The sequence below is a fragment of the Halichoerus grypus genome, chromosome 9 (assembly GCF_964656455.1).
Source record: "Halichoerus grypus chromosome 9, mHalGry1.hap1.1, whole genome shotgun sequence".
NCBI lineage: Eukaryota > Metazoa > Chordata > Mammalia > Carnivora > Phocidae > Halichoerus > Halichoerus grypus.
Window position 1 is genome coordinate 76,669,765 of NC_135720.1, and position 144,179 is coordinate 76,813,943.

Below are 144,179 nucleotides of genomic sequence, written 5' to 3' on the forward strand. Positions count from 1 at the left end.
ATTATATACTGTATCTTTACAGTAAAATAAGCTAGAAAAAAGAAAATGTTAAGAAAATCATAAAGAAGAGAAAATACATTTATGGCATTGTACTTTATTTATTGACAAAAAAATCTGCATATAAGCAGACCCACTCAGTTCACTCCTGAATCATTCAAGGGCCCACCATACTTATAAAGGTCATGGATCTGTATCTTCTATCCATTCACAGTGAGGCAGGAGGAAGGCAGGCATAAGTTCTGATAAACTAAATACCCCATGAATTATAACTCTGGATCATGGAAAGTGCTTTCAGGCCCTTACTCTGAAATCTGATTTCTGGCTAGTGTGACCTCCCTTGGAGCCCACTGGGCATGAAGTATAGTTAGGTTGACCGATAGTCCTGGTTTGCCAAAGTCTTTCTTGGTCTTAGCACTGGAAGTGTCACATCCTGGCAAACTTCTCAGTCCCAGTTATTGCCTTGGACTTGAGGAAACCTGGCTAGTTGGTGTCCCTTGCACCATGGGACAAGGAGCGAGCCTTTGTAGACACTCACCATTTTAAGGCCAGGAAAGCCCAGAAATGACAGGTATCTGCACAGTAGCAGCTGACCAACTCAACCTGAAAGTAGATTAAAGTAGGTGCTAACCTTGGCATGTCTTTTGCTTTTTGGGGTGTTTTGTTTTGTTTTTGTTTTTTAGCATTCACAGGAAAAATTACACTTTTGCTCAAAGGCAGTCCTTTAAATTTCTCCGTGATTCTGTCTCTTAAGGCTGAGGGCAGCCTATTTTGGCCTGTAGTTACAGGACATAAAGGAGGTTCAAGGGCACAGAAAGACTGGAATAGGAATCTTGGGTGAGAAATGGAAGCGCCATAGAGAGGTAGTTGAACATGTGCCGTCTCTTCGGAACCTCTTCCTGGAAGAGTCCTAAATGCTACTACAGTGTGATTCCATGCAATGCACATGCCTACACTTGCAAAATTACCTACCACACCTGCCCATATTCCCTGAAATGTCTTTAAGAATGGAGAATAAAGGGCTTAAGATGCCAAAACCTGGGAGAATTCACATGCTCATATGAATGCGTGTTAAGTGTAAATGATGGTCTCAGGTCTTTGAATTGAGGGAGAGCTCCAAAAACTATAAGAATAAGGAAGCTGGTGGTGCCTGGGTGGCTCAGTCAGTTGAGCCTCCAACTCTTGTCGGACTCAGGTCATGATCTCAGGATTGTGAGATTGAGCCCCACATTTGGCTCCATGTTGGAGCCTGCTTAAGATTCTCTCTTTCCCTCTCCCTCTGCCCCCCTCTCTAAAGGCGGGGGTAAGGAAGCTGAAGGGAAAGGGAGGGTTCAATACTGAAGAGTAGTAAATAGAAAGCAAAGGCTGCAAAGAGAGAAAAGAAATGCTTCCTAGCGTTTCACCAGAACTTGGTTCACCTTTATCTGTAGGGAAGACTAAACATAGCCTGACCAAAGATACATGATACACTCTCTTACAGTTCAGTCAGAAGTACAGTTGAAAGTGTTGTTTTCAGGATCTTGACCCTTAAATAATCATTAAAGTGACTTTACTTCTCCTTTCAAATGTAAGTATTTCAGAGAGGTAGTTACTTTTATATATGGATTCTTATTTCATTTTGGTCTTCCATGTTCCTTTTCCCATAAATGGCATCCCACACTGCCCAAGCTGGAAGCCTACAATTACCCTTTTCTTTTTCCACTTTCCCCAGGTAGAGTGACCATCTCATTGATTTTACCTCTTATTTACTGATCCATCCTCCTCTCCTCATCCCTAATCCAGTGTCTGGGTTTAAGCTCTCACTCTCTCACTCCTAGCCTTCAGCAATAATCTATTCGCTTATGTCCTCACCATTCTATTTTTCTCAAAAAATTAAAGAGACATTTTAAAGTGCAAATGGAGACAGAATTGGTCTCTATCCTGTTTGAGAGCCTTTCGTGATTCCTGGTTAGTGGCAGGAAAAAAACCAACTCCTTAGCATGGTGCACACAATCCTTCCCATCTGGCCCTACTCCCCACTCCACTTCCAGCTGTGCCCCTACCAGCTTTATGGGGATAGGAGGGGTCTTATTTATTTTTGCATCCCCAGCACTTATCACACTCCAGGATTTGATAAATGTTCTCATAATAAAGGAATGCCTGCATGCATAATAACAAGCATGAACTTTAAAAAGACAGTTTTTAGCTCTAAATTTTCTATGAATTTCTCATTTATTTTACAATTTTTTTTTATTTGACAGAGAGACACAGTGAGAGAGGGAACACAAGCAGGGGGAGAGGGAGAGGGAGAAGCAGGCTTCCCGCGGAGCAGGAAGCCCAATGCGGGGCTCCATCCCAGGACCCTGGGATCATGACCTGAGCCGAAGGCAGATGCCCAACGACTGAGCCACCCAGGCGCCCCTTTCATTTATTTTAGATTATAAGACTAAAACTTCAAAGTCAGCTAAAGTTCAATTTGGACACTTAGAAACTGATCATAGAAACCATATTTATATATGTGTACAGATATGTGTATATAGGTATCTGTATATATGTATACACACAGGAATATTCCATAGAACATAAATATTTTTATTTCCCAGAAGTCTATCTTTTAGGTTGTATCTGTTTCCTAAAGACTTATCATTTAGCACAATAAACATATTGACATTTGTATCTTTTTGCCAGATAAAAAATGAGATGTTTTTGGTTAAATAGTGACAAATAAAAATTAGGAAAATTGAGAATAAAGAGGGCCAAAGTAAGACCAAGAAAAAAAAATAAAGCACAAAGGCGAGGAGGTATCGTGATTGGAGGCCCAAGGAATAGAGATCAGGCCAAAGAAAAGCGCACCTGAACAAGGTGTAGCTATGACCTGGTAGAATGTCTTGTTGATCTATGTGTCAATTCATTAGACATCATTTCAAGCAGGTGCACTCATTATCAAAGCTAAACTGAGTCCTTTCTATGTGCCAAGCATCATACTGGGTGACAGAAAGGTCTAGATGATCACAAAACAGATCTTGACTTGAGTTCACAATCTAGCAGGAGAGACAAACAAGCCATTAATTATTATAATATAGTGGTATATTTAAGATGCTATTAAACACAAAGAAGGAGCTTGAGTGATGGGACCAAGAAGGAGACAAAATCAAGGAAAGCTTTCTAAGGGAGGTAACATGAACTGGGCTTTAAGGGAAAATAGTGAAGGGTTATCCATCAGAGAACCCAGCGTGAATATTGGCAAGGAAGTTTGTGAATCCATGGAATATAAGGTGCCAGATGGGAGGTGTGGGTGGTAATTAAAGGAAATGAAGCTGGACAAGTAGGTGGAGGACAGATGATCCAGTGTTAAGGACAATCTAAATAATCAATGGAGGACAGAAGTCACAAAGGCAGTATCCTAATCTCATGCTCAGAAACCAGAACACTCCAGAGTGGGTGATTTCGTCAGATGGCTGTTCTTTATCCATGAAGCAATAGGGAATACTTCGCTAGGGTCATTTTGATTTATTAAGTTTCAAAATCTAGAATCACGCTTTTTATTCAGTGTTGTAGGTGTTGTCCTCTTACTAACCATGGTTTTTAAAATGCTAGTCAAATCCTATATAATCCAAACACAAGGATTTTCTGAATGTGGCCAGGCTCATTAGAGTTAGCTATTTGATCTTCTTTCCAGGAAAATATGCTTTATTTTAGTGTTTTGGGCTTCTTTCCCCTTTTAACATTAATGCATTTATTTATACTCCTACCACTTCTACAAATGATTTCATGTAGTCTATAGTGGCTATAGAATAAAATAAGGATAAAATATAAGTAGAAATAAAGAATTATGACCAGGAAAAATAGGGAAAAAAAAGTGCAAGACCAAGAAAAAAAGAACAGAAATATACAGATGATAAGAACAAGTACAATTCTTTCATTAGGGCTTCAAATCTAACTCTGAGCTTCCTGGAAACCAAAGCAAAAAGGGGTATGCCCCAGTCAGCTATGTGTTCTCACCAGGAGTAAGAACAAAGTACACCAGTTGATCAGGAGACATGGGGCCTACACCAGGTCTTCCCTAATTTGTGTGACCTTGGGACAGTAACTGAGTCACTCTGTGTTTCAGGGTTCTCATCTATGAAATGTATAATAGTATTTTACTTAGTCTCTTTCAGGAGAATCAACTGGAATTATAACACAGAAGTACCTTGAATGATATAAAATGTCATACACATATAAGGTATTATTTGTAACAGAATGCTGAAAAAGTTGCCTTAGGAATATTTGCTATCTATCTCCAATGACGCAAACTGAATGGCTCTTAGTAATCATCCCTGACAGCATGATAATCATGTTGACATTTATATCAATTTACCAAGTAAATCAAACACCATCATCCCACAGGACTGTCATTTGCCTGGCTTTAGATAGTGTAATTCCTGGGACACATCAAGCCTGCCTCTTTAGAGAAACAGATCTCTGATTCCTATCAGTGCAGTCAAAAACATCTCTCCACTCTCCCATTATATATAATCCTCTTCTTAGCTCTTTATTTACATATTTATTTGGAACCCCAAGAGAGCAGAGCATTGGCTTAATCCATATTCATCACATTGTCTCATTAATGGCACATTATTACTGCTAACACATGCAAATATCTTCTCTTGACTTTTATGTCAGTTTATTCATTTCCCCCCATATCCACTACCATTGCCTTCCCTAATATAAGCACACAATTTAATATTTGATATGTATCATTTTATTTGCATATTTCCTTGTAAAATATATATTTTCCTGGGTGCCCTTATTTTAATTAACTTAAATGCTATTGTGCTCTAGAGTTCATTCTCTTTCCTACTTTCTCAGCACTGTTTTTAAGATATATGCATGGTGGCCCATGGACATTTAGTCTACTGCTGACAGTATTCCCCACTTTGACTTCCTCATATCCCCCATAACAGACTCCCAGATTACCTCCATTTCCTTGCTCATAAATGTGTTGTCATAACATTGTTGAATGTTTCTGTGTGAACGTTTGTTTAGTTTAATAAGCTTTAATGACCCTAATTAAAATTTTTTTAACGTTTCTTTTTTTTTAATATTTTTTATTTATTTGAGAGAGAGAGCAGAGCGAGTGAGAACATGAGTGGGGGGGAGGGGCAAAGCGAGAGGGAGAAGCAAGCTCCCCCCCTGAACAGGGAGTATGATGTGGGCCTCAATCCCAGGACCCTGGGATCATGACCTGAGCCAAAGGCAGACACTTAACCAACTGAGCCACCCAGGTATCCTTTTAATTAAAATTTTGAGGAACAACTTATATGAGAAATATCCATTGTATTAAAATAGCCAAAGTATGGTCTCTACCATCTAAGAGAGGAAGAAGGGAGTAAAGAAAAATGAAACAAAGAATTTAAATGATTGAGTTTAAAATGAAAAAAATTACATTTTATAGAAGGAAAATAATAGAAGAATCATCAATATAGATGTGAGTCTGTTGGAGAAAATTGACAAGCCATTACATCCAGTTGACCCTGGAACTGGACCCAAGCAATCAGAGGCTCCTCACCCTTTCCCCTATGCTTGGAAGGTATGCTCTCCCTACCATTCCCACAGTGGGAGCTGTTTTCAAGGATATAGCCTTGAGAGAGCAATGTGTTGTTGAAACCATCTGGACAGTTTACATGACTAAAACCAGTTAAGGCCTCTCCATAAATTTTTTAAGATTTGGTGGATGGTTGCAGAGATCTAGTCATCTTGTGGCTGCCTAAGACAAACCTCAAAGTTCCCTTGTTTACTAAATGTGCTCACAAATCTGGAGTGGTCTGCTTCTTTCCTCCGTCTCTTTTTCCCCTGTGTGTGTGAGAGCTAGTTTGCAAACCAACAGAGTCTGGAGAGTATAAGACAGGAAAGAGTATGTGGAAAACTGGCTAAGTTATAGGAATTACCCGTTTCCCTCTTGATATTTCCAGGGTATGTGTAGTGGGAAGGAAGACAAAAGATTGGCAAGATCCATGGTTAACTTCTGGAACTGATTTCTTAACTTAAATGTAAATACAGTCTCATTACATCATGTATGTTGCTTACCCATATCATTGTGTATCATGCTCACTTATGCTATAGCAACAGCCATTCCATTCTTTTGTATCTAGGCACATTAACTGTCAAGCCTTCTCTACTTCTGCTCTGAGAACCCAAGATCTACTTGGGCTTTCTTTCCCTTTCCCACTCTACCAGTGCCTATTATGCCTCAGGACATAATGTTTATGTTATGGCTTCTGAATTTGGAAACATATTCAATCTCCTCATCCAGGGACACCTGCACCACTAAATATGCAAGCAAACATACAACTAAAATCTAATTATTGTCTTATCCACAAATCCTTGTATACCTGGATTGCAAAAGAGGATTGAATGTCCCCTGAGAAAATTTCAATAATGTGATGAGTTTGAGCAAGTCAAGAGTCCTGTGAGATGTTGATGTCTGATTCAAGGTGAACTTAGTTGTTACCAAGGCAATCCACATTCTTATTTTCCTTGCTTCCACTCTTCCTCCCCTATTTATTGTGATTTTTCAAATAACAAGGAAAAAATATGTTTTAGGGAGCAAAGGCATTTATAGATGAGAAAAATAAGATTAATTGATTGCTGAGATTGTAACATCTATCCTAATATCAAGATTAGAATAGAGACAATCCTCATTTCCCTTATTCTTTGCTTTGGTAAGTAAATTGTTCATATTCCCAATTTTTATTTTGTGTCTCTGCAGTAGGATAATGTAATATTTTGGTAATTTTTTTGGCAGGTACTCTCTTACCCAATTCCATTAGGCCTGGCCTTGAAAGTGTTTCATATTTACATCTCCCTCTTTGTTGCCTGATCCAAGTCTAAATGCAAGCAAAAGGGAAAAAGTGGGAAAACAGATGTATCTTAGTTATCAAAACCACATGTGTTGGGGCAAGAAGTTCATTTGTGTCATTAAAATGCACCAAAGAGCAGTAAGACTTGGGGTAAATCTTAGGACATTTCTAGACCTCCTTTTCCTCATTTGGACAATGAGAATTTTAGTGAGATGATGTCTAAATATCTTCTCATTCTCCACTTCTCCCACTGCCCACTCCTGACAGCCCTCTTTAGGTGAGCTTTCTTTTTCAGCAATCACAAATAAATTAAGAAAAAGCTGTGTATCTGGATACACTTGGATAAGTGCTATACATGGCATCATTCACTGTCCATTGTGTTCTGGGCATTTTACATTAATTGTTCTATTTAAATCTCAAAATAATGTTGTGAGGCAAGGGAAACAGTCAACAAAACCAAAAGACAACTGACAGAATGAGGGAAGATATTTGCAAATGACATATCAGATAAAGGGCTAGTATCCAAAATCTATAAAGAACTTATCAATCTCAACACCCAGAGAATAATCCAGTCAAGAAATGGGCAGAAGATATGAACAGACATTTCTCCAAAGAAGACATCCAAATGGCCAACAGACACATGAAAAAGTGCTCCACATCCCTCGGCATCAGGGAAATCCAAATCAAAACCTCAATGAGATACCACCTCACACCAGTCAGAATGGCTAAAATTAACAAGTCAGGAAACAACAAATGTTGGCGAGGATGCAGAGAAAGGGGAATCCTCTTATACTGTTGGGGGGAATGCAAGCTGGTGCAGCCACTCTGGAAAACAGTATGGAGGTTCCTCAAAAAGTTGAAAATAGAGCTACCATATGACCCAGCAATTGCACTACTAGGTATTTACCCCAAAGATACAAATGTAGTGATCTGAAGGGGCACCTGCACCCCAATGTTTATCGCAGCAATGTCCACAATAGCCAAACTATGGAAAGAGCCCAGATGTCCATCACCAGATGAATGGATAAAGAAGATGTGGTATATATATACAATGGAATATTATGCAGCCATCAAAAAAATGAAATCTTGCCATTTGCAACAACGTGGATGGAACTAGGGGGTATTATGCTAAGCGAAATAAGTCAGTCAGAGAAAGACAAGTATCATATGATCTCACTGATATGAGGAATTTGAGAAACAAGACAGAGGATCATAGGGGAAGGGAGGGAAAAATGAAACAAGATGAAAACAGAGAGGGAGATAAACCATAAGAGACTCTTAATCTCAGGAAACAAACTGAGGGTTGCTGGAGTTGGGGGGTGGGAGGGATGGGGTGGCTGGGTGATGGACACTGGGGAGGGTGTGTGCTATGGTAAGCGCTGTGAATTGTGTAAGACTGATGAATCACAGACCTGTACCCCTGAAACAAATAATACATCATGTTAATAAAAAAATAAATACTGATAGACACACACACACAAAAATAATGTTGTGAGGTATTATTAACCAAATTTTACATAGGAGGAAACAAATTTAGAGAGATTAAGCAAGTTGCTTGAGAACATGCAGTTAGTAAGTGATGGAGCTTGGAGTCAAGTGGGTCAACCCCCAGCTACACTCTTTACATTAAAACATACTGCCAGTCATGCAAATTAGTGCAAACCAATGTGTAGACTGTAAAGGCCAAAATTATTCTCATTCTATTCTAAATACCACCAAAGATATGTTAGGGGCACCTGGCTGGCTCAGTAGGAGGAGCACACAACTCTTGATCTTGGGCTCATGAGTTTGAGCCCCACGTGGGGTGCAGAGATTATTTAAAAAATAAACTTAAAAAAAAAAGATATGTTAAAGTGTTTGTGTTTTTCAGGTGGTGTACCAGAAATTAAGAATTCCAAAAAGTTATCATAGGATCTTGCATTTATAAGAAATGGAAAGAGAGATGAATAAAGTTCAGAGGAGAGGACTGCTATTTTGGGCTGGGACTTTCTGGGCAGCTTCACAGAGTTAAAAGAACTTAAAGTTATGGAGCCTAGAGAAAATGTATTTGTCTAATAGGCAGAACAAGGGCTTGTGTATTATTTAGAATGCTTCCAACTACATAAAACAGATAATATACAACTCAGCGTGGCTTAAATATTAAGGAAAATTTATCTCATATAACAAGAACTCCCAAAGTAAGATGACTTCTGGATTAACCTTATGCTCTAATCATCAAGGACCCATGATTTTTCCACCCACATGGTCTGCCCTTTTACTCTTAGTTTTCCTCATGGTTGCAAGAAAGCTGCTGCTTGAAATTAAATGCAGACATAACTGCATCCAGAAGAAACACAGGTACTGCTTCTTCCCGTGAATTTATTTCTAAGACCAAAGACGTATTTCCTAGCGTCCCCCAGCAGAGCAGACTTCCCTTCATGTTTCATTTGCCAGAAGATAGACACTGAGGCCTAAACCAATCACTGACAAAACAATGAGACCACCAAGTTGGACTTAAGCCAATCAAGATTAACCCCTAGAATTGAGAACAGAGCCACTCCTCTGAACTTTTGGAGGAGGGGCGGACACCTCTAGGGAACCACAGTCCTGCCTCTAGGCAGAAGGTGGGGGAGCCATAAGGAGCAGGTAATTAGTGTGACAACCTTACACAAAGATAAGGAGATGCCAATGCTCTGGAAAGTTGACTATAGAAAGGGCTTCACAGAGTCCTAACGGGGACAGGTCTGGATCAATAGGTAAGTAGGTCAGAATGAGTATTTTCAGGACTACTTGTTGAAAATACCAAAAGAAGAAAGGAACAGATAAAAGAACTTATCTTTGGGAACGGAAAGATGCTATATTATCTCCTTCACGTGCCAGGAAAATGGGGTTAATTTCAAGGGATTTCAGCACAGTTTCTATTCTGTCTGGATCAGCTCATTTTTTAATATTCCTTAAAATTGTGCCTAGTTTTTTCATTTTCAAAATTGTTCTAAACATCTGATACATTTCCAGCATTTTTCTTGTTCCTTTACTGTTGACTATGCCTTTCATGCATGGTTGATTATTTTCTGACCATCAGGCAAAGGGCTCCTCCAACCTGAAGAGGCAGAAATGAAGGGATGAAATGACAGACCTGGAGGAATAGGCCATCAGGTATAAACTCTAATATAGAAATAGACAAAAAGGAAAGAGTTTTCCAAGTTTAGTCTTGCCAAGGGAAGAGATCTCTTCAAACTCAACAAAATCTCAAGGCCAGTAAGTATAGGAAGAAATATATTAATGACAGCAAATATTTATTGAGTATCTATGTTGTGCCAAGCACTATACTAAGCACTTTTCATATATTAACTCATTCATTCCCCACAATGACCCCACAGAGAAGGTACAGAGTCTTCATCTGTAAAATGGGGATAACTAAGGCATGGAACAGTTAAATGACATTTCCAAGATCACACAAGTAGTAAGTGGTGGGTCCAAGATTCAAACTGGTATTTGGCTCAGACATCATTCTCTTTCCGTGATTGCCTCTTTATGAGAAGGTACTAAGCGGACTAAAGTTTTGCCACAAATCAATAATAAAAACAATGCATATTTATTAAGTACTTCTTAAATGTCTGGCATTGTGCTAAGCACTTTCAAGCATCTAACATTTACTCTTCAGAGCAATTATGCAAGGTATTATTATCCCCAATTTGTAGGTAGAGAAACCAAGGTTAGAGAGAATAAGCAATTATATACAAAATTACACAGTGCATGACAGAGCCAGGATTCAAATTCAGATCTGAATACCTCCAAAGCCAATACCCTTACTTACGTAAACAATGGAAATGAGCTTGCCGGTGAGGTGAATTAGCATTCAAAGACCAAAGAATACACAGGCATTAAAGGCCAAGTATGTGCCAGTCACTGGGATAGGGACTTTTCATCATTTCACTTTACCTCCGTTATTAATATTTTTCTAGGATTAGGTCTCACTTCTGAAAATTTGGGATCAGGTTAGGTATTAATTATTCTTGTCTAAAGATTCATAAAATACAGACTCTTAAAAAATATATAATTTTTTTTTTAAAAAAGCTGTAAAGATTTAAAAAAAGAGAGAGAGAGAGCCCGAGGATGGTTGAGTCAGAAGACCTAGATTCCAGTCTCCTCTCTGAAAATAAACAGTGGTGCATTTTTGGGCAAGTTGATTTCTGGACTGTTCTTCATGTAAGAAGTGGCACAGGTTGACCTGAATGATTGTTTTAAAAACAAGACAGTCCTTTTAGGGATTTCTGCAATGTATGATTTAGGGAGAAAGCAGTTTCCTGGCTCCTGGTGGCTCATGAGTGTCAAAATCACTCAGCTCACAGAGTGAGACACAATAAAAGGGAGTTTTACTTCATCATCCTCTCCCTTGAGTCCTACTCACATGCCCACCTTACTATTGGGATTCCTACTCAACAGCTGTCATGAAGGCGGCATGCCCCTTCCAGGAAAAACAGGTTTCACTTAAATCAGTCTATCCACTTGCACCATTTTCCTGTCATTCCCCTTCCCAATCTGCTCCCAACCCCACCGCTATCTCCTGGTGTCTGAACCCCATTCACCTTCCTTGATTGTTTTTCTTCAACCCCCTTTACAGATTTAGGCATTCAGCAAGAACTTATCAAGTGCTCACAGGGGATATCTAACAAGGGCTCTTTTCCTCTCTGTTTGGTTCTTTTAATCAAAAGGTCACCTTCTTTTTTAAAAAAAACCAAAATGTGAGCATCTGCTGTTTATAGCCATCTTTCCCAAACATGCTTCATGATGGGAAATAGTTGGGTACTTATTCAAATTATTGATCTGTAGGACCTTCCCTTGAAGAATCTAGTTCAGAAGATCTACAGTGGGGCTTTGAGAATCTGTTTTTCACAAATAACACCAGGTGTTCTTATTATCAGGCCAGTTTTAGAAAGACTCATATGAAGTAGAAGAAAGGAATCAGGCATTGTGAGTGTGATGTTAAAAAGTTTAATATTGTTAAGTGTCTGCCTTCGGCTCAGGTTATGATCCCAGGGTCCTGGGATCGAGCCCCGCATTGGGCTCCCTGCTCAGCAGGAAGCCTGCTTCTCCCTCTCCCACTCCCCCTGCTTGTGTTCCCTCTCTCACTGTGTCTCTGTCAAATAAATAAATAAAATCTTAAAAAAAAAAAAAGTTTAGGGCGCCTGGGTGGCTCAGTTGGTTAAGCGACTGCCTTCGGCTCAGGTCATGATCCTGGAGTCCTGGGATCGAGTCCCGCATCGGGCTCCCTGCTTGGCAGGGAGTCTGCTTCTCCCTCTGACCCTCCTCCCTCTCATGCTCTCTGTCTCATTCTCTCTCTCTCAAATAAATAAATAAAATCTTTAAAAAAAAAAAATAAAAAATTAAAAAATTAAAAATTAAAAAAAAAGTTTAATATTATAAAACCTTGGGAAGCTTATAATCTATTTGGGGAAACTAGATCCATAAACATAAAATAATGGTTGTCAATACAAGGTGGGATAAATAAGTGCGTTAGACCATAAAAGTATGTAAGACCAGAATAAATTCAGAGGGAGGAGAGAGTTCTGGGCTGGGCTCAGCAGACAGACTCGGGTTATGCTGCTGAAGACAAAAAGGATATGATTCAGTATGGAGAGTATGGAGAGAGGAGTGCATGGAATAGCAGAAATGTCAGAACACGGAGATGGGAGTCCAACTGGAGCAAAGGAAATGCAGAAGATAGCAATTGATAAATTCAAACTGAATCCTGTAGGGAATGGGAAACCATTCAAGATGTCTGAGCTAGGGGGCAACTGATGACAATGTTTTAGCAGGTGAATCTGGTTATCATGTTCATCAGTGGTTCAGAGGTTCTCACCTAGAGGGCCCAGCCCCACCCCACCCCAAAGTTTCTGATCCGGGGGTCTGGGAATGAAGACTGAGAGTTTGCATTTCTAAAATGTTTCCAAGAAATACTGATGCTACTAGTCCAGGAACCACACAATGAGAACCACTATTCCAAAGACAGATTAGCACAATAAAGAGGTGGAGATGGCTGAGTGCCAAGACAAGGGTGGTGGTTTTAAAATAGGAAAGAAGAGGAAGACATTATGAAAGAAACTGGTGTGTGGTGAGAATAGGTACACATAGGTAGAGCAGAAAAAAAGGGAGATAAAATTATTTAGAGTTAAAATTTATGTACCCCAAATAGCAAGTAAAAGAAAAGAATATTGGATTATAGGAAGAAGATGAAAAGTTCAGTCTGTCATAACAGAGTTGCTGCTTGGGTTGAATCCTTCTTGCTTTGTTCCATGTTGCCCCTGATCATACCAGCTGGTGAGGACAGAGTGAATGCCAAGATTTGTAAGACTACAAGGAAAGTGCTCTGGGCACTCACGGGATAAACTGGGTAATCAATGATTGAGGGTAATCAATGATTGACAATGTCTTCCAACCTGACCTGACCCAGTTACCAAGTCTGTCCCTGGCTGAGCCCTGTAGCATTGTTTCAAATCAGTCATTTATGCAAACTTCCACCTGAACCAGAAAATCCTGCCTAGGACCAGAACAACTGTTGTCACCATCACTCCACACCTACCTGGGGGCTGTGAACCTTGCCTCACTAGGCCACTCCCAACTTCAGGGATGGGCAGCACTCTCCCTATCTTTTGTCCTTACCACAAGGGGCCCTTTCCAGCCCTATAGAGAATCTGGACCAGCCTCAGGGTATGAAGAGGAAGGAGCCTCCAGCCTGGGGTGGGGAGAATATCTGGTTATGACAGTCAGCCCATGGGGAGTCCTCACCAGACGGGGGAGCCAGGGATCCCCTCAGAGATAGCAACAGAGTGGGAAGAGAGGGCAGCACTCTGCATCCTGCCCTCACCAGCCTCCCAGAGCCTGGGCGCACATGGGCACACTGCTTGCCCCTTGTGTTCTGTCAACATTTCCATGTACTTGCTCTACCATGGTTATCAATGAGAACTAGAAAGTCAATGCTAGGTCATCTGGGCTACAAACAAACAAACAAAAAATTATTCCTCCTCATTTCACAGGAGAGGAGAAACAAATAAGCACCTGGAGGACAGGGACTTCAGTTTACATTTATTTGAACATAGACATACTTCATCTAGGACCATGTATCATGTGATGCCTCTGTGGAAAGGCAAATCCCTAATTCTGTATGAAATCCTCTGTCAGGGCCGCCTGGGTGGCTCAGTCGGTTAAGTGTCTGCCTTCAGCTCAGGTCATGATCCCGGGATCCTGGGATCAAGCTACAGTCAGGCTCCCTGCTCAGCGGGGAGTCTGCTTCTCCCCCTCCCTCTGCCCCTCCCCTCCACTCATTCTTTCTCAAATAAATAAATAAAATCTTTTTTTTTTTAAAGATTTTATTTATTTATTTGACAGAGAGAGACACAGCGAGAGAGGGAGTACAAGCAGGGGGAGTGGGAGAGGGAGAAGCAGGCCTCCCACTGAGCAGGGAGCCCAATGCAGGGCTCGATCCCAGGACCCTGGGATCGTGACCTGAGCCGAAGGCAGACGCCTAACGACTGAGCCACCCAGGTGCCCCTAAATAAATAAAATCTTAAAAAAAAAAAAATCCTCCCTGTCAGTCAAGGGCATGTCTGGAAAGTCTGCCTCTGTGAACATTCTTCATTCCTAAAATCCAAGTGTTGCAAAGTAGGTCACTTGGAATGGGTAGTAGCCATAAAGGACTTTTTTTTTTGAAAGTGAATAATTTTCAGTTTAATATTAATCTCCCTGAAGAAAACATAGAATATCTGCCAATTAAACAATATTCTAATAAGAAGAAAGATGTATCTGTACACATATAACCTGGTTCAATAAAGATCTTCTCTTTGTAGATCCAAACTCATGAATAGACCTAAACTGGAAATGCCTATTATTCGTTCGTTATGGCTACATTTCCCATTTTACAAACAAACCTCTTTATTTATGGGAAGAGCTTCAGGGTTTCAGAATATCTTTAGTACAGGTTTCCTGATCCTGGAGCGGCAGCATTCCCCTACTGTCCATCAAATGACATCCACTTGCAGCTGCAGGGTATTCAGTAGGGCTACTCTCCCACTCCAGAGTTAAATACATATAAAGACATATTGCACACAGGATAATCCTCTGGTAACCATACACGCCCTCCAATCTTACCAAACTATAATTCGCTTACTGTTCCTCAAATAAAATTCTCTAATCCCTATCTCTTTACCACTACCCTCCTCCCTTTTTTTCTCCCACTTTCTCTCATCTGGAATTCTATATAAAGAATTTCTATCCAAACACTATCATTTCAAGGAGCAGCCAAAGTCCTATCTCTCTACTAAAGGACACAGTCTTCCCTGACTATTCTACCCTATGGTCATCTAGGCTCTGACCCTCTTTAACCTTCATCAGGCATTTGGCTCTAATCTTTTTGCTGCGTAATTCTGTTAATTAGCTTTTCACAAGTTTTTGAGTTATCTTCCAATTAGATTGTAAGCTCCTTAAAGGCAGATTCCTATATTCCGGTTTTCGTATATTCCTCACACATCTACACAGTAGATACTCTACATGTCCTGGTTTTGAAAAGTAACCTGGTCAATCCAAACTTGACCCAACATGTACATTTAGTGTTCTTTACAGATTTTTCTAGAACCATGTTCATACATCCTTTGAATAAACATGGATTTTCTGCTAGCAAAATCAATTCTTGTGAGATTTTGATATCAGAACTCATCAGCTGACTCTGTGTCCCAGCCACAAGACTGCAGTCGTTCATCCTGAGGGAACTCAACTTCGATGTCATAAACAAAATTCAGATCATCCTTCTTCTTCTGATTTTTCTCAAAAAGTTCATCCATGATGCTCTTTCTTTTAGCAAGTTCCTTTTCATCTAGTTTGTTCAGGTCTTCCTCAGGATCAATTGCTGTTTCCTGTTGAAATTTGTTCCATTTTCTCAACTAAACTTTGCCCCCACAAGTAACCTCGTAAAAAACCTGAATAACTTCTCTAGCTGCTTCCGGGACACTTGTTCAAGGTAATTCTTGTGTCATGGATGATTCTTTAATTTTTCAGCAGCTCTGGTGCAATCTGAAAACTTTGAAATTTTCGGACTGGCATGATGCATTGGCAACTTTCCCCTTCATTTCATTGTCATAGATTAAGAAAATAGCTGGAGGCTGGAACCTAATTCCACAGTTCTTGGCAGTGCACATTATTCTCACACATATACGTCAGATAAATCAGAGGAAATCTGATGAAAATGTATTAGTCACATAATGACTTCCTGCTGGAGGTGGAGGTGGAGGTGGAGACGGAGCTCCCCGATATGACTCACAGGACTGCATCTGGGGTTGGGGGTCTCCATAAAGGACATTTTATTTTGTCTACCACTCTAGGGGTTACATCAGTCCACTGGGCTAGCCAGTTTGCTGATATAGCTAACATTATTTCTCTGTAAGAAACATAATTCTTTCTTTCCAGGAAGAAAACTTTTATTCATGCATTCAAACAATATTTATCAAGGGTCAGCTATGGACCAGGCATTATATTAGGCACTGGGAATACAGCAGTATTCTAATAAAAAGCTTTGCATTCTGGCAGCTGGTATTATAATGGGGGGAGAGGGAGATAAGTAGTAAACAAAACAAAACAAAAACACACCCAAATCAATTATAGAGAATGTTAGAAGGATGAACCCTACAAAAAACAATTAAGCAACAAGGAAGAGGATTATGATGTAGAGGGGCAGGGGGATTATGATTTTAAATATGTTACTTAAGGAAGGCCTCATTAGGAAAAATGACATTTGAATAAACACAAGAAGATGAGGAAACAAGCCTAGTGACTACTGAGGAGAAAGCATTCTAGAAGAAGGAACGGCAGCCCAAGGGCCATAAGGCAGGACTGTGCCTACTGCCTTCAAGATATGGCTACATACAGCAGGAAACCTACCCTTCAAAGACTTAGGCATTTACTCTGAATTAGATGGGTGTCAGTTGGAAGGTATCGAGCAGAGGAGAAAAGTGCCCTCGTATTGGAACAAATCACTCTGGGTGTCCTGTAAAGAACAGAATATGTAGGGACAAGAGTGGAAGCAGAGAGAACAGTGAGGAAATGATTGCAATGACCCAAGGTGATGTATGTGTTGGTGGTGAGGACTGAATTCTAGATATCTCTTGAAAGAGGAATCAACAGAATTTTCTGGTTAGATAGCCTTAGTCTCCTCCTTAAAATATTGCTTAATTAAATCTACTCACAAAGATATTTGGTTGGCCACCACACATTAGGGATAGCTTAAATGTAAACCCAAATTTCAATTGCCAAATCTAATATCAAATTGCTGATAATTAAAAAAAAAAAATTTCACGATGGTATCATGATCTCTATTTATCTGTGGATTTATGTTATTAGCTACATTTTAGGACAAATATTAACTTCCATTTCCATTAATTCTGAATTATACACAAAATAAAAAATAGGGAAATATCCTTGTGCATTCACATCATAGGATATTACAAAGGAATCAAAATTGTATTTATAAAGGGTTTAAATGACTTAGGAAAGTGCTTGAGAAAGGTAGGTGGAAAAATAAGAGTACAAAGTTATAAATATATTATCTCAATTATACAAATATGCCAAATGATAATAGTAATTAACTGATGTTAATGGGATTGGGAGTTATTTATGCTTCTTTCTCTTGTACTTTTCAAATAGATTAAGGTGAGACTATTATTTTCCTTTGATAGTAACATTTAAAAAAAAACACTATGGCAAGATTCATCTATGGTTGCTTTCCATTTATCCAACAAGATGAAATGGAGGAGGCAATGTGCTAGGTTTATTGAGGCTGATCAGAGTCCCACTGAAGGGGAGAGAGGCAACATGTTAGAGTCTCCACAAATATGCCGCCCCAGCATCCCTAACCCTTCTCCAAAGGTGTCTCTTCACATCACCCCATTCTCCACCACCAAAATCCTATTAGATTTTTCTCCAGAGTAGAGCTAGCTAGTCCATCATGACTAGTTATCATTTTCCTCATTTGCTATGTTTTTAAAAAAGATATTATAATATCCTTAAACTAAATGGAGACTGGAACAGAGTTCCTGTTGGATCCTCTGCTCCACTTGATGGAAAGCCAACTGTGTTCTTGCCTCTTACAGTAGCAAGAATGTGAACAACCATCCACAACTACCTCCTCATTTCACCTGTGACTACAGGGGCTTTCTGACCTTATTCTCTCAAATGTGCTAATTTAGTAGATTTCTAATAACAGCATAAAAATTAATTCCATATATAGATATATATGCCTCTACAAACAGCCAATATACATTATTACTTTACTAAAAAAACTAAGTAATGTAATTACTAATACACTTCTCTCTTCAATACAATATACTCTCTTTCTGGCAGTAAAAGGGGTAGAGCAGAGAGGAAGAAAGGAAGAAAATAAGAAGAGGAAGGGTGAAGAACCATGGAGAGCATCCCAAAGTTATTTGTAACTACTCTGGGAAAATAGCATCAATTAAAAATCCTCCAAAATGTCTTGGCAAGAAAAAACAGAATACTTTTATTCCCTGGGCCACTCAACACCTAGTAGTCCTAGGAACCCTTTAAATTTTACCCTGAGAGGGGTAAGAAGCTGTGCAACAGCCAGTAGCAGGGAAGTGAAGTGACCTTATTTGCATTTTGAAAAAATTACTCTGGCCACAGTGAGGAGGATGGACCAAGGGGGATGTGGAATGACCTGTGTAGGAAACTGAGCTTCACATTGGTATTGAATCAAGTAAGTCAGAATTACTTTACTCTAAAAACTGTCAGCAGTTAAGGGGAAGAGACTTTGAAATGCTTTCTTCCCTCTCAGAAATTTTCAGTTTAAGTGTGAGAGGATCTTCCAAAAGGACGTGGGGCAGGAGCAGGTAATGAAAAACCTTGATGAAATTGTAACTTATTTTATGAAAAATAACAGGTACATATTTCAGAGCCTAATACTTTCTTATCCCAGAGTCCTGGGATCAAGTCCCACATGGGGCTCCTTGCTCAGTGGGGAGCCTGCCTCTCCCCCTGCTTGTGCATGCTCGCTCTCTCTCTATGACAAATAAATAAAAAAATCTTTAAGAAACAGAACAAAACAAATTTTCATTATCTAAAACTACTGATATCTTTCAGGGTTACTTGTTACCGTGGCAAAACCTAACCTGATTGGTACTGATACTGGTTTAAGGTAATAGCAAATGCTGGTGTGAAAGTTAAAAGGAAATCTCATTTAGAATGGAGTCAGGAGGTTCCCAGTGGGAGCTCTTATGCCCTAACATGTTGTCAATTACAGATCCAACAGGAAGAGATGGACCTTGCCCTTGGACACTATTTTGCTATCCCAGTAGAAGGAAGAAAAGCTTTGCTCCTTTCCCGGGCAACAGCTCAGCCAATGAAAAGCCACTATACTTCAAACTGCCACTTTAATACAATGGAATTTTCGTTTATATCAGACTTCCTAATGTTCCCTTTTCCTAATCTTTAAGTGTTCCTCTGCTTTGTTCTGTGACTTGCCTCCAGTTCTGCAGTAGCTTGCTTGTTCCAGATTGCAATTCTCTGCTATTCCCAAATAAACCCAGCTTTTGCTAGTAAAATAACCAGCAGTTTTATTTTTTAAGGTTAACGCTGGCTTCCTCTGGAATTTCCAATAATTGAGACCAAACAAATCAGAGATCATAAACAAAGACTAACAAATTCACAAGAAGTGTAAAGAGTAAAATTGCAAGCCTGAGACTGATATCCTTAAAAAGGTCTGCTTGGAAGGTTTCCTTTGGTCAGAGTCTAGGAACTCAGATTTCTGGAGGATTCCCAGCATTTCCTAAATAATGAGTGGCTTCCAGTGCACTGGAAGCCACTCATTATTTGTGACGTACAAACAATGTGGTTTAAGATAAATACCTGCTTTCCTTCTGGGAGCCTAAAATTTGGGTACATGTTAGGTAAAGGGTGAGTACATGACCAGCACCCGAAAACATCCAGAGTGACAAGTCTCTAATGAGCTTCTGTGGTAGACAACATTTTGTGGGTATCGTCACAACTTCCTGCTAGGAAATTAAGTGCATCCTTTGTGAGTCACTGGGAAAGGACACTTGGAAGCTTGTGGCTTGTTTCCTGCAGACTTTGCTTCATGCACCTTTTTCCCTTTGCTGATTTTGCTTTACATCCTTTCACTGATAATAAATCATCACGACGAGTATAACTGAATCCTCTGAATTCTCCTAGCTATCATCAAGCTTGCGGGGTGGTCTTAGAGACCTCCAACACAGTAAGAAACCAATGGCAGAGTCAGAAGAGAAAACAAAAAGAGATTTCAATTAAAAAATTTCAAGTACTGAAATTGCAAATATGGAATACAAATTATTCCATGTAAAATGACTAAAGAGATAAATGATAAAATCACACATTTGAGGAAGAAAATAACCACCAAGGAAGAACAGGTAGGTTTGAAAAACAACCAAATGAAACTTCTAAAAATGAAAAAATTTAAAGATAATAGCTGAGAATTTTTCAGAATCAAGAAGATATATGATTCCATTGACTTGGAAAGCATATTATATACCAAAGAGGATTAAAAACAAAACAAAATCAATGACAAGACATATTTTGGTGAAATAGCAGATCACAGAGCTTTATATCTTAAAAGTAGCCAGAGGAAAAAGACAGATCACTTATATAGAAATAAAAGATGGACAGACCCTGAAAAAACAATCTCATGAAAATGAGTGATTTTTCAAATAAGCAAGAAGATTTTCACTGTCAATGGATCTTTGCTAAAGGAAATTTTCCAAAAAGCATACTTCAAAGAGAGGAAATCCTCTCAAAAGTTAATTTGAGATACAAGGAATATATAAAATGGCAAATGTTTCTGTGAATCTAAATAAGTACTTCTGTATAAAATGATAATAGTAATCTGTGGGATTATAATAGGATAAAACTAAAATACACCATAATTGTCATATAAGTTGTGCTAATGTAGTTAAAATATATTAAAATCTTTGGTTGAGATATTTGTTTAACTTGATTCTTTGTCAAGTTAAATAACTCGGTAAAATTTAAGAATAATTACTAAAAACAAACAAAAAACCCCCAAAACTCTAAACCTTGTAAGCCACCAGAGGGAAAATTATAGAAAAGAAAAACAAACACAAAACTAAAAAAAAAAAAAAAAAAAAAAAAGAGGGGAAGAGCAAGCAAAGAATAAAGGAAGAATACAAGTGGATTAAGTAGAAATGCAAATATATGAGGGTAGAAACAAATTTACTATAGTCATAACAAATATTAATAGATTAAACTTGTCAGGCAAAAGAGACAAATTACCAGTGATTGGATATAAAGTAAAATTCAGGTATGTTATTTACAAGGGATATTCCTAAAAGGCCACAGAAAAGTTGAATTACAGGGGCACCTGGGTGGCTCAGTGGGTTAAGCGTCTGTCTTGGGCTTGGGTCATGATCCCAGGGTCCTGGGATCGAGCCCCGCATCGGGCTCCCTGCTTCTCTCTCTCCCTCTCCCTCTGTGCGTATGCCCTCTCTCTCTCTCTCTCTAGATCTCACTGTCTCTCAAATAAATAAAATCCAAAAAAAAAAAAAAAGAAAGAAAAAAAAAATCATTGGAATTAAAAAAAAACAGTTGAATTTTAATTACACTCACACACCAGGGAACTATTAACCAAGAGAAATCAGAAAACGCCACATTTAGAAGAAATAAATACATATTTAGAAATTAAGAAGATCCCTATGAAATGGTAAACATGATACTTAACCAGGAAGGTAAAAAAATTCTAAGTTTGCATGTACCTAGTGAAATAGCCTCAAAATATATAAGGCAAACATAAACATAATTTAGTAACCAAAAAGTGGTATTTTAAACATATTTATATATTGTCATGCTAACTTGATAGTTTGTCCCTTCTTTTTTTTTTTTTTTTTTTTTTTAGATTTTATTTATTTGACAGAGAGAGAGATAGCGAGAGCAGGAACAAAAGCAGGGGGAGTGGGAGAGGGAGAAGCAGGCTTCCCGCTGAGCAGGGAGCCCGATGTGGGACTCGATCCCGGGACCCCGGGATCATGACCTGAGCCGAAGGCAGACGCTTAACGACTGAGCCACCCAGGCGCCCTAGTTTGTCCCTTCTTTAAGAGTATTTTATTGTTCTAGGAAACATGTAATAAATTGTAATTTTTCCACTTAACATTAATAGAAAATAGGCTCCTGGTTAGGAGTTATCTTTGCACAGAATATCTGATTTTTTAAAAACAGATTAAATACAAGACACCAAAATATTGTTCAAGAATATATACATATGTGATACAATTATTTTTAAAGAACAAAGGAAAGGTAATTTAGAGCAACCCTCCTAAGGACAAACTTTTAAAAATTGTAAAAAAATAATCATAAAAAGAGCTAACATTTAGTGGTAGGGAGCCTCAAAGATGGACCATGATGATTTCTGCCTTCTGATGGTCACACCCTCAGGAGAAATTAAAAATTATTTTGAATAAATGAAAACGAAAACACAACTTATCTAAATTTGTGGGATGCAGCAAAGCGGTACATAGAGAAAAATTTATAGCACTGAATGCATATATTAGAAAAGAAGAAAGTTCTACAATCAATGATCTAAGTTTCTACTTTAGGAAACTAAAAAAAGAAAAGCAAACTGAATCCAAAATAAGAAGAAAGGAATAATAGAATTAGAGCAGAAATAGATGAAATTGAAAACAGTTAATCAATAGAGAAAAATCACTGAAACCAAAAGCTGACTCTGAAAAGATAAATAAAATCAGTAAGCCTCGGGGGCCCCCTGCTCCGAGGGAAACCTGCTTTTCCCTCTCCCACTCTCCCTGCTTCTGTTTCCTCTCTCGCTGTGTCTCTCTCTGTCAAATAAATAAATAAAATCTTTAAAAATAAAATCAATAAGCCTCTAGTCAAACTAAGGAAAAAAAAAAGGACGTAACTATAGATTCTATAGCCATTAAAAGGATACTAAAGAACTACTGTGAACAACTCTATGCTCATGAATTTGATAAACTAGATGAAATGGACCAATTTCTTAAAAAACACAATTTGCCAAAACTCACACAAGAATAAACAGGGCTCCTGGGTGGCTTAGTCTGTTAAGCATCTGCCTTCGGCTCAGGTCATGATCCCGGGATCCTGGGATTGAGCCCCACGTTGGGCTCCCTGCTCAGTGCGGAGTCTGCTTTTCCTCCTACCCCTCCCCCTGCTCGTGCTCTCTCTCTCTCTATTAAGTAAAATCTTAAAAAAAATAAATAAATAAACTACCTGAATAGGTTTCTATCTATTAAAGAAATTGAATCAATAATTCATTACCTTCCAGATGGGTTCCCAGGCCCAGAGGGGTTCACTGGTAAATTCTACCAAATATTTAAGGAAGAAATTATATGAATTCTCCACAAGCTCTTTCAGAGGATAGAAGCAAAGGGAATACTTCCTAACTCATGTTATGAGGCCAGCATTACCCTAATACCAAAACCAAAGACATTACAGGAAAACTATAGAACAATATGTCTCATGAATATAGATGCAAAAATCTTCAATAAAATATTAGCAAATCAAATTCAACAATGTATTAAAGGAATTGTACACCACAACTAAGTGGGCTTTATCCCAAGTAGTCAAGGCTGGTCCAACATTCAAAAATCAATTAATGTAACCAATCACATCAACAGGCTACAAAAGAAAACTCACATGACCATTATTAATAGATGCAGAGAAAGCAACTGACAAAATCTAACATCTATTCATGATAAAAACTCTCAGGAAACTAAGAATAAAGGGGAACTTCCTCAACTTAATAAAGAGTATCTATAAAAAAACATACAGCAAGGCACCTGGGTGGCACAGTAGGTTGACCGTCTGACTCTTAGTTTCAGCTCAGGTCATGATCTCAGGGTCCTGAGATTGGGCCTGCGTTGGGGTTCCACACTCAGTATGGAGTCCGCTTAGTTTCTTTCTCCCCTTTCTCTCAAATAAATAAATCTTAAAAAAAATACAGTTAGCATATTTAATGGAGAGAAACTTGAAGTTTTTTCACTATGATCAGCAACAAGGCAAGGAAGTCCCCTCGACACTTCTTTCAACGGCATATTGAAAGTGCTAGCTAATGTAAGAAGACAAGAAAAGGGGAGCCTGTATGGCTCAGAGCATGCAACTCGATCTTGGAGTTGCGAGTTGGAGCCCTACATTGGGTATAGAGATTATTTAGGGGAAAAAAAAAGACAAGAAGAAACAAAAGGTATGCAGATTGGGAGGGAAGAAATAAACTGTCTTGTTTGCAGATGACATGATCATCTATGTAGAAGACACAAAAGAACTCCTGGAACTAATAAACAATTATAGGGGCGCCTGGGTGGCTCAGTCGGTTAAGCGGCTGCCTTCAGCTCAGGTCATGATCCCAGGGTCCTGGGATCGAGCCCCGCATCGGGCTCCCTGCTCAGCAGAGAGCCTGCTTCTCCCTTTCCCTCTGCCTGCCGCTCTGCCTACTTGTGCTATCTCTCTGTCAAATAAATAAATTTAAAAAAAAAAAAGAAAGGTTGCAGGATACAAGGTTAATATACAAAAGTCAATCATTTTCCTATATATAGCAATGAACAAGTGGAATTTGAAATTAAAAACAATACCATTTACATTAGGACACTCAAAAATTAAATACTTGGGAATAAATCTCATAATATATATACAAGGTCTATATGAAACAAACTACAAAACCCTGATGAACAAAATCAAAGATGAATAAATGGAGAAATATTCCATTCATGGATAGGAAGACTCAATATTGTCAAAATGTCAGTTCTTCCCAACTTGATCTACAAATTGAATGCAATGCCAATCAAAATCCCAGCAAGTTTTCTTATGAATAGTGACAAACCAATCCTCAAGTTTATATGTAAAGGCAAAAAATCCAGAACAGTCAACACAATATTTAAGGAGAAGAACAAAGTTGGAGGACTGCCACTAGCCAACTTCAAGACTTACTATACAGTGACAGCAATCAAGACAGCGTGGTATAGGTGAGGGAATAGACAGATCAGTGAAAGAGAATAGAGCCCAGAAATAGACTTCCATATATGTATAGTTAATTGATCTTTGACAAAGGAGCAAAAGCAATACAATGGAAAGACAGTCTCTTCAATAACTAGACATCCACATACAAAACAATGAATCTAGAGACAGATTTTATATTCTTCACAAAAATTAACTCATAGTGGATCACAAACCTAAATGTAACATAAACTGCAAAACTGTAATACTCTAGAACATAACAGCAGGAAATAGATGACCTTGGGTATATGCTGATGACTTTTCGGCCACAACATCAAAGACCCAATCCATGAAAGAAACAACTGAAAAGCTGGAGCACATTAAGATTAAAAACTTCTGCACTGTGAAGGACAGTATCAAGAAAATGAGAAGACAAGCCACAGAGAAAAAATATTTGCTAAAGACATCTGATAAAGGACTACTATCCAAAATACATGAAGAATTCTTAAAACTAACTTAAACCTTAAGAAAACAAACAACCCGGGATGCCTGGGTGGCTCAGATGGTTAAGCGTCTGCCTTTGGCTCAGGTTAAGATCCCAGGGTCCTGGGATGGAGCCCCACATCGGGCTCCTGGCTCAGTGGGGAGCCTGCTTCTCCCTCTGCCTCTCTCCCTGCTCATGCTCTCACTCTCTCTCTGTGTCTCAAATGAATAAATAAAAAAATCTTAAAAAAAAAAAAAAAAGAAAAAGAAAACAAACAACCCAATTTAAAAAATAAGCCAAAGACATCTCACCAAAGATGGTATCAACTGGCAAGGAAGCATATGAAAAGATATTCCACATCATGTGTCATCACAGAAATGCAAATTAAAGGAACAATTACATACTACTACATACCTATTAGAATGGCCAAAATCTGGAACACTGACAACTCCAAATGCTGGCAAGGATGTAGAGCAACAGTAACTTTCATTCACTGCTGAAGGGAATGCAAAATGGTACAGCCTCTTTGGAAGACAGTTTGGCAGTTTCTTACAAAACTCAATATACTCTTACCATCAATCCATCAAACCTGCTCCTCAGGGAGTTGAAAACTTACGTCCACACAAAAACCTGCACACAGATTATAGCAGCTTTATTCGTAACTGCCAAAATCTGGAAGCAATCACAATGACATACAGTAGGTGGATGGATACTGTGGTGCATCCATACAATGGAATATTACTAGGCACTGAAAAGAACTAGAGGAATTTTTCTAAGTGAAAGAAACTAATCTGAAAAGTCTACCTACTGTATAACTCCAACTATATAATGTTCTGGAAAAGGCAACACTGTTGAGACAATTAGAAGATCAGTGATTGGGGCGCCTGGGTGGCTCAGTCGTTGAGCGTCTGCCTTCGGCTCAGGTCATGATCCCAGGGTCCTGGGGTCGAGCCCCACATCGGGCTCCCCGCTCTGTGGGAAGCCTGCTTCTCCCTCTCCCACTCCCCCTGCTTGTGTTCCCTCTCTTGCTGTGTCTCTCTCTGTCAAATAAATAAAATCTTAAAAAAAAAAAAAGAAGATCAGTGGATTATGGGGTAGGGGACAGATGAACAGAAGGAGCACAGAAGATTTTTAGGGCAATGAAAATACTCTGTATGATAGTATTATGATGGATACTTGTCATTATATATTTATCCAAACCTATAGAATGTACATCACCAAGAGTGAACTGTATGTGAACTATGGACTTTGGGTGATTATTATGGTGTGTCAATGTAGGTTCATTACTTTTAACAAATGTACCAATCTGGTGGGGGATGTTGATAATGAGGGAGCCTGCATGTGTGAGAGCAAGGGCTATATGGGAAATCTCTGTACGTTCCCCTCAATTTTACTGTGAACCTAAACCTGATCTAAAAAAGAATCTTAATAAAAAAAAAAAAAAGTCTATTGAAATCTAAAAAAAGAAAAGAAGAGGGGCAGGGGGAAGAGTCTAGTAGATTCAGTCTGGAAGACTCTAAGACTATACATTTGTAATTACCAATTACCAAGCAAGTCACACAGTGAGGGCATGCCCTATACAACTTATACCTCAGAAGCCAGCATGATACTCTAAACACTAAGCAATAGATATTACGAAGAATCAGAGGGAATTAAAAGAACAAAGTACAGCCCTAAAACTCTGGACTCTATCAGTACCATAAAACAATTAGGAAATCTATTTTAGAATTCAAACCGTTTGGAATTTTCTTCTTGACGTTCATTTACTAAGATCTACTCTTGTGTCTTCCCTTAATTCAGTTTTTATTAAGAATTATGCTGCCACACCAGCAGTACATTTGCTTAAAGAAAATAATTATACAATTTTTACATTTTAGTGTCATTTTATGCTACAAAGCTTTATTTACATAGTTCTTCAGGGTATATTTCAGTTGTTCACCCACTATTCTAAGTGTGAAATGGTATCAAATAGAGTAGCTTTACAGAAAAGCATAAAAGAGAGAAAACAATTCTACAACTTAATATATACAGTATCATTAGTGGTTATTATTTTTACAGTTTTCTTTTGAGGATAATCCACTGAATTTTGCTGCCATTGATATTTCAGGGTGAAGTTGTCTTTAAGAGCAGATTTCCACAGAGAATCAAGAGTATAACAGTCCAATATATTTTACAGGTGATATCTGACAATTTATGAGTAGCTGTAAATCATTTTTTCTCCCATTTTTTTTCAAAAGTCTTGGAGGAAGAAGAATCATGACTTTCACCACTACTATAGTGGTCATATAAAGTCTGAAATGAAAAACACACACCTGTTTTGTAACTTCTAAAAGTCAATGTATTATCAGATGAGTAAAGATAACTACAAAAAATGTAATGAATTTCTCTCCTGTTATTATAACTAGAAAATTATAAACTATTGAAGATAATTAAGAATAGTAAACACCTAGCTTGGCCTAAAAATCTACTATCATGAGATACAGCTCCATCATTGTATAAAAGAAATGTAACATAGCCATTAATAAGCATATATATATATATCTTAAAGGCCTTCTCGCTCTCCCGTATTTTTCTTTAATTAAGCCAGTCTTAGATAAATTGCTACACTTTAAAATACACTCATCAGGAAATATAGTTTCAGATGATATTTCAACTAATAAACAGATGACATTAAAAAAATACAAATTGTTATATAAATAAACACAATTAGCTATATTACAATCTACATATTTTAAAAGATTTAAGGCTAAGCCAACATTTAATTTATAAAGATAACAGACATCTCTACCTTAGTAGTCAAGGTAACTAATTCATCTCAATTTTATTTATAAAAGGCTCTAAATACTATACTGGTAGAAATTTAAAACATGGAGATATGAAATACAGTAAAATTATAAAACAAATTTTGTCCAATTTGAATTCCTAAAGCCATTGATTTAACCACGAGCACTTAAGAAAATTTAAGAAAAAAATTTACCTTTATGTCATGAATGCAAATATAATAGTGAATATATAGTAAATTCCTCCAGAATGTATCCAAGTTCTTGACATCTTAGATTGGCTTTACCCTACCCAGAGAGCTAAGAGTATCTTTAATTTAAGCTCCCATAATTTTATAATAACATTATTACTGAAATAAATAATTAGTAACTGCTTGGTAACTAAACCAGTTGGTCAATAAGCATACATAGGGTTCTAGAAATGACTAGGGGTTTGACGGCAACAAGATCAAAAAATGGTGGTATAGGTAGAACTAAACACTGGGAGGCTGAAAGGTAGGTCTAAGACATTTGCTCTGAGAAATGTTCTGACTGCTGTACGTAGCTTCAAGTCATTACATGTAACAAATACTGAGATTTCCCCAAGATGGCTTCTGAAAAAAAAAATGGCTAGAAGAAATGAATTCAAAAGCTGTGTTAAGAATGTCGTTGATTTAAACGACAAATTCCTTTTGAAATTTATTCCAATCGAGACCTGACAGCAATTTTAGGAATGCACCTAATATGATAATATACTTTCAATTATCTGCAGAATAAGAATGTAAATCAACTAAGTCTATATTTGTCAAAAAGCACTCATTAAGTATCTAAATGTAGAAATATACTTCATAGTTGATCTAATGACTGGACCAACTTTTCTTTGGATTACCTGCTTAAGTGTCTATTCACTAAACTACAGAAAACATTTAAAAGTAATGTAGAAAGAGAATAGACATTCTTACTTTAGCAGCTTTCAAAATGGAGTTAGGAGAATTCAGACCAACGAGCTGGCCCAGAACATATTTCATTTCTTCAGTGGTGCCCTTAGCCATCTGGTTACCTGCCAAAAAATATAATCAATAAAATGCCATACCAATAAAAAATATAAAATCACATACAAATACATTCTGTTTAACAGCACAATAACTGGCTTCTTGTAATTTATCACTAATCATAGCCATTTACCTAGAATAAGTAAATATGAATGCCAGCAAGTTAAAAAAAAGTAATTTCATTTATTTTAGGATTTTAGCATAAAAGGAACTTCCTTACGGAAGGAAGCAGGCTGGAAAAGAGAAGCCGATTCATATTGTTTTTTGTTACAGCTATACATCTGTTTGGATTAGTAGTTACTAATAAACTGATTTTCAAAGAAGTACCTGGATGAGTTTGAATTTGAACATATGGATGTGCCAGAAGCTCAGGAATGGATATCCTCTGCTTAGGGTCCCTTATTAAACAACACTATACAAATAAGAATTTAAAAAAAATCAAGTTTTCTTATGTAATATTGATATAAGTGTCTTTCAAGATTGTATCATACTACATAAGTTGCTTTCCAGATAGCCTACTCAGAAGTAACAAGATTATTTCACAAGTCATTTTTGCAAAATCCCCAAGTATTCGTAAGTTTTAAAACACCTTCAAAGTGAACTTAACATGACTTAAAAAGCTAATTCATTCAGCAATTCCTTCCAATAGACCAGATATATCTACTGAAGCCAGTTACATAATTCCAGTGAGTTCAACTATTTCTTCTAAGCAAACAATTTAAGCACATGAAATATTGTTCTTCTATATCCATATACTATTAATGTTACCTTTAACACATCTTGAAGATCTTTCTCTGGAATATCAGGAAATTCGATTTCATGATTAGGGTCAATTATGGCATGTAATTTAGAAATCTGATTAATTATATGCTGAAATGGTGTCTTCCCATAAGTCATATAGTACAAAATGCAGCCTAAGGACCAAACATCACTTTTGGGGCTTATCTAATTAGAAAAAAAAAAAAAGAATAGTAAGTTACTATAATCTTAACATAAAAGTAAATGTAAGAATATTTTATACACACACACTTACACATATAATCCCTAACATTTAAAATCATAACTAAAGCTCAATGAATGGGCAGATACTAGATTAGGTTTACATGAAAAAAACATATTTTTCTAGTTTTTGTTATATTTCGTTATTTTATCAAGAGATGAGCTTTAAGTCTCTCAACAAACTTATAATTAAAATATTTCAACTGAAACATACATTATGTTCTTGTCAGCTTCTGAAAATATAAAAACTAAAAAACTGCAAGTTTTAAATTTACTTGTTTTCTCCAAAATTATTGGATTACAATGAATATTTTTTAAGATTTTATTTATTGGAGAGAGAGAGAACACGTAGGTGAGAGCAGGGGGAGGAGAAGAGGCAGAGAGAGAGAGAGAGAGAGAGGAGAGAGAAAGAGAGTATCCCAAGCAGACTCTGTGCTAAGCACGGAGCCTGATGTGGGGCTTGATCTCACCACTGAGATCATGACCTGAGCCAAAATCAAGAGTCAGACGCTTACCTGACTAAGCCACCCACATGCCCCAGGATTAGGATAAATTTTTATATAAATTCATAACATATAAGTATGCATAGATTTTAAAATGGTTTAAGTTGAGCTATCCTAAACCCAAGAACCCAAGAACAAATCCAGGCTGGGCTGGATTTGAATCCTGGCTTTATTATTAGCTAGTAATTCTATGTAATTCCATTTCCTCACCTCTAGAATAGAAATAATAAAAGTACATTGTCATGGGCATTAAATGAGTGATATAACCATGAGATATGTACAAGCATAGAGAGTAATTTCTGGGTATAGTAAGTAATCAAGAAATGTTACTTACTATTAAGTGTTCTTTCTATTAAATAATATTAGAAATAATGCAATATTATAACATAATCATCATTTTGACTTTAAAAAGAACATGAATAAGATAAAACATAGCAGTGGGCATAATAAATAAGAAGGGTTAGATTCCTTTTAAAAGGTAGATATTCAAACATACATTAAAACAAAATATAACTACATGCTCTCTAAAAAGATTCATCTAAACCAAATGAGGAAAAAAGAAAAGAAATGGACACATAACCAAATGTAAAAAAGAGAGAGAGAGAAAGAAAAAAAGAAAGCAGAATAGGAATATTAATATTAGAAAAAGAGAATGAGAACATAGCAAAACACTTTTAACAGAAGAGGGAAAGTCATTTTATGATAAAAGGTAAAATCAACCAAGAAAAGATGATAGTCACAAACGTCTATGCACTGAAACTACATTTAATAGAACTATATTAAGTAAAAACGACAGTAAATTCTTTTGGGAGGAGTGGTAGAGAAATTTTAATATGCCATTCAGAAAATGGCAGATAAAACAGATCCATCCCACTATCTGAACACAAAAAAAACTAAAAATTAATAATAATAATTAAAAAAACCCTCCTCTTCCTCCAACTTAACCATCCAGAAGTTAAATCCATTTCTAAATAAATCATGGATTAAAAAGGATTTCAAATTATGGAAAAATGGCAGTGGCTGCAGCAACATAGTTGTTCTTATTTATTTTTTTAACCGAAGTATAGTTGACACATGTTACATTAGTTTCCGGTGTACAACATAGTGGTCTGACAACTCCATACACTATGCTACCTCACCATAAGTGGGGCTACCACCTGTCATCACACAACTCTGTCACAATACCACTGACTCTATTCTCTATACTATGGCTTTCATCCCCTGACTTACTCATTCCGTAACTGGAGGCCTGTATCTCCCACTCCCCTTCACCCATTTTGCCCAATCTCTTACCCCCCTCTCCTCTGGCAACCATCATTATTCTCTGTATGTAGGAGTCTGTTCTTTTTATTTGTTTTGCTTTTTAGATCACAGCATAGTTTTTCAATCTGTCCAAATCCCCAGATAAGATAGATAGAGAAGCCTGATAGCAAAACCATATACATACAGAAAATATTTACAACAAAACTAAGTGAAAAACTATACCCATGAACCCAGAATATTAATGGAGACAAAGTACCAACAGCCACAAATCCTGTATGGTAGAGGTATTTGAAACAGAAAGCAGAGGGAAATAGTGAATGGGCCTGATAGATCTCAGAACAGAAACTCCAAATAGCCGACAGATGTTCATTGGAAAGTAATTTGAGAACAGAGCTAGACTGGGAGGGGTTTGTGCTCTTTACCAGCAGGGATTACCTCATATGTTGGGATAAAAAATTTGTCTTCTGTTCAGAATCATTAAGGCCACTGGATAGCAGGGGTTTCAAATGACTGGAGATTTTCTCGTAATATTAAAGCACTGAGTTGACAACTGAAAAAATCTGAACTCTACATATAATTCAAAATAAATCTTATTTTTAAAAAAAAATCTTATTTCATAGTATTTTAAAATTAAAACTGCAAATTTTAGAAATTAATGAAAATAAACACTACAAAAATGTATAAGTAGAAGTTAAAACTCAGAGTAAAATTTAGTTTTAATTAATAAAATTGCAAAAATTAAATTAGCAATTATTTAAATCCAGAAACTAGAGGGGCACCTGGGTGGCTCAGTCGGTTAAGAGTCTGCCTTCGGCTCAGGTCATGATCCCAGAGTTCTGGGATCAAGTCCCACATCGGGCTCTTTGCTGAGTGGGGAGCCTACTTCTCCCTCTCCCTCTGCCTGCCGCTCTCCCTGCTTATGCTCATTCTCTCTCTCTCTCTGTGTCAAATAAATAAATAAAATCTTAAAAAAAAAAAATCCAGAAACTAGGAAAAAAAAAAGAAACCTGAAGAAAATAAAGAGAGATAAAAGCAGAAACTAATTAGAGAACAAATGAAAATAGAATAAATGAAGACTTTGTTTTTTAAGATTAACAAAACCTTAGTAAATTTAATCAAGAAAAAGAAAAAAAGACCACAAATCCAAGTGTTAAAAGAAAAGGGGAAGCTAAAAAGATATAAAAAGAATTTGGTGAGGACTATTTGACATAATGTATACCAGTTACTTGAGAAGATATTTAGAAGCCTGACAATTTTCTAGGACAGAAAATACAATTAGTAAATACACATTTATCAAGCAATTATTTTGAACTAGGTAATGTATTGATTAATATTCTTTCTCATTTAATCTTCAATTACTTTTTATTTTTATTTTTTTAAAGATTTATTTATTTATTCTGAAAGAAAGAAAGAGAGCGTGCGCACACACTTGAGCGAGCGGGAGGAGGGGCAAAGGGAGAGGGAAAGAGAGAAGCAAAAGCAGAGACTGACAGGGGCTCAAACTCAGAACCCTGCTGAGATCATGACCTGAGCCAAAATCAAGAGTCCAACGCTTAACCAACTGAGCCACCCAGGCGCCCCTCAATTACTTTTTAATAGGTACTGTTTGTAAACCTAATTTATAGAAAAAGAAAGTAGGCAAGTAGGCAAGTCAAGTCACAAAGACAGTTGTTAACGAAGAGGCATATCTATTGCTTGAATGCAGGTCCCTGTACAACAATGTGTGCTTGCGTGCACTTTGTGACACTGCTCCAGAGCAAGAAGGGTTAGTTCGGAAGCCAGAGGCATCCTGGCAGGCAAAAGGACCCCAACAAGAACACCAATGAGGCTAACACAAAGCTCACTGAGGTGGTGAAATAAGGTAAGTGGGAAAGTAGCCTGTGGCAGGCTGGGAAAAAATTACAGACTAGAATTATACTTGGAAATGCAGAATTCGCAAATGAATAAATGGTAAGAGATAAAACGTAAGAATCAAAGAAGAAACAAAAGACTTCAAAGGTTATCAGTTCAATACCATTTAAGGGGTCCAAATCAGAGATAATTTAGTCTTAATTTCTACCTTTAATTTTAAAACTTAAAAGTATCCTGGGAACATTTCTTAGTGGAGCACACTGTTGAGACACCACCATATTAAAAGCACAATATTAAAAGAACAGTCTCAAATCAATAAATAACAGTAAAATTGAATCCCATGATAATTTGCTTAAGAAAGCAAGGTCTCTATAATGACCTAAAAAGTTTTAGAACTTGAGCAACTTTGAGTTGGCTGTTAAGTTTAATCAGAGAATAGCCCATTCCCTATTGATGCCCAATAAATGGGATGTAAATAACCTTCACAGTACCTTTGACTTGGATTTCCCATTCTCTCTTGAGGAAGACATATCTTTGATTGCTTCTGGTGGCATATAATTAACTGTACCAACCTGTATGCCAAATCACAGAAAACACAAATCAATGAAAATACTTTATTTTGCCTTAGGCTTTTTAAAACACAAATGTCAGACTCTTGGAAACTTGAATAATTACATATTACAGTAATTTTTTAAAAAACTCAAGTAACTGACAACAATATTAGGACATAAATTTCTTCCCAACTCCAGCAAATTAGATTCATAATCAGTAAATTATTCCATTCAGAATGCTGAGCTTTTTCTATGATGATGGAGAACAACTACCATAAAACTGTCGAGACTAAAGTTATACTAAAAGCCATAAGCTTTGAAGGAATTGATATCAATCACTCATTTCTGTGCTGGAATAGACCTAGAATGCTTAAAAAAAAAACCAACCAACCAACCAATCAAAACTCTAGCTATGTCTCCAAGTATTCCCTGGGCCTATGTCCAGAGTGAGATGGGGCAGGTATGTAAATCATGCAAGAGCTTCCACAGTTGGATTATGCCAACTTTATAAGGCATTTATTTTATTTTAAAACAAATGGTTCTGTTTTCAAACACAGAATACCTGTACTTTAGGACCTTGCCATAGAGGATATCTTCAAACTGATTTACAACTAAATATTCAGCCGTATTTTTTTTTTTTTTTTTTTTACCATTTATTTATTTGAGAGAGAGAGAGAGCGTCTGCACGTGACGGTATGAGCAGGGACAGGGGCAGAGGGCAGAGGGAGATGGAGAGCAGCAGACTCCCTGCTGAGCAGGGAGCCTGACCCGGGGCTCCATCCCATGACCCTGAGATCACAACCTGAGCTAAAATCAAGAGTCGGACACTTAACCAACTAAGCCACCCAGAAACCCCAATGTTCAGCCGCATTTATGATACAAAGAGAAGTCACTGTCCAATAGAATTGTTTCAAGGGCATGCCGTCCATCTGTTCCTCCTAAAAATGATCTAGTTTTACTTCTAGGATGGCAGATCCACATCAAAAATCTGCATACGTGGAACACATCATCTTGGCTCCAAGCAGGATTATTTTTAGTTATTCTTTGGTGTCATCACCTTAGTTTTTATGGAGACAAATTTATTAAGCTTGTGATTGCATACCCTATTAGAAAAATGCAGTTGAGTACAGTATTCATTATGGTGTTTCCAATATGAAGGCCCACTTGAGAAATTTTTTTCAGTGGCTCCTGACTGGCTCAGTCAGTTAAGCAGCCTGCTCTTGATTTTGGCTCAGGTCATGATCTCAGGGTTCTGGGATCAAGCCCCACCTTGGGCTTCCCACTCAGTGGGGAATTTGCTTGAGGATTCTCTCTCTCTGCCCCTCCCCTCACTTGTGCTTGCTCTCTCTCTCTCTAAAATAAGTAAATAAATCTTTTTAAAAAAGTTATTAAAAAAAAAAAAGAATTTTTTCAAATGCAAGTGATAGGAAAAGCTTTACTTCTCCAGAAGAATGAAATAATCTTACCTCATGGACAATGAAAAACATGTAATTTCAATTTCCTCTTTGGTTGTTACCAGGTATTTCTGAGACAAAGTTTCAGGTGAACTCAAGATCATGACCAAGATGATCTCCAAGACAGGTATTACTGCTTCTCTACCTCAGCTATAGGAAAATCATTCAAAATTGCTCAATTTATTTCTACCTAATCTTGACTTTTTATACTAAAGTGTATTAAATATGGTTCTGATTCTTATAGTATTTATTCTTATACAAAGGTTTCAAATCCTTTGAAGAATGAAGTAGGAAAAAATAAAATCCCTGTTAGCAAAGTACAGGTGAAAAGGAATTGAACTGTAGTGTGTGGAAGCCAACCATTCATTACGGCTTACCTGAGAGTCTTTAACAATACTTGTTGTATCTGGTTGCATTTGGTTTGCAATCCCAAAGTCAATTAGCTTTAGCATTCCATCAACTATCAGAAAGTTAGCAGGTTTCAGATCACTGTGAACGATGCCTTCAAAATAAAAATCCATTGTAATATTAGACAATGTAAAATATTCTAAGTACAAAAAAATTTCACAACCTACTGGCTGAGTTGATTCCTTTAGTCAATCAAATTAAATGCTCATTTTTAATATTTTCTAAAAAGATATAGCACCTGCTATGTGCCAGACACTTTCTAAGTTTGCTGCTTAGATTGAATCACTTAATTCTCATACCAGCACTGGGTTAAGTACTGTACTATTATTATCCCCACTTTTAAGAGAGGAAACTAAGGCAAAGAATTTAAGTAATTTGTTCAAGATCATATAGCCTAAGTGACAGGGCTGTGACTTGACCCTGGCAATCTGGCTTGAGAGTTAATGATCTTAAAACCGCTGATTCACCACCCACTACATAACATCATAAATTATACTGCCAAGTGGTTAAGACCCTAATGCCCCTGACACCTCTATCCCTACAACCCTGATCTTAATCTCTGATGAATTATCTTTTAACTTATAGGAGACATGAGGGGAAAAAAATTACAATTATTTAGGTTAACGGTTGTTTTTTAAAAAAGGATACAGTAAAGGCAGAGAAGCCCTAAAAAGAACCAAGTCCAAGTAAAGTAAAAAAACAACTTAGGGCTAACAATTGAAAAAGAATAAAACCAACTCCCACACAGGGCACACAATACAAAATAACCGGGAGAATGAGAAATAAACATCTCAGATTTTTGAGATGCCTGAACCGCAAAGTCTCAGATCTGCTATAACTGAACTATTTGGAGACCCAGGATAATGGACTATGTTAATACTAATAAAGATATGGGTACATTTTGCATTATGGATGCATGCACTATATCCTTTGGTAAACAGTGCTTTAAAGAAACGGTTTTTTTGTCCTTTCATCTTTAAATGAGCTTCCAAATATTTATCTAGTCTAAAGGTGCCAATAACAAATACCTAAAAATTAATGGTGTATTTCTCTAAGATGACATTATTAATGATTATTATAACTCTGCATATAAAGAGATTTTAAAATACCATGTTGGTGAATTGTGTAAACTGCCTCCAACATATTTTTCCAGTAACTTTTGCGTTCCCATGGATTGATGGATTTTTTCTTTTTAAGCCAACTATTTAGGTCTATATTTCCACATTCCATTACCATGTAAATGTATTGGTCCGTGATTTCACTGCCATTAAAAACAAATAAAAAAACCAAAACAACACATGGTTAGGTTATACTATTAAGATTTATTAAGTCTAAAGAATTATAGCAAAAATAGTTCTCCTTTCAAATTAAAAAAAATTCTTACTAATCATAAAGTCGGATGATCTTATCACTGTGTTGTTGTAGTTTATTCAAGTAAGCGATTTCATTCCGGTAACTCTCAATTGTTTGATTATCTGCTTCTTCTAAGTTCACATATTTTATGGCATGTATCTGTTTCTTTTCATTCAATACCTGGAATACCTATATAGTAGAACAAAGGATAAAGTTTAGAATGCACTACTTTTACATTATCATAATACTTCTAAATTTATTAGAATTTTAGGTTAAAGAATACTGATATGAATAATTAAATATGTCTGGGCTTATTTTGAGTACTGAAGGGAAAAAATATGTTAGGAGAGTTAAAAGACCACTCTCAGCTACCTATGACAATGGGCATTCAATAATGCAAAGGGGTAAACGTAAAAAGTTTTTATATTAACATGTAAAAAAGATAATTTAAATTTCATATGTATTCATAACACTCTGTTGGATGCCTTAACCCAGAAAATAACCTAAAGAAGAAAACATTCAAAAATGTTAAGAATATCGGGGCGCCTGGGTGGCTCAGTCGGTTAAGCGGCTGCCTTCGGCTCAGGTCATGATCCCAGGGTCCTGGGATCGAGCCCCCCCATCGGGCTCCATGCTCGGTGGGAAGCCTGCTTCTCCCTCTCCCACTCCCCCTACTTGTGTTCCCTCTCTCTCTAATAAATAAATAAAATCTTAAAAAAAAAAAAGTTAAGAACATCTAAGTGCTGTCATAAAGAGTCAATTCATTTCACAGATGGTGTTTTTTTCCGTTGTGCCTGGAACTGACATTTCATTCATGTGGTAGAGAGTATTTTTTAAAAATGTAATAATTGTAAGCTATCTGTATATTCAGTTGTGAAAAGTGGATTAGGTCTAATTTTCAAAGTCAAATTGACAGGAACAAGATGTTCCTATAAGCCCACTGTCAGGATCTCTGAGGTCCAGGTCAAACTGCTCTGACTATAATGACAGTCAACTTCTAAGCAATATTGATGGGGCAGATAATACATCTTGAAAAATAGAAAACACTGTTAATGTGCCCAACTTTCAGCAAACATGCAACAGGGATGAGGCTTCTGAAATGCATGAATACAAATACAAATGCCAGAGTAAGCAAGAAAAATTACATTCATTTATCCCTTTTGACACACTGAAGTAAAATATCATTTACTCAAAAGCCATTTAACCTTGACTACCCAACAGGTCGGGGCAAGGAATGAGAAAAGAACAGAAGTGTATATGAGATTCATGCATTGCAAATGCACTAATAAGCTTAGTTACTTTAAAATTTTAAATACAAAACTCTAACAAAGTATTACTGGTTTTACTTGCACACATAGCAAATTAGACAGGGATAGCCATTAAAACAGTGATAGGGCAAGAGACAACAGACAACAGAAAATAGCAAGGGAAGAGATAAAAGGAATTTTAAAACATATAAAGCCACTTTGTATAAGGTAAACAGCCTTACAAACCTCAGAGAATTGAGAGTATCTACTACTCTAATACAATTAAAATGTTGTTAGTAGTACCTACCACGCAGGGTTGGAAGGATGACCGAGATGATGTGTTTGGAGTGCAGCAAAGTTAGCTACTATCTTTAAGGACAATTAGGACAGAATAAAGTGGACATTTTATTTTATTTTTTTTAAAGATTTTATTTATTTATTTGACAGAGAGATACACAGCAAGAGAGGGAACACAAGCAGGGGGAGTGGGAGAGGGAGATGCAGGCTTCCCGCTGAGCAAGGAGCCCTACTCGGGGCTCAATCCCAGGACCCTGGGATCATGACTTGAGCCGAAGGCAGACGCTTAACGACTGAGCCACCCAGGCGCCCCTGAAGTGGACATTTTAGAACCTATTAAAGTTGTCAGGTATATCAGAAAAAAGGATTTGCAAGATATTAAAACTATATAATAAGATCTCAAAGTTTTGGAGGAAATGAAAACTTTTAAATCAACTTTTTGCATGTATGTGCTTTCACTCCCGTATTGCCCCTGCTATGCCAAAACTCTTGCAGTAACTGATGATTAGGTAGCCCTTATTTCTATTTCATAGAGATAGTATCAGTTATAATGTTCAGTTTCATGGAAAGTTAATGAAAGAACTAGAAAGGCCAGTGTCATGACCATTCCTAATTGCCCCCATGACCTTTCTAAATGCTCTTAATACAGTATAAATTGGTCACTGTCTAAACTCTAGAATAGACAGAACATAAACAGTTTCATAAAGCATGTTACCCTCTTTCTCTGAGGTATGTTGATTTTGTCAACTCCACCATAATAATTAAATTAAATAATATAATGTAATCATACTAAAAAAAAAATGTGGGCCAGTCATGGCCTTATCACATGGCTCTTGACTTAAGCTAGCACCGTCATTATGCTCCAAGGAAAAAATGTTTAAAACATCAGCAAGATTATTTTACATCCTCTGAAAACATACCACTAAATATTGCACCTTGACACTATTCAAATATAAAGAATAAATAATAAATATTAACCAAAGAATTTCTATTAAAGCAACTAAATTAGGTAATTCCAATATATTGATAAAAATCAATTGTATTGTCCCTTTGTTCTTATGCCTGAAATTTGGGCAACGGAAAGAAGAAAATGTATACAAAAAAGAAATTAATATCATTGAACAATTGCTACAAATTATAATGTACATACCTTATTTATAATAAGTTAACAAGACAGTCTTAAATCTACTTATTGTTAGCTGGCTTAGAGAATACAGTAAAACTTAAACCCAACAGGTTTTGCTTCATAGATCATCCTTAACAATTTATAACAGCAAAACAGCTGAGTAGGAACACTCATCCAACAAATTACTTCACTCTGTTACGTTCTAGGCACTATTCCAGATTATGGAGCAAACATTGTTGAGCAAATCAGACAAACATCCCTACCTTGATGGAACTCACATTCAAGTGCAGGAAGACAAACAACAAACCAAATAAGTAAATTACAGAGCACACTAGAAGATGAGCTACAGAGAAAAATAAAGAAGGAAACGGAGCTCACCAGCAAGTGGAAGGTGGGGGTTCTGGTATTAAAGAGTGTGGTCAAGGAAGGCCTGATTGAGAAGACGTTTGAGCAAAGACGTGAGGATATCTGGAGGAAAACTGACTCTTATATGAAAATACACCAGGAGAGCAAGGATTGAATCAATGAGACTAGTTAGAAGGCTATTATAATAAACCAGGTGAAAAGATGGCAGTTGCTTTGACCAAAGTGATAACAGTGGAGGTGGTGAGAAATAGTCAGATGCTGGATATACTCTTGAGGTAGAACCAACAAGATTTGCTGATTGGCTGGATGTATGCGAGAAAGAAAGTGAAGTCAATGATTCCAGAGTTTTTGGCCTAGCTAGTGGAAGAACGAAGTTGCCATTTACTGAACTGGGAAAGAGTCTGGAGCCAGAGTTATGTTTGGGATATATTAAGTTTTAAATACCTAGTAGACGGCCAAGAAGAGAAACAGAGCAGTCAGACTGAGTATACAAGTCTGGAATTCAAGGGAGAGGTCTGAGCTACAAATATGTTTGGGAATTATCAGCATATACATGGTATTTAAAACCACAAGACTGGACAACACCAAAGGAGTGAAGTGAGTTTAGAAAGAGAAGAGGTCAAGGACTGAGACCTGGAGCACTGTGCCATTAAGATAAGGGACATGAAGAAGACTGGAAAGGAATGGCCAGTTGGAGAACAGGAAAACTGAGAGAGGCCAAATGGGGGCAAAAAGAAGTTTCAACAAGGAAAGAACAATCAACTGTCCCAAATGCTGAGTAACCCACAATTAAAGCTAAAATTAGATTTGGCAAAAATATGGAGATCACTGGTGATCCTGATAACAACTGTTTTGGTGAGTGATGAAGATAAAAATATGATTTAAGTGGATTTAAGAGAACAGTGAGGAGAACTGAAGATGGTTAAGTGTAAACAACTCTTTTGAGATGCCTTCCACCCAGAGAAGTAGAACTGTATAAATTTAGAACTCAGATAAATTTAGGAAATGATCCATTCCAATTCCAGAAATTCACATTACTAAACTCTGTTTTTGAAAAGAAAAACTCAAAAAACTAAAAATATTAGTCAAATATCTTGCTGAATCATCCCAAAATATTACTTACACAAGATTGTTTGTGATAATACACAGCTTCATTTGCCATCCTGAAGTCAATACTAATGTCATTTAGAGAAGAAATTTGGAAGCACAGGACATCAGAGGGAAGAACAGAGAATTGAAATTAAGAGATAGGCCTAAAGAGATATGTCATTTGTTGGAGAGAGGGAATGGGAGCAGGGGATGAGAAGGATTTTTTGGCTCAAAAGCAATACAGGCCCCCCACGTGCTAAGAAAAAAGAGCCCCAAAAGGTAAAAAGACAAAGGTAAAAAGACAAATATTTTTCTCTCTTAAATATTTAAGATACTTACCTTACTTGAGCCTCCACTTCCTATCTGCTTCAATATAGAATAGATTCTTCCTTTAACTGAAATGCATTCATTTGTTGAAGAGGATGCTGAAATCTAAATAATTAAAAAATATAAAGATTCAAAGGAGCAAAGAATATGCATGAGAAATTAGCTTGTATTTAGTACAGTGAAATGCTTCCAATTTTGAAATTATCTTAAATTTTAAGTAATTAGATGTCAGACAATATTTTAAAGAGGAATTTTTTTTTTTTTTAAGATTTTATTTATTTATTTGACAGAGAGAGACACAGCGAGAGAGGGAACACAAGCAGGGGGAGTGGGAGAGGGAGAAGCAGGCTTCCCTCTGAGCAGGGAGCCCGATGTGGGGCTCGATCCCAGGACCCTGGGATCCTGACCTGAGCCGAAGGCAGACGCTTAACGACTGAGCCACCCAGGCGCCCCTAAAGAGGAATTTTACTCTATTTTAGTCAAAGAAATAAATTTAATATATAAACTTCCAAGGTATCCCCCTCTAACTTGCCTTTACTTTTTAATTTATTTATTAATTTAAAAAGATTTATTTATTTGACAGAGAGCGTGTGCGTGTAGAAGCAGAGGGAGCTGCAGAGGGAGAGGGAGAAGCAGGCTCCCCACTGAGCAGGGAGACCAACACGGGGCTTGATCCCAGGACTCTAGGATCATGACCTGAGCTGAAACCAAGAGTTGGACGCTCAATTGACTGTGCCACCCAAGTGCCCCTACTTCTTTTTTTTTTTAAGTGTTTTGAATTTAAGTATAGTTGACATACAATGTTACATTAGTTCACCTGTACTTTTTAGAAACATAAAATAAATAGAAGATCGGGGCACCTGGGTTGCTCAGTCGGTTAAGTGTCTGCCTTCAGCTCAGGTCATGATCCCAGGGTCCTGGGGTCGAGCCCCACATCGGGCTCCCCGCTCTGTGGGAAGCCTGCTTCTCCCTCTCCCACTCCCCCTGCTTGTGTTCCCTCTCTCTCTGTGTCTCTCCCTGTCAAATAAATAAATAAAATCTTTAAAAAATCAATAAATAAATAGGAGATTTAAGAACTCTTCCAATATACAAACTCACGAGCTATTACTTTTCACCTTATTTATTTTTTTCTTATATAAACCTCTTTACACTTACATATATAGACAATTATATCTATATTCTTTCTCCTCATTTAGCATTACATTATAAAGAAAGCAGTGTGCTAAGGTGCTTAGAGCTCCAGAGTCAATCAGACAAATGCAAATTTCTGCAATGCCCCTTTTCTGCTGGGTGCTCTTCAACATGTTAATCTGAACTTCAGCATCCACCTCAGCAAACTTCTAGCTGATGTCCTACTGCAACGTGCCCCTTCTTCCCTCCCCTTATGCTAGAGCTGTCTGTGGACCTATAAATGCTTTGCACCGATGGAATGCAGTGAAAAGAGTCATTCCAAGCTGACAAAGAAGCTAAAGACACAAAGAGCATCTTATTAGCTGATTAAGTTGAAACAAGGTCTGAATAAACCTCAATTTAACCAAGTCCTGCTTTAGATTCCAAATGGTAGAACTCTCTTGTAATCTCCTTTTACATAATATAAAAAGATGCTAATTTCTTTAACTTCTAGGGTTGAAAAACACTGTTGAGTCATGAAGTATGTTTTCTTTTCCTTTTTTTCTTTCTTTTTTTTTAAAGATTTTATTTATTTACTTGTCAGAGAGAGTGCACAAGCAGGGGGAGCTGCTGGCAGAGGGAGAAGCAGGCTCCCCGCTGAGCAAGGAGACCGATGTGGGACTCAATCCCAGGACCCTAGGATCATGCCCTGAGTCGAAGGCAGAAGCTTAACGACTGAGCCACCCAGGCGCCCCCTGCTGACAGTTTTTAGAGTAAAGTAATTCTGACTTACTTGATTCAATACCAATGTGAAGCTCAGTTTCCTACACAGGTCATTCCACATCCCCCTTGGTCCATCCTCCTCACTGTGGCCAGAGTAATTTTTTCAAAATGCAAATAAGATCACTTCACTTCCCTGCTACCGGCTGTTGCACAGCTTCTTATCCCTCTCAGGTTAAAATTTAAAGGGCCCAGCAGAGGGATACCTGGGTGGCTCAGTTGGTTAAGAATCAGACTCTTGATCTCAGGGTTTTGAGTTTGAGCCCCAGGTTGGGCTCCACACTGGGCGAGGAGCCTACTCATTTACATACACACATATATAAATAAATAAATAAAAATAAAGGGTCCAGCAGAACCCTAAGGATCACCTAGCCCCTGTCTGAGCTCTAGCCACACTCTAGCCCCTTTTCAGTTTCCTGACACTGGCCTTTTCTAGAAGGCTCCTGGCTACTTCACTTGGTCATGACTTGACTTATAGATATCAACTCAAACAGGGTCTGACATGAGTAATAGCTCAATAAATGTGTTTTGAATCAATGTATATAGGCAAACCTGATCATCTTTCTCTCCTTTGTAATTTATTATTCTGCTTCAATCCTCAGAAGACTATTTTTCTTGGGGTGCCTGGGTGACTCAGTCAGTTAAATGTCTGCCTTCGGCTCAGGTCATGATCCCACGGTCCTGGGATCAAGTTCCACATCAGGCTCCCTGTTCTGCGGGGAGCCTGCTTCTCCCTCTGCCTCTGCCTCTCTGTCTCTCATGAATAAATAAATAAAATCTTAAAAAGAAACAAACAAACTATTCCTCTTTCCATAGAATATTGTCAGCTTTCTTGTTCTTTTTTTATTTTTTAAAAGCGATACTTATTTTAGAAAGAGAGCGAGAGAGCAAGGGGAGGAGGAGAGGGAGAAAGAGGGAGAGAAACAGACTCCCTGCTGACCGTGGAGCCCAACATGGGCCTTGATCTCAGGAACCTGAGATCATGACCTGAGCAGAAACCAAGAGTTGGACGTTTAACCGACTGAGCCACCCAAGTGCCCCTTTTTTGTTCTTTTTTAACTGTAAAATACACATAACAAAAAATTTGCTTTTTAACCATTTTTAAGTACACAACTCAGTGGCATTAAGATAAAGTACATGCACACTGTTGTGCAAACATTACCATCATCCATCATCTCATATTGAAACTCTACACCCATTAAACAGTAAGTAACTCCCCATTCCTGCCTCTCTCTAGACACTGATAACCATTGTTCTACTTTCTGTCAGCTAAATTTTTTCTCTTAATTTGAAATAGCTAATTACCTGTATGGTTTTTTTGGTTGTTGTTCTTTTTGGCTGTTTATTTAAATAACAATTGCTACTAACTTCTATAACTTACTAAGTAGCAGACCCTTTTGTAAAAGTTACATATATATATATTAGTTCATTCAATCTTCACAATTATCCTATAGGGTAGGTAGCTTTGTTATTCCCATTTTTTTTTTTTAAAGATTTTATTTATTTATTTGACAGAGAGAGATAGAGCGAGAGAGGGAACAAAAGCAGGGGGAGTGGGAGAGGGAGAAGCAGGCTTCCCGCAGAGCAGGGAGCCCAATATGGGGCTCGATCCCAGGACCCTGGGATCATGACCTGAGCCGAAGGCAGACACTTAACGACTGAGCCACCCAGATGCCTGTTCTTCCCATTTTATAGGTGATGAAATGGCCACGGAAAATTTAAGTAACTTACAAAAGGTCAACAGCTGGTAAGCAGTGAGGCCAAGATTCATGGCCAGAAAATCTCCCTTCAGAGTTCATGCTTTCTACCACTATTAAGCTGCCTCTCAGATAGTTATTAGAAACTAATTTTAGTACTGATATCAGGAGAGTGTTTTTTTCTCTAGATGGCAGTACAATCGCTTCACCAGCAAAAACTTTTCTCTTATTTTTTTTTATTATGTTATGTTAATCACCATACATTACATCATTAGTTTTTGATGTAGTGTTCCATGATTCATTGTGTATAACACCCAGTGCTCCATACAGTACATGCCCTCTTTAATACCCATCACCAGGCTAACCCATCCCCCCACCCCCTTCCCCTCTAGAACCCTCAGTTTGTTTCTCAGAGTCCATAGTCTCTCATGGTTTGTCTCCTCCTCCGATTTCCCCCCCCCTTCATTTTTCCCTTCCTACTATCTTCTTCTTCTTTTTTTTTAACATATAATGTATTATTTGTTTCAGAGGTACAGGTCTGTGATTCAACAGTCTTACACAATTTACAGCGCTCACCAGAGCACATACCCTCCCCAGTATCTATCACCCAGCCACCCCATCCCTCCCACTCCTCACCACTCCAGCAACCCTCAGTTTATTTCCTGAGATTAAGAATTCCTCATATCAGTGAGATCATATGATACATGTCTTTCTCTGATTGACTTATTTCACTCAGCATAATACCCTCTAGTTCCATCCATGTTGTTGCAAACGGCAAGATTTCGTTCCTTTTAATGGCTGCATAATATTCCATTGTATGTATTTTAGTAGCATCTCATATTAATCAGCCAATGAAATGAGGCTGCTCAGTAATAGCAGACTTAAATAGTAAAATCGAATAAAAAGTAACCTAAATTACAAGAGAAATTTTGTCTAGCTATTCAAACTGGATCTTTTGGCCTAGTTAGTGAGAAAAACTTCATTCGCTTCTTTAATAACTAACCTCTCAAAGTCACAAAGTACCCTTAGGAAGATATTAGAAAAGAGTTTTGCCTCATAGAACTAAGAATGGACAAGTTCTTAAGGCCATTCCTAACAACTAGCTGCTGTGAAAATAAAATCTTAGGATTTGATCATACCTAAATCATATACCATCATAAATAAAGCTTATCAAACCTGTAAAGTTTGAAGTGGAGTAACAGGTATTTGCTGCCGTTGCTGCTGGAAATAGGCAAGTTGGCTATAAGGTGTTGACAACTGACAAGCAGGTGGGAAGTCATTCTTTACAACGGGAGTTCTAAAACTAGGAAAGATATGGTTTTAGTTTAAAACATTAAAATTGTAAAAACAAGATTCTGATTCAGTTTTTGTGTGATTTTAAAAGATGCATATAAACTTAAATGTATTACATCAAACAGAATCCAAGTCAGGTTTCATAATATAGTTAAATTATTCTAGATACACCATCACCAGAAATTTCATTTGGGGGCAATTCTTTCTGAAAGTAATTTTTTACTCCTAGACAAGAAATTCTTACTAGTAAAATTAATAAGATGGCATTAAAATATGGAGTTGGGGTTATTTTATAAGAATTTAGCCAAGGCAAACATTAGCCTACGGCTGGTCATAGAGCTTATGAGCGCTTTTTAATAATTATGTTCTACAATAGCCTGCTAGAAATATCTGAAAGCCAACTAATTACATCAGAGGAGTTTGGCTTTTGAGCTTAAAGCTGTGCTTTGCTTGTTTTATTCACTATCACATCTTCAACACCTAGAATGGTGCTTGGCACAAAGGAATTCTACAAATATTTGTAGACAATAAATAACATAACTTCACAAAAATAACTACATCACGATTCTAGTTAGCAACCATTCTTTAAAATATTCCAACATATAATAAAATGAGGTAATATATAGCAAAACTGTATTAAATTGGTTAAGAGACCAGGTTATAAAACCTCTTTTATAAGGCCAGTTCTAATTAAGATCAAAGAGTACATTATGAAAATGAAAAGCAAAAGGCATCATGGACTTAAGTTATTCTCTAAGACATTAAAAATATAGCCACTAGTTGAATGATATGATGTGCCACATTCCTTTATTTCCTTTCTTTGAAATATCATTAATTTGCTTTTGCAATACCCTTATTTCCTGTCAATCAGCACTGACCATCCAATTTCTTCACCCATCCCTCATTCCCATCCACTCAAGTCTTTTACTTTTGAACACTCCCAGAACAATGTGACCTATACAACCAACCTCTTTCAGAAACTATTACATTCCAATTAACACCTCCTTTGCTATAAAATGTACCTACTTTATCCAGTCTAAGAATGCTAAACTTTAAAATATTTCTCTCAGTTACAGAAAGATATTCATGTGACAATGTATAATTATCAAGAAGTTTTACGTATTTAGAGTATTTATAGGTTATAGGTACAGATTATAACAGAGACTTTCAAAACAATCCTTAAAAATGTATTGTAGTCACCTTCCCCTCCTCTTTTACTGATGAAAAAACTGATGCTCAGAAAAATAACAGAAGTTTGGAAACTCTTTAAAGTAACAGAGCAGGATTCAACTATAGATCTATTTGGCCCTGAAGCCCATATTATTTCTATTGTGCCAAACTAAACACCAAAAGTAATTACCAGCTCATGTAATCATCCAAGGCACTGCTACTGGGTGTTTTACAAATAGATTTTGGATCAATCCTCTTAGGTGCTGATATTGGTGGTGACTGCTTTGAAACTGAAAAGGCAGGCTGCTCAAAAGTGGTTTGTTTCTGCTAAACCAAAATAAAAAAACATCACAACTTAGAGAGTTTTTAGTCACCTGTTCAATCGTTTTACAAACATTATAACCTCTAAAAGAAAAAATAAAAATATGAAATACACCAGGATACTAAAAATAAGTAAAACATATGTATTCCAGACTTCCAATAACTTTTTAGTATAGCTCTCTTACTCTAAATTCCAAATCTATTATATTTTCCTCAAAGGGATTACAAGTGGAGGGAAGGCACACAGTATAGTTTAACAAAACAGGATCTAATATCCTCTGCCAACAGGGCTACTGTAACCATTATTGAACTTTTATCATCTAAATAAGTACTCTGTACTTCTGAAAACTAGTCTTTCTTCAATCAATAAAACCTCAGTATATGGGAATGGGTAGCCGAGGTGAAATTAAGGAAATGGTTTGAGAGAGGAAGGAGTTATTAATTTGAAGTAGATGGAAGTGATCCAGAGGCTAATATCTTCAAGGAATGATGGGGAGTCACTAGGATGTTCAGAGATGATAGTAATGAGCAAGGAACAGGATGGTATATCCAGAAAGCAGAAGCCTCACAAGGCCAGGGCTCTGCAGGAGAAGAAATTGTCTGGACATAACTACAGGGAGTTTCCTAGCTATAAGTTGAGATGTGAGACAAAAACACTATACTTGAGAGGGCTGCTGGAGAAGCAGGGACCTCAGGAAACTATTTAGTTTCTTTTGCTTCTTTTCCTAAGCGTGCTCTTCAGTGGTTTTTCGTATGTTCACAAAAGTACACGATCATTAGCATTATTTAATTATAGAACATTTTCATCATCCTAAGAAATTCCATATCCACTAGTGGTCACCCTCCATTCCCACTCTTCCCAGTCCCTGGCAACTACTAATCTACCTTCTGCCTCTACAGATTTGCTTATTCTGGACATTTCTTATAAATGGGATCACTCTTTTGTGATAGGGTTTCTTTTACTTAGCATGTTTTTAAAGTTCATCCATGTTGTAGCATTTATTAGTACTTCATTATTTTTCATTGTTGAATAATAAAATGAAATAATGAATTTAGAGTACCACATTTTGTTTATTCACTCACCAGTCAATGGATATTTGGGGTTATTTCCACACTGGGCAAATATGAATAACGTTGCTATGAATATTCATGTACAAGTTTTTGTGTAGATATAGATTTACAGTTTTCTTGAGTATACACTTAGAAGTAGAATTGCTAGATCATATGGCAACGCTACGTTTAGCCTTTTGAGAAACTGCCATACCATTTTCCAAGTTTTTGCACCATTTTACATTCTCACCAATAGTGTTTGATCTTAGTGGGTATGAGGTGGTATCTCATTGTGGTTTTGATTTACATTTCCCGAATGACAAATAAATGGCTCAAGTCCTTTTACCATGCTATTGACTTTCAAGCTTCAAAAAGAAAGAATAGGTGTTGTTTCATATGATCCATGATTTAAACTGTCACGATTTTTTCCATCTAACATTATCTACTTCATTACTTAGATCTTTAATAAAGTAAGATAAAGTCTCTTCAATAAATGGTATTGGGAAAACTGGACAGCAACAAGCAAAAGAATGAAACAACCACTTTCTTGCACCATATACAAAAATTAATTCAAAATGGATTGAACAGAGGAGGAGCAAGATGGCAGAGGAGTAGGAGACCTAAATTTCATCTGGTCCCAGGAATTCAGCTAGATAGGTATCAAACCATTCTGAACACCTACGAACTCAACAGGAGATCAAAGAAAAGAATAGCAGCAACTCTCTGAACGGAAAAGTGACCACTTTCTGGAAGGTAGGACGTGCAGAGAAGTGAATCCGAGGCGATATTCGGGATGATAGACTGGGGGGGAGGGAGCCTCCATCAGCCGCTTCTGGCAAGTGATAGAGCTGCGCAGCACAAAATCGAAACTTTGAGAAGTCGGCTCCACTGAGGGACGTCGCTCCAGTGGCTAAGCAGGGGGTGGAACCGTTGCTGGGACAGTGTGGTCTCAAGACCCTCGGGGTCACAGAAAGACCGGGGGTGCCTGAGTGCGGCAGAGCTCCCAGGTATCCAAGTGGGGAAGCCGGCTGCAGAGACGGAGCCGAGGAGCGAGCTCTCAGCTTGGGGTTGCCATAAACCTGATGCCTGGCACAGTCGGGCCACTGCTCTTCCAGCAGGGACCCAACAAGCGGCAGATCCGGGGAGACTCCCTTTCTTCCCCTGGGAGGAGCAGCACAGGAACGCACCACAGGGATCTGCTGGGTTTGGAGACTCCACATGGGGTCATGTGCCAGAGATAGAAACGCTCGGTCAGAGGCCAGGTGAGCACGGAGTGCAGCCGGAGACTGGGAGATAGGAGTGATTGACGGCTTTTCTCTGGGGGCACACTGAGGAGTGGGGCCCCGAGTTTTTGGCTCCTCCGGGCGGAGATTGGGAGGCTGCCATTTGCACTCTCGTCCTCCAAAGCTGTACGGAAAGCTTTCAGGGAACATAAGCTCCCGAGAGCAAACCCGAGCAGATTACTTAGCCCGGATGGGCAAGGGCGGGGTAATTCCGCCTCTGGCAAAGACATTTGGGAAACACGGCAACAGGCCCCTCCCCCAGAATATCAGCAAGAACAGCCAGCCAAGACCAAGTTTACCAATCAATGAAAACAGCAGAACTCCAGCACTAGGGGAATACTGCACATAGAATTCATGGCTTTTTTCCCATGATTCTTTAGTCTTTCAAAGTTAATTTTTTAAATTTTCTTTTTCTATTTTTTTTTAATTTTTCTTTTTCCTTTTTTCAACCAACATCTTATCAATCCCTTTTTAAAAAATCTTTTCTATTTTTCATTTTTAGAGTCATATTCTATCCTTTCATTGTAGTTAACCTTATTTTTGATATATATATATAAGTTGTTCTTTCTTTAAAATTTTGGGATAGAGTTTCTTCTAACAGACCAAAATATACCTTAATCTCTAGTGTATGGCTTTGTTCTAGTCTCCTGCCTGATCATATTCTCTTCCCCTTTTTTAAAAAATTTTTCTTCTTTCTTTTCTCAACAAACTTCTTATCAATTCCTTTTATAAAATCTTTTATAATTTTCATCTTTACAGTCATATTCCATTGCTTCATCATAGTTACCCTTACTTTGTAGATATATGCGTTTTTCTTTCTTTAAAATTTTGGGAGGCAGTTTCTTTTAACAGACCAAAATATGCCCAAAATCTAGTGTGTGGCACTGATCTATTCACCAGTCTGGTCATATTTGATCATATTCTTTTTTTTTTTCCTTTTTCTTTCTTTCCCTTTCTTTTCCCCTGGTTTCAAGTCTCTTCTGATTTGTTTAGTGTATATTTTTCTGGGGTCGTTGTTACCCTGTTAGCATTTTGTTCTCTCATTCATCTATTCTCCTCTGGACAAAATGACAAAACTGAAAAAATCACCTCAAAAAAAAGAACAAGAGGCGGTACTGACTGCCAGGGACCTAATCAATACGGACATTAGTAAGATGTAGGAACTAGAGTGAAGAATGACGATTTTAAAGATACTAGCTGGGCTTGGGGCACCTGGGTGGCTCAGTTGGTTAAGCGACTGCCTTCGGCTCAGGTCATGATCCTGGAGTCCCGGGATCGAGTCCCGCATCGGGCTCCCTGCTCAGCAGGGATTCTGCTTCTCCCTCTGACCCTCCCCCTCTCATGTGCTCTCTCTCTCTCTCTCTCTCTCTCTCTCTCTCATTCTCTCTCTCAAATAAAATAAAATCTTAAAAAAAAAAAAAAGAAAATTCTCTGTGAATACTTTAAAAAAAAAAAGATATTAGCTGGGCTTGAAAAAAGCATGGAAGATATTAGAGAAACCCTTTCTGGAGAAATAAAAGAACTAAAATCTAAGCAAGTCGAAATCAAAAAGGCTATTAATGAGGTGCAATAAAAAATGGAGGCTCTAACTGCTAGGATAAATGAGGCAGAAGAGAGAATCAGTGAGATAGAAGACCAAATGATGGAAAATAAAGAAGCTGAGAAAAGGAGAGATAAACAATTACTGGGTCACGAGGGCAGAATTCGAGATAAGCGATACCATAAGACGAAACAACATTAGAATAATTGTCATCGCAGAAGATGAAGAAAGAGAGAGAGGGGCAGAAGGTATATTGGAGCAAATTATAGCAGAGAACTTCCCTAATTTGGGGAAGGAAACAGGCATCAAAATCCAGGAGGCACAAACCACCCCTCTCAAAATCAATAAAAATAGGTCAACACCCCGACATCTAATAGTAAAACTTACGACTCTCAGAGACAAAGAGAAAATCCTGAAAGCAGCTCGGGACAAGAGATCTGTAACCTACAATGGTAGAAACATTAGATTGGCAACAGACCTATCCACAGAGATCTGGCAGGCCAGAAAGGACTGGCATGATATATTCAGAGCACTAAATGAGAAAAATATGCAGCCAAGAATACTATATCCAGCTAGGCTGTCATTGAAAATAGGAGAGATAAAAAGCTTCCAGGACAAACAAAAACTAAAGGAATTTGCAAACACGAAACCAGCCCTACAAGAAATATTGAAAGGGGTCCTCTAAGCAAAGAGAGAGCCTAAAAGTAACATAGACCAGAAAGGAACACAGACAATATACAGTAACAGTCACTTTACAGGCAATACAATAGCACTAAATTCATATCTTTCAGTAGTTACCCTGAATGTAAATGGACTAAATGCCCCAATAAAAAGACAAACGCTATCAGATTGGATAAAAAAACAAGACCCATCGATATGCTGTCTGTAAGAGACTCATTTTAGACCCAAAGACACCCCCAGATTGAAAGTGAGGGGGTGGAAAACCATTTACCATGCTAATGGACACCAGAAGAAAGCTGCGGTGGCAATCCTTATATCAGACAAATTAGATTTTAAACCAAAGACTGTAATAAGAGATGAGGAAGGACACTATATTCTACTTAAAGGGTCTATTCAACAAGAAGATCTAACAATTATAAATATCTATGCCCCTAACATGGGAGCTGCCAATTATATAAGTCAATTAATAACAAAATCAAAGAAACACATCGACAACAATACAATAATAGTGGGGGACTTTAACACCCCCCTCACTGAAATGGACAGATCGTCTAAGCAAAAGATCAACAAGGAAATAAAGACTTTAAATGACACACTGGACCAAATGGACTTCACAGATATATTCAGAACATTCCATCCCAAAGCAACAGAATACATATTCTTCTCTAGTGCCCATGGAACATTCTCCAGAATAGATCACATCCTAGGTCACAAATCAGGTCTCAACTGGTACCAAAAGATTGGGATCATTCCCTCTATATTTTCAGACCACAATGCTTTGAAACCAGAACTCAATCACAAGAGGAAAGTCAGAAAGAACTCAAATACATGGAGGCTAAAGAGCATCCTACTGAAGAATGAATGGGTCAACCAGGAAATTAAAGAAGAATTAAAAAAATTCATGGAAACAAATGAAAATGAAAACACAACTGTTCAAAATCTTTGGGATTCAGCAAAGGCAGTCCTAAGAGGAAAGTATATAGCAATACAAGCCTTTCTCAAGAAACAAGAAAGGTCTCAAATACACAACCTAACCCTACACCTAAAGGAGCTGGAGAAAGAACAGCAAATAAAGCCTAAACCCAGCAGGAGAAGAGAAATAATAAAGATCAGAGCAGAAATCAATGAAATATAAACCAAAAGAACAGTAGAACAGATAACGAAACTAGGAGCTGGTTCTTTGAAAGAATTAACAAGATTGATAAACCCCTGGCCAGACTTATCAAAAAGAAAACAGAAATGACCCAAATAAATAAAATCATGAATGAAAGAGGAGAGATCACAACCAACACCAAAGAAATACAAAGAATTATAAGAATATCATTCTCAATGGGGAGAAACTGAGAGCTTTCCCCCTAAGGTCAGGAACACGGCAGGGATGTCCACTATCACCACTGCTATTCAACATAGTATTAGAAGTCCTAGCCACAGCAATCAGACAACAGAAAGAAATAAAAGGCATCCGAATTGGCAAAGAAGAAGTCAAACTCTTACTCTTTGCAGATGATATGATACTTTATGTGGAAAACCCAAAAGACTCCACCCCAAAACTGCTAGAACTCATACAGGAATTCAGGAAAGTGGCAGGATATAAAATCAATGCACAGAAATCAGTGGCATTCCTATACACCAACAAGACAGAAGAAAGAGAAATTAAGGAGTCAATCCCATTTACAATTGCACCCAAAACCATAAGATACCTAGGAATAAATCTAACCAAAGAGGCAAAGGATCTGTACTCAGAAAACTATAAAATACTCTTGAAAGAAATTGAGGAAGACACAAAGAAATGGAAAAACGTTCCATGCTCATGGATTGGAAGAACAAATATTGTGAAGATGTCAATACTACCTAGAGCAATCTACACATTCAATGCAATCCCTATCAAAATACCATCAACTTCAAAGAAATGGAACAAATAATCCTAAAATTTGTATGGAACCAGAAAAGACCCCGAATAGCCAGAGGAATGTTGAAAAAGAAAAGCAAAGCTGGTGGCATCACAATTCCGGACTTCAAGCTCTATTACAAAGCTGTAATCATCAAGACAGTATGGTACTGGCACAAAAACTGATACATAGATCAATGGAACAGAATAGAGAGCCCAAAAAGGGACCCTCAACTCTATGGTCAACTAATCTTCGACAAAGCAGGAAAGAATGTCCAATGGAAAAAAGACAGTCTCTTCAACAAATGGTGTTGGGGAAAATTGGACAGCTACATGCAGAAGAATGAAACTGGACCATTTCCTTACACCATACACAAAAATAGACTCAAAGTGGATGAAAAACCTAACTGTGAGACAGGAGTCCATCAAAATTCTAGAGGAGAACACAGGCAGCAACCTCTTCGACCTCAGCCGCAGCAACTTCTTCCCAGAAATATTGCCAAAGGCAAGGGAAGCAAGGGCAAAAATGAACTATTGGGACTCCATCAACATAAAAAGCTTTTGCACTGCAAAGGAAACAGTCAACAAAACCAAAAGACAACTGACAGAATGGGAGAAAATATTTGCAAATGACAGATCAGATAAAGGGCTAGTATTCAAAATCTATAAAGAACTTATCAAACTCAACAGCCAAAGAACAAATAATCCAATCAAGAAATAGGCAGAAGACACGAACAGATATTTTTCCCAAGAAGACATCCAAATGGCCAACAGACACATGAAAAAGTGCTCCACATCCCTCGGCATCAGGGAAAGCCAAATCAAAACCTCAATGAGATACCACCTCACACCAGTCAGAATGGCTAAAATTAACAAGTCAGGAAATGACAGATGTTGGCGAGGATGTAGAGAAAGGGGAACCCTCCTACACTGTTGGTGGGAATGCAAGCTGGTGCAGCCACTCTGGAATACAGTATGGAGGTTCCTCAAAAAGTTGAAAATAGAGCTACCCTACGACCCAGCAATTGCACTACTGAGTATTTACCCCAAAGATACAAATGTAGTGATCCGAAGGGGGACGTGCACCCCAATGTTTATAGCAGCAATGTCTACAATAGCTAAACTATGGAAAGAGCCCAAATGTCCATCAACAGATGAATGGATAAAGAAGATGTGGTATATATATATATATATATATATATATATATATACCATGGAATATTATGCAGCCATCAAAAAAAAAATGAAATCTTGCCATTTGCAACGACGTGGATGGAACTAGAGGGTATTATGCTAAGCGAAATAAATCAATCAGAGAAAGACAAGTATCATATGATCTCACTGATATGAGGAATTCTTAATCTTAGGAAACAAACTGAGGGTTGCTGGAGTGGTGAGGGGTGAGAGGGATGGGGTGGCTGGGTGATAGACATTGTGGAGGGTATGTTTTATGGTGAGCACTGTGAATTGTGTAAGACTGATGAATCACAGACCTGTACCTCTGAAACAAATAATACATTATATGTTAAAAAAAAAAAAAAAAAAAAAAGAGAGAGAGAAGATAGTAGGAAGGGAAAAATGAAGGAGGAGACGAACCATGAGAGACTATGGACTCTGAGAAACAAACTCAGGGTTCTAGAGGGGAGGGGGTGGGAGGATGGGTTAGCCTAGTGATGGGTATTAAAAAGGGCACGTATTGAATGGAACACTGGGTGTTATACGCAAACAATGAATCATGGAACACTACATCAAAAACCAATGATGTAATGTATGGTGATTAACATAACATAATAAAATAAAATTAAAAAAAAAAATGGATTGAACACTTGTATGTAAGACCTGAAACCACAAAACTTCCAGAAGAAAATACAAGCAGTAAGGTCCCTCATGTCGATCTTGGCAAGGATTTTTTTTGGATCTAACACCAAAAGCAAAGGCCAAAAAAGCAAAAATAAGTAAGTGGGACAATATCGAACTAATAAGCTTCTGCACAGCAACGGAAATCATTAACAAAATGAAAGACAACCCTCTGAATGGGAGAAAATATATGCAAATCATATACCTGATAAGGGGTTAATATCCAAGATACATAATGAACCCCTATAACTCAATAGTAAAAGCGAACAATCCAACCAGAAAAAGGGCCAAAGATGTAAATAGACCTATTTTTCCAAAGACATATATTTGGCCATTGGTACATAAAAAGATGTTCAACACCACTAATCATCAGGGAAATACAAATCAAAACCACCTCACACCTGTTACAATGACTGTTATCAAAAAGACAAGAAATAACAAGTGTTGGCAAGGATGTAGAGAAAAGAGAATTCTTGTGCACTGTTGGTGGGAATGCAAATCAGTGCAGCCACGGATTGAAAACAGTATGGAGGTTCCTCAAAAAATTAAAAATAGAACTATCATATGATCCAGCAATTCCTCTTCTAGGTATTTATTCAAAGAAAATAAGAACACTAACTTGAAAAGATACATGCACCCATCCTTATGTTCACTGCAGCATTATTTACTATAGCCATGATATGGGAACAACCTAAGTGTCAATTCAGTGGATGAATGAATTGATAAAGAAAATGTCAAGCTCACACACACACAGAATATTATTAGCCATAAAAGAAAATGAAATCTTGCCATTTGTGACAACATGGATGGACACTGATGGCGTTATATTAAGTGAAATAAGCCAGACAGAGATGGACAAATACTGCATAGTATCATTTATATGTGAAATCTAAAACAACCTCATAGATATGGAGAGCAAATTAATGGTTGCCAGAGGTGGGGATGGGTTGGCAGAAGAAATGGGTGAAGGGAGTCAAAAGATAAAAGGTATTTCTAACTACAAAATAAACAAGTTATGAAGATAGCATGGTGACTATAGTTATTAATAGTATATGCATACTTGAAAATTGCTAGGAGAGTAAATCTTGTAAGTTCTCACAAGAAAAAAAAAATTGTGTAGCTGTATGGCCACAGATATTAATTGAACTGTGGTGATCACTTTGTAATACAAATATTCAATCATTAGGTTGTATACCTGAAACAAATGTTATATGTCAATTATACCTCAATGAGAGAAAACACAAAAATACTTATTTTTCTTAAAAGTATATCTATAGTCACGGGATGGATTTATTATTGTTATTTTTAATAAGTTATTAGATATTTTTTAAATGTCTCAGTTCTATTTTCTAATATAATAAATACAGATAAATACAACCTACATAAATAAAAGCTCTTTAGGGGCCTTGATAATTAAGAGTATAAGAAGGACCCCAAGACCAAAATATGTGCGAACCACTGAGTTAGAATATAACTGAAAAGAAATAGTGAGGAAAGTATAGCCATGGACTATATAGGTATGGCTCTCTAGTAGCCTACCAGATTATTCCTTCTAAAATGACCTCTGGCCACTGGGAATGATCATTCAACCTGCTATAAATTCATATATATTGTCTAGTCTATATTATCCTATTTTATCCATGGGGATGTCAATAGGAAATTGTCAAATGCTTTGGTACAGCTTTGCACTAGTTCAGGAATCAGCATATTGTGTTCTGTAAAGGGCAAGAAAGTAATCATTTGAGGCTTTTTAAGACAGATGGCTTCTATTTCAACTACTCAATTCTGCTTTTACAGTTCAAAAGCAGCCATAGACAGTAATGAATGGGCATGGCTGTGTTCCAATAAAACGTTTTTTACAGACAGGCTGGGAACTAGATTTGACCCATAGGCTGTAGTTTGCTGACCCCTTGCACCAGTTTACCAGAAATCTAGAAACACCACTGAAAATAAAAGACTTCAGCTTAACATACACTTCTACTGAATCTGTGACTATTAGTAATCATTGTTTTGTGAATAATAAAAAAAAAAAACCTTTAAACTATTCCACTAACTATGGTATATAAAGATTAAATAAAAGAAGAAAACATTTAACATGATCATCCACATTACAAACAATGGCAATGCTACACTTGAGAGGAAAAGAAAGTTACCTCTGTATCAACTTTTCGGGATATCTCTGGAATCTGCCACTGATTTGAAGATGCAACAGGATTCTGGTTTACACATTCTGGCTTTCTCATAGACTGCCACTGTTTCTGGTTACTCTCTGGAACCTTTGGTTCTTGATGTTCCTTAGTTTCTGAAACTGCATTTGTGGTTATTATCAATAAAAGGAAAGAATATTTGATAATAACAAGATTAAATCTGAACTACAGAACATGTTACAAACTGTATTAGCACTTTGCTCTTAAAAAACAAAACAAAAAAAGGAAACTAAAAACTTTAAGCCAGCTGCTGACAATTTGTTTTTAGCAAATCAATTTTACTTAGGCGCCACAGCCATCTTCCTAAGTTGCTACCTAGAGCTTTATCAGAAGCCATTCTGAATTTAAATACTTCTGGTCTTCACCAGAAAACACCGAACAAATAAGTAAAAATTTAAAAATATATATACCTCATAAGGTCTTGCTAATAGAAGCTAATCCACTACTTTTCATAGACCTCTAGTTTTTTAACAAAAATTTTACCTTAAACTAGACTGTATCTTATTTTCTTAATGGTCTCTGAACAAAAGAGCCTCAACAATATATTTACTCTCCTATGATTATCAATATTCATTCCTACCATAATAAATGCAAAGATCCTGGGGCGCCTGGGTGGCTCAGTCGTTAAGCGTCTGCCTTCGGCTCAGGTCATGATCCCAGGGTCCTGGGATCGAGCCCGGCATCGGGCTCCCTGCTCAGCAGGAAGCCTGCTTCTCCCTCTCCCACTCCCCCTGCTTGTGTTCCCTCTCTCTCTGGGTCTCTGTCAAATAAATAAAATCTTAAAAATAAATAAATAAATAAAATAAAATAAAATAAATGCAAAAATCCTAAACAAATATTTGCAACTGATATACAAAAGGGATAATGATGACCAAGTTGTTTATTCCTAAATACAAAGTTTGCTTAACATTTAAAATCAATTTAATTTGCCATAACACAACAGAGAAGAAAAATATATGATCAACTCAAATGCAGAAAAAGCATTTGACAAAATTCAACACTCAGTCACAAAAAAAAACCTAACAGTACTCTGAGTATAAAGTAAAATTCACTGTTCTGATATTTGATAAACAGTAGCCACAAAAATCTACAGCAATTATCATAAAAGGGTAAAATATTGAAAGCTTCCCTCTACAACAGGGAATGAGTTAAGATCGCCACCTATCATCCTTTCTATTCATCATTATGGTGTTAAGTGCAATACAGCAAGAAAAAAAAAGTTAAAAGAATTAGAAGGAAAAAAATGTTATATTATTTTCAAACAGCATGAAAGAATCCACAGAAAAATACTAGAATTATTCTGTAAGTTTAGCAAACATCACTGTATTTAAGATCAATAACTAAAACCAGTTATATTTTTATATACCAACAACAAGAAGTAGAGGATAAAAAAAATTAAAAAAAAAAAAGATCCTATTTATCACAGCATCAAAAATATGTCAGATATCTAGGAATAACTCTAGCAAAAGATAAGAAAAGTCTCAACACAGAAAATGATTCTCAATAACCTTTTAAATACTACTTAAATGTATGAAGGGATATGCCAGGTTAGTGGAGGAGAAAACTTATCTGTTAAGATGTCAACCTGTCCCGTTAGGATCTCAGTCAAAATCCCATTTTTTGCACAAACAATGAATCATGGAACACTATATCTAAAACTAATGATGTAATGTATGGGGATTAACATAACAAAAAAAAAATTTAAATAAAGATTGTTCCATGATAAAAAAAAAAAAAAAAAAAAAATCCCATTTTTTACAAAATAGATTCTAACATTTATACAGAAACCCAAAAGCCCTAAATAGCTGATATAGCCTCAAAGATGAATGAAGTTGGAAGATTTTACAACTGACAGATATATTATTGCAGTAATTAAGAACCCGGGCACAAAGACAGATAAAAAGAACTATGAAACAAAGAAGAATCCAAAACCAGACATCACACACAGGATCATCTAATTTATAATTTTCTGAGGGAAAAGAGGGTCTTTTCAATAAATGATGCTGGACCGACTGGATATCTACATGGGGAAAAAAACAACTGAATCTTGATACTTCATCTTACATATACATAAATATTAATTTCAGATAGAATATAATCTAAATGTGAAAGGCAAGATGATAAATCATTTAAAATATATGGAAATATTATAGGAACAGATTTGTTTAAAGACAGGAAACACCACATAGGAAAAGACTGATAAATTAAAATGCACAATATTTAAGAATTCTTTTCCTAAAAAGTCTTCACTACATAATGGGAAAAGTTACTTGTAACACATCTATCCAACAAAGGATATGTATCTAGATGATATAAATATCTCCTAGGAATCAATGAGAAAAAAAAAGAAAACCCCAATAGAAAAATTGGCCAGAGATTCAAACAAGAACTTCACAAGAGGATATCCAAACGGCCAATAAACATAGAAAAAGATGTTCAACATCATAAGCTATCAGAGAAGCACAAATTAAAACCACAATGAGCTATCACTCAGCAGCATCCAAATGTCTAAAATTAAAAACCAACAATAAAACAATTGGGACTAATATGGAGCAAGAGCAAACTACTGCTGGTCAAAAGTACAACCATTCTAGAAAACTGTTTGGCACTATCCGCCACAGGTGAACATATGCACACCCTGTGATCCTACAACCCCACTCTTCGAATACACTCAGGAGAAATGTGTATGACTAAAATGCTATTTTTTTTTTTTTTTTTAAGATTTTATTTATTTGAGAGAGCGAGCACAAGCAGGGGGAGCGGCAGGCAGAGGGAGAAGCAGGCTCCCCGCTGAGCAAGGAGCCAACATGTCACTTGATCCCAGGACCCCGGGATCATGACCTGAGCCGAAGGCAGACACTTAACCGACTGAGCCAGCCAGGTGCCCCTGAAATGCTATTTCACTGGGCTATATACTCTTATGATTTGGGCAGTTTTGTGACTGGAAGTTTTACTATATAATAAAGTATTACTGGCACTGTGTAGGTAGGTACTCAACAAGCTTTTATTGAAAAACATTAAATTAGGTGTCAGATTAGTACTATTAACAAGCATATTTGGTAAAAATGATTTTTCAATAATACCAGTTTATAACAGATGCCATGAAAATCTCCTCCAAATACTAGAAATAGGAATCTATTCTGAGTCAAAATAATGGCAAAAGAAGACTATTCTAGGACAATTAACAGGCCCAGTTTGTTACGGACTGAGGGTTAAGATGATTTATGGAACTTCCAGGGCTAACACCAGGAAAGTCTCAGTTTGGAAACCAAAGAGTCTCAGCAAGCCTAGTTTGTCCCAGTTTTCCTCCTCAGTCCAATTAATGAAAAAAACACAGTCAATCTGTCAACCTTTGTTTGGGCAAGAATCATCCAATTCGTGATCTTGCTCAAAAATTGTTATTGGTACTCTGATGTTTACAAAAAAAATTTTAAGCCTGGTGTTTAGTCTACCTAGTCTTATCTCCCACTTTTACATGACCTGTTATAGTTTTTCACGTAACTAGACTGTCTTTGGTTCCAAAATGTTTTATTCTTTTGCTTTTGCTATTCTCTCCATCTGAAATACTCTATCACTGCTATTTCTTCCTATTTAAACCCAAACAGTTCTTCATGTTTCTTTGCCTCCACAAAACATTTTCTTATTTATCCTAAACTAATTGGTTCTTCAGGTTTCTCCCTCCTCTGAATTCTCATAGCATTTTATTTATGTGGTTCTCATAACACTCTCTAAACTCTACACAGCATTATATTTATCAGTCTCTCTTCCATGCTGGATGGCAATCTCCTTGGGACCCTGTCTCATTCATTTATATACCCTTAGAAAATTTATCATAGTACTCATATGGTGGAAAATCAAATGTTTGATAAAAGAGAAAAGAGAGAACTGTCCTATAGGCAATACAGCTTCTGTTTTTTCCAGAAAGTATTTGTCAAGCCAACTGAGAAACCTAACTCAGCCCCATTGTACTTTCCCTCCACTCTTCTTTCTAGGCACCTTTTAGGCAAATATACTTTTGTTGCTACAGAATTCAATATTTTTTCATACATTCTATTTAATTCAACTGGCACACAAGATAAAGGGATATAGATACAGTCTTACATTGTAATTCTTGGATGGCTGGTCAACTTCCACAAGCAACAAAGTGGTGTTCTTTCTTTTTTTAAGATTTTATTTATTTATTTATCTGAGAGAGAGAGAGAGAGTATGCACAAGCAGGGGGAGGGAGAAGCAGGCTCCCTGCAGAGCAGGAAGCCCATGCAGGACTCAATCCCAAGACCCTGGGATCATGACCTGAGCCAAAGGCAGGCGCTTAACCGACTGAGCCACCCAGGCATCCCTAAAGTGATATTCTTAATTAAGGAAGCTTATCTTGTTTCTCTTACCTTCTAATTTTGTTAGAAGACCTGATTCCGTTTTATTCTTCAGGGTTACTGAATCAGTAATAAGTTCAGAACTCTTCTCATCTGACATCAGAGTTTCCTTGGAATGGATATTTTGAATAGACTACATAAAAAGAATAAGATATCAAAAAAATAAAGTCTCATAAACAACAACAGCACTAATTTGTCTTAGTGTTCGAAATACTGAAGTCTCATCTATGTGAAAAGATTGCTAACTAAATTATCTACTATCATCAGATGTAGACTCACAAACTGAGAACAGATTAATTTCTTCAATTATTGACTAGAGCATTGGGAATGTCCATAACCATATATTTGGGCAATGTGCTTTCAATGGACATAATCAACTGCTAAAATATATTCAATTAAAAAGAGAGATTGAAATTTTGAATCCAACATAAGACATGCCTCATTATTTTGTTACTGTAATTGTATTTTATCCCAAAAATAACATTAGTGAAAATTAAGATTTGTGTAAGTCTAAAACAGTAATTATTCTAAATCCAAAAAGTAAACTTTTGATATAATTATGCTCTATACTCTAAGATAGCTGTGATTAGTTAAAATAAGCATAGACCATGAAAGAGAGGAATCACAAAAAATACAAACTGAAAAGACCCACATTGTGAGCTCAGTGGTTGAACTCAAGTACAATAAGAATAGTATAACCCCTAAAAATCAGTGCATCAGAGACTAATAAAATTGTATCTTTTGAATTTACAAAGACACATCACATTTACCCTCATTGCTGCTTAAGATGCCTTGTCAGATCCTATGATTAAACACACCAAGAAACAAAAATTGGGGGGAATGGCTCCCTAACCTATTCCCAAATCCAGGCCAACTAATCTGCTTAAACATATGCATAATAATTGTTACTTCAAAGTTATCCCAGGAGATCATTGATCATTTTGCTACCACCTCAATTTTGGAGGAACAGTTTAGGACTTCTGTATCACTTTCCATTAGTAGTCCTATATCTCTCGGGACTGCAGGAACACCATTGGACCCCTTTCCCAGAAAAAACTTCATGAATCCTGGATCAGGAACCCTTGCTCCATGTAAAGATTTAAAAATTAAAATACCTTTAAATGTCTCAATTCACTGGAATCATTTCCAGTTGATTTAGATCCAGGCACAATCATATCTCGGCGTTCTGATCCAGAGGTCTGTCTATTACCCACAAAACAAAATAGTTTTAATGCTTACCTTGAAATTAATCTTTTCAGTGTGTTTTTTTTTCCATTTTAAAGTTGACTTTTTAGCAAGATGTACACTTAATTGGAAAGATCTCTTGAAAAAAAAATTTTTTTTTAAAAATAGCATGATTATAGTACAAATATAACTAAATTAGGAGCTGGGAAATGACAAAAGGGATAGAGGTAAGTAGTACTTCATTATGTATTAAGTAAGAGTTGCAGCTAAATATAACTGTAGTAAAGGAGAATGGGACAGCAGTATGTAGGTGAAACTACACTTCAGATTGCAAACAGCTTAAGAACTAGAGTATAAGCCTTCCCATGGGCCTCCACAGTGGTTAGCATATAGTCTAACATAACAAGCACCGAGAAAATGGCTGGTTTGTTTTTGTTATTTTTTTTTTTTTAAAGATTTTATTTATTTATTTGAGAGAGAATGAGAGAGAGCACATGAGAGGGGGGAGGGTCAGAGGGAGAAGCAGACTCCCTGCCGAGCAGGGAGCCCGATGCGGGACTCGATCCAGGGACTCCAGGATCATGACCTGAGCCGAAGGCAGTCGCTTAACCAACTGAGCCACCCAGGTGCCCTGTTCTTATTTTTTTATAGTGGGAGAAAGTCTCCTTTATTCTTCAGCTAGGTATTTGAAATGGAGAAGACAAAAGTCATCTCATAAGATTCTGGACAACCAAAATGCTCTCTTAATATCTATCTTTAGTCAAGCCCTAAGCATGACAGGATTTTAATTAAAGAGGATGTCAACTAAGAACAAGCAGTTGTACTTCTGAAGTTTATTTGCAAAATGATTCTCTGGAATCCAAGGAGCCTTTTCTAATAGAAATAAGAAATCAAGAATGATTAGAGATAAGAACAGACCAGAAGAATTTCCTTAGCTAAGCTGGGTTACTAGATTCCCACTTCCTTTAAGGGGATAAACACTCAACTTGAAGGAAGGAGGACATACTGGATGTGATGAATAATATTTTATCTCTACCTGCCCTTCTCCACCTCTTGATACCCTGGGCTCTGAAGCAAATGAGTGAATTCATCATCTTTCCCATTGATAGCAGCTCTTTTCCTTGAACCTGCTAGCAAAGAAATTGTTCCTGCCCCTGCTATGAAGACATTCATACACGTGAGGAAGAGATTATTACCAGAGAGGCTATCCATAAGCAAGAAATGTCCAAACAGGAGTTTTTACCCCAGGAACATCTGCATAAACTTTTAAGTTTAATATTGACCTAGTATTTTTTCTGCTGTGTTTCCTAATTTGTTAATCATTCAATTTCTTTTTTTAAGATTTTATTTTTAAGTAATCTCTACACCCAACATGGGGCTCATACTCACAACCCTAAGATCAAGAGTCACATGTTCCAGCAACTGAGCCAGCCAGGCACTCCCATTCCTTTAATTTTTAATGAGTGAAAAAGTAAAATAAAGTCATTCCTTTCTTCCTAATAGCATTTAGAGACTCGGTAACCTTTAATACTAAATAAAAATTTAATCAAAATTACTATTAGGCAATAAAAGACTTTGTGACCATTCTGTCATCAATCTTTAAGTATTGAAAACAAAAAATTAAAATTCAAACATACCTTTTTGTAAAACTTGGTACAACTGAACCATCTGTCTTCCCATAATCCGGGCTACTTAGAAGGTTAACTGGGACTCTTCCAAATGGGCATGACTAAAAATGTTTTGAAAGATTAAGTAACCAACTAGGAAATAAACATATACCTCACTGCTATCACTTTAATCAAGGTAGATTAAAAATAACTTACTCGTTTAGCTTTGTTTGTTTGTTTTAAGGGATTTCGATGACCTATCTCTGCATCTTGAGGGGGCATGTTCTCTCTATACAGAAAGAAAATACCCCAATTTTTAAAAGAATAATATTAACATATGTATTTCTATTAATTGCTAATGTTATTACCGTAACATTAAAATACATATGCAGGTGTATAAATAATGTAAATATATGATGAACATTTAAAAAACAGATTTAGTTTCCTTACCCATACAAAAACCTGGCTTTTGTAGTTTGTCCTCTGGAATCACAACTGATGTTCCTATTCTGTAAGTGTCCAAGTGAACTGGGGAATGATTCTTGAGCAGTCAATACTGTAGATGTTGTAAATATTTTTAAATTGTAATTAAATTCATAAAGATATAAGGAATACACAAAAAAGTAATCTCAGAAATAAGAATATTTAAAAAGATAATTTATGGTAAACATTTGTCCTCAAATAAGATATGCAGACATGAAGATGTTATGAAGATAATCCTCTAACTATACTTCACAACTGATTCATGACATACCTGTTTCTCCAGAATAAAGGCACCCCTAATCTCTTGCTTAGATTGTTTTTAATGTGTTACTAATGAGTTTGATTAGGGGAAAAAAAAATTCCAAAAGGGTTAATAAATATTTGTTACTTCTAAAAGTCCTACCTCCTTTACATCTAAAATTTAGATTTTGATCATTCTACAAAGATGGTATTTTTCTTTAAAATATTATCCTGGGGACACCTGGGTGGCTTAGTTGGTGAATCGTCTGCCTTCAGCTCAGGTCATGATCCTGGGGTTCTGGGATGGAGCCCTGCATTAGGCTCCCTGCTCCCCAGGGAGTCTGCTTCTCCCTCTCCCTCTGCTCCCCCTTCCCTCCACACCTCACTTGTGCATATGCTTTCTCTCAAATAAATAAAAAAATCTTTAAAAATAAATAAATAAAATACTACCCTGTATTCTTTTTTACAGACAATCTACCACAGAAAAGTAGTAGCACACATTAATACATTTACCTAATAAACTCTTCTTTTCCTCCTCTGAAAGCAGCTGCTTCTTTTGAAGGTTCAAATTCCGAATGGCAATTTCCAGCATTTCCAGTGGTACTGCTCCACATTCTACAGCTTTATGAAGGAGTTGTTTACTTTTTTTGAAATTACCTAACAAAGTAAAAAATAAATGTCATTTTAATGCAGTAATCTTCATTCCCCAGATACTTATTCATCAGGACCTAGGGAAAAATTTAAAAGGCTTAGGCAAAAATATTTATTCCAAGATTCATGTACCTTATTTCATAAGCAAATAAAAGCAGTTTCTCTTTTGGTAATAATTCCTGTCAAATAGTTTACTTATGTAATATGTAATTAACATAATTATGCATTAGCTTTATCATCATTGTCCATTTTCAAAAGTAAAAGAAATACAACAAAGCAGTATAAAGTGGGGGTAGCAAAAACCAAATAAAACAGAAACTTAAGGAACTTAGTAAAAGGGAAAACTAAGCCCTAGATGTTACTATAGTCCCAAGAACACCAATCTATTACAGTGCAGTATAATAATCATCATTCATGACAACATTTAGTTATTAAGGTCGACATCTTTTGCTAAAGGGAATCCTCTATCAAAAGGACTCATATTTTAAAAAGTAATGACAAAGATTAGTCTTTAGCTACCAGACTTAGCTATACTATCCCAAAAATGCAAAATAATTGAGACTACTAAAATTATCTGACTACAAATAAATCATCAAATTTCCTTTCAAATGCAAACTTAATATATTTTGTCTAGAATTTGATTGCTAAATATCAAATGTATACATCATGGATCATATGGAATGTGTTATCAGCATTTATGGGAGCCACTCAGCTATGCTACACACTTGGCACTTCGGATTTAAAAATGATTAAGAGACGGCCTCTAGTTTCTGACAGTTTACAAATTTTAAGAATATAAATATATCTGATAGTGGCTAAGTATACATTTATTCAGAGTACTGGTATTTCAGGATTTGAGCATTTTAGGGAGGCAAAAGAAAGGCAGGCTTAGATAAGAACTAGTATTAGGGAACTTAATAAGGTCACAGACCCCCTCGAGAGCCTGATAAAAACTATGGAATGTCTTCCAACACTACAAAAATATACATATACACCAAACTACACATAGGATTTCAGAGATGTGTATATTTCCTGAGAGCCTATTCATAACCTTGTTCAAAATAATCACAATTTTGACCTTGAGGCCACTACTACATTGCAGTGATAAAGTTTATTTCTTTTATACAGATAACAAAATTTGAGATTTTCAATATTTATATGTTCTAAAGATATAAAATTTATAGTTGCTGTTGTTAGGCCATAATACTTCAACAAATGTTTTAAGTAAGATGAAGAGAGAGAGGGTATTAAAGGTCTGGCCAAACTTACTCTAATAAGCAAGGAGTAATCAATTTTCCTAGGCAAAAAAGGAATGAATTTCTTTTTTTTTAAGTCACCTGACAGTACACAGGATAGATTAGAGATGATTCAGATAACTAGGACTCAGAAATATTATAAATAAGTAAAAGTCCAGGGTTTTCAAACCATTTCCTGAGTTTTCACAATGCTTTTCTCCAACCTCAGTCCTGGGAAATACACTCCAGTGACTGAGCCCTGCTACGGGCACGATGATGGGGATTCTGGCTGAGCCAAACCAGTTAGTGTTATGTGTATCACTGGTAGTAAATGGGATCAGGGTTGGAGCAGAGGGAAAATTAGGAACATGGCTAGAGGGCAGACTGAGCATGGATCCAAAAGTCCCAGAAAATGAGAAAAAGAAAAGACAGAAGAATAGATAGGCTAAAAATGTCTGAGGAAGAGATTGCCATGGTTCTATCCAAAAGTCCAAAAAGTCCAGACTATACAAGAATCAAATGAACAAGAAATAAAAGCTTCTACAGCAGTTTGCTTTTCTTTTTAATTAAAAAGGGGAAGTACCAATTAATGCTATAATTATATTTTGATATATATTTTTGTAGTATGAAACCATAGCATAAGGAAAGTTTATCTAAGTGCTAACTTAAGTGTCTGATATCCTTCTACTGCACAAGTATGCAGTGAAAAAGCCACTTTCCTTAGGCATTTCCTGAATCTAATTAATAGCACAAATACGATGTTCATGCTTATTTCCCTGGATTATGCCTTACAAGTAGAAAAGCTAGTATAACAGATATTCTCTGCATTTACACTTTGGTGGCATTCTTCCCCCATATTCTCATCTTATCAACTTCCATGCCTTTCGCCTCAAATTTCTACTTCATATGTATGATTTAACATTACAGTCTGAGTTACAGCAGGAAGTTATCTATTACTTAAAATTTGGACTTGACATTTTCAAATTACCTTGTGATAGTTCAAATTGTGCAAAAGATACATGCACAAAAGCAAATTTCTTGCAGTTTGCTCTGGCCATCTGAAAGTAGTCACGGGCATCGTCCGGCTCCTGAATACTGTAATAAAGATTATAGAGTCAAATTTTAAGAAAAAGGACATAGCTACTTAAGTTTGATAACTCCTCATTCAATTTTCCAAGGGACATGGCATGTTTTTCTCTGTTTGTAAAATTAAATACTAATCAGTTAGTTTTTAAAATCTTTTTAGGCAGAGTCCAGAATATGTAACTTTTGTAGAAATATGTACATAGTAAACAGAGTTTACAATACTCACTTGTTAATTATAAACAAAAGGATTTGGTTAAAAAATATTAATTTTCTTATAATTAATCCTGACATGTTTCTTTTATAATGTAGTTATGTGCAATGTAATGTAGTTAGTTAATGTAGTTAATAAGTGAATACTTACGCTTTTAATTCAGCAAATCTCACTTGAATTTGAGCAAAACTCTCATTTTGGCCATATTTATCTGGAGGAAGGGCTTCAATTGCTTGACTGTAACGACCAATCAATTTATTTAAAAGAGCTTCATTTAGGGGGACACTGTTTTTCTCTAGTTTGAGCAACAAATTCAACCAGTCCTCTGGGTTGTTTGCCATCATCATAATTTGGTTAACAGTTCCCGAGTTATCTGAATAAGAGGAACAAAATATACCAAAACAAATGCCAAATTGCACTTTCCTTTCAAATTAGTTAATAATTTATTTTCTCAGTATAAATGTACATAAGCTCCTTAAAACACTATAAAACTTTAACAATTCCTATAAATATGAGCAACTTATTTACTGCATGTATGCCTTTATAAGAGTTTATTTTATTCCTAAAGTTACATATTTTGATGGAAAGAAAAACTTTGGAAATAAGCTCTTTTGTAAGTAGCTTTTAAAAGGCCATATGTAGTCTAAGAAAATTTTATGCTCTAGCAACATAATTCTATTTCAGCCCCCTAACTATCCGAAGAAAACCTAAGTCTCTCCCACCACCACCTGTAACAACTTTGTTAGAAAATTCCTCATCAATGACTTATTCATTAAAAATTTTAAAACTTATTGCCCCATTCCTAACATAACCTTCTTTACAACCTCACCCATCCAACATTATCTCCATATATCTCAAACTTACCTTTAACCCAATTAAACAAAAACAATTTATAAAAGATAAGTAACTGGTATGGTTATTTTCTTCTCCCTGCAAGTTACTCATATTTCTCCATAATTTTCATGTTGTAATTTATTTTTTTTTACTTTCTTTACTGTCAATTGTTTTAAAAGGACAAATTGAATTAATGTCAGTCTCCTGTTCAGGATATTTTAGTCATTACTAAACAATAAATTATTAAATTCAGATTTCCCAAAGAAACTATCATTCCTTCTATCAGTTTCAGTTGACTTCAAAAAGGGCAAATCTTTGCTTTAACAAACAAAATTACTGTTTCTGCTTTTTACTAAAACATAACATATTCATTACTCTGCTTTTTTATTTTAAATTTAATCTGGCCTGATATTAATTTCATTTTCCATTTTTTTACCTCCCTTCCATTGAGCTCCTAACAACTTAGTCTGCAAGAGGTCTAAAAACCACTGTGTTGGAATGAGAAAAGACGCCGAATAGCCAAAGGAATATTGAAAAAGAAAAGCAAAGCTGGTGGCATCACAATTCCGGACTTCAAACTCTATTACAAAGCTGTAATCATCAAGACAGTATGGTACTGGCACAAAAACTGACACATAGATCAATGGAACAGAGTAGAGAACCCAGAAATGGACCCTCAACTCTATGGTCAACTAATCTTCGACAAAGCAGGAACGAATATCCAGTGGAAAAAAGACAGTCTCTTCAACAAATGGTGTTGGGGAAAATTGGACAGCTACATGCAGAAGAATGAAATGGGATTATTTCCTTACACCATACACAAAAATAGACTCAAAGTGGATGAAAGACCTAAATGTGAGACATGAATCCATCAAAATCCAAGAGAACACAAGCAGCAACTTCTATGATCTCGGCCACAGCAACTTCTTGCTAGAAGGTGAGGGAAACAAAGGCAAAAATGAACTACTGGGACTTCATCAAGATAAAAAGCTTTTGCACAGCAAAGGAAACAGTCAACAAAACTAAAAGACAACTGACAGAATGAGCATAGATATTTGCAAATATCAGATAAAGGGCTAGTATCCAGTATCTATAAAGAACTTATCCAACTCAACACCTAAAGAACAAACAATCCAATCAAGGAATGGGCAGAAGACATGAACAGACATTTCTCCAAAGAAGACATCCAAATGGCCAACAGACACATGAAAAAATGCTCCACATCACTGGGCATCTGGGAAATACAAATCAAAACCTCAATGAGATACCACCTCACACCTGTCAGAATGGCTAAAATTAACAAGTCAGGAAATGACAGATGTTGGTGAGGATGTAGAGAAAGGGGAACCCTCTTACACTGTTGGTGGGAATGCAAGCTGGTGCAGCTACTCTGGAAAACAGTATGGAGGTTCCTCAAAAAGTTGAAAATAGAGCTACCCTACGACCCAGCAATTGCACTACTGGGTATTTACCCCAGAGATACAAATGTAGTGATCTGAAGGGGCACCTGCACCCCAATGTTCATAGCAGCAATGTCCACAATAGCCTAACTATGGAAAGAGCCCAGATGTCCATCAACAGACGAATGGATAAAGAAGATGTGGTGTATATATATACAATGAAATACTACTCAGCCATCAAAAAAATGAAATCTTGCCATTTGCAATGACCTGATGGAACTAGAGGGTATTATGCTAAGCAAAATAAGTCAATCAGAGAAAGACAATTATCATACAATCTCACTCATAGGTGGAATTTAAGAAAAAAAACGGGATCATAGGGGAAGAGAGGAAAAAATAAAACAAGACGACTCAGAGAGGGAGACAAACCATAAGAGACTCTTAATCATAGGAAACAAACTGAGGGTTGCTGGAGAAGGGGGTGGGGAGATGGGGTAACTGGGTGATGGACATTAAGGAGGGCACGTGAAGTACTGAGCACTGGGTGTTACAGAAGACTGATGCATCACTGACCTCTACCTCTGAAACTAATAATACATTATATGTTAATTAATTTAATTTAAATAAAATTTACAAAACAAAAACAGTGTTTGCAAATGAAAGCCTCAGGTCTGAGTACTCCATTCTCCCTCTACTCAGAACTTAAATTGTGCCTTATTGTGTTAGTATTTATTTGATGCCAAACATATTTCACAGTGCAGTGTAGTGATTACATAAATTTTTGTCACCTAGAAACCATGGTTTTAATCTTTGGATTTCCCTCAATACTTATGATAATGTCTTATATCCCAGTTATCAATATATGTTAAGTATTCACAGTTTTGAGTGAGCTAAGAATTTTATTTTATTTTATTTAAGATTTTATTTATTTATTTGAAAGAGGGAGAGTGCAAGAGAGCACAAGCAGGGGGCTGGGGCGGCAGAGGAGGGAGAAGCAGGCTCCCCGACAAGCAGGGAGCCCAATACGGGACTTGACCCCAGGATGCTGGGATCATGACCTGAGCCCAAGGCAGACGCTAAACTGACTGAGCCACCCAGGTGCCCCGACCTAAGAATTTTAAATAAGGACTCATCTTGGTGTGCAAGGTTTAACATTATTTAAGTACACATAATAAAGTATGGTAATATTCTACTAAGATTTTGCTTAACACCAAAATGATCATTTTCTAGGTTGTTTCAATTGAATATGATCTACCATCATGACTAGATTTCAGGTTCTTCCACTTAATCCCTCATCCATTTAATGGTCAGTATAGACATAACAAATTTATCCAAAGGTCACTTTTCAAAACAACCTCAATAATCTGAAATAGAGAATTAGGCTTCTGAGCTAACTGTTCATAAAGCTAGGGTATTAAACTTTGGGCACTTTTACTGATTCATCATCCAATAAAAATGTAAGTATCCACTACATGCCAGGCAACATTCTAAGCCCTGTAGATATAACAAAACAGATAAAAATCATGCCTTCATGGAGCTCATGTTCTAGTGGAGGAGACAGATAACAAACAAATTCATGAGTAAATTAGATATAAGGTGATTAATGCTATGGAGAAAAATAATACAGGGAAAGGATACACATGCTCACACCAGTAGGTTGCTATTTTAAGTAAGTGAGCTAGGAAAGGCCTTACCGAGATGACCTGTGAACAGACCTGAAAAAGCTAAGAGTTGGCAGATTATCTTGGGAGTGGTGTTCAAGACAGAGAGCAAGAACAAAGGGATTGGGATATAAGCTGGTCTAGAATATAGGAGATAGCAGGGAAGCCACTGTCGCTGGAACAGAGTAATAAGCAAAGGAGAAGAGAATTAAAGGGGGAGTAATAGGAAGATTCTCCCCTATCAAAAATTGAGTGTTTGACTTTAAGTTTATACCATAATTTCATTAAGATTCATGACGTTTTTCTCAGTTTGCAGCAAAAAATAGAATGGAAAAAAATGGCATATCTACTGATGGCAGGCGTATCAACAGAAATAACAGCTGACAGTAATGGAAGAGTTAAGAGCATACTGTAATAGGTTTCTGTTTTCAAGAAAGCAGAAAATTGTGGAACATTTCCACACAGAAGGTTTAAAATATAAAGTGTTTGTAGACTAACCGGCAAGTAACAATTACTGAGAAAATTACATTTATGAAATACAAGTGGTTAACACTTCATTCCTTTACCTTAGCGGGCACTCAAAGAAAAGGAACTCACCTGTAGTATCAGCAGAGACTTTATTCAAGCTTAGCTCATCAGTAAGGTCTTCATTTTTAAATTTATTTTTAATATCTCTCACTTTGTTCATTATAGAATCAATTGTCAATTCTCTGCCACTTAAATCCTCAGCCTCCATTTCTAAGGCAAAAAAAAAAAAAAATATATTGAACTGGTCATCATTCCTTTTTACTAGCATTAAAGAAAAAATGTCTCAGCTAGCCTTTTAGAACCCAGAAGACGAAAGCATTAGTTATACGAACACATCTAAACACATATATTATCAGAGTAGTATTTGTGAAACTATGCGCATAAAAACAACAGCACATCCTTGTAATTTGTCCAGCAAGGTTTCCAATAGGCCAGATACACCTTTTCTTCACAACAGAACTTCAGTGAAGTCATTGCACAACACAGAAATTGCTGCCCCTCCTTGCTTTCAAACTTTCCATTTTTCTTCCACTTTCCTTTCACTCTTTTTCCAGAATTATTTCCTCTGGGCCATCTGCAAATTTAGTCATTTTTTAAAATGTGAGGGAGTGTTTGCTTGGATTCTGGTAGTGACATATAGACATAAAGAATATTTTTGATAATGAAAACCATTCCTTTATTCACCTGCTGTATGCGAGTAAGCCTGCACATTGCAAGTGCGTTCAAAGCAGAATATATACACATTATTGCCTTTTATTGATAAAGTGGTATCAGAAGGCTTGTTCTTATGCTTATCTGGCAGAATTATGATTTGCTATCTTAATCATTCTAAAAGCAAAAATCTACTGCATTCTTATAGCACCAGCACTTGCTCATCTGCACGGTGGTGATGTTACAAAGTGTCTGCAGTCGTTCTTCCTGTCAATCTCAGGTTTGTGATTCTCAGACATTAACCCAGTAGCCCAGGGTAACTGATATTAATGCCGCCCCTGACCTCGAGTTTGACAATGAAAAGGGGCGATAAAGTGGGCAGCTAGATACCACTATTTGAAGTCAGGTTCAAAAGGTAACTGTCAGAACGGGGTCACTGTCTCCTCTCCCTGTTCTAAAACACCAGACAAGAGGGCGTGTCTTTTGGGAGACGATTTCATGGCCCCAAAACTCTCCCCAGGTGCACTCCAGGCCCTCTTCAGCGAGGTACACACCCACCTCTTGTTTCCTGGGTCCTCAACAAAATCTCCCTCACCACCCGCTGGATTGCCGGAAGCAGCGAGACCTCCTCTCCCCCTTCAGTTCGTTTAGCCGCGCCCTACGTCTTCTACCAGGCTCTGAGTCCTCCCCGCCGCGCCCTAACCACTCACCGACCCTCGTGGCTAAAGAGCCCACACACGGGCCGCCGCCGTTCCTCGGTGTGCCCGCGAGGGAGAACTCACCGCCAGAAAGCGGAGTAGGGAAGAAAAGATGGAATCCAGGTCCCTCTCCTCAAACACGTTTGAATTTCCCCGCCGCTATCGTCGCGACTGCCTATTGGTCAGTTCTAGTCACGTGGAAGCGTCTGCCGTAATTGGCTTGTGTGCGTCAGCACCGCCCGGCTCCCTGCGATCCGCCAGTTCCGCCTTAGGAGGTTCGTGCGCTCTGACTCCACCCGGTCGGCGCGGGCGGTACCTACGTGCTCGTATTTGGTGGGCGTTCCCGGACTGTCAATAGGCCAGCTTTACTGCACTTTCTCGTTTGACCAGGCCAAATTTTTTGCCGGGGAGGGAGTCACCTCTGGGCGGAGCTACCTGGTGAGAGGAAAGTAGTGATGGGGACCGTTGCCCCGAGCATCAGGACCTAAAAGATGCCCTCTGAGTCGGCCCTTCCCGCCGCACTGCCAGCGGATTCCGTCCTTCGCCCTCCCCACTGCCCGGCTTAGGGAGGCTATGGCAAGAACGGTTCGTTCGCAGAGCTACCTTCAACTCTGCGGCCTGCGCAAGAATCTGTGTTTTTTGTCCTTGAGCTTTCCATTTGTGCCTTTCCGCTCTCCTAAAATAAATAACTCCGCGCTTCGTCTTCAAGCCAAGGCCCTCCCCTTTGTCAGAATTCTGTGCGGAATTCACAAGCCCGTCTGGATTGCAGCGGCCCGAACTCGCCTGATCAGCGCCCTCCCTCCGAATTTGTCCCATTCAGGAGCTCAGGTGCCCTCAGGGAAAGGGCACCTCCCTAGTAATCTACCCTTGCTGGGCTCTGCTGTTAAAGTGGCTTTGTGATTCAAGGCAACACTTTCTCTTCTCTGCCAATCGAAGAGATGTCTTTGTTGTACCAGCATTAGGACATATGCTGTATGGGAGAACAGGCTGGTTGGTTTTGTGTATGTGTAGGAAACGGATTACAGCTGTCACTTGTTAACTCCAAAACTGTCCTTAGAACCCTCGCATTCCCAGCTCTGGCTAGCTACTTAGCCAGCAAGAAAGCCCTTCCTCACTTACTGCATCTTTCTATATCTACTGACTAATTATTTTTACCTCAACAGAACAGAATCATCTGCCGTAGACCATGGTTGGGTGATCGCCACCTTTACACCGTTGCGTCTAACGCTGCTTTTACTTGGAAGGAATTATTATTCCACCAATTCTGTTGATCTCTTGGGGCCTGATTTCAAAACTTGAATCTTCCTAAAAATACAGCTGCTGAATAACCTCACCCTAACACTTCTTTCTATATATTCATTCCTTTGGTAATCTCCAGCCTTAATTTTTAAACATCAACTATATGCTAATGACCCCCAAATTTATATTTCCAGCTGAGCTCTCCCCCCTGAACTCCAGAATCATATATACACTGCCTACTTAACATCTCCACTTAACTGTCTCATAGGTACCTAAAAATTGAAAATGTCTAAAACAGCCTCCGATCTTCTTCTCCCTTATCCCCCAAACCTGCTTCTTACAAAAACTTCTCTGTAAAAGACAATCTCGTTCTAATTTTTAGGCCAAAACCTTTGGTGTCATCCATGACACCACATACAATCTATAAGCAGATTGTCTTAGGTCCAGCAAAGTATTCCTGGAATCCTATCACTTCCCACCTTTCACTGGTACCAGCCTAGTCCTTCATCACTCGCTTAGATTACTGCAGTAGCCTCCTGGCTGGTCTCCTTGTGTCTGCCTTTCCCTCACTTCAACTTATTCTCCAGCACAGCAGAGTATTCTTAAATCAATCACATCACATCACTCCTTTGCTCAAAACCCTTCAGAGCTCCCTGTCTCACCCAGAATAAAAGCCAAAAGTCCTTAGAATGGTCTAGAGCTGTACTGTTCAATATGGTAATTATTAGCTACGTAGACTATTGAGCCCTTGAAATGTGGCTAGTGCATTTGAAGAACTGAATTTTTAAATTAATTAAGTTCATTAAAACCTGACATTCTGGGCAATTATTGGAACTTTTAAGTATGTTTAGAACCTGAGTATGTGGGGCGCCTGGGTGGCTCGGTTGGTTAAGCGACTGCCTTCGGCTCAGGTCATGATTCTGGAGACCCGGAATCGAGTCCCACATCGGACTCCCTGCTCGGCGGGGGGTCTGCTTCTCCCTCTGACCCTCCCCCTCTCATGCTCTCTGTCTCCCATTCTCTCTCTCAGATAAATAAATAAAACCTTTAAAAAAAAAAAAAAAAGAACCTGAGTATGTGAATCTACTTTTTCAAATGTAAATCTTGTGAGATCTAAATGCAGATTAAGTACTTTCTGTGAAAGTGCTTATATGTTTTAAGTATAAATACACACTGGATTTTGAAGACTTAGTATGAAAAAATAATGTAAAATATATTATGGATAATGTAAATATTGATCACAGTTTGAAATGATATTTTTTTATATAGTGTATTAAATAAGATATATTATTAAAATTAATATCCCCTGTCACAGACCAGAGGAGACTAAGGAGACAGGACAACTAAATGCAATATGGTATCATGGATTGGATCCTGGAACAGAAAGTGGACATTAATGGGCAAAATGATGAAATCCAAATAATAAATGTGATTTAGTTAATAGTAATGTACCAGTGTTGGTGTCTTAATTTTGACAAATGTATCACAGTTATATAAGACCTTAAAAATAGGGAAATTGAGTGAAGAGTATACACCAATTTTCTGTACTACATTTGCAACCTTTGTGTAAACCAAGAATTATTCCAAAATAAAAAATTTAATGAGATTTAATTTCACCTATTTCTTCTTACTTTTTAATATGGCTAATGGAAAATTGACAATTACATATGTGGTTTGCATTGTATTTCTGGCAGTGTCTATAAAATCCTATAGATTTTTGGTTTTTCTTTTAAATTTTATTTTATTATTTTAATCACCATACATCATTAGTTTTTGATGTGTTCCATGATTCATTGTTTGCGTATAACACCCAGTGCTCCATTCAATACGTGCCCTCCTTAATACCCATCACCAGGCTAACCCATCCCCCAACCCCCTCCCCTCTAGAACCCTCAGTTTGTTTCTCAGAGTCCATAGTCTCTCATGGTTCAACTCCCCCTCTGATTTCCCCCCCTTCATTTTTCCCTTCCTTCTCCTAATGTCCTCCATGCTATTCCTTATGTTCCACAAATAAGTGAAACCATATGACAATTGACTTTCTCTGCTTGACTTATTTCACTTAGCATAATGCTTTGTGATTAATAAATGAACAGAACCCTCAGTTTGTTTCCTGAGATTAAGAATTCCTCCTATCAGTGAGATCATATGATACATGTCTTTCTCTGATTGACTTATTTCGCTCAGCATAATACCCTCTAGTTCTATCCACGTCATTGCAAATGGCAAAATTTTGGGGGTTTTTTGATGGCTGCATAATATTCCATTGTATATGTATACCACATCTTTATCCATTCATCTGTTGACGGACATCTTGGCTCTTTCCATAGTTTGGCTGTTGTGGACATTGCTGCTATGAACATTGGGGTGCACTTCTCCCTTCAGATCACTACATTTGTATCTTTGGGGTAAATAGTAGTGCAATTGCTGGGTCGTAGGGTAGCTTTATTTTCAACTTTTTGAGGAACCTCCATACTGTTTTCCAGAGTGGCTGCACCAGCTTGCATTCCCACCAACAGTGTAGGAGGGTTCCCCTTTCTCTGCATCCTTGCCAACATCTGTCATTTCCTGACTTGTTCATTTTAGCCATTCTGACTGGTGTGAGGTAGTATCTCATTGAGGTTTTGATTTGGTAAAATCCTATAGTTTTACTTATCTGACCTACTTATTTACCTTATTTATTTTCTGACTTTCTACCCACTCCCCCACTAGAATGTAAGCTCCATAAGTACAGGAATTTTTTTTTTAAGATTTTTTTAAATTCATTTATTTATTTGACAGAGAGAGACACAGCGAGAGAGGGAACACAAGCAGGGGGAGTAGGAGAGGGAGAAGCAGGCTTCCCCATGGAGCAGGGAACCCGATGCGGGGCTCGATCCCAGGACCCTGGGATCATGACCTGAGCCGAAGGCAGACGCTTAACGACTGAGCCACCCAGGTGCCCCAGTACAGGAATTTTTGTCTACTTTGTTCATTACAGTGTCCTGAGTGCTTAGAATGGTATCTGGTACTTTGTAGACACTCAGTGAATGTTAGCTAATTACTAACATTTGCAACCATTGGAGTATTTCAGAATCCTATTTCCTCTACTAGATTTGTAGACTTCTTGAGGACAGGAAACTAACCATGTAAGCTTCCTATAAGTGCTTGAAGAACATTTTTACTGTGTTCTACACAATTCTCAGCAACTATTTATTGACAGGTTATCATTACAAGCTATTCAGAAACAAAAGTAGGTACCATTCTTGGCTAAATGCTTTACTGATTGTTTTCATGGGAGATATGTAACAATGTGCCATATTGGGATGAATAGTTCCACTGCAGTGTTTAGACATCTACATATGAGGGTGTCCAAGGCTCTCCTATTTTACCCAGAATCAATGCTTCTGACTCACCTATCCAAATAGATTTTGATCTTTAATTGTTGTTCATTCAGGCCATTGGAATCATAGACCAATGAGAAGCCACCTCCAGAGATGAGTAAGGAAATGAAGTTGTTCCAGTGAAGATAATATACCACAATTACTAGTTTGTCTTAAAACCAACTTCATCTGACAGTAAATAAACTTGTTTATTTTCAGTCAAGCTTTCCACAAAATAATACAATTAACCAAGAGTTTATGACTTCAAGATGGAAAGCTTCACATTTTTTTACACAAATAAAAGTTTGGACCGTGTAACTTTGCCATTATCATCATGTCACTTTTTTTGCTAATCTGATGATTTTCTGTTAGTATGGTTGCTTTTAAAAAAAAAAAAATCAATTATTGAAGTCATTGTTATATGAGTTCACTAAATCCCAAACTTTGGTTGCAGAAACTGTTTCCCATATTTGGATGATAGGTTTTTATAGAACGTAGTCACAATGATTTATTCTAGGGCTAAAAACTTATTAGTATACCTGATTTGGGTGCATATAGGAATGGTGTGAACATATAAGAATGGTGAGAGCCTGTAAAAATAATAACAGGAAAACTACATACCACAGAATGGACCAAGCCTCTTCCAAAAGAAAAAAAAGGGGAGGGGTTGCAAGGGCAGCCAACAGAGTACTTCCGGATTATGAAGAGAAATGGCAATGAGAGTTGAGATTATGTTCTGACCAAGGAAAACAGCAGTGATGGTTTGGGACTACTACTTGGATACTAGGTATTATTTAGTTATTCAGGCAACAGATCATGTCAACAAATGACAGAAGACAAGTAAGATTCCTATTTTTCTTTTTTCTCCATCATGGATAATAGCATTCAAACTGACAATCTTTTTTTTTTTTTTAAAGATTTTATATATTTATTTGACAGAGACACAGAGAAAGAGGGAACACAAGCGGGAGGAGTGGGAGAGGGAGAAGCAGGCTTCCCGCTGAGCAGGGAGCCCGATGCGGGGCTCAATTCCAGGACCCCGGGATCATGACCTGAGCCGAGCAGATGCTTAACGACGGAGCCACCCAGGCGCCCCTCAAACTGACAATCTTAAAAACAAATATGGTTGGGGCGCCTGGGTGGATCAGTCGGTTAAGCATCTGACTTTTGATTTTGGCTCAGGTCCTGATCTCAGGGTCCTGAACTTAAGCCCTGTGTTGAGCTCTGCTCTGGGTGTGGCACCTGCTTGAATTCTCTCCCTCTCTCTCTCTCTGCCCCTCCTCTCTCTCTCTCTCTCTCTCTCTCTCGCTCTCTCTCAAAAACAAACAAACAAACCCAAAAAACAAAAAACAAATACAGTTGAAACTCTTACCAGGTGAAGCTGTATAAGAAAGATTTAAGTTTCATTAAAATTTTCTGACACAGTGACTTTTTAATTTTAGCCATATGTTTTCAATCTCAGCTATATAGAAGGAACCTCACATAGCTGGGTAATATACTGGAGATAATAAGGAGAATATTGAAAAAATTTGCGTTATAGTTCCAGAAAAATTGTTGGCAGTTTCTGAAAAGTCATGATAAACAAGACCAATGACGGGAAATCAGAAATGGACAAGTGACTCTTTCTAGAAAAGGTAAAATTTGGAAGCTATAGGTCTATATAATCTTGATGTGGATTTTTAGCTTAATTTTGGAATATAAAATTGTTTAGAAGCAGAGATCTGCAGATACCAACATGGAATCATTAAAAAAAAGCCATATAGAATAACCTAAACTCTCATTGTGACAGTTTCTAAATTTAGGGAAGGCAATAAACATAAAATACCTTCATTTTTGCAAAGAAAGTGATAAAGACTCTCTTACTGTTTTTGTGGATAGGAGATGTGTATATAAGCTCCATGCTGTTAATGTGAGATGATCCTGCAACTCTATGGACCATTATTCTCAAAGAACACTGCCTAATGGTTTGAGGAGAACTTCAGGTTGATCCCTTGTGGAAGGCCTCAGAACTCTATCCCTGGTCTTACTCTAAACTATATATTTTATCTGTGTGACAAACATATAGAAATAATGCTTATTCATTTTTCACATACTAATTAAAACAAAAAAATGCAAAATGTCAGAAGAGAATTAAAAAGGATAAAATTAACAATATGAAATTTACAGGGATAAATGTAATTTAGGTTTATAAAAATAAAGTTCTCAAATACATAATTAGAGTCCAGCCAAGATGGAGAAACACAGTCCAGATTTATTCTCTGGAAACAACAAAGGCTGCACAAAATAAATGAAACAAGCATTTTCAAGCATTAGATACCAGACAGCATAGGACAATGATCCCTGAGGGCAAGGAAACAAGCAAATGAGCCCTGACATTGTCTGTACGTTAGTGCCTGGAGAGAGTTTCCAAGATGCAGTATAGGAAGGGGGAAAGCCAGGCATTGCCTGGCATTCCCCATAAGTTAAGAAGATGGAGTCTGGGATGGCCAAGGCAGCAAAAGTTCATAGGGCAGAGTACCAGAAAAAAAGTAAGCAGGACAGAGAGAGAATTCTGGAAATCTACAGAGAGGCCTCTTGAGGCTCCGGCTGAGTACCAATGAGTGCATGTGTCTTATTTTCCCCCAAGGCCAGGGGAAAATAATAGCTGAAAAGATCAGAGGGAATAATCTCTAGAGCCCATAAAAAATGAGGTATAGTTCATGTTCACAGAGCATCAGACAAAGGACTTATATATTGCCTCAGTACTGGAGCAAAACTAGCCCTAAACTAAAGACTGCACTGGTCCAGCCTAACAAAACTTAAGAGCAAGCCTTAAAAGGATCAAGTTGTTTCTACATGATTTAACTGCATTCTAAAACAAAGCTTAAGAATATGTATAGAAGTATAAGAAAATCCAACCAGATCAAATTCATAATGTCTAACTGAAAACATGACCAGTTATTCAAAGAAGCAGGAAAGTGAGTGGATCAAACAACAGAAATTTATTTTCCCACAGTTCTGAAGGCTGGAAGTCCAGGATCAAGGTTCTAGCAGGGTTGTATCCAGTGAGGCCTCCTTTCTCAGTTTGCAGATGGCCACCTTCTCAGCATGTCCCTCAAATGGCCTTCCTCTGTGTACAAACTGAGAAAGAGAGAGAGAGAGAGAAGAAAGTCTCTTCTTATAAGAACACATCTCATTGGGGGTGTCCTAATACGATGACCATATACATTTTGGATTTTAACATATGAGTTTTTAGGGGACACAAACATTCAGTCCATATATAATATATATATATGTCAGCATATATAGTGACTAATATAGTTAAAACTATAAATGTAATTATGCAACCATATATATGTGTGTATATATACATTTACACATATACACACACACATACATTTCTTTAATGGTGGGCGAATGGATGAAAGTAAAATAAACATAAATGAGAAATCCCATCAGGAAGCCCCAAATATTTTCAAAATGTTTAGAAGATACTTTGAAGATGGAGTTGTGTTCCATATTTTAGCCTATTGCTAACTCAGTCTTTCCTACCTGCTCATTCATCCTTCTGTTTCTTTGAAAAATCCACATTCCTCCATTATTTCTGAGAGGCCCTTGGGTTTTACACAAGTGTTCATATATAAGAACAGACAGCCAGGGTGCCTGGGTGGCTCAGTCAGTTAAGTGTCAGCCTTCGGCTCAAGTCGTGGTCTTGGGGTCCTGGGATTGAGCTCCACATCGGGCTCTCTGCTCAATGGGGAGTCTGCTTCTCATTCTCCATCTCCCTCTGCACCCTCCCCACCCCACTCATGGTCTCTCTCTCTCTCTCAAATAAATAAACAAAATCTTAAAAGACAAAACAAAACAAAACAAAACAGGCAGTCACTACATAGTATTTGAATTGTCTTCCTTTGGCTGCTTCACTCACTCTTCTCAGGATCCTATCAGGTCTGCAGGGCATCTCTGCCATTTTCCCTGTTACCTTACTATTATTGAGACTTTTAGATCATAAGTTTTATGTGTATGTTGCCTAATTCGTCAACATAGGGATGTTTGTGTGTGTGTGTGTTGGTTTTGTTTTTGTTTTTGTTTGGTTTTAATTTTTTTGTGGTCTCCATGCTGGGGCTTGAACTCACAACCCTGAGATCAAGACCTAAGCTGATATCAAGAGTCAGATACTTAACTGACTGAGCCACTGATGTACCCCCAAAATAGGGCTGTTCTAATGTGAAAGGTAGGCCTATAAAAGTTTCACCACCATGAATCTCCTGGGAGGGGCAGTTGCTAGATAGTTAGTCTTGGTATGGAAATCCTCCAGCGAAGAGGAGGAAACCAAAGCCACCCTGGTGTCTCAGGGAGTGTCCCATCTTACGGCCCCCAAAGGGAGTAAGCAGGAGTTCAGCTATTTGAGTCAATGTAGACACCACACGTTAGTGTGAAGAATAAGCTTGGTGGTAAGTCACTGAATAGTGCCAGTTGACATTTTCTCAGGACCAGCTCTTAAGAATTTAAATTTTTGAGACTTGAGGGAGAGTACCGTTAGAAAATGGAAATGAAAAATCTCAGCACCTGTTACTGTAATTTCTAAAATTATGACTGTCCCTTGCTTATAACATCCATAGCCTTCCTAGTAACCGAAGCAAGAAGTCATGCTCCTGATCAAAGTCTAAGGCCCTATATTATTTGGCCCTTCCTGATTCTCTAAGCTCATCTCATCACACTTTCTTCTCTCTCACTAAGGTTTAGCTCCCTGGCTTCCTCTCAGTTCCTGAACACACTGAATTTTTTCTCACCTAAGGGCCCTGCCTTTTATTGTTGCTTTTACCTAGAACACTCATCTGCAGATCTCTGGTGGTTGGCTCTTTTCCATCTTTTAGGTTCCTGTTCAAATATTATCTCTTCAGTGAGGCCTTTCAGTTGTTTGTCATTATATCACTATGCTTATTCCCTTCCCTGTACTTAACCCTATCTGTAGTTATTTATCTTATATTGATCCTTGTGTTTATTATCCTTGTATTTATTATCTACTCCTACCAAGTAAGCATTTTGAAATTAAAATCCTTCCTTGCTTACTTGTTCGTTATTATGCCAAAAACATTGAATGATATGTAGCATAGTGTAGGTAGTTAATAAAAATTGTTGAATGAATAAATAAATGAATATGTGTTGCCCACCAGGCTACAAGGTCTCTAAGGAATTGATTAAAATATGTTTGCACACTATGTACTCTATCCCCCTGCACAAAGGATGTACTTATGTGCTGAAAGAAATGAAAGAGAAGTAATAAGTCAAGGGGAACTATTAAAAACCTAAGAGGCTAAGCCATTTTGACCAGATAGTAGTAGTTAAACGTAGCTGCATCTTCCATCTGTGGTTATTGTGAGCCTGCATCTAGCTCTGAAGGGACTTCGCCAGCCTGTAGGTACATTCAGGGTCACTTGAAGATGACTCAGATCTTATTACCCTTAGTTGCATAAAGCTGGTCCTCAACCCCAAAGATGCTCCCTTTAGCATTTCTGAGAGTCATAGGGGATGTCTTACTTGTGATCAGAAACACAGATACCTTACTAGATACCACATTTCTCCCCCAACAGTCACCACAGCTTTCCCAGATCCTATTCCCCCAAGCATCTCATTCTTCACCCTATTGCTACTCCACTGAGCCCAAAGGATGTCACCACATGCTGCAGTTCTCAAAAGTTCACAGAGCCAAAACTTGGTGATCTGTGGCAAATTGGGGTTATCTGTCTCCAATTTGTAACATTCCATCTGAGGGGTCAAAAACAATGCAATATATCTGTGTGTATGCCTTCATGTTCCATGAAGTGTTCAGTGAATGTTCTTCCAATTTTTACTTATCGTCCTCATTTGACCTAGGACCCAGACAAGAATGTATGGGCTTAGAGTAGACAGTCACAAAGGTATACTCAGAATCTCTTTTCTCCTCTGATGACTAGGGGTTTGATACTGGGAAGTTCATTAGGTCTTCCTCCTTCCGCCCGTAGGATGAATTCTTTTCCAGGAGACTCTCAATAGCCCCCTCTCAATTTGACTTCTATAAGAATATCTCACAATTTACCCCAAATGCCCAGTAGTCCAGCAGGAGACAAAACTCAGGCTTTTGCCAGAGGCTCTTTAGGCCCCAGGAAAACAGGCTGGTCACAAACTTCCCAGACATGTTCGGACAGGTATGAGCCTACAGGAGCTGCACCTCAGGTTTGTTATCCTGATGCACAAGAAAATCTTCAAATGAACTCAGCAGTGACAAGCTTTCAAATCACATAAAGCCATCCCACACCCTTGGTAAGAAAGCAGCCAGCAGCAACAGAAGCCATGAGGTGGCAGCAAGAGCTTCTTACCCACTCCACCCTTTTACCCAGTTTCTACTAAAAGCTGGCACCACAGCCATGATATTGCATTCAGTTCAGAAATTCTGAGCTGGCTTTAAACCTGTCTTAGCAATTGCCAACCAGGCTATTTCACTTAGTCTGGAAAGGGCAAAAGTAGGAAGACATATATGCGAAGAGATTGTTAGGTTCATTCTCTTGCCCCACCAATTTCTTAGATCCACCCCTTTCCATCCAGACCAAGGTGTAAATGTGCAGATGAGTGGGGCTGGACACTTTAGTTGGGTCACAAAGACCTCGAGAGGGCCATACGTTTCAGGTGCCCCAAATGTTGTCAGCTCTGAAGGCTCCCCAGAAACTATGGAAGCTCCACATGATGTGGTTCCATGGAGGATATCCCATTTCACTTAGAAATTTTGGGTTACCCTGGGTCTCCTTTATGATCAGAAAAGGTCCACGCCTAACATTTGTGAGCTCCATGGCAAGAGTACAAATAGAGGTCCACATACCGTATATCTAAATATTTAAATGTTATAGGTCAGGCTAACAAGCTGTAAGATGAAGTATGTTCTCTCCTACTGAAACACCAGTATATTCATAATAACAAAAATAAAATACGTGTTTAAAGCTGTGGCTGGCTATTACTGATAGTTGGCAAAACATAGAAGACATCTTAATTTAATTATTACTCTATGTTTTAGGGATTTTGTTGTTGATGGGCCAGAGATGTTTATATTAATAATAACATAAAACTTTATAATTTATAAATTATTTATAATTTGACTCATTCCATGAATTTATTTTTCTTACTTTCATTAGAAAAAGATCACTCATTATATTATTCTAATTAAGATTTTTACATTATTTGTGTTCTATTGACAGTAAAGAGCTAAAAGTTTAAAAAATAATTGCAACTATATTAAGAGTACAAAATTTGAATGTATTTTCAGCAAAAATTAAAATATAAAAATTAAGATATTTTACATATATTTTTCCAGAAATCATTTTCTTCTAAAATTTCAAATTATATGTACATTAAAATTAAGTCAAAATACAAATTCTAATCAATGCATATGAAAAAAAATTTTTTTAAAGATTTTATTTATTTGACAGAGAGAGAGAGAGAGAGAGAGTATAAGCAGGGGGAGCGGCAGGCAGAGGGAGAGAGAGAAGCAGGGAGTCCAATGTGGGACTCAATCCCAGGACCCTCGGATCATGCCCTGAGCTGAAGGCAACACTTAAGCGATTGAGCCACCCAGGTGCCCGCATATGAAAAATTTTAATCAAAGTTATTAAATAAAGTTTATTTTCTAAATCATTTTTAAACATTTAATTAATTCTTAGTAGACATTTTTATAAAAATAAAACTATCCACCCATGGACCTTGAGGGCATCATGATAAATGAAAAAGGTCAGACAGACAAAAATAAATGCTGTATGATCTCACTTATATGTGAAATGTTAAAACAGAACAAAACAAAAACCCCAAACAAACTCACAGATACAGAGAACAGATTGGTGGTTGCCAGAGGTGGGGGATAAGGGGTGGAAAAAATAGGTAAAGGTGGTCAAAAGGTAAAAACTTTCAATTAAAAAATAAATAAGTCCTAGGGATGCCATGTACATCATAGTGACTCCAGTTAATAATACTGTATTGTATACTTAAAAGTTGCTAAAAGAGTAGATCTTAAAAGTTCTCATCATAAGGAGAAAAGTGTGTAACTATGTATGGTGACAGATGTTAACTAGACTTATTCTGGTGATCATTTCATAATACATACAAATATTACATCCTTATGTTGTTCACCTGAAAGTAATATATGTCAGTTATATCTCAATTAAAAAAAAACTATTCACAATTCTAGCATTGCATGTCCATTTAATTGTTAATAAAGAACCAGTATCACACTTTATAAATATTATGTCTAGATTGGCACTGTCCAATAGAAATATAGTACAAGCCACATGCATAACTTTTAATTTTTTACATTAAAAGCTTTTCTACATTAGAATTAAAAAGTAAACATTTAAGGGGGGGCGCCTGGGTGGCTCAGATGGTTGGGCATCTGCCTTCGGCTCAGGTCGTGGTCCCGGGGTCCTGGGGTCGAGCCCTACATCAGGCTCCCTGCTCTGCGGGAGGCCTGCTTCTCCCTCTCCCACTCTCCCTGCTTGTGTTCCCTCTCTTGCTGTGTCTCTCTCTGTCAAATAAATAAAGTCTTAAAAAAAAAAGAGTAAACATTTAAAATAATTGAAATTAATTTTAATAATATATTTTATTTAATGCAAAGTATTAAAATATTGTTCCAACATGTAATCTATATAACAATAATTAATGAGGTCTTTCACATTCTTTTTTTTCACACTGAGTGTGAAAAATTTGATGTCTATGTTACACTTACAGCACTTCTCCGTCAGACTAGCTACATTTCAGTTGCCCCAACAACCACATGTGGTTAAGGCTACCATATTGGACAGCCACATAAACTGTTACAAATACCATATTAATTGGTAAAGGCCTTCAGATCCATACATTGAAACACAAAGAAAAGCAAGCAAATGGATGTTCCACACTACTGGGAATGTCGTTAAGAGGAAGAACTTGACAAGTTAATTAGTCTTTCTATTATCTAAGCACTTCTACCACTAACTGCTCTGAAGCAGTGTCCATCTCCGCTGTTGGCAGTGGTACAACCCACAAACCTTCATGGCTGCAGGTGCCTTTTGCTTCAGAGGTCCTAGGATAAAAGGTTTGGAGAAGCATTTCCTTGGGGCTTGAATGGGGTTAGGAACAAGAGTGGATGTTTAGGGTTACAAATCACACTGTGTAATGCTGAGCACTAGATGAGTAACGAAGATTGAACGTGTTTGTTAATAAAAGTATTTGTTGGTGTGCATGTGAAAATTGGGGCTTAGGCGAGGGGCTCTTGCCCTGGTATGAGGGAGGTACTGGATCATGGCACGCCTAGAGCTAGCTGGGCTTCCTGGGGGTACCGCAGAATAGGAAGGGATGGAGACAGGCCAGGCCTCCGAGGCCTGTGCTAGACAGGGACTGTGAATCCACGATGACATGAGTTTCTCTGTGTTGAGTTATTGAAATGTTCAGCATAAGGATGTTCACTGGTATGTATTTTTCCCTCTGCTGTATTTTTTGATGCACTGGCTCCAGTATCAGGGTTAAATTTGAAAAAAGCAAGGACGGAAGAGAGAGAGATACCTTTTGAGAGATGCATAACAAATAATGACTGATCCAACCTCCTTCACCAACCTCCCATCTCTCAAACACAGATACATCCCTTACCATATACACAAACAAATATGTGCAACTCCAGGGGGGGAGTATTATATTGTATTGCTTTTATGACTTCGTTTTTAAAGATATATATGACAAAATACATGAGAGGACACAGAATCTCCCAGAAATACTTGCTGCCAATACATTTTGCTGAAACTGACTCCCAAAACTCTCACCTGTGTTTCATTTTATAACTGAACCTAACAATTTCCCTGAAAGCCTTGTGAAGAGGAGCTACATAGGAGCTTTCTGCTTGCCCTTTTAGAGAAATGGTATCATGTAGTATTACATACATGGTAGTCTTTGCAGGGCCTCACCTCAGAAGACACATGACATCAGTTTCCATTACTGCTCATATTAACTTGATCATTTCGTTAAGGTACTATCTGCCAATTTTTCATTGTAAGACTTTCTTCTCCCCTTTGTAATTAATGTGATCTGTGTGAAGTGATGTTTCAGAATTTGTGATTATCCTGTTCCTTAACAATCCTCCAATCAGTAATTTTAGCATCTATTAATAGTTCTAGCCAGAATCAACTATTACTATAGCTGTTGGAAAATCAAGGCTTTTCTACTTTTTATCATTCCTTCTGTATTTATTGGTGAGTATTTGTGTCAAAAGATACAAAGATGTCACTCGTTTATATTAGTTTTATGGAAATTGTAGGAATTTTACTTTGCTACCTCTGATATAAGCTACTTCCATTCATATCTTACTTATTAATAATTTAATCAAAAGCCTATGGAATAGGAAGTACTTTGTTGGAAATACCAAAATAGTGAATATGGTGGCCTTAGCTGCTTCTTTTCTTACCACTCACCAGCAGTGTTATAGGATACATGCCATTTTTGCTGCATGATATCAAAGAGAACAGATGCTGTAAATTCATGTTCAGTCTGGGCATAGAAAGGATATTTTAGAATGTGTACATTACAAGAAATCATTGCTTAGTTCTAGCTGTTTCGTTGTCACAATGTTTTGGGTTTCTTTGCCTTCTTATTCTTTTTGACTTTCTTTTTATTGAGCTTTACTCTTTTGCCCCTTCTTACTTAGAAGAAATGTCTGCTCATTTACATTTGTAATGCTCCAAAATTTTGAATAAAATTCATAAATATCAATTAGAGTGAATAGAGATTTTTATAAATATTCATCACACACTATAATCTACTATTTCCTAGCTAGCAAATTAGTAAAGCTCAGTGCATTGTAAATAACAATCTTCATGGTACTTTGGTCTTATTTATTTTTGCCAAATGATAATTAGGAGAGTGGAGACTGGCTCCAGTAATTAGACAAGGAGATAGAATGCCTGGTGTGTGCATGCATAGGTTCCTGGCTGTTATTCCCACCCCTACCTTCAATCCTGCCTAGTTAACAGGAGTGAAAGAGATTGTGATACATTCCTTTAGTCTATATTTTCTAGATAAGTCTATTATATCTACTTATCCATCCATCATCCATCCATCCCTCCACACATTCAACATTTGCCATCTATATTACATATCTATTCATGGTGCTGCATTGTTCATAGCATCACAGATATAGAGATGAATAGGACACAGTCCCTACTCTTAAATAACTTCCATTACTGTATAGGAATCAATCCACCTCTAAGACCTTCTCTCTTTTCTTTCTCAGTTATTTCCTCCCAAATGTGGGTGCTGCTATTTCCCTCCTCAATGCTAGTGCAGATCAAGGCTACTTTTAAGGACTGTTATCCACATCTGCTTCTAGGAAGCTAAAAATCACTGTGCAGGGAGAAGGGATAGAAGCATTTGTCATGAGAGGACAGATAAAAATTCTAAAGAATACTTAAGTTCTCCTTTTCCAATATATCCATCAATAACTATGAGAGAGAAAATAATATCTAACCAAAGATTAGAGAATATAGCTCATGTTATTCTTTTTAAGAATAAAAACAATGAACAATTCCAAGTTAGGGCACCTGGGTGGCTCAGTTGGTTAAGCATCTGCATTTGGCTCAGGTCATGATCGTGGGGTCCTGGGATGGAGAGCCACATCGGGCTCCTTGCTCAGCAGGGAGCCTGCTTCTCCCTCTCCCTGCCCACCTCCCGCTCGTGCTCTCTCTCTCTCGCCATCTCTCTCTCAAATAAATAAAAAAATCTTTTAAAAAAACCCCAATTCCAACTTACCTAAATTACATTTGTGGTGGCCAAATCTGTATAATCCTTTTAAAGGTACTGGGGGAGGTTTTTTCAACATGAGAAAATATAATGGAATACCTAAAGGGCTATACTTTTTTCCCATGGAAAGAAATAGTTATCGATGCTTATTTCCTTTTTGTACAAAGTAAATTTTACAACATTATATATGGTTACTTAATTCAATTACTAATGAAGAGAGATATATCACAGTATCTTTTAAAAAATCTTTTCAATTTCCCATGAAGAACTTATTCTCTTTAAGTATGTTTATTAGTAACAATTTCAGTAGTAAAAATGCAATGTTTTAAATATACTTTCATATTCATTATCTCATTTGACCCATACAACAATTATATGAAGTAGATAGAGAATACATTATCTTTATTTATGAGATAAGGAGAAACATAAAGTGACACATGAATTAGTTAACATTTATTCATGACACATGTGACTTGCCCATGCCCACACACCTTAGAGCCAGAGATAAAAACAGAACTGAGGTCTCCCTGATTCCTGATCCAGGATGCTTTCCATTATAACACACTATCTTCCTAGTTGCTCTTAATATCTACTACCTGTTGCAAACAAAGTGCCAAAGGAAAATAAGGAACCTACTAGTGACTCTAATAAAATGTGCTCAAAATGTGTTGCTTTTCTTCAGTCTTATCCTTATCTACCCTAGATCAGAAGAGAATGAATGCATACTACCAGAAATTTACAAGAGACTAATTATTTTACAATTGTGTTAATTTTGTGGCCAACACTAATTCACATGTCATCCTTTACTTGCTAATCTTTTGTATTATTCTACACCAAAATCTGACTAGTAATATAAGAAATGTTGCTCAATCTAATTTGTCTATGGCAATTATAATTTGTGATTTTGCTGATCAGTTAAGTTAGCTCTACCAGATAAACCATATTACTTACAGACTTAATTTAGTTTCTTGGTTTAATGATCTCAGTAGAGCATGAAAGCATAGTTTTTTTTTCCCTTTCCACTTTGACTTTATAAATGGGGAGAATTTTTTGATCACTTAGGTCCTATTCACTGACAAACCCATGCAATTTAATTCTACGTATGCCCTGGCCAGGATAACACTTTCCAATCTACAGAGAAATTTTTCTCCAAAGAATGCCCATTGGCCCCAGATATGATACTGGCTGATTTCAACTATTTTAAAGAAGAAGTACAACTTATAGAAGGCAGTAATATCATGGGGAAATCACATTTGATTTCTCAAAACAATGGAATAGTGCCTGATACACATAGTAGTAACTCAGTGAATGTTCGTTGAATGAACACATGAATTAGTTAACATTTATTCATGACTCATGTCTTAGCTATTTATCGTTTCTAGAAAGCCACTGACATCTCCAGTCTAAGTTAGGAGATCCTCCTGTTTCCATTGCATTCCATCATACTTCTGTCTTAAATTTTTCATTAATGTTGAGGTTAATGCCATTATTACTACTATATTTATTGAGAGCCGGAAGCCATGGCAGTAGATAAGCTCATTTATTTATCTATTATGCTGTCAGTTCTTTGAGGACTGTGCCTGAGTCAGAGTCAGCTTTGAATAATAACAAAAACAGTAGCAACCAATATTTATTGAGCGCTCATACAACTGTATATGGCTGACCTCATTTAAGTTTCACAACATGCTTATGCTCCAGGTACTACTGTAAAACCTACTTTACCACAAGATACATAGTAGTTATTTCTTTAAGATATATTCCTAGAACTGAAATTACTGCAAAAGGTTAAAACTATTTTTTCATGTTTTATTTATGATTTTAAAAAGTCTTTAATTTTTAGACAGTTTAGGTTTAAATAAAAACTGAAAAAGAGTCCCATATACCCTACACTCAGTTTCCCTTATTAATAACATCTTACATTAGTATGGTACATTTGTCTCAATTATTGAACTAATGCTGAGTTAGTACTTTACTCAGATTTCCTTAGTTTTTACCTAATGTTATTTTTCTATTCCAGGATCTCATCCAGGATAATACATTACTTTTAGTTTTCACGTCTCCTTAGGCTCCTCTTGGCGATGACAGTTTCTCAAACTTTCTTTGCTTTTGATGACCTTGACAGTTTTTAAGGAGTACTAGTTATTTTATGTAATGTCCCTCAATTGGAATTTATTTGTTTTCTACATGATTCTACTTGGGTTATGGGTTTGGGGTATAAAGACCACACAGGTAAAGCACCATTTTCATTACATCAGAGCAAGGGTATATACTATCAATGTTTCTTATTGTTGATGTTGACCCTGATCACCTGGCTGAGGTAGTGTTTGTCAGATTATCCACTGTAAAGTTGCTCTTTTTCTTCCCTTTCCATATTGTACTCTTTGGAAAGAAGTCACTATGTGTAGCCCTACTTAAGGAATGGGGTGTTATGCTCCACCTCCTTTTTTTAAAGATTTTATTTATTTATTTGACAGAGAGAGAGTGAGAGAAAGTACAAGCAGCGAGGAGCCTGCTTCTCCCTCTGCCTGCCTCTGTCTCTCTCTCTCTGATAAATGGATAAAATCTTAAAAAATATATATATATTAAAAAAAATTTTTTAAAAAATAAATAAAATAAAATGAGAAAATGGATACTTCCTCTTTAAAATAGTGAGTCTCTACTAGCCTTGGTCAGCCTCAGTCATAAAAAGAAACTTCAAGTAAGTCATAAAAAGAAAAAATTCTGTCACGTTTTAAGCACTCTTATTTGCAGTTATTCTGTAATACATACATACATAATATTAAATGATATAAATAGTATGATAGAAAAGTACAAGATAGAATGAAGGCATATAGAACCTAGTCATGGAAATCAGGAAGAGCTTCTTTTTTTTTTTTTAAGATTTTATTTATTTATTTGAGATAGAGAGCACAAGCTTCAGGGAGGAGCAGAGGGAGAGGGAGAAGCAGGCTCCCCGAGCAGGGAGCCCGATGTGGGGCTCCTTGATCCCAGGACCCTGAGATCATGACCTGAGCGGAAGGCAGATGCTTAACGGACTGAACCACCCAGGCACCCCAGGAAGAGCTTCTTGATGGAAGTGATATATTAATAGTAAAGTGGAAGTTAGCTTTAATAGAGGAGGTTATGAAAAGAGCATTCCAAAAAAAGGGAAAATTTGTGTGCACAAACCTTGACGCAAGGAGGAGCTTGGCTCTTTGAAGAAACTGAAAGAAGTCAAGAATAGCTTCATTGTAGAATGAATGAAGGCAGAAGTGGTAGGGGCATATGTGGAAGCTTGGAAGCTTTCTGAGAGAAGTGGGAGCATTAAGAAGTTTTAAGTCAAAAAGCACCATGATCTGGTGTGCAATTTTTAAAAAGTACTTAAACCGTTGTGAGAATAAATTGTCGCAGGCAAGAAATGGATGCAGGGATTTCAGTTAAGAGGTGACTGAGGTGATTAAGGTGCAGGAGATGACGGAGGCTTAGGTTTAAGTATATGTAGTAGAGCTGAGGTAAGTGGAAGAAGTCAAAGATAAATTTTGCATGTAGAACTGATAGTTGGTCATGGATTGGATGTCAGTGGTAAGAGAGCATAAACTGCCAGTAATGACTTTTGGCATGTGTGGAAATAGAGAAATATGAAAGAAGAACAGATGTAGGCGGGAATAGGGTCTAGTACACTGAATTTCAGATGCTTAAGTCACATCAAAGAGAAAGTATTGCATAAGATATGAGCTTGAAAGAAGGCTCTAAGCTGGAGATACACATTTTTTGGAGTTATAAACAGGTGGCAACTAATGCCATGAGAATGGATCAAATAATTTAGGCAGGAAGTATAATTATAAACAAAAGAGAAGACTATAAAGCAACCAGAAAGAACTCTAACATTCAAAGGTCAGAAAGAAGAGGAGGAGCTGGTGAGAAAAAAGAAAAAGGGACCAGATATATAAGTGATGGTATAAAAATCAATACTTTCCCTCTATTGATGTCTTCTAGTTTTGTGTATGGATTCTTCGGAATAAAGGTTGTTTCTCCAAGGTCTGAAGGACATTATTCGTTTTTGTATAGTTATTCATCTTGTGTGTATGTCCCACTGCACAGTTGCTGGGCCCAAAACATTGCAGCTAATTACTAGGATATTTCTTTAAATTCATTCACATACAGTAATTTTCCTTAAGGCATTCCCAGAGTATCAGGATGGTTCATGAAAGATGGCTTCTGGAATTAGCTAAACACTGGCCTGGAACCAAGAATCAGATTTTTATACTAAGTCCTTGAAATATAGCCAATTTATTTCCTCTATGATGATGAATTAATTTCCTCTCAGAAGCCCGTCTATCTTTTCCTACAACGAAACCAGACTCACTTCAGTAATGGGAAGACAAGAGCAGGGTGAAGAGGCTTCTCCTTAACACTTTCCATTTATTATCAGATTTCTTGGTCAAGGTTTATATCACTGGTAAAGATGGAGGATGTAGTAAATGAAGGGACTGGAAACCCAGAAAATATTCAATTGAGAGTGACAGAACTTTTCTTGATGTAACCAAGCCAGGAAGAGCTGGCAGACATACCATGGTTTGGCAGATTTATCACTCTGTTCTGGAATGCATGACTTGAAGTGTGGCTACATGGCCTTAAAGGATGGCTATGTGAAGGAAGACTGGACCAGTGGCAATGACCATAAAAGAGAAAGACTATAGACTGGGTGTACATAGTGGATGACCCCAAAATGATGATTATCCAATGTAAGCTATTTGCAGTTAAGATACCTGGAAAGCTTGAAAAAAAAAAAAAAAGATTCTTGGAAAGGGAGTAGCATATGCTCCTAGAAGTGTGAATTAGAACTTCCAGGGGTTATACAGTTTGAAAATGATCACAAGACATTCTGATACATAATTCTTTTGGAGGTGGCGGTGGGTGAGTCTAACTTATTTCCAGCCTCCAATATGCCCAGTTAAAAGTATAACAAATCCAGTAAAAGACAAATAAACTGGGAAAATACACTTGCAACATATATAGCAAACTTGTTAAATTTATTACATAAAATCTCTTATAAACCATAAGAAAAATAGACACAACTAATAGTGTGCAAAGAATGTAGATAGGCAGTTCTCAAAAGAAAGAAGCTAAAATGCCAATAAATATAATAAACCACTAAGTAACAATGAAATAATATTTGCCTATCAGATTGGTAATGATTACAAAACATAATTAAATTAATTATTTAATATTAAATTCAGTGAGGAGAATGGGGTATGGGGATATGAGCACACTTTCATAGATCTTGGTGGCACTGTGAATTGATATAACATTTCTGGAGGATAATCATGTATCACAATTTTTAAATTAAAGCTCCCTAAAAATAAACAAATAAATAAATAAAGCTCCCTGACTCAGAAATTTTCCTTGTAAAAAGTTATGCTAAGAAAATAATTAGACATATTAACAAAAGTGTGTATACAGGGATATTATTAAATATTACTCACCTTATGCCTATGTAAGGATAGGCTCTCTAACTCTGTACAAGCCCCACACACCATGTTTTACACAATGAATACTTAAGCAATGATGATGATGACACAAAACAACTCACAGTTCTTGCTGCAGTTATGAGATTTTCACACAAAGACACACACACATACACACAGATAAATTTGTTAACTGTATGTCATGATGATTATTATTCATTAAGTGGAAGTGGATTATCACAAAGGTCTTCATCCTCCACATTTTCACATTGAGTAGGCTGAGGAGGAGAAAGAGGAACAGTTGGTCTTGCTGTCTCAGGAGGCAGAAGAGGTGGAGGACATGGAAGGGGAGGCAGGAGAGGCAAACACACTAGGTGTCTCAGTGTAACTTTACAGAAATGCACTGGAATTCCTATCTGACTTTTTTGCTTTTTCTTTTCTCTAAAATGTTTTGATATGGTAAATCTTTCTTCCACTGTTAATTATAAAGCAAATGTATCATAGAAGGGTCTGTCATAAAAGAAGTCAAAAGCAGTCTTGAATAATCGGAACACTTCTGTCAGATTGTCTAATGTCAATTTGTTTTCTGGCGCTGCTTCTTCCATGTCTTCTTCCTCATCATCTGGCACTGGTTCAAAAGCACTCATTTCCATCAAGTCGTCTTCTGTTAATTCTTGTCGTGTGGTGTCTGTTAGCTCTCGAATTTCTCTAAGATCCATATCTTGAAACCCTTCACCCCTCACTTTTTTTTTTTTTTTTTGCAATATCCACAATCTCTCTCATGATTTCCTTGATTGGCTCTGTCATAAATCCTATGAAGTCATGCACAAAATCTGGACACAGTTTTCTCCAGCAGGAACTTATTGCTTTGGGCTTGATATTTTTCCACAGCTTTTTCTATAATAGTGATGGTATCTTCATTGGTGTAATCCTTCCTTACTTTTATGATGTTCTCCCTATCAGGGTTCTTTTCCATAGTTTAACAATCCTTTCCACAGAGTACCATGTGTAATGAGCCTTAAAGGTCCTTATGACTCCCTGATCTAGAGGCTGAATTAGAGATACTGTGTGTGGGGGCAAGTAGACCACTTCAACAACTTTGCTGTTGAACTCATAGGATTCTGGGTGGCCAGAGGTATTGTCCAATATCAAAAGAACGTTAAAAGGCAATCCCTGCGGTGCCTGGGTGGCTCAGTTGGTTAAGTGGCCGGCTCAGGTCATGATCTCAGGGTCCTGGGATTGAGCCCTGTGTCAGGCTCTGTGCTCAGTGGGGAGTCTGCTTTAGGATTCTCTATCTCCCTCTGCCCCTGCCCCTGCTTGCTCACTCTCTCTCTCTCTCTCTAAAATAAATAAATAAATCTTAAAAAAAAAAAGAAAGAAAGAAAAGGCAACCCCCTATGGACAAGGTCTTTCCTGACTTCAGGGACAAAGCATTAATGGGACCAATCCAGAAAAAGGGTTATTGTTGTCCAGGCCTTCTAGTTGTACAACCAAAAGACTGGCAGCTGGTGTTATCTTTTCCCTTCAAGGCTTAGGAGTTAGCAGCTTTGTAGATAAGAGCCGTCCTGATCATAAACCTGACTGCATTTGCATAAAACAGTACAGTTAGCCTATCCCTTCTTGCCTTAAATCCTGGTACTCACTTCCCTTCCTTACTAATAAATGTCTTTTGTGGCATTTTATTCCAGAATAGGGCACTTCTGTCTGCATTATAAACCTGTTTAGGCAGATATCCTTTCTCCTTAATGATTTCTCTCTTTCTTTCTTTTTATCTCCTCAATTTCTTAATGGTGTCTGGGAACTCGTCTACTGCTTCTTGGTTGGCAGAAGCTGCTTTTCCTGTTATCTTGACATTTTTAAAGCCAAACTTCTTTTTAAAATTATCAAACCATCCTTTGCTGGCATTAAATTTTCCAACATCACATACTTCAGCTTCCTTTTGTTTTAAGTTTTCATACAATAACTGCTTTTTTTTCAAATCATATTAAAGTCTATAGTTATGCTCTTCTTACAGCAATCCTGAAACCACATAAAAGCTGCATTTTCATTATGAGATAAAAGGGATTTTGCAAAAAGTGCAAGGTTTATGCACCTGCTGGCAGAGCTGCAGTAACAGCTTCATGACTTCTCTTTTCTTTCTTTTTTTTTTTAAAGCAACGGTCCTCACACTGGATTCATTCATCTTGATATAGCAGGCAACTGCACCTGCAGACCTCAATCTATGCTACATATCAAGCAATTCGCCTTTTTATCGTAATGTCATGCTTTTCTCTGCTTCTTGGGAGCACTTCCAGCATCACTAGCGACACTTTGTATAGGTCCCATGTTATAACCTTGTTATTCACGGTTTACAGTATTGCACTAACTGTGATGAAAAATATGTGAGAACGATGAGAGATCACTTTTTACTGTGATTTGCAATTTACTAGAGAGACAAACTACTCACACAAAGATGATTAGTATCACACAGTGCTTTAAGCGGATACTGGCAACACTTGAGCTCACCACAGTAGCAACAGGAAGGGGCTATGAAATTATTATAGTGGTACAGTATGTACTTGTTAATATCATGCAGTTATGACTTAATATTCTATCTTTACCTTTGTTTACATTTCTCTCAACTGTTAATGGTGCCATGTATGATCTGTAAATGTTTGTGTGGGTAAGTTTTGGTAAGTTTTAATTTTTTGTAATAGATCTGCATATATTTTATGGTAGCAAATGATAAAATAGATTAGTATCTATATATATTTTATGCATTCATGACATACCTTTTATTTTTTTTTATATTTCTAGACTATGTGGTTCATCTGTGAATTTTTTCAAATTGTTGTAAATCTCCAAAAAATTTTTCAATATATTTATTCGGAAAAATAAGTGGACCCATACAGTTCAAACCTGTGTTGTGGACCCATACAGTTCAAACCTGTGTTGTTCAAGGGTCAACTATATTACCAATGATTTTCTCCCTTTTCTGTATTATCTACAATTTACTCCTGTAAGATTTAAGGCCTTTCTATAACTCTTCATCAAGCTACTTGCTTTCACTTCTGATTCAACAGATTTTTAGGTTCACTTTTTTTTGAAAGCACAGGTTGCTGATGCTATTGACAATGTGGAAAGGCAGAAACACTAGGGAAACAATGGATAGCTTAATTTATGTTGTTAACTCTGTATGGGCTGTAAGAAATGTTAAAATATTTTGCTATTTTAGATAAAATCAATTTTTATTATAATCATATCCTCTCTCAGTTTTTTAGATAACTTTATCTTACTTGTATTTAACCCATAACAAAGAACTCTAGTCCAAAAAATTTTGCAGATACTACGGATGCTTATATTTGATTTTGTTCTGTCATGATGCCACCAAGATCTTGGTTAGATGGCTGCCACTCTAGGTGAGTAAATATGCAGGTCTCCTTCCCTTTGCACAGATTAGGTAGGCTTTGATTTAGTCAACCATTAGTATTTGTAAACCACTAAACCACTTGTGAATTGAGAATGTACTGGACTGTTAGTCTCTATGCTGGGTAATGGAGTTCCTGAGTAAGTAAGTTCTAGAGTTCTTGTTCTTGGTGTATATTTAGACAGCTCATAAATGCAAATAAACATACTACTCTTCCAGGTAGTGTGGAGCAAACTGTTACCCCTTAGATTTGTCATTACTTGTCTGGGATTTTCTTATATGTGATAGGCGCCCCCTAGTGAATAAAGGGACTTAAGTTGGCCTCTATTCAAAGAGGCTAGAAAAATATCTGAAGCTGTTTTAACAAGTTCACACTGTATTAAACAAGTAAAAGAGAGAGGGAAGCAAACCATAATAGACTCTTAACTATAGAGAATAGAGGGTGCACTCGTGATGATCACTGGGTGTTATATGTAAGTGATGAATCACTAAATTCTTTACACCTGAAACCAATTTTATCATATATGTTAACTATTAGAATTTAAATAAAAACTTGGGAAAAAAAGATGCTAATGTTTTGTATGTGTGAATGCAGGTGAGGGTGGGGATCTGTTCTCCTTAAAAAGCATCCAGGATTTCACAATATAAAAGTAGTAATCAATTTTCGAGATGAAGGCCAAACTAATCTGAACTTTGGTTCATCAGCTTAGGCCATCAAAGTACATGAGTAGAGCACTGATCTTTATCTACTCTCCAGGTATTACAACTTGACCGGATTTAAAAAAAATGTATGTATATACATATAGAGAGATATATTTACATACCTCTATATCTATACCTATATATATCTACTAGAATCAGTATGATACACATAACTTGGGGTTGAGACTTGAGAAACCATAATTCAATCCAGAAAATTTAATCTGGTAAATATATTTGATAAATTACATTTTTTTGGTTAATTTCAGGAACAGAGCATTAAAGAAGACTGTGGTTGCTTGATGCAATAAATCAATTACATTTAATTATCTTTTCTCATCCTAAAGCTCCTGTAACTTATAATAGTCTTCAAGTTCTGAAATAAGTATTATAATTTTGACATCGTCATAAATATTAATTATTATTTATAGCACTGGGTTAGGTCCTCAGTGAAGAACCGAAAATAATTCTTATCCTCTACGATGTTTCCAATATAAAATAAAGTCAAAGAATATACAACCAAATCAACTGGAAAACAAATAAATCAAATAAATATGATGAAAAACAGTATTCACATTATTTTAACAGTGTTAAAGAGCAGACGCAATCACACACCTGACTGTGGCCTCTAAATGGAGCTTCCTAAACCAACAATTGGAAAGAAGGTTAAACAAAGAGTAGGTCATGCCTTTAAGTAACAAGTAGGTGAGAAGTTTACCGAACTATTCTCAAAGATCTTGTTTGATGTCAGAAACTATCAAATTAAGAACTGTATGTAGTGTATATTTGCTACTTTTCAGGTGGTTCACTTTTCAGGGGTAGATTATCCTGTTGCCTCCCACTTTATTATCTAAACATTTTTTTTTAAATAAACAAATATTTTTCTTCTTTCACCTAGATTGTCCTTTGTTTCCTGAGCAATGATCCTTTTATGTTCCTCTCAACTCCTTCAGGTCCAAGAGGAGTTCTCTAACTGTAAGTTCCCTCTCGGTCCTCCTCCTTCTCTGAAGCTATAACGAACCCTATTTAATACAACTATATTGCTTTGATTATTCCATGTATATTAAAAAGTTTACAAAACACATGCAAGCATTCATTCAAATTATTTGTCAACTGGTTAATCAGTAGACCCCACAGTCCATTCTCCACCACTGCAGCGTGGAAGACAAATATCACTTGACTAACTTAGAGGGATAACTTGTGCATTTCTCTTGTCATGACAGGCATGTGCTGGTGGGGGTGAAAAAAAAAATGGAAGCCAAAGGAAATAGAAGTGAATGACAGGTAAGGACCAAAGGATCTCGCCTACCTCATCCTTGCCCACAAAACGCCCATTCTTCCCTGTCCTGTTTCCTAAGATGTATCAGGGACGGATGCGAGGTCACCCGTGGGAAGGCGACATACTCCTCCGCAGGGGCGGCGTACCCTCCTCCTGAGGACGGAGACGGTGAAGGAGGCGTGGGGAGACTCGCGGGGGTAGGTAGTCAAGAGGCGCCCAGGTGCCTTGCTCCCGCGCGACCTAAAAAAGTGTGAGACCCTAGAGGTGTGGGACGGCGCGCGCCTGCGCGGACCTGACTCTCGCGGTCCCACGACAGCCGCATCCCTGCGCAAGAGTCCTAGCGCGCGGGCGGGAGGAGGGGCGCCGCCCCTCCGCCTCGCGCGCGGCCACGTGACTAGGGACGAGGGGATTGGAGCGGCGGCCGTGCGAGGCGGCAGACTGGTGCAGCGCCTGGCGCTCACGGGGAGATCTCCTCCTCCTCCTCTTTCTCCTAGGAGCCTGGACGGTACCTTTACGCCGCCCGGCTAGTCGACGCGGCCGCCGCATCCCTGTCGCCGCGGCGCCCCGAGGAGGAGGAGAAAACGCAGCTGGGCCGCCGCCGTTAGAGGGGTCCCCGGCTGGCACTCGCTCCGTCGGCCGTCGCCTCGGAGGTCAACCCTCCCACGGTGTCTCCGCTTTCTCCTCCCGCTGCCGCCGGCGCCCGCTTACCGCCGAGATGGGGCTCCTGGACTCGGAGCCGGGCAGTGTCCTCAACGTGGTGTCCACGGCGCTGAACGACACCGTGGAGTTCTACCGCTGGACCTGGTCCATCACAGGTAAAGCGGCTGGCTTCTCTGTCTTCGTCCGGCCCTGCGGGAGACACCAGCCCTCGGCCCTGCAGTCCCTCGCTCCCTGTGGCTGTTGGGATGCTGCGGATCCGAGGAGATGCCGGGGCGCGGGGACCGCGGTCGGGCACTGGTTAATCTGATCCGAACGTTAAGGCCTCTCCCTCCGCACTCCCCCCCCCCCCCCCCCCCCGACGCTCGCACGGTTTTCCTCTGAGCCTCCATCTCTCTTCAGCTTCTCGGATGCTGGAGCTGACATGTCAGATGGAGTCTGTGCTGCTAAGGGCTCGACGCAGGAACCACTCCACCCTACACCCGCATCTCCCAATCTCATCTGACCGTTTTAACTTAGGCACAGGATTGATTTTAACATTTAGTAATAGTCCATTTGGCGAGATGGCTTGGGGGAAGGAGGAGGGCTCCAGTGGTAGCTGTGTTTTTGCTTCTTCGGCCTCCTGGTTGCTTTGACACAACCTGCTAACCTGCTAGTATTTTGTCTAACTCATCCATCTACAGTGTAATTTGGGATAAAAAGTAAAAAGCCATTGTTTGGCTTCTTGAACCTTGAAGAAGGTCAGTTTCTGAGGCTTTTTCAACAGCAGGTATGTTTGAAGTGATTGTGTTTTGCGCAGTGCAGTGCAGTTAGGGGGAGGGGGAGGCTAAAATACCGGGAAAGAAATAAGTCTTTAGGAAAGGGGTCTCTACAGCAGCACCTAGAGGTTGTCCCAGCAGCCTGCATATATACAGTTTTCTTAAATTAGCAAACTTTTCCCTTTAGCGGTTGGAGTATTTGACAGGGATCTTCAGTTGGTTGATTCCTCTAGTGGAAGTAGTTGTGCTATTATTATGTTATTTTTACACTTTACCATTTATTTTCTTTTTTTTTTTTTTTTTTTTTTTTTTTTTAAAGATTTTATTTATTTATTTGAGAGAGAGAGAACGAGAGACAGAGAGCATGAGAGGGAGGAGGGTCAGAGGGAGAAGCAGACTCCCCGCCGAGCAGGGAGCCCGATGTGGGACTCGATCCCGGGACTCCAGGATCATGACCTGAGCCGAAGGCAGTCGCTTAACCAACTGAGCCACCCAGGCGCCCTACCATTTATTTTCTTAATTTGCTTCAGTTGCTTTTAGTTTTAAAGCATTTAAAGGTTTTTGAAATAAAAAATTAGCCCAACAGGATTTTAGAAATGATCTTACGATTTAAAATTATCTAGTCCTTTGCAGTATTGCACCGCATCCCAGCAGTGGAAGAGACTAACGTTACATGTTGTGACTCTCTGCCTTCCTTCCCTAGAAATGAAAATATATTCCTGTAGTTTTGTATTTGTTGTTAGTGTAAATGGGACAGTGGTTACAGCATGATTACAATACGTGGGATACGTTTTATGGAGAAAATGTGTGCTGGAATTATTTCTGTGTGTGACAAAATGATTCTTTGACATTGATGCGGCTTTAACTTCTTTAGTAGGAATCTCAAGTTTGGCACTGAGAAATAAGCTGTTTAATTAGCCATTGTGATTGAAAATGGTTAAAAGGCAGTTTTTAAGGGAGTTTTTCCTTAAGTCTTTCTTCTGTGTGCTGTTACACTGAGGTTATGCTGTACCTACAAAAACTGGGAAGGATATACCCTTCCCTTCATCTCTGTGACTTTGGTTATTTAGACATTGCATCAGGGTTTCCCATTACACAATTGTGCAGAGCTGAACATCAGCTTTGGCAGATAATTGCACTTTGCATACTTCAGAGTTCAGACATTGTCAAGGTTCTCCAATCTCCATACAGCCAGAGCCACACCCAGAAGTTCTCCTTCCTGTCTATCATTCCCTTCCCATCTCAGAGCTTCCCTGCCTCTTGAGTCTCAGAAAGACAAACCGAGCACAAAGGTAGAATAGACCTTTCTGTCTTGGTTCATTCCTTCCTAATGGTGCTGGTGTAAAAAATACCATGAATGAAATAGGAAATTTTGTGCAGTTGCTTCATGTGAAAGCTTGCTACTACCCTGTGAAGGGCATATAAAATAATATTATAGGCTAAGCCTGAGAAGTGAGAATAGCCACTGGAACACAAGTGACCTCTCACTAGCAAGTCAGAAGGAAGGACGTATTCACCCATGCTCTGGCTATCCACTTACGAAACCTGAGAGTGCTTCCTTGCTTTCTGTAATGAGCTACCTGGTGTAGGTAGATGGTATTTCTTAAACCAACTTAGAGGCTTAGTGGGATATACTTTGTTCTGCCTTGCTGCTGTGAGGAGGAATATTTTTTAGATTCAGGCAGAATAGACCTGAACCCTATGGTTTCCCATTTCCTTTCATCCTTAGCCCAAGCTCTCCATGTTCCCTTTCTTTGACTCATTCACATTGCTCTGATTCCACGAGGATCTCCTCTTGCTATAATTTCACAAAAATCTGAGTGAATGAGTTTTGAAATAGAAGAGTAGCTTATTACATGAGGTTGAATAAAAAGTTGATGAGTCAGATGTTTGGAAAGAGGGGGAAATAAAAGTGGGTGGAGAGAAAGATGGTCTTGAGAAATCTTAGTGAGTGTGGCAAAAGGATACAGATTATTCAGAGAGAGCAAGATGTGAACTAGGCTCTGTGCCCTTGAGTGCTTTCATCCCTAGACTGTAGTTCTATGCTTCTGCCTTTGTTTTATTAGTTCATTAACTGTTTCTCTCCACTGAAATTTCTACCTAAGTATAAATGAGTATATCTACTTTGGACTGTCATAATAAGAATAGTTACAGATTTGTGGAGTATATTTGGTGATTCAAGAGATTTCTGCCCCAGGGCAAACAGTTTCTAGGAAAAGACCATTTTGTGCTATCATATCAAATGATGCTATTAATAAAACATAAAGCAATGTTCAAGGCAATGTATAAAAACTGGGCTTTTCAAAGGCACATATCTAGCAAATACAGACTATGACCCATAGAGTATTAACACAGAAAATGTTACTTTTACTGTAATTGTTAATACTTTATACATTGGTACTAAAACTGAAAAAGCTGTACTTTTAGAAAAAGAACAAAAATAATTTTCTACTTCCCTATATTATATTTTTAGATATTTTGAACAAGTAAGTTAATCTCGGTTTATATTAATAGGAAAGTATAGACTGATGTAGAACTTTATACTAGTTGGTGGCATGGGAGTAGGAACTCTGATGTCATTATATTTTATTCTTCTATTCTTTTACTTTATGAGTACATTAAAATTATTAGGACTGGGATCCTAGGCTCAAATTATAGATATAATCAAAGTTGTATGTAAATTTTTAAAAACTGGTGAATCTTAATATTCTCCAATTTATAAATACCCAAATTATCTACATTATCTGTTGTATTTATTTTAATAAATCCTTATTAGTAGCCTTTTGTGTTAACTGAAATTAGTATAGAAGCATCCTACAAAGTTAATAGCCAGCATGCCTACAATAAGGCCAGATATCGCCTGAGCCGCCATATTTCTTTTTGACCACATGTTTTTAAACAGCCATTGTTCATGAAGTATATACACACACGTGCGTGTGTGTGTGTGTGTGTGTGTATGGGGTGGTGGTTGGCATTGCTCTCTTGGGATTTGAACTTACAGCATAGAAGGCCAGCTTAGCTGGCCTTAAATTCACTTTGGAGGGCAGAAGGGAAAAGGGGATGAATGGTATACGAAGAAGGAGGACGCTGTAAGATGATGATGAAATTTGGAAGCAAGGCTTATATAATCATTTATTCTTTTCTCATCACTTACTATGTGTAGGAATAGTTCTGGGCTCTGGGGAGAGAATGAGTGCACTTGGTCACTGCCGCCTTGCTTGGTATCATGGTCTGAAGGCATGATCTGTGATCTGTCAGAATCAGGCCTAGCTGGCACATAGGGAAGTCAGAAAAGCCCTTCTTCCTATTCTTATCTTCACTTCTTTTACCTGCACCACAGTCTTGAGTTGTAAGATTCTATTTTTAGAATATTTTGGCTGTCACCATGTGGAGTTGATGTGTATATTTTCAGAGAGTATTTGGATAGGTAGACTAAAAAGGGCATCAAAGACTAAAAATTCATGGAAACTGGAAATGTTTTTAAGATAAGTCCGTGAGTCATCCTGGCTTGCTGAAACTGGAGGCTTGTGGGAAGGGACATTTAACCCAGCTCAAATAATCTGGGGTAAAAGGTCTGTCCCAGGGAGTTCTAGGTCCCAGAGGAGCATGTGTCTTACAGTATATTTACATTAGTATTATTATTTGTCACAGTCAATGTATAGTCTTTAATCTTTGTTATTGTCTAAAATATGTTTTGTTTATTTAGCCTAGCCTGGAAACCTAATTATCATTTTTAATGTTTCTTTGAGAAAAGACACTCTAAATTCTAGGCAGCTAATTAAAGACAAATATGTGGAACATCAGCTCCTAACATGGGATCTCCCTTAGCTAGTGTTTTCAGTGAGGTCCTAGAGTTATCCTTCTGTCTCATAACCTCCCTGAAACCTCTAGGAGGTCCATACCGTTTTAGGGTTTTTTTGGTTTTTTGTTTGGTTCTTATTTTTGATGGCACACTCTTGGACTTTAATGTCTGATACTCTTGTCTATTCCCCAGCAGCCTCATCACAGAACATCCAATCACAGATGAAATTACAGGAGGGTAAAACAATGCAAATTCTAAAACTGGTGCCAGGACACAGTTTTATACAGTTAGATTTTTTGGCTTAGGGAGACAAGGTTTTAAGAATTACATAGGTGATTATATCAGACTGTACCTTTGTGAGCTGCAAAGAAGTAGTCATGTTTTTAAAATTGAAGTTGTTAGTTTTTTTTCTCAAGTCACATGATAAATGTCATTAGTGAGTGATTTAATATTAGTAACCTAAGTATTATTTTAGGATTTATTGAGTCATTTATTATTTCAAATTAGACATTTAAGAACATAGAGAAGTGTTGTGTGACAGAATCTGTCTTTTCTCACTGTAGATGGCTCTTTTTTTCCTTTTCATGATCGGGACATTTCTTCTTTTAAAAATCAAGGTGTTACTGTTTTATTTTCCCTTGGAATGAGAATGAATTCAAATACATTTTTAAAACTCATCAGGGTTTTGATTTTTAGAAAAGAGGAGGAAACACATGGCCTTTCAAAACCAAGTTTCCAAATTTCCTTTTTAACCTGGTCCTCTGGTATATCCTTGTCCATAGACCTCTAGCTCCAGCCAGCTGGATAACTCCCTCTTGAGTAAAACATGCACATGTCTATCTTTGTTTTTTTTTGTCACACTGTTCCCTGTGCCTTCACTGCCCTTTCTCCTCTCTATTTCTCCAGGAGCCCTCCTTCACAAAGCCTTTCTTGGCCATGTGCCCTGGAGCAGTTCATTCCTTCATCTGATCCCATTCCCTTTAGCAATTGCTTGTGCACTTCCTTGTGCCATTCCTTCTGTAACTCCATTGTCTTGACCTATTTAACCTTTTTTATTATTTACCCCTTTACTCTTTGTATTTTTATCCCCAACACTAGGGAGTGCTCTTGGATTTGTTGATTTGATATGTATCAAGAGATAACCCCCTTAATCTAGCATAATTTCAAATAGTGATATATTCTGGTTGCTAAACACTGATAAAGTTTGGTGCCACACCAGATTATAGGAAGTTTTTTTTTAATGCTATTTATCATAAGTTAGCAATAAATTCAACTGATGTTGACTATATTTAATGAAGGAATCAAACCATTAAATCATTTATTAGCACAAAAGAGTTACTTTCAAGAGTTATAAAATGAGATATAATTCTCTCTTTCCTGTCAATGCAGAAGTATTGTGGTGAGTGTGGAAGTGAGGAGGGCAGCATGAAATAAAGAAAGGAAAGAACACTAGACGGGATTTAGATGACCTAGGCTTCAGTCCTAGGCTTTAGTTTCACTAATTAGCTTTGAGAGTTTGGACAGGTCCCTTTGTTTTTCCAAACTTTTTTCATCTGTAAATTAAGAGAGTTGAATTAGGTAATCTGTAAGGTCTCACTGGACTGTTAAATTCTGGATATACATGAAATTTTAAAAAATTCTTTAAATAGGTCAAGCAACTTCAAATAAACATACATCGGTCAGTAATTTAAAAACCTCACTCTGCAATAATTCCAATCTTTTCCAACAAACCCATTATTAGTGTTGCTAAAATAGAGCAAATAACAGATTCACATTTAATCATTTTTACTTTCTTATCTGCTCCATAAGAAATAGGTAAAGGAATAGAAAAACAAAGGGATATAGATATTTAAGGACCTACTTTGACATAGCACTGTGTTTGTTGCCATAATACTGTACCTGTTTAATTAGGTATTTCTTGAATAACCAAGAGTTATCTATTTTGTCAAAAATAATAGCAATAACTTTAAATAATTAGGTTATTATATATTATGTATGTAATATACGTAATTATACATTACATTTATTATGTAACATACAGCTTCTGAGGATGGCTTGTTATGTGGTTTGGGGCAAGTTGTTCATGATCCTTTGGGTTTCATATTGCTACCTGTACCCTGAGATAGTTGAAACTGTATCATCTCTTATGGCCACTTTATTGAGTCCTCATAATGTCTCCTAAAGTGGTGGCTTAAATAGTCTAAACTTAATCTTACTTTATATTTTTTTTCTACAGAAAATGCAAAATTTTATCATATGTACTTAGAAAAGATTTTCAATTATAGGCACTTTATGAGCATTTCTAAAATTTGGAAGTATGGCTTAAAATTCTTATAAAATTGCTACAAATATATAGGTCTTAGAGTATGGGGAAAACAAAAGAAATTAAATAATTTTGGTATAAGTATGTTCCTTAACCAAATGTTAATTTAAAAAATCTTGTTTTTGTTATGTATCTTTCTTTATGGAATATTGTCATTCTTAAATACCTCTAAATATATTTTGTGATTGCATTTTACTTAGAATATAAGTCTTGGAATTTGAAAGGCAAATGCATTAATCCACTGAAGGAATCAGTTACTCCCTGTTAGGTGCAATCACAGAAAGGCATTTGTAATTTTGAACTGGAGTAGTCAAAGGAGTAAGCTTTGTTTTTATTTTTATTTATCAAATGAAAACTTAAGCACAGATATATATTGTTAAAGAGTTTCATATAGTTTTACACACCCATGTTCCTAGAAGCATTATTAACAAGAGCCAAGAGGTGGAAAATGTCCATTAGTGAATGAATGGATAAACAAAATGTCATGTATACATACAATGGAATGTTACTTAGCCTTAAAAAGGAAGGAAATTCTGACACGTGCCAAAACATGAATGAGCCTTGATGACTCCACTTATATAAGGTCTCTAAAGTAGTGTAATTGATAGAAACAGAAAGTAGAGTGTTGATTGCCAGGGTCTGTGGCAAGTTGTTTAGTTGGTATAGAGTTTTAGTTTTGCAAGATGAGAAAGTTCTGGAGATTGGTTGTACAGCAATGTGAATATACTTAACATCACTGAACTGTACACTTAAAAATGATTAAGCACGTTTTACGTTATGTCTTTTTACCATAATTTTTTAAACATTTCATACAAAATTAATATAGTACCTCTAGACATGATCTTTCGTTCATTGGTAAAACAGTTGATTCTGTGAAAATGAGTAAAGGAAAAGCTCATTGAGAATGGATTTGGGGGGGGCACCTGGCTGGCTCAGGCAGAAAAGCATGCAACTCTTGATCTCGGGATTTTAAGTTCGAGCCCCACATTGGGTGTAGAGATTACTAAAAATAAAAAAAATAAAATTTTAAAAAATGGAGTTGGGAAGTTCTGAAGGGGCAACTCTCAGGCATGTACCACTTGTCACAGCCTATTTACACACTCCAACCCACAGGAAGAGGCTTACCTTAACACCCCACCCAGCAGGAGGATGATTTTCTCCTGGCCCAGCAGCAACCCAGCTAATTAAAAGTTGCCACAACCCAGAACTGTCACCCTCTTCCAGTGGATCATTCTAAATAACCCCTGCCAGCTTGTTTTTCCCTCTATTAAAAGGATGCTTTCCTCATTTGTTCTCAGGACTTGCCTATGGCTCACCGTGGTTTGCATGTCCAAAATTGCAGTTCCTCTGCTATCCTCCCATAAACTCATTTTGCTGGTAAACTAACTGGCTAGTTTATTTTTGTTGACAATTCTTTTATTGTTTTTTCAGCTTACAGTAAAATGGCTTTATAAGGAGAATGCATAGCTGTTGCCTAAAAAAGTACCTAATGGCTAGAAAGTAGCAAATAACAAGGAAGACAAACTTGCCTTTGTTTTTTGCTTTACACTTTTACCAAGAACTTCACAACCGTGGAAGATAGGCCTGGCAGGCATTGTTATTTTCATATCTTTAGAAGTTTCTGAGAGTCATAGAAATTAAGTCACTTGTGGATGAACACTGTAGTGGAAATGGGCTTAACAGGTTGTTTTGTCTCTTAGCCCAGTGCTCTTGTCTCCCCATCACACTAGCCAAGCAGGAAAGCAATAATCAATTCTCTGACCTATATATTTTCTCTGACTTTACCTTATCTTATACTGCTATCTCATCTATATAGTATCAGTACTTTGAATATTAAATCTGAACAAAGTCATAATACCACCAGAGGTAATCTAAAGAAAAGCATCTGAAATACTCAAAGGTACTGTAAGGGCTGTTGTATGAGATTAAACTAAAAAGTGATATTTATTTATATAAATTTATATGTTTAAATCATATATATGAATATACATCTATAAGGTATAAAAAATGGTATTTAGCCTGAGAAGATGAAGTTGACTTCTATATGATGGAGTGGCTAGGACAAAGAAAGTATATTCAAAGAGAATTATGGAAATGTTTGCCAAATTTCACAGTGTAAGAATCTGAAACTATTGGTAATTGGTGAAAAGGAAAAAATTCAGGACCAATAGTATTTTACCCATTGGATATTTCAGCTTACGGAACTGTTAGCATAAGAAGATTATGGCCACAGTTCCCATTAAAACACATACACACTCGGGGCGCCTGGGTGGCTCAGTCGTTAAGCGTCTGCCTTGGGCTCAGGTCATGATCCCAGGGTCCTGGGATAGAGCACTGCATCGGGCTCCCTGCTCAGCGGAGAGCCTGCTTCTCCCTCTCCCACCACCCCCCCCCCCCACTTGTGTTCCCTCTCTTGCTATATCTCTGTCTGTCAAATAAATAAATAAAATCTTTAAAAAAAAAACACATATACACGCTCCAATGGTGTCTGCAGTCTTTTTTTTTTTGGCTAAAAGGAAACACCATTTCAATTTTCTTAAATCCTTAAGATCATTAGTGGCACTAAGGGGGATGTTTGGACTTTGAACTCCCAGATTAGTACAGGGAGGAAGTTTTATGACTGCTTTTTCTGAGAAGTCAAACAAAATGTGAAAATGGGGTGAGAAGGAAACCACTTATCTGCATTTTATCTTGGCTTCCAGGATGTGAGGCATCATTCTTTTATATCAAAAACACATTTATATGATGACATAATCGTAAAATCCCGTTCATAGGGAAAAGGAAAAAAAATGCCAAAAAGTGGGGGGATTTGGGGCAATAAGAGGTCTGGGAGAAAAATACACAACTGACTCTTGAATAATGCAGGGATTAAGGAATGCTGATCCCCTGCACGGTCAAAAATCCACATATAACCTTTGACTCCCTCAGAATTTAACTGCTAATAGCCTACTTTTGACCAGAAACCTTACCATACATATAGTCAATTAACATACTTTCTTATAGTATTATATACTATATTCTTAATGATAAAGCTAGAGAAAAGAAATGTTATTAAGAAAATCATAAGGAAAATACATTTATAGTATTGTATTTATTGAAAAAAATTCAGGAATTTAAGTGGCCCCCTGCATTTTAAACCCATGTTGTTCAAGGGTCCAAAATATGTATATATATATGCCTTATATTTTTTTAATGATGGATTTAGATATAATCTGCACATGGTGAAACTCACTGTTATTTATTGAGCTTCTAGTGCAGGACCCTTATGGACTATGACATCCTGTAGTGTGCATTTTATACACCTTATTTAATGTTCATAGCATCCCCATAAAGTAGGTATTATTTAATCATTCCATGATGCAGAAACAGACTAAAAACTACACAGCTGGAAAGTAATGAAGCTGGGACCTAATCCAGATCTTTCACCTTCCCACATCAGTGACCTTTTCCTAATGCAGGACGGGTTCCCTGTTCATACTGTTTTACTGTCCAGTAATAATAGCAAACATTTATTGGATGCTTACTAAGTGCCAGGGACTATATCTAATGTTTCGCATGTATTACCACATTTGATCCTCATACTCCTTTGGGCTGCATACTATTATTCCCTTTTTCCAGGTGAGTGAACTGACTTTTCTTGGATCTTCTCCATCTAGTACTAACCCTCCCATATTAAACTCAGAGTAATCACTCTTCAGTTTGTAACACTTTTTGATTCACTCAGCTCATCTGTGTTACTGTCTTTTCTCCTTTGCAGCTTCCAAGTCCATCCCTATTTATCTGCTCTCTGTGGGAAATTTTATCATTTCTCTCACTTTCTGCCTTTATCATGATCTCTGTTCAGGCAAACTTGGAACCAAAATTTTTCTTTCCTTTTTTCTGTTTTTGAACTCCTCCATCCATTCTTTCAGGCTCTTAGGTGACTGTAATACTACTGAGTTACATAAAACATTTTTGCCCTCTTGTTCTGCTTTCAGGCCATTTCCCCCCTTATCCCCTCAGATGCTGCAGCTTACTCTTGCCTTGCTGGAAAGGACCTCCATTCCTCCTGTCTGCCCATCACTCACTGACCTCTTGGTCATTTTTTGGCCTAGCCTCTGACTGGTCCACCCCCTGTAAGGGCTGCCCTTTCCTTTCATTCATCCAGGCAGTCTTTCCAGCTGAAACCGTCATCCTCTTTCCTGGGGACATAGGGGAGGTTAAAGCAGAAATTTTCCCTGCTCATCACCCTGACTCAATAGGAACTGACTGGACTCTTAATCATCCACCACCTTCAGAATCTGTGCTTCAGTTCTAGAGCATATCTCGGTTCGTTACCTGTCCATTGTATCCAGTTGTGTGAAGACCCTTTCTCCTCTACTTCTGCCTTTTTCACCTCACTGATACCCAAGATCTTACCTGGGGTGGAAAATATATTATACATCACATTTTAGACTAGAACCTAGAAGAGGCCTTATAGTGTCATTTGGTTTATCCCTATTATAGAGATAAAATCCTTCTCAAACTCTTCTTGACAACAGTTACCTACGTTTTTCATTAAAAATTTCTCCTAACAATGTTTGAGGGTGCTTGTATACTAGACATTGTTACAGATACATTGAGGAATAAGGACTGTGGCTCTGGCCCTCATGACCTTTATAATAAATGGAGGAAGGCATTGAATACCTCCTTAAGAAAAACACTGCAGTTTCCCTTTGGGGGAATCTCTAGTGTACAAGGTGACATTGACTGTTATTTTTCTGTAGTCAGTAAATGGAAATGGATTTTTAACAATATCACTTGTATATTAGTGGCTAGTAGAGAGATATAAAAACATGGTGTTGATTTTCAGCTTTTGGTTCCAACATAGCAAAGAAGGTTGAATAATTTTGGAGAATAATATATAGTACATACTTCTTCATGTCTTGAATATACTCCTGAAGCTACTCAGTATCTCTAGTTGGTTGTTAGGCGTGTGTTTTTCTTTTGTTTATAGCAGGTTAAATAGATGTAGATATTGTTAAAAGAAAAAAAAAGCGAGTTACTCATTCAGGTAGACTCTAGGAACAAATAAAACAAGCTTTTATGACTGGATTATATATTATATAAAATAGGACCACATTTATGAGTAGACTAGAGCAGTTCTTCTTAGATTTTAATGTGTAAATCACCTGGGAATCTTATTAAAACACAGATTCTGGTTTAGTAGTCTGGATTGAGGCCTGAGATTCTTTATTTCTAGCAAGCTTCCGGGAGATACTTTTCTGCTGGAGTACTACATTTTGAATAGCAAGGGAATGAAGGATTCTTAATTTCTTTGATAATCTCCTACTATGTATAATATGGAAAAAGAAGAATTAAAAATGTTCTTAAGCTATTGATTTAAAAATATATTTAAGAAAACCAAACAATGGCATGCATTTCTATAGAACATTTAGTTGTTTTTTTATCCCAACAGAGATTTTCTACATCTTTTAGAAAAATATTGATCAATAACTCTTGCTCATTTTACCTGAATCAAAAGGGCAGTTGAGAAATGTCTCCAATATCTATTTTCACAGTAGTAGTTGCCATAATAATATTTATTTTCTAGATACTTTGTGGCCTTCATTCAGTTTGTTAATCCTCAGCCATTTGCTGGATACATCTACTCTTGCAAGCCTTTGTGGCTATAGAAATAATAATACTGCCCCTGCCCAGTCTGTGTGGGACACACTTAAACATACTAAAAGGACAGTTGCATGATATGATAGAGGTAATCATAGCGTGCGTTGAAGGTTTCAAAAGAAATACATATTCAATACGTTTAAGTGCAAAAAAGAGTTAATGTTGGAGGGGCTTCTTACAGAGGGCTATCAATTTAAACCTCAAAGCAACTCTGTGGTTTGGATAATCTTATTACCCACATTTTACATAGGAGGAATTGTGGCTCCAGGAGTTTCAGGTCCAAGCCGTGGGGCTAGCACATGACGGATAGACCTGGAATCTGGTTGTTCTTAATTCAGTTCCTGTCTCTTGCCCCTCTACCACACTCCCTCTGTTCCATGTGTCTTCTTAAGTCATTACCTGACTAGGATTATTTCCTTGTGCTTACTCTTGTTAATTCTAGGAATTTGGATGTCCTAAAAATTAAAAATTTTACTGATTTTTCTTTTGGGAGATGATAACTACCTTAGACTACTTAGGGGATAAAGTTCGTTCTGACTGGCAAACACACTGAATTTTAAAAAGCTTTAAGAAAAATCAGCCTTTCCAAAACAAAAAAGAGGTCTGTTAGAGATTTTTTTTTTTTTTTTTTAAATTTGAGACAGAGAAAGAAAGCGTGAGTGGGGGGGGGGGGAGGGACAGAGGAAGAGGGAGAGAGAAACCTCAAGCAGATTCTCCATTGAGCATGGAGCTCGACGCAGGGCTCGATCCCAGGACCCCAAGATCATGACCTGAGCCGAAATCAAGAGTCGGGCGCTCAACCGACCAAGCCACTGAGTGCCCCAACCTATTAGAGATTTTTAAGGAAGTTCTTTTAATATACATAGGGATAATTTGCTGTAAGAATTAATTACATTTGTTTGTATATAAGTAGAGGTTTCTAAAGGACTTGGATTACTTCAAAACTATTGGATTACAAGTATTATTTATTAAAATCTGGTTTATACTTTCTTAAAAAAGAGTGTTTTTTTGGTTTTTTTTTAAACACCTCTCTAAGTAATTCAAAAGTCAGATTTAGGCTTGTTATGTATGAGCAATACATTATAGAATGTGCTCTTTTCTCAGTATATGTTATAAAATGTTCTGTTTTCTCAGTTTAAACTCTTATAATTGTGGATGGTATTTTCCCTTTAATTTGGTTAAACTCTTGGAAAAGAGGATTTAATGGTTTGATTATTGTCAATGATAATGACAGTGCCAACATTTATTGAGCTCTTATTCTGTGTCAGGCACCATACATTTAGCAATATCTTATTCCTCCCAGCAACCCTGTTATCATCCATAAAGCCAGAGACTTACGTAATTCACTCAGTGTATTTACCTAGTAAATGAGAAAGCTAGGATTCTAATGTTGGTAGACTGACTGGAGAGTCAATATTTGGAACCTAGATAACTTCTCTAGATCAGGAAGAAAAGGCCTAGAAGACATCAAAGGACTTGACTTTTAATGGGAGGGGCTCAGATTATTCCTGACATAAGACACACCTGTGTGAAAATGTGGCATGGATGGAATAGGGTACAGCGAAGGAACAACTTTGTGGCATTCTTGTGTGCTACGACTTTTACATTTAATCATCACACATCAACCCTGTGAAGTAGTTATTTCCTCATTGAAAAGAAAAGAACAGGTGATTCTCCATTTATAATCATCAATTACCTACCCCATCATTTTGAAGACATTGTACTCTCTTGCTCCCCACAATGTTATTTTCTCTTTTTCTCTGCTTGCTTCGCTGCCATTTCTCCCACTCTTCCCTTAAGTGTTCCCCAGGGTTCAATCCTTGTTCATTTTCCACGTGCTCTTTCCCTTGTGACCTCAAACTCTCATGTGATTTTCATTACCAGTGACTCCTCCATGTGTCTGCAGTGCTGGGAGAGCCTCCTGGATACCTCCACCCAGCAGGTGTCCACAACTACTTCAGACACAGGATGTTTAAAATTTCACCCAGTCATCTCTCCAGATCTGTTCCTCTTCCTTTAGGCTCTGTCCTGGATCCTGACTTCACCATCTGCCACCAGCCATGCCAGAATCTAGGACTAATCCTGAACTTTTCTTTCACTCTTAACTCTTACATCCATATCAGTCACCAAGTCTGTAGATTTTACTTTCATATCTGCCTATCTTGACCATCACCAGTGCAGCCCTCTAAATTCAGGTTTCCATAACTTCTGCAATATAGTGGTGTCCAAGCTGGCTGCCCACCAGAATCACCAGAGGAACTTTGAGATCACAGTCCTGGGCCCTATCCACAGAGATTTTGATTCAGTAGATCTGGGGTGGGGCCTAAGAATCTACACTTTCAACAAGCAGATTGTTCTTATGTGGGTGGCCCAGCAATATAGAGATGTTTGAGAACCACTGATCCAACTGGTTTCTCTGCCTCTTGAGGTCTCCTCTTCCCCTTCAGTCCATCTCCCATCGTTTCTGCCATTATCTTTTAAAAGCTAAATGTGATCCCCTGTTTTTAACCAATTAAACATCTCCCCATTATCTACCAGGCAGATTCTAGCCTCTTCGGCATAGTTTGTAAGACTCTCCCAGGTCTGCTCTGACCCATAAGGCTCCAGTCACCGTTCTTTGTAAGTATCTGCTACCTCAAGCCTGCTTAGTTTCCAGAATAAATATGTTACTTCTTGCTTTGGGGCTATTTATACATATGGTTCTCTCTGCAAGAAGGCCTTCCTCCTCTCTGTTTGGCAAATTCCTCTTCCTTTTCTTCAAGAAACAATTTAAATGTCTGTTCTTGAAGTCCATCTTGTCCCCTCTCACCTGCCCTACCACTGTTCTTAAGACTGTCCCCTTGTCCTTACGACTTACACTTATCATCCTGCAAAGCAATAGATTTTTTATGTCTGTCTCCTTTTTCTAGTAAATGAGTTTTGAGAAGCAAGAACCAAATAACCTCCCCCAAATCACTTAGCTCAGAAGGGGTGGAGAGTCTGACCTGAAAGTCTGTTCTATCTGTCTATCATGCTGTGTGATTTTAAGATACAGATCAGGTTAAAAATAAAAACCTGTTGGTGGAGGGTATTTGAAGGAAGCCCCACTTCAGATATACCATTTTTCCTCCCACTTGTATAAAGGTATAATTTACACATAATAAAACTAACTCTTTTTAGTTAACAGTTGTGAGTTTTGACAAACACAACTGTATTGTAACCATGTAACGATGTAACCATTACATGACCATTACATACAGTTGTGTAACCATTATATGACAAACACATACAGTTGTGTAACTATTACATGATCTTTATCATACAGATAAAATTGTATGATTAGTGAACTAATGTTTGTAAATAAATCAATCCTACTTGGCATGAGCATTATGAAATAATCAAAATGTTCTAAATGGAAACGATTTCCTGAGAAAAAGTTACCCCTTAAGGGTCCAGAAGGGTTAAGGTAATGTGTCTTAGTAATTCTTATTATTAAAATATAGTCTTTTTTTTATAACTAAAGAACATTTATTCATTTTTCACTGACTTTATCTTGAGCATGTAACTAAACTGTCTCTACCTCCCCACCCCAACCTGAAGAAGGGTTAGTACAGTGAATGTTATAAAGCAGATATGAACAGTTTGAAGGACTGGAACCAAGATTAACTGACAAACAACTTCAATCTAAATTATCATAAAAATGTTTAAGTAAAAAAAAAAGGGGAGGGGAAGGGGGCAATGGGGGTTTCAGATTGAACAAGATCCTCATATTTCATCTAATACATTCAATCCTGGCTAGAGTATACCAAAATGGAAACAGGATTACTATAATACAGAACTTCCACTACAGCACACTGTACACACCTGTGTTCCAAGCCCACCCCCATCCCCCTACTGCTTCTAACTCAGCTATTTCCCGGCCTGTTGGGCCTGCCAACGAAGGAGCACGTAGATCTTCTCTTTAATCCAGTCTTTGTTATAGGGCTGGTATGTCTGGGTATCAGCTCGGTAAACAAGGCAGCTGAGGTCTGCCAGATCATCAATAAAATCAAACAACTGACTGATATCATATGTGATATAGGGGCTGTTGGGATTCATTCTCTTCAGATGTTCTTCATACATTTTACAAACACCTTCCATGGATTCATTCACAGATATATAGTCAGCATAAGTTCTGCCTTCCGGCCTCTTGGTAGGCTGTACCAGCAAAATGGTGTGAGACATCGCGCCAAACCCTCTCGCTGCAGCCTCTTGCTCCTGAACTTATTTTCTATAATACTTAGCTTTAGGTTTGCTTAAATTTAATTTAAAAGGAGGATAAGGAATTCATTGCCAAAGAAGACAGCTCTTTCTACTTACGGAAAGACCCACTGCTTAGAAATTTTCTGAATTTAGGTGTAATTCAGCTTCCTAAAACTTCTTCTCATTGGTTCTAATTCTACACTCTAGAAATAGAGAATAAATCTGAGCTCTCTTTAGGTCTTTTAGCAATTGATGAGGCCTCTTTCTTTTCTCTAGGCTAGACATCCTTAGTTTTTTCCCACCTTTCTTTGTGGCATGGCCTCCAAAGCATTCATGATCCTAGACCAGCTCTGTCAGATGCAGCACCTAAGAAAGTGTGAGACTTGGTGTATCTCTTGTCCTTTTTTCTACTAAGGGAAATTTTGTAGGTCTCTTTTATTTTCTTTTCCTTGAAGAAACATGATTGATAGTCACAGTTCTATCTTAAAATATCACTTATACCAATAATTGAGGAAGAAATTGATGGAAATTGTCTCCCTTAAAATTAATGGATGTGAAGACTGAGTGGTACTGGAATAGCTGCTGGGATACCTGAGGCTCTTGACTTCTCTGAACCTCACTGTTAAGTTAAAGAGATCATGGAGCGCCTGCGTGGCTCAGATGGTTGGGCGTCTGCCTTCGGCTCAGGTCATGATCCCAGGGTCCTTGGATCGAGCCCCACATCGGGCTCCTGGCTCAGCGGGGACTCTGCTTCTCCCTCTCCCTCTGCTCCTCCCACTGCTCATGCTCTGTCTCTATATATATCTCTGTGTCTCAAATGAATAAATAAAATCTTAAAAAAAAAAAGATAAAGAGATCATATCTAAATCTAAATCTAAAATTCTACAGCCCTAGTTTAGGTAAAGGTTTCCATGTAATGGCTTAAAATTGTTAATAAGCTCAAAATAAGGGCAAAATCACTAACACATGAAGGCATAAATATGTTAATAAACATAGTAATAGTTACAAAATATAGGACAATTTGACAAATAAATCAACTAGAGTTAATTTATATTTGTGCCATATTGATCCCTCCCCCACCCCAAAGCGTTGCAAATAGAGAATTCCTAAGAATGTTATATAAAACCCATTTGAATCTTGGTATTCCTTGATGACAGAATTTGACTTCAGTGGTGGAAGGAAGAATAGGGTTTCAATTAATTGTTTTCTCTCTATTTTTTTTTCCCCTAATAAATTCATGATATGGAATCCTATTCATAACTGTGTAGAGGGCGCCTGGGTGGCTCAGTTGGTTAAGCATCCACCTTCGGCTCAGGTCATGATCCCAGTGTCCTGGGATCCAGTCCCGCGTCAGGCTCCCTGCTCAGTGGGGAGTCTGCTTCTGCCTCTGCCCCTCCTCACTGCTTGTACGCTCTCTCTCTCAAAAATAAATAAATAAATAATCTTTAAAAAAATAACTGTAGAATTCAGATACTGACAGTATACTGGAAATATGTCTTCTTTTTACTCTAATGTGCATAATCTATATTTGGATTCAGTTTAACTCAAATTTAAGTAAATTAAGAAGATTTAATTTACCCCTGAAATATGTTATTTGAAACAAACAAAACCCATAGAAAGAGAGATCAGATTTGTCCTTACTAGAGGTGGAGGGGAGTGGGGAGTGTTGGAGGAAGGTGGTCAAAAGGTACAGTCTTCCAGTTGTAAACTAAATGAGCACTAGGGATATACTGAACAACATGATGACTAGAACACTGCTGTATGATACACAGGGACATTGTTAAGAGTAAATCCTAAGAGTTCTCTTTACAAGGAAAACATTTTTTTCCCTTTATTCTTTTCTTCTTTCTTTTCTTTCTGTTGTATCTATATGAAGAAGATAGACGTTAGCTGAACCTACTGTGGAACTCATTCACATTATGTGTAAATCAGACCATCAAGCTGTATGCCTTACACTTAAACAGTGAAGTTTGTCAATTATGTCTCATTAAAACGGGGGAGGGGAATCTAAGCAAATACACACATCTTTCTTGAAGAAAGGCAACATGTAAAAATATGTTATTGAAACATTTGAGTTCATGAAAGGCTGGATAATACATTATTTTAAGGTTATATAAAATATATAAAGCTTCAGTGTTCATGATTTTCCTTTACTGTTCTAATTCCACAATTCCACATCTTTTTTCTTTTTTCTTTTTTTTGGGGTCAAGACTTGCGGGGGGACCTGTTATTAATGGTAAATTTTCATATCATTGTATGACACTATTGTGACTCACTCATTCCCTTTAAGTGGAAAAGGGAACAAGTAAAAGAAGCATGGATATTTGAATCTTGTCAGAAGTACTAAAGAAAAATTTATGCATATTTAGAAAGACACAAATAACTGCAAAGACATGGAGAAATATCATGTGAATATCATCGTAGGATGGCATTGTGATGCTGTGCTTCAGGTAGCTGACAGTTACTACAGCTTCCATAATGCTCATTGGAGGCAGAATTTTTGAGAGCGTTCTGACCCTGGTGAGCTGAAGGGCTAATTTGAGAAAGAGATGGTGTGTGAACTGTGGCCTTTTATAGGCTGAAGACAGGGTTTTGTTGAGTAGATGCTGATTGAATGCATGACTTGCACTGTTGGATAAAGAAATGGGGGCACTGCCTTTTTTCCCTGGAGAAAGCAATGAAGTAAAGACACTGCGCGCTTTATAGAGAGAGCACACATGTACCCCCTAAATACTGGATTGAAGTGTTGTTGACATCAGGTTCAAGTTGTATGCCAGCATAAAGGAGGATCTGGGAAGAGCTGTAGGAAAAGGTTGCTTTATGAAGAAAACTGGAATATCAGTAAATGTACTGTTGGATTTTATTTGAAGGGTTAGAGAATAAAGGACTAATATGAAAAAAATTACCCACTCATCATTTATTCATCAAATAAATGTTGTTTAAGCACCCTGATAAGCCTTGCAGTACACAAATGAGAGACCCAGACCCTGCCTTCAGGGAGATTACATTTTCAAGGAAAGTCACAGGACAGTGTGATGAGTGCCGTAGTGGTTTAGAAATGTGCAGGAACTTGCGTGCACAGTGGGTCCCCTGACCAATGAAAATTGCCCATTTTTTGGATCCAGTTTTCCTCACCTTCAATTCCATTCTTCCTCCTAATTATCATTTTTAAAAGTAACAATTTTCAGAAGTTAAAAAAAAAAAACCTAAAGGATTATCTAGTTTCTTGCTACTCAGAGGGTGGTCCATGGAATATTGACATAGCATCAGTTGGAGCTTCCTAGAAAATGCAGAATCTTCCCAAAAATGGGCTGCACCCCAGACCTACTGAGTCAGAACCTACCTTTTAACTATGCCCCTCTCCCCTGTGATTTTTTTCTCATTCAAGTTGGAGAAGCACTAACTCATTCCCCTTCTTTCCAGCAGGTTTTATAGATGAAGGGATGAAGACAGATTGTGCCCTTTAAGTCCTCTGCACAGTAGTAGAGCTGATACTAAAACTCAGCCCATCTGTTTACTGATAGAGTCTAGAATGTCTTTTCTAATATCTCTGTTATTTCTTATCTACTCCCCTCTACCTTTTTACTCTTCCGTTGGCCTCTGTTAGTGTTGCATATTGTCAGATCTTCAGCTTCTTACTCATGTCTCTTCCTCTCACTGTCTTTCTTAGTTCTGTCTTTAAACTTCTCTGTTGAAGGAGAGAATGGCATGGGCTAATCACACTATACATCAAAAAGGATGAGCATTTTTATTTATTCTTGATTTTGGGAAAATTTTTTACCTGTTTCTCTCATTTTTTTCAACTTGTTGCTCAGAACTTACTTTGAAGTCAGCAGGAATTCTGTGTGTGATTAAGAGTGATAGAATTGGGGCGCCTGGGCGGCTCAGTTGGTTGAGCAGCCGACTCTTGATTTTGACTCAGGTCGTGATCCCAGGGTCCTGGGATCGAGCCCCACATTGGGCTCCGTGCTCAGTGGGGAGTCTGCTTGAGGATTCTCTCTCTGCCTCTCCCTCTGCCCCTCCCCCACTCGCACGGGCTCTCTCCTTTCTCTCTAAATAAATCTTTTTTAAAAAAAGAGTGTGATATAATCTGTGATATTAGAAATTAGAATCTCCTTACTGATGAATTTATATTCCTCTCTTTGTTACATGGGATTATTTTATAACAGAATCCTTTTGCTCTTTGTATCAAACGCATGGAAAAAACTGTCTACCCTCTAGTTTCTGGATAGGAATAGGAAGCCGCAGCTACTCCTCTAGTTCCTGAAGTGAGTAGAGCAGGGCTTTAGGATTTAGGAGTTTGTCTTAAGTTTTTTTCCTATAGAAAATAAATATCTAAGTAGATAAATACCCCATGTTTTAAGGTGGACTCTGTCATAGAGAGATACATAGCAGGATAATATGACAATAATAAAGAAAAGCAAACAATCAGTGATAAGACCATAGTGGTACAATGCCTTCAACAAAAGTCAGCCACTCATCTTTTAAGCCACACCCTCTCATAAGAGGATTATTCTCTCTTGTCATGTAAGTGTTTTAGTTTATTTTTAACTCTGGAATATGTTTTGATTTGAGTGACAGAACCATAATTTCCATGAATAGATAGATAGTAAGCCTCTCCTGTAAACTCTGAAATAAAACCAGTTTTTGTTTTTTCTTGTTTTCATATGTGTTTTTCTTCCAAGTCACTAGCACATCTTTCTAACAACTCTTATTTTATAGAAACATAGTTAATGTCACTTCCTGACTTTGGAGACTGTGTGATTAAACATTGTTCCATTTCTGTTTCTTTCCTTTTATCTTATTTTCTATCAATAGTGTATAGAAACAGACTAATTTTAAGTAAGATATTTTGAAACCGAATTATCTAATCCAGAGCTATTCTGCATATATAGTTTTAGTAAAGCTGACAGTTTAAATGGTGGGACATTGTAATGAGAAATTAAGTTAAATTCACTTAGGCTAGGTCTTAGGAACTGACTGAAAGGTAGGATTTTTTGTTGTTGTTGCTGTTTTAAAAATACATTCTTTTCCTCAGCATAGAACATAGAAGTGTTTTTGCATTACCAAGCATAAACTAGACATTAGATTCATAACCTATAAAATGCTGTTTAAGTTTCAGAAATATAAATTTCAGTACCTTTTTATAATGTATTAGAAAACAAATTTTTTTTAACCCTATATATATTTCATTATCATTCTTCTCTTAGAAATGTTACTTGTGGCGGAACTCTTATTACAAAATTGATTCAAGGTTGCATATTTGAATATTAAGGACAGTTGACTCATTTTAAATGAAATATTTACACACATATGAGGTAAATGCTTATAGCTTTAGAGAAAAGCACATAAGTTGGTTATATTCATGGCTAAATAGGCTCTTGCTATCAAAGAAAAAGAAAAATGTCTTGAATGTGATGATTTCCATTTAAAGAAATCATAGAACTGTAATCCCCCTAATTTTTACCCCAAATATAACTGTACTCTTGTCCGCAGTATCCAAAAATATTCCAGGGAATGGCTTCCATTGCTCTACCTCTTCAGTTTACTATTCTTCTCCTGCTTTAGGCAAGGAGGGCGCAGCTTCCAAACTGTACTGATACATTTCACATGTTTAATATGAAAGACAAGTTTCTCCTTAAAATATTTATTTTCTGTCTATGTAGTCTTTCATCAGCTTTTCGTGCCCAGCTTGTCCTATGTTTATAGCAAGGTTTATTTCTGGTCTTTGTTCTCTAGGTCTCTATAAAACTTAATGTGTGCTGTATGTGATGAAACATTATTTTCAAAAGCTACTCACAAGAATTGGTCTCATATCTTTGGTTTTAATGTCATGTATTTTTGTCGTGACTCAAAGAAAACTGACCCGCATTTGGTCAAATTAGGAAAAAAGCTAAGTTGAAATATTATAATTCCTAACACGTTCATTCCAAACAAATTTATTGTTTAACGAATTTAATGTTTTGTTCTCTCTAGATAAACGTGTGGAGAACTGGCCTCTGATGCAGTCTCCATGGCCTACACTTTGTATAAGTACGCTTTATCTCCTGTTCGTGTGGCTGGGTCCAAAATGGATGAAGGACCGAGAACCTTTCCAGATGCGTTTAGTGCTCATTATCTATAATTTTGGAATGGTTTTGCTTAACCTGTTTATCTTCAGAGAGGTAGGTTTAACTAAAGTCACCTTATTATTCCCCAGGGTTATTGAAAATTAAGAAATTAGAATATGTAAAAACCATCATTGTATATTGTATCCCAAGATAACTGTTGTCTACTCTAAAAGTAAATTTTACTTTATTGACATTTTTTATGTTTGGATAACAAAAATATGAAACATTTGGAAAGTATAGGACAGTTGTTTAAAATGGAATGTTGAAGCAGACACACTAGATTCCAAAATAACCGTTATTAACTGACAGTAGAAGTAATTTAACTTTTCTGAGACTTATTTTCCCCATCTGTAAACTGGGGATAAACACCTGCCTTCTAGATCAGAGATAAGTGAAATAATTTTTTCATAGTGTTTGGCACATACTAAGTAGTCAGTAAATAGTTGTAGCTCTTTATTTATAATTCTTAGCAGTTTCAGGTTTGGTCATATTTTGATCAAAATATGCAGATGTAAAATACTGATTTCGAGTTAAATCCTATTACATAATATCATTGTATTTTGGGTTGGAACAAAAATGAGGTAACTGTTATACACTGTTGCTGCTAATCATCTTGTACTTTTCTGGACTCCAGCAAATTCTCCATGACATTCTGAAAAGAAATCCTAAAGGTTAGATTGACATAGGCATTTTTTAAGTTGTAAGAGTGGAAGGAATTTTTTTCCCAAGTGGAAGGAATTTGTTTCCCAAGAGATTCCTCATTAAAATTCTGTATGAACCCAGAGAACTGGGCTGGTGAAATGCTAGGAAAATAAACACTACTCTCCTTTAAAAAAATCTGTAATTGACAACTTAGTCTATAGAATCTCAACTTCATAAAAACTTTAATTTATTTGGATACTTTGACCTCATTTGTTAGATATAAACCACATTGGATCAAGAATAGAAATCAGTGCACCTGTTGGATCTGAGTCATGGTTAATCAAAATTTCTCTTGATATAATAAAGTAGATAAGAGTTGAAGTCTCAGCCAAGAGTTACATGTGATTTTTAATTTAGATTTCAATTTTAGAATAAATTGACACACAGCAAATTTTAGAAACTCCCAACACATTAAATGTTTAATGAATTTCAATTTTTTTTATATAAAATTGCTCTTTAAAATAATTTGAAAGGTTGCATGTTGTATTTAGTGTTTTTAAATTCCACATCTACTAAAACTTTATTTTAAATATTATTCCCCTTTTTTCCAGTTATTCATGGGATCATATAATGCAGGATACAGCTATATTTGCCAGAGTGTGGATTATTCTGATAATGTTAATGAAGTTAGGGTAAGTATATTCAAAATACCATTCATCAGTAGAAATGGGTTTAATTTTATAATCCCCACTCTGAAAAACATACTTTCATAGAGTGGTAAAAACGTATAGGATTGTGTTGAGTCAGTAAAGCTATGCTTTTCTTTAAAAGTACATAATTTAAAATGTTTTCATAGCTATAGTGTCCTATTTGATTGTGTGAGAGTGAATATGTGTTGGATTACTAGAATGCAGTACTTAAGAACAAAAAATTTCCATGTTTAGTGTAAAGATGATATTTTGGATTTTTGTGTTTTGGGTCAAGAATAGAAACTCATAGAGTAATTCATTTGTTAAGAGTCTGAGGAAAAACAAATGTTGTATAAACTATGTAATGTTTAGTAAGTTAAGCATAGCACAATTTGTATAGGTATAAACTCAGTTTTTATTATATTTGCAGAAAAATAAACCATTGGTAATATAATGTTATATTTTACTTTCTGGTCACCCTTGACATACAAAGATTTATAGACAGATTTCAGTTATATACTGTCTTCTTTGTTGTTTGTACATAGGACACACATCATAGAAAGTAGGTAACATAAAAAATGTTGAGTTTAGGTTACTCTTATAGTTGGGTTCTTGTAAAATATTTTAAAACATTTACAGAGGTCACCTCTCACTGGATCCTTGGATCCTTAATCTCAGCATGTAACGTAATCTTTCTGTACCATCTGGTGTCTTAATTAGAGCCTAGGAAAAGAAAGGACTTATTCATGTAAGTAGGATTATATTTATGACCTAGGAAATATTTGTTATTTTTGTTTGTTTGTGTGTTTTAATTTACCACTTTAAAGATTTTACTGCCTAATACAAAGTACTGTGGTTAGGTATTTATTTTGTTGCACATGTTAAAGTGAGAGACCAAAGCTAACAGAGACCAGTTGCTACACAAACATACTTGCAAGAATATCTGAGGTATAGTATAGGCTAAGCATGAACAACTGAAATACCTTTACAAAGTAAGTATCTTGATTTTTCTGCCACATTGAAAAACATAGCAGTATGAAGGTATTTATAGCTCTGTGTTCAGCAGTTTGGTACTTCATGACATCTATCTATGTAAAAGACTAAAAATTTTCTCTAAATCGTTGCCACTGGGTAAATATAGATTTGGAGTCTTTCTTTCCCATCTTTTCCCCATGGATAGATGCCTAGGTTTCGCACCTACTTAGGCAAAAATGATTCCGTGCCTTGTACATTTTGTGCAATAAAGATTGTTTAGGACTAACTTAACAATAAATAGAAAACCATATGATAGTGTCACTCTGGTATTTGTAACATGCTTTTCCTTTCTTTTTATAGATAGCTGCTGCTCTGTGGTGGTACTTTGTATCTAAAGGGGTTGAGTATTTGGACACGGTGTTTTTTATCCTGAGGAAGAAAAACAACCAAGTCTCTTTCCTTCATGTATATCATCACTGTACAATGTTTACATTGTGGTGGATTGGAATTAAATGGGTCGCAGGGGGACAAGGTGAGTATTTTGGGACATACCTGCATATATTAAATTATGTATATGTGTTGGGTGGAAAAGTAATGAGAAGCTGGAAATTTGACTTGGTCTTTAACTTGCTTGCATAGTTAATTATTTCTGTGTTAATTTCATTTTAAAGAAATATGAAGAAAAAAAGAAATTTGAAGAAAGCAAAGTTTTGGCTTTTTATCTGTGGCTACTTAAATACCTAAAGATTTGCCTCAGAGATAAGCATAAACTAATCTTAAATGTAGCAAATAATTTTTGATGGGGAGCAATTATAGTGGTTCTGACTCAAAGGATACTGAGCTAGGGGCACGTGGGTGACTCAGTTAAGCATCTGACCCTTGATTTCAGCTCAGGTCTTGATCTCAGGGTCGTGAGTTCAAGCCCTGCAATGGGTTCCACACTGGGTGTGGAGCCTACTTAAAAAAAAAAAAGAGAGAGAGACAAAGGATACTAAGCTTTAACTTCTCAGTTTGAAGCCTCCATCGCCAGTCCAAGCCCAGAGCCCACTCTTGCTCTAAAATGGGCCTTAAATGAACCTGTTGGTTCTTACTCAAAGGAAATTGTAAATAGCCTTGTTAAAGAGGATCTGAATTCACAGTTTGGTCAAGATAGGTCTTCAGCTTTTCAGATGCCTGTAAATTGAAGATTATTTACATCACTGAGCTGGAAACAGACTATTTCTCTGTTGGGGACCCAGGGTACAGGTCATTATAGTAGTACAGTTTGCCTTCTACTTTCATTTAAAACTGTTTAGAAACCTAAGAAATAAGTACTATTTTGTTGTTGATACGTGTATGTTGATATGTTTATGTTGATATGTTAGTATGCCATCTGAAGGCAATAATGAGGCTTTAAAAATCTATTTTTTAAAAGGTCCTTTTTATTTTATTATTTTTTAAAGATTTTATTTATTTGGGAGAGAGAGAGAGACAGAGTGTGAGAGGGGGGAGGGTCAGAGGGAGAAGCAGACTTCCCACTGAGCAGGGAGCCCAATGCAGGGCTCGATCCCAGGACCCCAGGATCATGACCTGAGCCGAAGGCAGATGCTTAACCGACTGAGCCACCCAGGCGCCCCTTATTATTATTTTTTTAGGTAATCTCTATACCCCACGTGGGGCTTGAACTTACGACTCCCACCAAGATCAAGAGTCCCATGCTCTTCCAACTGAGCCAGCCAGGTGCCCCATTAAAAATCTGTTTAAACAATTATATGTACCATGACTTTTTTCCCAAGAATAATAGCATGGAAAATAATACAGGCAATAGTTTCTGTATTATGGCATACTTAAGTCACTGGGGTACTCCATTTGGAAACTTGCCACTGTGAAAGCCCCTTGCATTTGAAGAACACTCATTTTTATTTATATGCTAAAAGCCTGAGTCTAAACTTTAAAAATACCTAATGTGATCTGAAGAGAAGTCTTTTCCATTATTACTACTTTACAATTTTTATTCCTAATCTGTACTCAAGATTAAATGTTAGAAAATAATGTGGATTCATTTATTTTATGTCCAGATGGCTTATTGCCTACTAAAGTTTTCTGTACCTTATAATTCTGTTTTTCTGAAGCATTTTTTGGAGCACAGCTGAATTCCTTCATCCATGTGATTATGTACTCATACTACGGGTTAACTGCGTTTGGCCCGTGGATTCAGAAGTATCTTTGGTGGAAACGATACTTGACCATGTTGCAGCTGGTGAGTTAAATGCTTCTAAAGTTGCTTCTGGCGAAACACTGCAAATATTTGAATTTACTAATTTTAAGGGCTAAGTTATCCTTGACAATTTCCTGTTACAAAGTTGACTTTCTCTGTGCTCCAGCTGTGGGAGTTGAGGCTGCTTGGCTCTGAGCTTCTTGTTCATAGACCTAGTTGTCACTGCCACTAATTTTTTTAATGTTCTTAAAAGACTAAACACAACTCTTGTCTAAGAGAAATGTTCTTTAAAAATATCTGTGAAATGGATGAGTCAAGATCTAAGCACACCGTGAAGTACATAGACTCATATATGACCAGAAAAATAATGTAAGTTCTCTGTCAGGTGATTTTTTTTAACTTAAAATGTTATTATTACCTCTCTTCATCCTGCTCTTGCTTGAATTTTGTTTTCTATTCTATTTTTCAGTCCTTGTTAACAGATCCCATACATTTAGGATATAAAAGTTGAAGAGAAGGCACACAACCAAGGAAAGGGTGGGATAAAGGAAGGGAACAAAGACAAGAGAACTCCTCTTAATTCTCTAACACACAGTCCTAGAGAGCAGAGCTAGGTATTCTCAAATCCTAGCCTTTAGAGCAGACAATTTTCAGCACATACCCCTCGTGGGACTTCTTGTAGCGTCTGGGTACCTCAGTGAAACATTCAAGCAAGGTGCTAGCCCAGTCATCAAAGTGGAAATCCACACCAACCTGGTCGCTGTTCTTCAAGCCTTGGAATTTATTATAATTTGCTGTAATGATAGCATGCGCACAATTTATCAGTGGGATCACATTTGGAAATGCTATTCATCTCTGCTTTAAGTTGCTAAACAGCTGGCTGGCTGAACAGGAAACACAACTTTTGGGGAATGCTGGGTGGGAAAGATTCATTTGTAACTAAAATGCTACAGGAAACTTCCTCCAGTTTTTGTGCAAGCTGTTTATATAGTTGGTGTAATTCATTTCTTTCAGTAATTAGAAAATGGGCACAAGAAAATGAAGAGATGACAAAAGTCATCTGAACTCTTTATATCTAGTCCTCACTTGAGCCTCCTTGAGTGATGCCATACTTAATCACACATATATATGTAACCCTTTTGGTGACTTAGGTTCTAAGAACCATTGTCAAATCAACAGTTCTTAAAATCTGGATTTTTCCATGGAAAATTTAAAGTTTTTTAGTCTGATCTAAATTTGGGGCTTACATGGAATAAATGAATTTAATCATATTTAATATAATAAATAATATGGATAATGCTATGCTTAAAAGAAAAAACACAATTGCCCATTCCAAATAGGATGTCAGTTTCGTGAAGAGTTGAATATTTCTAAGCCAGAAGTTCTCACAACAGTTAATCATGTAAGTTAATCTTGTAAAAAGTTAACCCTTGTTAACACTGTGGAATTCATAATTCTTATATTGAGAACCACTCATTTATTGATATATTGGAATTTCAACTGATTTGCCTTATCTGAATTACAAAGCATCTTAATTTTGGCTTTTCTTCTTTTAAAAACTTTTAAAGTTGAAAGTGAGTCTTTTTGCACTTGTTCTCAAATATCTACTAAATTTTACAAAAAAATCTTAATTTGTAAAGGATAGTGTTAATTCATTTAGAGAGGGAGAGAGAGCGAGCACATGGGGTCAGGGGGTGGGTGGGAGGATAGGAGAGGGAGAGAATCTCAAGCAGACTCTGCACTGAGCATGGAGCCCTTCACAGGGCTCAATCCCATGACCCATGAGATCATGACCTGAGCTGAAATCAAGAGTTGGACGCTTAACTGACTGAGCCTTCCAGGTGCCCCAAGGATAGTGTTAATTCAAATACAGTATTACCTGTGTGCTATTTTGTAAGAAATAAATAATGAACCCTTTCGATAGGTTCATTTTTAAAAGTATATTTACCATTCCACTGATAGTTTTGTGGAAAAAAATCAGTCTAAAATGTGGGAGGAAAACAAATATCAAAAAGAGTGTATGGTACTATTAGTTTATTCTCTTAGGCCATGGATATTCCCTCTCATTAATAACATCATTCAACATTATCCAACAAATACGCATTGAGTCCAGACCCTGTGTCAAGGACTCCTCATGGAGCAACACAGAGCCATACCCTCTGAAGTTATATACTAGTGGGAAGATGGACAATCAAGAAGTTAAGAAGTCCAGATAGTTTTGTTATAAAGAAAAAAGCCCACACCAAACAAAAGCCCTCATTAATGGGATTGAGAACACCAGCTGGATGGAGTTCCTTTGTCCTAGCTGGCAGAAAGCCCTTGCTGAGGGGATGACATCTGAGCTGCAACCTGGTGGATGAGAGGGAGCTGGAGTCTATTGAACTTTGGACAGTGTGGCAAGATTCGGGCCTATCTTAGCTAGATAGAAGATTCTGATGTTGTTAGAAGTTACTTACGATTCCTACATTGTTGTTTTGTTTTTCAGGTTCAGTTCCATGTGACCATTGGACACACAGCGCTGTCTCTTTACACAGATTGTCCCTTCCCCAAATGGATGCACTGGGCCCTCATTGCCTACGCGATCAGCTTCATATTTCTCTTTCTTAACTTCTATGTTCGGACATACAAAGAGCCTAAGAAAGCAAAAACTGGAAAAACAGCTGTGAATGGTATTTCAGCAAATGGTGTGAGCAAATCAGAGAAACAATTAGAAAATGGAAAAAAGCAGAAAAATGGAAAAGCAAAAGGAGAGTAAATTGAACTGGGCCTTAACTGTTGTTGACAGTGAGGAAGTTCCCATTTCATATAAAATTTCAGGGAAAACAGAAGCAAATGAGGGTTTGGAGGTGGAGAGAAAAAGGCAAATGTGCTCTATGTCTTAGTAACCTTTAGATAGAGTAAAGTGTTAAATACAATGCCCGGATGTTTTATTTATGAAGTTTTATTTTAAACATTTTTTTTTTATTAGCCTTGATGTTGTCCAGACCAAAGCAATCATTATGTGACTTTGGAGGCTCTCCCTCTGTTCACATCCATTTGTCTAAAGCATGAGATTTTTCATGTATCTTATATACATTCTTCAGTCAGATGATCACAGAAACACAGTATGAATTTTTTGGCTAAATTAGTATTACCTACTGATTACAATCAGTTACCTTACATTTTCTGGTCCAAAGCTGGAACTGTAGATACTTTAAAATTTGCACATTTGAATTCATTTGCTGACTGGAATGGTCGAATCTCTCCACCTCTAGTCTGAATATACCCTTTTGGTTGTAATTAAATTTAAAAAATCTGATGATCTCTGTTGATTCTTAGAGGCTTGATGATGATGGTGTTGGTGAAAATAAGAAAGAATTACAGTAAAATCCTGTTTAGCGACCCAAAGGTCACCATGACTTGCGGCACAAATCACTGTGGGAAACAATTTTTGTGATGAAAAGGCAGCCTTTCAAAATACTCCTATTACTATCAGAAATATATTATGAAAATTAAGATTATTGTCTGATTGGAACATGAAACAACTCATCTTTATTAGTAACATCATAAAAGAGCTACATTTATGTGCTGTTAGAAGAGAATATGTTGATTTTTATCAGGCTTTCCTTGTTTTGATTTGTGGCTGTTACCGACTTTTCATATGTGGAAATATACCTACCTCTGTTGGAAAGAACATTTAAAATTAAATAAATTTTAATTAAAAAATCAAGGAGTCCTCTAATGTAAATTTCAATATTAACTTTCGAATCCGCTAGTATTTTTTTGCCTTTTTTTTTTTTTTTTTTTTTTACAAATAGCATACACCCAACTTTTCTGTGAAACTATCCTTCTCTTTCAATATGTTTAGTTTTGGAGTGATATTTTCCTTACGACAAAGTTGCAAGATCTTATTTATTAACTAGATATGAAGTGTAAACCCATTTTGGTGCAATATTCTTGACTCCTTGGTGCTAAAGATCATTAAATTTAGTGTGTGATTGTTACATGGTGTTCATTGTTAAGACACAAAATGAATAAAAGTAAGAGTAGTCAGAACCAGAAAATGAAGTTTACTATTTACAAATGAAGTGTTTCATGTAATATAAATGAACAACTGGAAATACACTCGCAGAGAACTTGTACATTATCTTATTGCATAGGTTGAATTGTTAAGGGATGTTGACCAGGGATCATTATAGAAAGAGAAAATATGACCAAAAAAAAAAAAGCATGAATATTTCTAAGTTATCTCAACATGTCAAAACTGCATGTGCAGGATGTATGCTGTTTGTGCAGACAAACTATTTTAGAATATTTTGTAAACTATAAAATATTTATTGTGCATCAAAATTACACACTTTTTCCCCCGGAAGGCATGCAGTCATGAGACATACAGACTATTTGCAACACTTACAATGGTTTGACCTGAAAGGATTCGACACCTTTGTCTTTGCTGCTCGGTGTGTAATGACTAGAGATTTGTAAATCTTTGTGAACGTTCTGTACTGGTTCCCCAGACCTATTCATTCCCTGCTACCTGATTTCAGCACAATAAATATACAACTGCTGTGGGAAAAATGATTTTTTTTGTTAATCAATTTATTATGTAAATTATCTGCTAGATGTTTATTTGATTCAGTTGTTAATATTCAAAATTCTCTTCTGCTGCCAATTTCTACTGTAGAGAAAAAGTGAAACTAGAATATTCCTGGAGAAAAGCTTATTTTTTTTTTTATGGTGGCATATTTTTACTTTAAAAATTAGTTGCCCTTGGAAGAGCTTTTGGATCCAGACATAAAACATAATTTTCTTCTAAACTACTCTTGCATTTGTCATTTCAAATGTAAGCTTTAATATTTTTTAATGCTGTGGGTTTTCTTGGTTCCAAAAATAAAGTGGAGGAGCCCTTATGTTCTTACATTAGATCATTCAGCTCTTATTACAATTTTTAAGGTTCTTTATCTAAGATGACTCTAAGCTGTGATATGCAGCCTGTTCTGGTAGCTTTCATAATTTATCAGTCATCACACTAAGTTGCATACCTCATACCTAAAAATCAGTGGAGGAGGACTGCATCCTTTTTTTGGTAAAACTTTGTCAGTAACTAAAGAAATTTTTTCTTACACAGAAAACAAGGAATTTATTAAATATTTGCAATGGCTAGAAATACCTTAGGCATGTACAGTGCATTTTCCAGTAGAATCATCAATGACTGTATCTCTTCTTTTTTTTCTGTGTTACCCTTGGCTTTGTTTTGCTGATGGACACTGACTAATGACTGGTTTCAGTTTTAGCATTATTAATTTAGTCATTCTCTTTTTCTCTCTTTCCTCACACTTCTTGGGTATTCAAAAATATATTCATATGGATTTTTATATTCACATTCTAGAACCTAGAATCTAGTGTTTTGTAGTTTATTAGGAATGTTTTAATTTACAGATTTGTTCCATATATGCAAGTCAGTTATCCTTTAAGTAAGAAAGAGAAGTGAGGTGGAAGTGATTTTTCCTGCCCTATCCATCTGATAATACAACAGTCCAGGCATTACATACATACTGATGATTGGGACCTTTGTGAGAATGTGACATCATGCTGAGCTGTCCTGCTCTCTCAGCTCATGTCTTGTCTTAGCCTAAAGCTCAGCCAGCTGAATTCCTGACACTGTCCTTATTGAGAAAAAGATGGCCACGGATTGTGTAGGAGCTCAAGTGGAGTGAGTGCTACGTACAGACCTGAGTGAGGTAGATTTGGAATCCTGCTGAATGGTAGGGCTGCAGGGCTGAGGTGCTGAGCTACACACACAGGAACATAACACCTGCTTCCTGATACTGGTCACCTGCCCTCTCAGCATGCAAGCAATTTTGACAAGTCACCTTGGAAAGCAAGTCCTTAATAGTATATTTTAGAATCCATGCTTAATCTTAGGTATTTTAGGCAGATGCCATCTGAACCCGAAAAACAGTTATGAAGAGGCAGAGAAATATAAACAGATTCATTGTTTCAAAACACAAAAAAATCATGTAAATATTAGAAGTTGGTTTTCCTAATTCTCTCCCGAACTTCCTAATTTCCGTCCTAAATTATGGAAGGAAGGCACAGCTGTGAATTGAAAGGCATACTTTTTTTTTTCAAGTTTTAAAAATAGGAGGATGTAACATGACTACATTCCTGAAGGGGATTCAGATGTATAAGTTAAGAATTATAATTGACATATAGAGCCACTCAGATGAAGACTGAGATTCTAGAATATGTTGTTAAAAGAGCATGTGAATTATGAAGAAGGTGGTCAGTACCTGTCTTTAGATGATGATTAATTAGTAGGAATTTTAAGTTTGTAAGGGATGATCTGAGATATACTTTGGTGTTCTTTTAGACTTATAGCTCTAGGTTTTGCTGTATCCTTTGAGAAATTAAACCTTTTTCTTTCCTTTTTTTTAAAGATTTTATTTATTTATTTGCAAGAGAGAGAGTGCGTACGCACAAGCAGTGGGAGGGACAGGCAGGGGAGCAGCAGGCAGAGGGAGAAGCAGGCTCCCTGCTGGGCAGGGAGCCCGATGCAGGACTCGATTCCAGGACCCTAGGATCATGACCTGAGCCCAAGGCAGACGTTTAACCTACTGAGCCACCCAGGCATCCCTAAACTTTTTTCTACCTGTTAAGAAAAAAAAGACCTAGAACTTAGGTCTCCTTTTCTCTTTGTATTTTTCATTTTACCACAAGAAGGCATGTTTACATGTCCACATGTGAACAGATTTCCTTCATACTTTCATTCCTTGGAGATCCATCCTGTCTTAAATAGAAATTCAACAGAATTTTTTCTCCTTTTCTCACTCTCATAGGTGAGGCTCTCCCAGGGCTTGTGTCCTTAAAGTAGTATCTCCTTTGAGAATAAATACATGCTGAAACACATCACTTGATATCTATCTACCTAATTATAATAATCTAATGCAGCTATCGGAAGGTCACATTGTAATTGAACATCTACACAAAGAATATGTCCAAATTAAAAGCCATTCTAACACTAAAAAATCTTGGAAGGTTCAAGTAATACAGCCATTTCTAAAAAGAGTGTGGAAATTATTGGGTATTTCCCAATTTAAATATAAGACTGTTGAGTTGTAAAGAGAATTTGTTAGTCCACATACATATTCCATATACTCTGTCAGTCTCCAGGAATCCCTGGATCCTTTTTCTGCAATTTGAGAGAAGCTAGTTAGGTTGTTCTTTTCCTCAGTTTTAAAATTTTTCTTTGAATTTGCCTTTGGGAAAGAGGAAAGCACCCAGTTGAAATTCCTTCCTTGTCATCCCTGATGCATCATATTTAAACTGAGTTTCTCCTCCCTGTGAGGAAGCTGTCCTAAGAACCAGTCTTTCAAGAATACTGATTACCTAGCTATTTGGTAATGAGAGGGTGGTAGATTATGTGTCTCACACAGGAGGTAGCATTATGTTAGTGACACTCACACCTCACCTTTGAAAGTGGCTTGTGTTCTAATTTTGTTAATAAATCTGGGAATCAAATACAACATTTACATTTTTATAAGCATATTATATAGTTACGACTTATCAGCTGTACACGTACAGTTGGATTTTAAATATTTTTTTAGTTCAGACCTCATAGTGAAAATTTAATACAGATGTTACATGGTCACAAAAGAATGAATAGCTGCTCTTAAAAGCTGTGTTCATTCACTAACATTAAGTGTTTTCATTATGCTTGAATTATTACTGGTGGCCCATGTAAAAGGGGGGTCTGGTCATTTTTTCCAGAAAGAAAAGGAGTATGGGAGCCTGTGAGGCAAAAAGAATAGACAGATGAATTTGGGGAACACATTTCTAATTTATAATTAGAGTTGAGATTTGGAGTCTACATACTAGAGTCTACCCTAAATATTAACTGCTTCAGAAAGCCAGCACCAACTTTAGATTAACGTGCTAGATGTTTATTGGTTCTATGAATCCATCTCTATCTCCTCAATATGTCTCCCTTCTTCCCTCCACCGGTGTTACAGAGTCTAAAGAACTAAAAATTACATTTCTCAGATTCCCTCACAAATTTAGGTTTTGTCAACATGAGGCACTTGTGAAATTTTTGGAAGGCGTAAGGGAGGTGGATGCCATCCTTCTGTAGTAACGCAATTATATAAATGGGCTCCTTACAGACGTAAGTGTTGGCAGCAGCTGAATTACGTGATCCACTATCTTGACACCACTTTTGTAAATGCAGGCGGTGGTAATGGTGACAGTGATCATGGCAGATGTGGTCATACTAATTTGAAGTCAAAGACTAGGGGTGGCCTTCGGACTCATTCCTCCAAGTTACCAATAATCTAATCCTTTGAATTAAAACACTCTCTGCTTGAAATACCTGAATGGTATCTATTTCATGCAGTGAACCTTATCTAATTAAGTAGTCAGTGCCAAAATTTGATCAGGAAATAGACTGCCAAAGGTAATAATATGAAATTGGTTACTGACCTAGTTGAGTTTACAGGCAGTGATAACTTAATGACCACTGGGAAATGGGATACTGTTTTCCATGTAGCAAATAGCTGAATTTTCACCTGTGGCCTTGTAGAATGAAATCATTATTGCAGGGACGCCTGGGTGGCTCAGTTGGTTAAGATTCTGCCTTCAGGTCAGGTCATGATCCCAGCGTCCTGGGATCTGGTCCCGCATCAGGCTCCTCGCTCAGCGGGGAGCCTGCTTCTCCCTCTGCCTGCCATTCCCCCTGCTTGTGTTCTCTCTCTCTCTCTGGAAGTAAATAAATAAAATCTTGAAAAAAAATCATTATTGCAAGCAAAGCCCTTGGCCAAACTAGTGACTGCTGCGTTGTAGTATTGTGATGGAAATGAGGAATATAGAGATTTGAGTGTGAGATAGTTGCTTCTGATTGCCCTGCAGAGCTTACAGAAAAAACTTAGCTTTTGTCTTAAATTCTTGGCTGCCCTAGAAGGCCCTGTTGTATCTTGTAGGTACAGATCTGAAACATCTTAAGACAAGATCCAAAGGGTGATGATCCACAGTGAGTTGCAGAATTATAACTTAAGTTCACAGCCTCAGTAGTTTCCTAAGTGAAAGTTGTGACACTGATTGGGAAGGGTGGGCGGGGGGGGACCTGAAGAACTGGAATGGGGACACTTAGGTAGATTGAGATGAATCTGAGAACCTGAATCTCTAAATCCCATTAAATATCCCTGGCCAAGAAAAGCAGCCCCTCCTCTCTTGTCAGACGACCTCAGTTCTTTATTGCTTGAGATCCTGTAATGGCTTCAACCAAGGTAGTTACTTTCCAAAGGGATACTGATCTTCTTTATGCCTGCCTTCTACTCTTTCAGTGCCACCAGATCTGTAAGGATAATTAGAACACAGCATGCCTCAGGGAGACAAGTACAAAATCTACCTTGGGAGGAGATGGCTTAGAATGATAGGATTTGGCTAACTTTGACCTGCAGAAATGCGTAGGAATAGATTCAAAGAGTGCTAAGCAAAGAAGAAAGAAACATAACTTTAAATTGGACTGAAATTATTAATATAGGTGCATTTATCAGAAATTCTTAATTTGAGGATATAGCTCAACAGAAGTAGCTTTAATGACTTGGCAGTTGTTTAACTGAAACTTGAAATCCTTGGTGGCCTACATTAAAATGAGATATATGTTAGAAATTCATTGGAATAATGCAAAGCTTAGGGAGTAAGGGATGTTGCAGATGATTTATCATGTGCAACCCACTTGACCACCCCCTCACTATGAGAAATACGTAGGCAAATGTACATTGGTAATAGGTGCTTGAAAAATTCTGTAGTGGCTGTTTTCTGTAGGCTGGGGACCATAGGGAGGAAGACTCTTCCCCCACCTTCCTAGGTTAGTGACTGAGACTTGTGACTTAAACTGACAAAAGACAAATTAATAGGAGGAAAAGTTTATAACTTTTGTTGATACTAATATTTTTAATTTTATGTGCATGGGGGCTTCATGGAAAAGCAGTGAAAATCTCAAAGAAGAGGTTAGCCTATGGACTTATATACCATTGTAACAAAAAGCAATCCATTGTGCAGAAGTGATTAGACAAGGAAAGGGAGTCTGATAAATTGTGGGGAAGTGACTAGGGAATGTGGGGGGAACTAATGGGTTATTTCATAAGCTTTATTTGTGCAGACCCACCTTAGTGCCATGGCTGCTTCCAGCATTAAGGCTTACTCTCCTTTTCTTGATACGGGAGAGTGGGACAACTTCACAGATTTATGGCCTGCTGTCAGCCAGATAGAGGGAGGGCAAAGAACTCTTCCTGCGTCTGCTTTTTCTCAATTGCCTTCAGCTCAAAATAGTCTTTATGTCAAAGCGGCATATTTTAGGGTGACGTATTCTGCTCCCCTTCAGGATGATGAAGGAGGGAGGATGCTGTCTCTAAAATGGGCTCCCTGACTTCAGTAGGAATGATGGCACTACAGATGACTAGAGGCCAAGTGGCAGTACTTAAATGCCAGAGACAAAGTGGATATGGTTACAGTAATGGGCAGCAGAGTCAGAGTGCTTATTAGAATGGCTTAGTACATGAGTATCTCTGATGGCGGCTGATTTATTATTATGCTCCTAGGACTGAAATAGATGATTACTTATCATACACCCATTAACTCTTCTGTTTGACTTGAACAGAAATTGGAGAGTCTTGGAGAATAACAGTGGATTATCATTAATTTAATCACATAATTCCAAGTTCAGTAGCTGTTCCAGATGTACTCAATTAACTGAAGCAACTCAATATGATTTTGGCATCTGATATTCAGTGATCAATCTGTTAAATGTTTTCTTCTCCTTTCCAGTTAAGAGATTCCAGACGATGTTTCTTTCACCTGTATTCCTTCATGGTCTTGCCTCAGGACAGCATCAATTATTCAGTATTCTTTAATAATCTAGGAACCTTGTTTGTCTCATCATGGGGTGAGACACTGCTTTGGTTCATCATGCTGATTGCATTTGGTGAGTAGAAGGTAGCAAGTACAATAGATTCCTTGGTCAGGAACATGTATGCCAGAGGGTGGGAGGGGAAAATATAAATTCAGGGGTCATGACATCAATAAAGTTTTTGGTAGTCCTGTGATCTATAGCAGATTGAGACTTTTCCTCCTCAGTGAAAGACAATTGCCACACTCATCTCTTTTAAAGAGGTGAATTTCTTAGACTAGGAAATCTCATTGGACTTTTGAAACAACATATATATATTTCAGGGTACTGCTGTGACTCACGTATCAAGTAACCCCATAAGGCTGCCAGTTCTGAATAGGGCCAGACTAAGAGAAGGCTTTGTTACCACTGTGGACCACAGTGCAAGTTATCCTGCATTTGAGCCTTAAGATCCAGTAGACCAAATGGTGCTTGACGTGTCTGGCAGAAAGCAATCCTCTAGGGGCCTCTGGCAAGTCTTGATTTAGAATTACAGTTTAGAGCAGACCCATGACCTATTCTCCAGATAACTATTCCTTTAAGAAACAGATCCTGGGTTGCTTCTGGACCATGGTAGAAATTTGTGTTTCTGACCACAGAAAATCAAATGATCACATAAGCTAAGCAGCATGTCATGGACTGGGTGTTATCTGATCCACCATGTCATAAACTAGGGCATGCACAGCAGCACTCTTTCATCAAGTGGAAGGTTATGAAGGCACAGGTGAGTGGCATGATCAGTGCCTCAGGACCATTGCATCACTCCTGATGCTTTGTCACTTCTCCCTCAACCCACATGTTTGACCTCTTGAAAGTTGCTATGAAATGTTGGCTGATTGTGTTTGCACACCTTTGATTCATTTTGCCCTTGTTTTGTGTCCTAGGATAGTGACCCATATGGACACTGCATCACCTTGTCTTCCTTGCCATCTGGTTTGCAGTTGGGTGCAATCGATAGAAGATCAACAGGTAGATGGATAGAGTAGGTAGGACATCTCTTCTATGCTCTCTCCCCACTTCAGTGTTGTATCTCTGACTCTAGCTGTTTCCCTCTACAAACATAGCCCCTACCATACTTTTAATTCTCACTGAGCTCCAGGATCACTGTTTCTTCTCTTGTTTCTTCAGTTCTAGGAATGATAATAACATCACACTTTTGCTGATATTTGGGTACCTCACCATCCTTTGTTTGATCCTTTAACCTTGCCTATTCCTCTATAAGCAATTCTTCATTGAAGGCTCTTCACTTAAACCATATAGGACAAATTTTACTTTATCCTGGAGCCCTGACTGAGAAACTGGAAAAGAAAATAATTGATCCTGGTTTACAAACGATTCCACACAATACACAAACACAGGCTGGAAATGGACTGTGGTGGCATTACAGCTTTAGTTAGGAGTGGCCCTGAGAGATGTGTGGAAAGAAAATACTGCCAGTGAAAGGACCTTGAGCAGTAACTCTGGTTGCCCACTTTTCCAGAAGAATTACCAGAGTTATAAATATACATTGGCTTTTGGGTAGTTGACAATGGTTTGGCCAGATGTTCAAGGATTTAGAAGAGATAAAATTGAGGATTGGTGATGAGAAGTTTTGAGAAGCTCTGAGTGTGACATTATTTGTGCCCCATGTAAATGCTTACCACAGGCACCCACTATAGAAGAGGTTCTCAACAAACAGAGGGACAGAGTGACCGATTCTACGGATATCAGTTAGCCTCTTTTCCTAGCCACCCCATGTTTGCTCAGTGGGTTCATGAACAAAATAAGCCAGGTGGAATGGAATGGGCTGAATGGTGGCCCCAAAGATATCAAGGCCTATCCCTAAGACCTATAAAGGTTACCCTATTAGGGAAAAAAAGGGGGGGTCTTTAGAGATGTGATTAAGTTGAGGATCTTGAGGTGAGACAATAACCCTAGGTTATCTAGGTGGGCCTAAATGCATTGTAAGTGTTCTTATAATAGAGAGAGGTGACACATACAGAATGGGGAGGGTAATGTGAAGATGGAGGCAGAGTTTGGAGTGATACAGGTCAAGAATGTGGGCAGCTACTAGGAACTGGATGAGACAAGGAACAGATGGTCCTCTAGAGCCTCCAAAAGAAATGTGGCCCTGCTGACACCTTGATTTCAGACTTCTGTCCTCTAGAACTGTGAGAAAATAAATTTCTGTTGTTTAAGCTAACAGTAGTGTGGTAACTTATTACAGCAGCCACAGGAAACTAACATATAGAGGGAAGGAGGTTATATGGGGGCTCAAACAGTGTGGACTTCCCAGCAAGGCTGATGTGGCTAGGACTACTGCTGAGTGTCCAACCTGCCAACAGCAGAGACCAACACAGACCCTGTGATATGAACCATGGTTGGAGTAGCCATCCAGCTGGTGGC

General features: G+C 37.4%; 2 protein-coding genes, 1 long non-coding RNA gene and 2 pseudogenes across 8 annotated transcripts; 1 reads left to right on the top strand and 4 right to left on the bottom strand.

The window, feature by feature from the left end:
• Window positions 1-15,499: 15,499 nt before the first annotated feature.
• Window positions 15,500-16,000, bottom strand: LOC118523543 (centrosomal protein of 19 kDa pseudogene; annotated as a pseudogene).
• Window positions 16,001-26,974: 10,974 nt separating this feature from the next.
• On the bottom strand, window positions 26,975-76,102 carry TTK (TTK protein kinase). Of its 5 annotated transcripts, none has more exons than XM_078055052.1 (22): window positions 75,743-76,102; window positions 74,379-74,519; window positions 70,037-70,259; window positions 69,578-69,684; window positions 67,217-67,360; window positions 66,431-66,536; window positions 66,197-66,269; window positions 66,011-66,102; window positions 64,304-64,391; window positions 63,201-63,321; window positions 58,762-58,910; window positions 48,179-48,312; window positions 46,702-46,828; window positions 41,951-42,043; window positions 37,518-37,675; window positions 37,243-37,394; window positions 36,103-36,227; window positions 34,212-34,292; window positions 29,873-30,049; window positions 29,432-29,516; window positions 29,015-29,112; window positions 26,975-27,585 (listed from the first exon to the last, which is right to left on the bottom strand). In XM_078055052.1, the coding sequence occupies exons 2-22, from the start codon at window positions 74,515-74,517 to the stop codon at window positions 27,502-27,504; spliced, it is 2,556 nt and encodes an 851-aa protein (XP_077911178.1). In that variant the 5' UTR covers window positions 74,518-74,519; window positions 75,743-76,102; the 3' UTR covers window positions 26,975-27,501. The 5 variants fall into 5 exon arrangements, with proteins under 5 accessions (XP_077911178.1, XP_077911177.1, XP_077911176.1 ...); XM_078055051.1 differs by having other exon boundaries at window positions 48,179-48,315; XM_078055050.1 differs by having other exon boundaries at window positions 58,762-58,916.
• A 7,112-nt stretch (window positions 76,103-83,214) lies between these two features.
• On the bottom strand, window positions 83,215-103,146 carry LOC144379068 (uncharacterized). The gene is made up of 2 exons (XR_013441200.1): window positions 102,881-103,146; window positions 83,215-83,376 (listed from the first exon to the last, which is right to left on the bottom strand). It is a non-coding gene; the product is annotated as an uncharacterized LOC144379068 (long non-coding RNA).
• Window positions 103,147-103,303: 157 nt separating this feature from the next.
• On the top strand, window positions 103,304-134,579 carry ELOVL4 (ELOVL fatty acid elongase 4). Of its 2 annotated transcripts, none has more exons than XM_036073153.2 (6): window positions 103,304-103,665; window positions 126,234-126,421; window positions 127,621-127,701; window positions 129,034-129,205; window positions 130,785-130,912; window positions 133,356-134,579. In XM_036073153.2, exons 1-6 carry the CDS (start codon window positions 103,566-103,568, stop codon window positions 133,623-133,625), a joined length of 939 nt encoding a protein of 312 aa, XP_035929046.1. In that variant the 5' UTR covers window positions 103,304-103,565; the 3' UTR covers window positions 133,626-134,579. The 2 variants fall into 2 exon arrangements, with proteins under 2 accessions (XP_035929046.1, XP_077911179.1); XM_078055053.1 differs by lacking the exon at window positions 103,304-103,665 and adding an exon at window positions 103,958-104,276.
• LOC118523541 (enhancer of rudimentary homolog pseudogene) lies at window positions 119,573-120,262 on the bottom strand (annotated as a pseudogene).
• Window positions 134,580-144,179: the final 9,600 nt, after the last annotated feature.

Coding starts and splice junctions, on each gene's coding strand:
- TTK (XM_078055048.1), bottom strand. CDS start 74,517: ATGGAGGCTGAGGATTTAAGTGGCAGAGAATTGACAATTGATTCTATA. Junction 70,260..74,378: donor AGTCTCTGCTGATACTACAG/GTGAGTTCCTTT, acceptor CCTCTTATTCAG/ATAACTCGGGAACTGTTAAC. Junction 58,917..63,200: donor TCTTCTAACAAAATTAGAAG/GTAAGAGAAACA, acceptor CCACAAATGCAG/TTTCAGAAACTAAGGAACAT.
- ELOVL4 (XM_036073153.2), top strand. CDS start 103,566: ATGGGGCTCCTGGACTCGGAGCCGGGCAGTGTCCTCAACGTGGTGTCC. Junction 129,206..130,784: donor ATGGGTCGCAGGGGGACAAG/GTGAGTATTTTG, acceptor GTTTTTCTGAAG/CATTTTTTGGAGCACAGCTG. Junction 130,913..133,355: donor ACTTGACCATGTTGCAGCTG/GTGAGTTAAATG, acceptor TTTGTTTTTCAG/GTTCAGTTCCATGTGACCAT.